The 121,896-nt window shown below is 31.9% G+C and overlaps 1 protein-coding gene across 2 annotated transcripts; it reads left to right on the forward strand.

Moving 5' to 3' along the window:
- The first annotated feature begins 8,499 nt into the window (after nucleotides 1-8,499).
- On the forward strand, nucleotides 8,500-118,404 carry LOC139490955 (protein kinase C-binding protein NELL1-like). 2 transcript variants are annotated; one of them, XM_071278112.1, is made up of 21 exons: nucleotides 8,500-8,648; nucleotides 9,946-10,154; nucleotides 27,818-27,940; nucleotides 34,114-34,264; nucleotides 38,311-38,581; nucleotides 45,835-45,907; nucleotides 46,571-46,653; nucleotides 48,829-48,960; nucleotides 54,778-54,871; nucleotides 59,036-59,115; nucleotides 64,412-64,523; nucleotides 68,493-68,612; nucleotides 71,076-71,216; nucleotides 88,131-88,256; nucleotides 94,679-94,774; nucleotides 101,112-101,252; nucleotides 109,332-109,448; nucleotides 110,007-110,089; nucleotides 110,765-110,935; nucleotides 114,488-114,724; nucleotides 116,384-118,403. In XM_071278112.1, exons 2-21 carry the CDS (start codon nucleotides 10,097-10,099, stop codon nucleotides 116,462-116,464), a joined length of 2,490 nt encoding a protein of 829 aa, XP_071134213.1. In that variant the 5' UTR covers nucleotides 8,500-8,648; nucleotides 9,946-10,096; the 3' UTR covers nucleotides 116,465-118,403. The 2 variants fall into 2 exon arrangements, with proteins under 2 accessions (XP_071134213.1, XP_071134214.1); XM_071278113.1 differs by lacking the exons at nucleotides 8,500-8,648; nucleotides 9,946-10,154 and adding an exon at nucleotides 18,919-19,075 and having other exon boundaries at nucleotides 116,384-118,404.
- Nucleotides 118,405-121,896: the final 3,492 nt, after the last annotated feature.

Below are 121,896 nucleotides of genomic sequence, written 5' to 3' on the forward strand. Positions count from 1 at the left end.
GTTGACCGTTATGGAATAACCGTTTCACAGATGATATTGGATATGTTCCTGACGTGGTAACTACACTTCTTGTTCCTTTTCATGAATGTGACCTACCGAATTAAACTATTCGTAATAACATGAGCGACATAACGGGTGTCAAATGTGGAGCAGGATAAGCTTACCCTTCCGGAGCACCCCATGTTTTGATGGGTTTCGTGTTGCTTAGTCTTTAGTTTTCTATGTTGTGTTCTATTATTTGTCTATTTGTCTTTTTCATTTTTAGCCATGGCGTTGTCAAGTTTATTTTCGATCTATGGGTGTGACTGTCCCTCTTGTATCTTTCGCCCCTCTTTAACTAGTATTGTTACATGTTTTGTAGCCAGTTGGAAACAAACAGATCAAAAGTAAGGTAATACAAATTATCTATAAAGTTTACAGTAGACCAAGTTTTTGTGAACTCAAGTGTTGTTTCTTGCAATATTGTATTATCTCCCTTTTAATGGAAATCAAGTTATAACACTTTTCATTGAAAATAGTTCAGTGGCAGTTGTATATCTTTGTGTGTGATATTTATATCTCTAACAGAAGATACGCAAAACGAACTGTCATTTTCCTGTTGACTTGTAAATACGGTGTTCAAAATACTTCCACTGGACTTACCAACCAACGATCAAACAATCGAATCTCTTGAATCTCTTGTTGGTGGGGTTCGTGTTTTCGTATGTTGTGTCATGTGTACTATTGTTTGTCTTTTTCATTTTTATCCATGGCGTTGTCAGTTTATTTTCGATTTATGAGTTTGACTGTATATGGTATCTTTCGTCCCTCTTTTTGAAACATATATGAATGTTAAGCAAAATCAAAGGTTGGTAATAACCATGAGTGACTGAAGTTTTGACAGAAACTGGAATTTTTTTTTATTATAATGGCGGACATGTGCCACCTATGTGCCAATCATTGGATATAACGTCCAAATAATTAAGGGCAATATGTGATGTTTCCACATCCAGCATAGTGAAACGTAGGCGCTTCTTTTTCGTGGGTTTTACTGTCTATAGAGTAAACGGAGAAGGATAATTTAAGTGATTTCGGCTCCACTATTAACACCCGTTCAGATTCTCATAACTAGTTAAATTTTAGTGAAATAATAACAGGCAAATGTATAGTGGTTACGACGATTGGAGAATGCATGTGGTTATCAATTACATATTGATAATTATTCTGTATCGATTAACCAAGTAAAGACGGGGTCCGTAAAAATTTCGAAGAGATTTTTATTTTGCTTACTTCAGAAGCTTCACATGCGAAATATATAAATACTCATTACTGATTGATTAAATTTATTGTTGATTATCTGATTTCCAATAAAACAAATGAATAGAAAACAATTAAAAGATGGCCGATTGGGATTAAGTGAAGGGATTTGAATGCCATTTGAATATTAGGGTATGTTGATTGGTGCAGTCTTTTTTCCTTGCAACAGGCCAGTTGCCAAACCCTCAACCAATTGTTGCAATCTTCATTTATGTGGCACTGTAACACGAGGCTTCAATAGGAATGTCTCCATATCAACCGGACGTGGCTGAGTATTTATACATCCCACACATTAAAAATGAATCCAATTTAAGCAAGAGTTTTGTCGTCGTTTTTGAAGAGTTCTTGGTGAATCTTATTTTATATCTTAACATATTTTTATATGCAGGTTATGCACATGAATTAACGCAAACCAAACGACATAAATAAGGCCGTCAGTTTTCTCGTTTGAATTGTTTTACATGTCATCATTTCGGGGCCTTTTATAGCTGACTATGCGGTATGGGTTTTGTTCATTGTTGAAGGTCGTACGGTGACCTGTTGTTGTTAATTTCTGTGTCAATTTGATCTCTTGTTGAGAGTTGTCTCATTGGCAATCATACCATATTTTTTTTAAACCTTTTTTAATCCTGGTACCTTTGATAACTATTTACACCACTGGGTCGATGCCACTGCTGGTGGACGTTTCATCCCCGATGGTATCATCAGCCCAGTATTTCACACTTCGGTGTTGACATGAATATCAATAATGTGGTCATTTTTATAAATTTGTTTTTACAAAAATTTGAATATTTCGAAAAACTAAGGATTTTCTTATTCCAGGCATAGATTACCTTAGCCGTATTTGGCACAACTTTTTGGAATTTCGGATCCTCGATGCTCTTCAACTTTGTACTTATTTGGCTTTATAAATATTTTGATATGAGCATAACTGATGAGCCTTAGTTGTGTAGACGAAACACGCGTCTGACGTACTAAATTATAATCCTCGTACCTTTGATAACTATCATATGTATAAAAGCTGGGGGCTACGCCCGAGAAAACCATAACAAACAAAAAGGCATTCGACGAAAAAAATACTTTTAGGGAAGGGTATGGTGGCTACGAGATCTGACATGTTCATGATCGTGTATTACATAGTGACAAATGTTCTGTTCTGTTTAACCAAGTCATGAAAATGAATTCATTCATAAAACTTTCGAAGAGATAACTTCAATTTCACTTTAAGTGACCTTGAACTCAGATGCTTTCCATCCAAAGTATACCTGTGTCGATTACTAATTAGTTCGTGCTCTTCAAAATGAGTGGACCAGAATTAAGGATTGGAATTGCGACTGCCGCTGCAAAACTACTGTTTGTAGAATAGGGCAACAATTGATCTTGTAATAGGCCGCTTATAATGACCCACCAAAGAGTTGTTTTGCAAAATACTGTAATGTACAGAAAGCTTGGCTTCAAATTTGACGTCTCAGTTTAGACTAAACGTGGCAGCGTATCTATACATTCCTCAGATACATCTCAAACAATTACAAGTAAAATCAAAAAAATATACCGAGCTCTGATGAAAATTTTAAACGGAAAGTCCCTGAGCAAATAGCAAGATCAAAAGCTAAAAACACATACATCGAATGGATAACAGCTGTCATATTAAGATACAATTCGGCAAACTTTGTCAAGAGTGAACTCGAATATAAAACATGCTATACCCGCAGTAAAATTAATCATCTCATGGACAACATATATCGGAGTTCTACGAAACACTTTCAAATAACAAGATGATCAAAAACGTTACACCATTTAATTTCACATACATACAGTGCAGGTATATATACAGTCCGCCAAAAGTTAAGCACCACCGAAATATAACTGGCAATATTTTTTTAACTATTGCAAAAAAAATATTAATGTTTGGTGTTATGAATTACCTTTAACATACACTAAAAAAATTCATTACGACCAAAAAGATTGCACTCCGATAAAGCAGTCAACCAACCTTTTATCAAAGGTCATATGTGCGTTTATAAATACACTGTTTCTCCAGGTGGTCGTGTAAGTGTTCGTACATTGGTCCGTCGACTTTATAGAGGCAAACGAAGAGCACGTCGTGGTGTATAGAGACCTGTACCTTCAAGCAGGCACTCTACCGTCAGGTTTAAATGGGATAATATATTAATGAACATCTATGCTTGAACATAAGAACCTGACAAAACACTCATTGGTCAGATGGGAGTCAGTTTCCTTTACTGCCAGAAGACGCCATAATACGAATTTCGCAGGGGGAAAAAACGGCCTATGACCAAAAACAATATTTGCACAAGGACTGCATGCATTGCTGGTTGTGTTCCAGTACGGGGTTGCTTCTTATACCGTTGTAAGCTGGGTATGCATATTCTGCAGGGTAACATAAACGGACAGACATACAGAGATTTGATGCCTTAACATATTGTAGTCCGTCATTTTAGTAATCCCCCACTTGCGTCAACATTGTCAAGACACTTGTACCTGAATGACAACGCTATACCACGCAGGGGAAGAATTTTAACCGAGTCCAAAGAGCAACCAGCCATTTACACTAATTTTTGGCCTTCCTTGACTCCATGCATGAACCCTATCAAACATGTCTGAGATGCCATTGTCGGAAATCTCAATCGCAGAGATTCACCTATATTTTGTCGAAATGCGCATCTGGTGCAACAAAATTGGTACCGTTGATTTTTTTACAAAAGTTTGTCGATTTAAAAGTGGCATTTGTTGTTTAATGCAACAGATTTCCTCAACTAAAGTTTTGAAGGCTTAAAAATTGTACCGAGAAAGATAGGTCGTGTTATGAAACTGTACCGGAAATGAGGTTGTTACACATGCTATTGACTCAAATATTGACATTAAATTTGCCAAACATACCAAAGATTATGTGTAGAAAATTTTAATGGTATTGGGTGATTAATTGTTGTAAAAAAATAAAATCATAGTGAAACTTAAATTCCATTTCTTAATTGTGTAATTTACACTATTTCTATGAACGAAAAACCTATATGCATAGAACCTTCATAAGTGACCAAAATTATATTTGTGGTTTGTTTATGGTATACATTAGCAAAATTGCTATATGATTGTTTTCTATTTTTCGAGGAACAATTGATTTTTTAAATTTAAAAAAAATCGATGCAATAAAAGTAGGTGGTGCTTAACTTTTGGCGGACTGTATATATTGATAATGTTTTTTTTTTTTCATTATAACTTTTTTCTCGCCTTACCAACAATATACCAACTTCACGCGCTAATGAGGTATACAATTTTCAACTCAGAGCTTGCAGCTGCTATACTCAGACCTTGTAAAACGTTAGAACAACAAATATCATATATGAGCAAAGTTTTTTTTTCAAAAAATCATCCGAAAGTACCAAGACCAAGTAGACAAATATCAAGTGAGTATTTTACAATAATGGAAGATGGTCTTTGGTTATAAAATCTAGACAAATCTTATTTACAACACAAATTGGTAGATTCGACAAAGATGAAGTTGAAAGGCGTGAAATATGGTTAGTCTTGGGGGGAAAGATGTTGGATAGGGTAAGAAAGTTTCCCTTGCAATTAACCACATTTTCACACCTTTTGCATGAAGGAAAAAAATGCCCATCAAAATCCAAAAGAGATTTTATCTTTCTGAAACACAAAATGCATTTAACTTTCTTATATCTAGTGGATGCCAGGCATTAAAACTTTTCCAACTTCACAGGTAAGTCTGTACTCAGAGTATTTTTTGGCATGTAAATACAGCCATATTTGTCCGTTTGTTATGATGAACCTTAATAAATAAAATATTTACATTTTACAAAGATGATTGTCTTAAACCCCCTCTTTTGTAACTCAAATTTACAACATTTTTGTCAATTTAAAAAAGATTTGATGAAAAATCTGTGTCGAAGTCTTGAACAATTTATAAAAGTGAAGGCATTTCTTGCAGACCTTTTAAAGTTAAATCACCTTTAGAGTTGTAACTAGGGTTTAAACACATTAAGAGCATTCATTACACGAAGCGTCGAATTTTTCTCCCCATTTCGATTAGACGTGATTGTAGATTTTTACGTACCGCGTATAGCACAACGGACCTTAACATATGTTTTACTCCCGTATGAGGGACTTCATATTCATATTTCCCAATTAGGTCGAGTACCTCATAACCATAATTATTTTTTTGAAGAACATATAAAAAAAGAAGAATATGTATGATTGTCAATGAGACAACTCTTCGCAATTAAGAGACCAAATGACACAGAAATGAACAAAAATTACAAAAAAAACGAAAAACAAATATGAAACACAGCAACAAACATCAACCACTGAATTACAGGCTACTGACTTGGGACTGGCACATACCGGAATATGGCGGGGTTAAACATACATGTTAGCAGGATTTTAACCCTCCCCTAGCCAGGGACAGTGGTGTTACAGTAAAATATATGTCAAAAATATATTGAACGGATGGAAAAAATAGAAATACATCTAACAAAACATACAGTGGACGTGGCCGGGTACTTGTACATCCCAATAACAAAAAGACGTTTGTATCAGTACAGATCTGAAAGTACTCGCAGTTACTGACAACTAGCTCAAAGGCAATGATAACTAATAAATCATTGCATCTAAGACTAGAAATATATCGAAAAGCAACACCTGTACTATTTACGTAATGGTATAGATAGGAGAGGATGTGGTATGAGTGAGTGTCAGTCAGACAACTCTCCATCAAAGTCACAATTTTTTTTTTTTAAAGTAAACCATTATAGGTCAAAGTACGGCCTATATCACGGAATCTGTAGTAATATAAGTCCCTATGTCACTGACTGTGATTGATTGTTACGTACATCCTTTATATTCTTACCCCCCCCCCCCCCCCCCCCCCTTCCAAAAAAAAACATTTCCCCGTCCGAGATACATTTTTCAATTATTTTTCGGATCCCGGAGCAGACCGTTTACAGCAAAGATCCAGTTTGGCGTTCCAGATGAATGATATCCACGCAAATGTGCGTTGTGGATACTAATATGTCTATATATCATACGAATTGCGTAAATTGTATTCAAGAAATGGCCAGAACCATCAAAGGAGTTACAGTAACCATATAGCTGTATGCTAATTAACATCTAGATATCAATTAATTTAATTAACCTATAAGTATTTCTGTGCAGACAGATTTTCGTTAATGTCTTGAATAACCATATAATTCTGGCCTGATTTGGGATGTCTGAAGAAAAAAAAGATGACATATTGATTTCATCTTCAACCAGATCATTCTATCCGTCTCTTTCTGATTTAATATCATTGGCTACATGTATTCCCATTCCACACCGAAAGTGGTGTAAGATGGATTTTTCTTGAGATAAAAATTGTTGTTTGAAATAAATCTAATTTTAATACTACGTTTGTTATTTTTTCAAGTTCGAAAATGTAATAAAAGTTTTACTATTTTTGTTGTTGTTGAACCGATCGGATAAAACATAATCAACTTTACATCAATATCATTGTAGCAAAACTAATTTTGTTACAAATATAATATAAAAAAAAAAGAAGATGTTGTATGATTGGCAATGAGACTTCTTCACAAGAGACCAAATGACAGAAATTAACATGCATAGTTCATCGTAAGGCTTTCAACAATTAGCAAAGCCCATAACGCATAGTCGGCTATCAAATGCCAAGAAATGACAAATGTAGAGAAAATTAACCTAACTAATGTTAAAAAAATGAAAGAAAAACAAATTTGTAACACAGCAACAAATGACAAAATTATATTAAGCTGTTAATTTCTGTGTCATTTTTGTCTCTTGTGAAGACTTGTATCGCTGGCAGTCATACCACATCTTCTCTTTTACAATTACCACTGAATTACGGACAGACCCTGGCATACAGAATGTGGCGGGGTTAACACAAGTGAACATGATCCCAAACCTTCCCTAACATGGAACAGTGTTGTAACAGTACAACATCATAAGAACGAGCTAAAAAATCAGTTGAACAATTAATAACCTTTGTAATTGTATTTTCTTTGCAGAGAAAAAAAAGAACATTTTTCTTCGTATGGATTAGTTGTTTTTTTACGCCTGTTTTATTAACATTATTTTTGGGTTGTTACTTTGTATTCAAGTACCTTTGTATGTATCGATGGAGGATGTTTTACACTGTGTCCTTTACGGGAATTAATTGTGGCTTTAATGTCATTTAATTTTACAATATGTGTTATGATACGTATCTTCTTGCGGAATCGATAGCTGTTTTGTCATGTGTTAAAAAAAGAAGATGTGGTATGATTGCCAATGAGACAATTCTCCACAAAAGACAAAAGGACACAGAAATCATAACAACTATAGATCACCGTACGGCCTTCAACAATGAGAAATGCCTATATCACATATTAGCTATATAAGTCCCCGAAATGACAATGTAAAACAATACTAACGAGAAAACTAACGGTCGAATTTATGTACAAAAAATGAGCGAAAAACAAGTATGTAACACATAAACAAACGACTGCATATTTTCTCTACAAGTAATAATTGTGTTATTGATATTAACTCGATCGTTGTATCGGTCTTTCGAGTAATTTAAAGTGTCTCGGTCCGTATCGAAGTTCAAAGAAATTTCAGAGGCGCTCCCCAATATCATCGTTCAAATAATTGTAGCCTCGCTTCGCTCGGCATTATATTATTTCAGGCATTTACATACCTTTTAAAAAAATCCTCGATCCTTCCCTGGCTTTTATGATGGAATTTTATCAAAATTGTCATGGTAGAGAAATTTATAAATTAACCTCATGATTTAATTAGCATTGAGCTGTAAATTAAGTGTTAATAAAAAGAGATAACATTTATCAGTGTACACTTAGCCTACTAGACATTGGGTGTTATATAATTTAAGGGTTTTGTCTTAAGTACCATGGATTGTTTAAAGGAAAATATTCGTGAACCCGCGGACATAGATTGGGCTAGATAAGATAATTTAACGCATCTCCTGTTATCTGTGGTTTTTACTTGTTATCAATTCAAATACAATACAACTAATGGTGTGTCAAACTGCACTTATTGGATGCGTTCGACTAATTGATAGTCAATTTTGACAAATTAGTACCGCACCTCATCGCTGAAACATTGAATGTTTCTACACTATATATAATCATTGCACAACTGTTGAATATTCTGTGAGAAACGGTGTTTTCCATTAACAAATATCAAATTTCACTACAAAAATGCAATCTGTATATTATTAATAGTTCTGATGAAATGGTACCTACAGAGAGAAAAGATAAACATCCATGTAGGTAACAAGTCTAAACACAGATAAATAGTTTATATGTAAGGTAAGGAGATTCATCTTTTTCGTTTATAGTTTTAAATAATATTTGATTCATAATAAAACAATCAAAGCGAGCACTTGTAAGAATCTTGTAAATGTAGAAGATGTATATTTATTTAACCATACAGGAACGGTAATCAAATAGATATTTCTTATTCTTATTATTACATATTACAATGTTATCGCTATTTTATTGAATGGTACTCGACAGTTAGTACAAATTCCATCGCAAGGTACGTGGACCCTTCATAATTGATTTTTTTTTTAAAGTTTTTATAATAATTTAGATTTAGATTTATCTGAAATCCAGATTTCTATTTTTTATATCAATTTATAAAAATTGCCGTCATAAAGGTGAAATTAAAACATCTGCTTCCATCCACGGTCTGATGATAATATCAATAAGGATAAAACTACTACTACATAAACTTTGTTATTTGATATAATACTGTACTTAAGTACAACTTTAACTAGTATTTATCATTTCCTCTTTCGTCAATTGATTTGTCTTCTTACTACATACATATATTATAAAATTACGATATGGAACATTAGTAAATTAGTACAAGTTATCTTGTCCCCCATAGAGCCACGTGGATTAAATTTCTTTATTGCGACAGTTATAAAGCTAACGAAATGTTTTGGGAATTTCATCAGATTATTTTTGGAGTAGCAGTAATGATCTCGTAGCTCGACAGTTGTTAGGAATGATAATTAATTAATCGCTATTCGTAACAAGATGATTTCAGGCAATTTTCATCAATTAAATAGTATCTTTTGAAATTTACTACTTAACAAGATTATTTCAAATTCGTTACGATAGAAACGAGAATAATGCAGAAATATCGATATTTTTTCTTTGCACTTATTGAATAGTAAGATATACGAAAGTAAACGCGCAGCCTCTGTTCGACCAAAGAAAAATAATGATTACCGGTATCGCCTGTGAAGTATAACAGTTATCAAAGAACTCGTGTTTGCAGTTTGGCTACCTGTCTCTTTGAAGTGTCACCTGGAAATTTTTATGGCGTGTCTCAATCATAAACGTGAAAGTTTATATCTGAGATTAATATTTCATACACATGTGTCGCAGTAGTATTACAGTTGTACTTCAAGATTTAAAACATATTCGATATTTGGAGATGAAAAACTAGTGATGAATTTCATTGTTGAAATTTCAAAGTGTTATTTATTCGTTGACTGGATTTTTAAGCGAAATTATACTAATTATGGATTATTCAGAGTAGATATTTAAATTCCTGACAATCTAAACAGAATTTTTATTTTTTTTTAAATTTCAGTGGACAAATGTAATGAGCGACCTCTATCTGAGGGTTATCTTAGATACATACACCCACTTTGACATATTGTTGACGGGTAGATGTGAATTGACGGGTAAAGCATGGTGTACTCTGTGAAGGGACCGTACAAACTTTGGCCATTGAGACAGGAATGGGACCAGTTACTTGCTCTTTACAGCGTTTTGTCATAGTAGTTATATTATTGTATGGTAAGTAATTGTCTTCATTTAATAACCTCAAAATTCATTTTGAAAATATTTATATTTTATAGAAAGGACTATCAGGTAAAAACACAAATCCATGCCAGACATACACGGGGGAACTGAGGGGACGGAGATACAATTGCCTCTCCTCATCCCATCAGTGTATCCCATTCCCACCTTGTTGGTCTTTTTTAGAAAGGCATTGAAAAATTTTACTTAAATTTACTATAAAAATGTTACTTTTTAAAATATTTATTTTTTGCTGTCTAAATTTTTATTATTTTTGATAAGTCTGGTAGACTGTCCCCGAAGATACAATCAGCCTAGCAGCCATATCAGCACTAATAACATTGTATACCGCATTGTCATGATTGGAATAATATAATTTGAAACTATGATTAAAAGTACCTCGGGCAAAGTCAAACTTGACCTTATATTATATATACTGTATATATTTGGTTCAGGTGTTCACGCACTTTGTATATTTTTTTCAACTTTTGATCCCGGCGACCGTACCTGTTGAACGTTATTCCAGAAATAAAACACATACCGTACGCAATAAAATCGTTAACATTCGTTAGTACTGATATAATAGTCCCAGGTTAGTATTACTATCACTAGAAGTCTTTACAGCTGACGATGAACTGCAAGTCGTCGTAAGAAAATTAGTCAGTGCTTTAGTATTCGGATGATTTAAAAGGTACATATTGGTACAATATTTAGTCTGTATCTCAACGGTTTTTAATGGGGCTTGTGCATCGGTTGTTATATTAAGGACCATTTTTGTTTTGATGCTTACAGATGATTTTTCTGCTTTGGTTCAAAGATCTATCTGGAGGCTATTCCAGAAAAACGTGTAGCTCGCAAATCCTACATTATTCTTTTGCAACCCCACTTGAAAGTATACGCCGCAAGAATGAAATTGGCAAATGTGATCTTTTCTTCAGCTTTAATTCAAAACTGTATGCTACGCTATTTCTATGTGGCGAAACTAAAATAATATAATTAAACATCGAGTCGAAATGAAACAAATCAAGTTAGCAATTACAGACAACGAAGTGCCTCTTCAAAGTAATGGATAGAACATATGAACGTTTTGTTATTCGACTGACCAATCGTGGTTATCACCTAAAAAGCAAGTGTAACCTCGTCTTCGCAACTATAGTGTCGGTCCAGAGTCAGGCATCTATATTAGTCAGTGCCAGGGTTTTCTTGCTATATCCAAATTGTTTTGTCAACTGTAGGAAATTTGTCATAACTGGTAGTTCTTTGGTAGGATCTATATTATAGTTCTAGATTTGGAGCGACCTAAGCCTATTGTATATGCACTTCTCGTTTGTTGAAGACCACATGTTGATCTCTCTAGACGTCTCATAATTTGGTTTATATGTCGTTGATGTAAAACCGATATTTTTTTCTCTGGTCTATACATAGCCCTTATTCTGATAACAAAAATGAATGTCCACGTGCACTGAATTCACAGTCGCGTCAATACATAACAGTGAAACACTGAGGAATTTTCAGGTTTCAGAAATACTTTAATATGCTAGTGAAATGTTCTTATCGAACTGTGAAAAGACATGCATGTTATGATCGCCGAAGTATATAAAATTCAATATCCAACTTCTTTGAAGAATAACATGCTTAATTACGTGTACATGTATTTGCTTACATGTAAATATATGGAATTCGCAACCAATGATTAAGTCAGCGCATTGAAAACAAGTGGATCATAATTCTTTGAATTATGCGACGATTATGATGCATCTCATCTTTTAATTAGTGTGTCATACATGTAGGTTTCAATAAGTACTTTGTTGTTTACATGTAAATTACGTAATGTTGATTTTATGAGAAACTATTTTGTATTACAGTGATACATATTTTTACGTTAACCTAAATGGGAAATGTAACAAATAGATGCATATTTGTCCGGTTCGCTGGCAATACGAATCACACCCAGACCCTTTTATCAAATATCCAGATTTTGAAAGTTCTAATTTTGTTTAAAAGAATCGTCATCTCAAAGACAAAGAAAAATGGCTAATATTACTGTTTTTCATCTCACGATTGGTCAGTCGAATAACCAAACGTACATGTTTAAGAATAAAGGTACAATGGTAGACCGAACATATATGTACCGAGCGGACTCAGGGTCGACCCTTCCTAAACATAGATATAGGAAGATGCATGCTTAACGGCCGAACCAGTTTCCAATTATGAATATTGGTTATAAGCCCACGATCTCTCTTACTGTATGCAACTCACGGTAGGCCAGCCACTACCAAACCCTAAAACGGTTCTACCAAATTCAGGTCGAGATAAATATAGGTTAGGGCATTGGAATGTGTATATTATCATGTCGTTGAGTTTACAGAACTTAACATTGTCTTAAAGGGGACTTTGTTTAAATATTATTGAAGGGCATATTTTCTAAAGAGAGCCAATAAAATCTTCTTTGAACACGACTGTCTCCGACAGCAATCAAACATTTCGTCCAAGTCCAATTAACAGACAAATATAGTTTTAAGTGGGTACATTTATTCATATGATCAATTGATAAACTATTTGATTACCTACATGTTATCTTTATTGTTGTCAAAACGTCTTATAATTTCATCTTATCACCGGTCGTGTCAATAGTTAGTCAATTTTTGCTTATTTATGATAAGATTGCAGACGATTACTTTTGTTTATAATATTTTCTGGGTTTGGTCTCATATGAGTAATAAATTCCAACATGACCTTAAAGAAAAAATATCCTGTTGTCTTAAAAGAGTCTAGTCAATTCATAGCATTAAGCCTATCTGACTTAAACTATGTATCATAAGTGTTATATTAAAACAGAAATGCATCGACGTAAAATAAACATCAATAACGTTACACGTACATCATTGTTCTTTAAAACGGTTGGGAAATCTACTATACTACAGTGTCAAACCAGCCTCTAAAACAAATATTCAGTTCATCGTGACATAATTTACATTAGCATAAACTATAGCATCATACAAAGAAATAAGTTTTCTATACCCGTATGGTTAGAAAAAAACGGTTACTCCGGCAAAAGTAATCATGCCTGGAGAATGTCTGTGCCTCAAGAAAAGTCGCCTTTCATTGAGAACATGAAATTTCAAAAGGGTGAAGTCGAAATTGGCAAATACACGTATACTGTTTTCGCAAGATTTTGCAATTCGTTAGTCATTCTTCTGTTAGAGAGATATTTCTTTCGTATTTTTTATTACGCACCAGAAACGTTCCAATTTTCGGTGACTTTTGGTGTCTCCTGTCTCGTTAAGAAAATAGAGAGGGTAATGAACATTAACCGTTAGCAGTATTGTTTTTGTATGGAATATCAAGCCTATCAAGTAATAACCTTTGCTTTATTTTAAAATCTGCGATTCAGCAGAAGCAAAAAAATAAATATATCAGTAATATGTAAAAACAAGAATGTAAATAAATAAATAAATACTCATTTCACAAGTTAATTGATTTTTCAGTGAAAAGGTGTTACATTGCTCGAACAAGATATGTTATCTGAATCTATTGGCCGGAGATAAAAAGTGTTATTTATTTACATACTAACTATACAAACAAACAATATTTCTCTATAATAACGAATATTTCCAATAGATTACCAGCACCGTTAAATCATATTCTCTCAGTAATAACTAAAAGCCTTGATATAAAACCTCGATATTTATATGATATTCATGGTTTGCTGACTTGAACGACGTTTTTTTATGTTCCTTTATTCTAATTCACAAATGCGACAGATTTGCAAGAAATGTGGAACAGCTGTCCAGAAAAGTCGGAACTTTTCTATAGAAAAATAATCCAGGTCACGGATGAGTTTTAATTAAACTAATACAATTATGTATATCTGTATTGTATATGTACCTGACACAAGTAGGTCATGTGAGCTATGGAATAGACGGTTGGTTGCCTGACAATTTTCTTTGAACAATATTTATTCAGATAAATCAACATTAAACAATATTATACATATGAAATAATATTATGGATTCATAAACAAGTAATTAGCTTTTACAAATCTGTCTACTTGCTCCTTGTTTCTTTGCAATTAGACGGTAGGATCGTGAAAGGTAATATACCTGTACGTGTTCACAACCACTGTGTGTCAGGTCGACAATATTAGTGTTGTTCATTTGAAGCTTTAGAATGTCATATGATCGTGGCCTCATTTTAACGCTTCGGTGACTAGGCTGTCTCCGTGTTAGTTTTTCCAGACTACATAAGATGTCGCAAATAATACCAGGCTAAATGTACATCTATGCTGAATTGAGCATGAAACTTTAAATGGCTATAGGATACCTAGGGACCACCAAGTAAATGAATAGTTGTTATGCGGCCTCTGTAACATACCAAACCGATCAACCGGGTATCCGTTATAGTAATAAACGTCCCATTCCAACCAGACGTGGCTTCGTATTTATATATTCAAACAGACACATACCTTAAGCTTGGGTGTCAGTATTTCTTTAACACCTCAGCCATTTTAAAGTTTTGAAAATAGACATTATATTATCTTCATAGCCTTTGATTTATGTTATTTTTTGTGAATCAACAAAAAAGAATTGCTATTCCTAAAAAAATCTTCGCGTAATAATGCTGATCTAAATGCACTTACTACAGCTCAAAGAGCTTTATCCTCGGCCTGAAATAGAATGTTGCATGCTGGGAGCAGACGATTATCTTGCAGTAATGTGCATTGTTGCCAGCAGTGTTGGATCACACACTTAGTCCAAATATACGTCCCAAAATAAAACACCAACAACTCACAGTTTCGATTCATATACCAGCGTTATTCGAGCACATCACTGAGTAACCACGAAACTGCAAATTAGTGTCTCATTCAATCCGGAATTTGTTTAACCCTGCCACCTTTTTGCACCTGCATGTTCCGAGTTGGGAACCTCCAGCCTTTGTTAGTTTTGTGGTTTATTTGTATGTCTCGAATCAAACATCGAAAGTGGTTTAAGATGGATTTTTTCTTGAGATAAAAATTGTTGTTTGAAATAAATCTAATTTTAATACTACTTTTGTTATTTTTTCAAGTCATGAAAAGTTTTACTATTTTTTGTTGTTGAACCGATCGGATAAAACATAATCAACTTTACATCAATATCAGAGATTTAGTATGACGTTATTTTGATGAACTAGTATATGGTTTAGGGGACAATTTAAGTCTGTCATCAAGTGTTTGATTTTCTTGCTGCATGGAAGACCCATTGGTGGCCTTTGTCTGATTTCTGCCTGCTCTTTGATCGTTTTTTTTTTGTCTCTTTGACACATTCCGCACTTCCATTCTATAGTCTGTGCTGTAAAATTTATAATGTGCAATATGCAATATCTGCGACGATCTGATCGATTACAATCTTGAGATATCAATTATATATGTTATGACTATAGTTTGAAATTTAACTGTGACTGTTCTCTTTAAAAGACACATCTATCAAATGACACACTCTTGCATTCACTGAAATCTATCGTTTATTTGCAATGAGCTAGACTAGCACAAAACAAATTGAGAACTTTCCAACTTATGTAGACATTCTGCAAAACAACATATAATCAGCAGCTTTCTAAATGGCAAACAATTAACATAAGATTTATTAATGTGTTTCACTTTGGGTGTCTTATTTTCAAATTAGTGTTGCTTTCCTTCCAATTGTTCGAATTAATTGATTCTAAAAAGAAAATTGTTCTGGTTAGACTCTATTATCTTTACGTTTGTTAAATATAACACACCGGTACAGAGTTCATATTTAGACATCGAAACACAGATCATCCTTATATATATATATACTTTCCAAACTTTCCATTTATAAATTATGATTGAAATAAAGGATACAATAAAAGCCAAAAAGTAGCCGTAATCGTTATTTTGTGCCAAGTGTAGGTAACTCACGCCTATTTGTTCGGGAATTTCTCGCTGTGTCGAAGACCCATTGGTGGCCTTGTGCTGTTTTCTGCTCTTTTGTCTCTGACACATTTTCCATTTTCATTCTCAATTTTAAACACTTGTTCAATGTAGCCCTCAATTTGAATATAATCTTAGAAGGATGACAGGACTGCGAGCATATCGACATAAAGCGGCACTGCTTATGTATTTATTGTGAAATGACATTTGCTCACTCTTAGTACCCAAGTTGAAGGGTGCCTTTCCGTGTTACAGATCCCCGTTTGGAACCTACAGATGTTTTATTTCCAACAAAATTGCTCTATCATTTGGTTTGTTTTCAAATTATATTCTTGTGAGAATAAAACACTGTTTTAAGATTTGGAGGTACTTTATATTAGCAGTCCCTCTGTGTGCTCTTATTTTCTAAAAACCCTTTGCTCTGCACAATTATTGCAATAATGCATATACATACCTAACTCTTGAGTTTTACTAGTCGGTCTCAGTCACTACATTTAAAAATCTTGACCAGAGTGACAATCAACATAAAATATAATATATAGATATAAAAGGTCAACTTCATGAATTTTCCCTCTATCAATGGTCAAGCTTGTATATGAATTCAAGGATATATGAAGTATACCAGTACCAAAGATCATCAAAACAAAAAGGCGTTTATATAATTCTTATGTATACAGCATTCCAGCATGTGTTTTGTAAGCAATTACTGCTTCAGACAATATGGCCACTTGTTAGAAGTACAGAAAAATCACTAAATGTGCAAATTTTGTGCATGGGTATAAATAGCAGAATCGAGTAAGCTCTAATCTGCTCTAAGTCTAAAGAAAATGTCACCAAAGATTAACTAACCATGACAACTTTAAGGACCGACATGTTCCTTGCTTGGTACACATACATGAATACATATGACTATAAGTAAGACTAGTTTGTATGTGTGTGTGCAATTAATGCATATTATTTTAATCTCGATGATGTGAATAAAATTTTCCATTTTAAAGCACATAGCTTAGAGAAACACTAAGGTTATTCGAATCTCACACTTGGGACGTTTTATATCTAAATTGACTAGGGTTGTTGGTTTTCCTGCATGCAAACGGATATAATAGTCTACAAGTGCCATTACAAACCAACCAATAACATAAGTCAGTATAAAGACAGCACTGAAAAACTCAGATACAAACAAACAAATATCATGCAATATCGCTTGCAACTACCGAATTCTCAAGGGCGTGTGAATTAAATCACACTTCGATTAAAGTCAGATTTGGTAGGGGGTAACAGAATAGAAAGTAAAAGTTGAAATCATGAGAATAAGACATCCTTACGACGAAGGAAATGGGTGCGATGCAAAATGATTTTGCTCTGCTTAAAAGTCCATTTTAATTTCATTCAGGAATATGTACATACAGGTGCTAACGAATTCATTCGGTAAAAACAACAATAAACAAAGATTTAAAGTTGCATAACACAAAAGGTTATTAACTTTTTACATTGAATTAACGATTCCTTCAGCAAGAAAACCACCTGTTTATATATGCAGCAGCAGTAGACAATACTCAATGTACCGAGTTTCTCAGCAGACGAGATAATCTCGGTCACGTGATGAGTCAATCCAAAAAACGAATAGCATTGATCTCTGGGAGGATATTTCTGCTTAACTGCATTTAAAGTTTGTTTAATTCAACGAAATTAAGTTTAATGGATGTTTTGTCGGTAATGATAGTATACTGTATGTAAATGAATGATTTTCACTGGAAAGATTCTCCAGGAATATCTTTATCAGCTTATGTTATGTAAGATGCGTGGGTGGGACATAAATGTATTAGCGTTTTTTGATGTGATAGATATACAATGTAAATTTTAACTAACTTGCATATCATCAGAAGCGTTCCCGAGTTTGGTTTTTTCTTTCGGCACCAGAAATTGTAACAAAAGTTGTTTACGGTTCTAAATTTAAGAAACGCGAAATCTATTGGCATTGAAAGTTCCTGATTTTTAGCCTTTTGACGTAGTTGACAGGCAAGTACGAGCGAAATACAACTATTCCACCATGGTAAAAAGATAACCCAACAATTCAATGAAAAGTTTATGTATTAGGTATATCGACGAGGCCGTTAGTCCGAAGTTGGGTCACCGTATCTATTCTAATGTACACCAATATATTATGATTGATGCAAATTGATAAAAATTCCAATGATTTAGGAAAGGGTCTTGCAACCATTTGACCTTGTATCAGGGGAAACAATGATCAATGCAGGATATCCTATTACATTTAATCATACATCTCAGTGGTGTTAATAGGAAATCGATGTTAATTATATACAATTTTATATAGATTTATAAGGGAAAGATAAAATGCACTAATTTGTAAGTTTTTGAGGTATCATTAATTGGAATCTATAAAAATCCAAGGTCATACCGGGTAAAGAATATACTGCTACTTTTTAGTCACAGACATTTGTCTCGTAAAAAAATCCTATATAATTAAATATAAAAAAAGTTCAGTCCATAAACTCTACTCAGAATCTTTGCTTAAAATTGAGTTACAATTGCCAGCCTAATAGTCCTACAATTGCCAGCCTAATAGTCCTAATATAGTCTGATTTGGCTAAAATCCTTGATGTCAGTACAGTTTCATTTCACATGCAAATTCTAGCAAACTGTTAAATTTAAGATTGAGGAATATTTATGTTAAATGTCATGATGCAACATAAAATAAAACGCAAACAGTGGGACACTTTTTAATGATTTCATTTAGCCGACGAGGAATGATGACTCCGTTGTCATGCAAGACTCGTTGTGGTTTTCCTTAGTTGGGAGAACCTATTGGCATTAGATATCATTCAACGTCCTGTGGGTATTTTGACAGACGATATTTGATTTTTGCTACATCACCATCGCACCGATATATATAGCATAATAGTAGACAAGTGTCCTGAACATTCCAGAGCAGATTGTGAGATAGATGTTCACAATATGAGAGATGGTAGTCATTAAAGTGGTTAACAAACAAATTTGTCAGTCTGTACACAACCCCATGTCAGGACTGCCTGACAACAATAAATCAAAGTACTGAAGTACTGAACATCAGAGGACCTCAAGTTGTGTTGAATTATTGATAAATGACAGGTGTTTATATTATACCTACCAGACAGATATGTTCACCATACAATATAGTACAAATATTAAATATAATATGCTATCATATCTGAGATACTGACTTGAACTAGGAAACTTAACTTTGTGAATTATCAATGATTACTTGGTCAAATGAGAACTGTTAGATTGGCATTATGACCATATATATGCACACATACAAAAATCGTTAGTGTATAATTTATAATAGAGAATCAACATAGCAAACAATTCTTCGAGTAGCTATATAGTCACTCACTGAACTATGAAAAAGAGGTTCAAGACAATCATATCAAAACAGATAAATTGTAATATTGTGGCTAATTAAAAAATAAAGTGGGGAAAAATATATTGTTTTGGCGAAAGAGGTGGCGAAAAAATAATTGACCCAGGGGAAACTTTGGGGCTAAAGATACCAGATGAACAGCAAACTCATAAATGGAAAATAAACTTACAATTCCATGACTAAAACTGAAAAAGACATGCATACAAATAAAAGTACACTAAAAACAACATAGAAAACTAAAGACTGAGCAACACGAACCCCACCAAAACAGGTGATCTCAGGTGCTCCGGATGGGTAAGCAGATCCTGCTCTACAAATGGCATTAATTAACAATGTTTGTACATGTAGTATCCAGGTCTTTTTTCTGAAACATTTAGCTTTTGGATCAATTGCTAATTAAATGGATGTTAACACAGTAAGATTACTATCCCTTATTCTAGATTTTTGTTGCAGTCAACACAAACTCTTTAAATGTTCATAAATAGCTTCACTGAGTTACATTTGTATCTTGGTTTTATTGTAACACAGTCAATCATTTATCCATTATATTTTTTTTTAAATTAGCAGCTATACATGTACATTGTAGGTTCTGTTTTCTAATAAGGTCTTTCCACCTTTCCGTTGAAAGACCTATTGATTTTGTTCTGATTATTATTTTTTTTTTCTTCCGCCTAATTTTTTTTCTTGCGTAATTTTGTTGTTTCAAAAGATGTCGCTTAGATATTTGGAATATGATATCGTATAGTTTATACGCTTTAAAACTGACAACCGCGCAGTAAGAGTTATCTCCCCAAACACTGTTTTTCTTGTGGCCACTACTCCTTCGCAACCGTAAAGATTACAACAAATTTATTTTACCAAATTGCTCGTTACATCTTCAGGATTCAGAGTTTAGTTTTAACCGAAGCTATCCTGATACTCTATATGAGAGTTATTCCCCCTTATGTATTTGATATAAGTGATTTGCATTTCTAACTGGTAAACCATAAGTGATAGAGACCTAGGGTCTTTAAATTTGAGATCCTTGGTCCAAAAAAAATGAAAATTAGGTCAAGGTCAAGGTCATATTCTAAATTTTTTATTTTGGCTTATTTTTACTTATTTTCAAAACCTTATAACATATCTACATCTTATTTTCACTAAATTGTTAGTTGCGACATGCCGTTACTTATAATTTTTGTTGAAAGGGTGCGTAAACAATAAATAGGAGTTTTTGCCCATCTTATATTTAGAATTATGCGTAAAGTCATATAACTCATTAACCATACATAATAAAGACCTAGGGTCTTTTGATTTGAGATCCTTGGTTTATGACCTTGAAATTGAGGTCAAGGTCATAGGTAATTTGCACGTTCTAGATTTTGACCTTTGCTTTAAATTCATATTTATATATTATAAAGCCATAGGAACTGACATTTTACCCTTACCAAAAAGTGCTAACATGTTGCACATAAGATGCTCACGTTAGAAACTAACATGATTGCACACGAGTTTTTTAACATGCAAATTAGGTGAGCATTTTGTGAGCAAAAAAATTGCACATATGAAACTAACCTAATTTGCATGTTAAAAACCTCACGTGCAACTGCACATATGAGCTTTTGTTTCACATGTGCATTTTATTAGATTGCTCATATGAGCAGTTGCTCAAATGTTGCACAGGTGAATATTATTGTTAACCAAAAAAAAATGGCTGCTTTACAAAAGGAATATTTTTCAAATTTAAATGAAAATCTTAAATAATTCAGTTGAAAATAAAATAACTGATACATCATGTTAAAGAGTTATTCATTAATTATTGTCAGTTAATTATGATTTTCATATCATTTTTTTTTTTTTATTTAAACATATGGTTTTTAATTATTAAATGGTTCATTGTAAATATTACAATGTATTATATGTAGATAGCCATTTGCTAATGATGGTATTTTTGTTAATTGAATATCACAACATTTGGATAGTTTTTCAACTGTTAGGTTTTTTTTACTTTGTTCTGGATTTAATACTTTGGATACCACTGGTTTAGCAATGAGAACATTTTGCACTATACATATAGAACACAACTACCATATGAATGTGTCGGTCCTTTGTAAGAAACCTGTAAAACAGGCCTTGTAATTTTTTGGTGTATATCTTGATTTCCCGATTGTACATTGATGTGGCCATTAGTTTTCTTGTATATATATTGTTTAACATTTGACATTTCATGGCTATTTCTAACTGATTTATGTACAGTTTTTTTCTGATTGTAAAAATGTTGTATGGTTATAAGCTTTATTTCTTTTTCATCATTTTGTCTAGAGCTGGTGTCTGATTTATACCAATCATACCTCCCTTTTCTTTTTTATGAATAATGACAACAGTTTGGTTTTAATTTTCATTTATGTATGTACATGTAACAATATAAAACAGTATATATACATGTATAATCTCATTCCATCATTAATATTGGTCATTGTCGGTATATATTTATCTTTAAGTTTAACAATGTACTGTGAAAGAGCTATCTTCTAACAGATACTTAGTATGTAATGGTTATTGTGAAACCACTGATTCAAAGGACAAGTTTCACTTATTGCCCAAAATAGCCTATACTATAAAACTCCAAAAAGTTCTCAATTTGGTTCGTAATTTGGGTTTATTTCAAAAGTCTTAACACTCAATAAATCAGTTCTTTTCATAAAAGTACATTTTATGTTCCAAATTTGTCAAAATGTGATGATTTTGGGCAATTTTCAGACCTGAAAGCTTTAAGCCTTTAGGAATAAAGATTTGGCCACTACCTACATGTACCATCCAAAATGTTTTGTAACCAAAAGAATCCAAATCTGATATATATAATTCATCAATATAAAAACTTTTTAGATCTTGGATGGCAGCCAAGTTTAATTATGCCAAAAACAATTAAAGTTTTACCATAGTTATCTGTGGTATAATTTTCACAATTATTCAATGGTTTTGTTGTGTCTGATTTTCGAATAGAAAAATAAAGATGGCAAGACCTGAACGATGCCGCCGAATTTTTTTAAGTAACATATATGAACAACAGAGTCAGTGTGGGGCCACTAAGCTAAACTGCCCGCTTTGCACCAGCCAATATAAATGAATGCCTAGGGTGGGAATCGAACCCACATACACCAACTCTGTTGTCCCTATATTTTTTTTTAAAATAAACAAAAAATTGTCAAGAACAAATTAAAAAATATAGCGCTCATAGGTTTGTCTCAATAAAGATTTGCTTAGTTTGCTCATGCAGTATCCCAATATTGCTCTCAATAGTATAAATAGGCTCATGTGTGCTCAAATAACCATTAAGATTAGTCTCAATATTGATATATATCTAACTCAATTGAGTAGATCTAGCTCAAATTTTACTCAACATATAACTGATCATATTTGCTCAATTTAAGATCTCATGGGTGCTCATAGATAAAGTTAACTGATTGTATTTCTCATAGATATAACTAATCATATTTGCTCAATTCAAGTTCTCATATGCACATATGCATGTACATTTGTATGTGTGAACAAATGTCTAATATAAGTTACTAAAATTTTACATGGATATGGTTACACATTTAAATTAAATAATGCTGTAGAAGTATGTCATCAAATTATCATATAATTTTGCCGATACATGTCATGTATGGTCAAAATAATACAATACTACAAGCTAAGGAAGACTTAAAAAACAGGACAGTTAATCTATATTTATATCTCCAAAACTGTAAGGTTTCTCCCAATATATCTATAGTAATTCAGTAAATGTGATTAACCCAAATTCTGACATTTCAGTGTAAAGTAAGACTCTTGATTTCACGAGCAAGAGTCTTTATACACTCAAAAAGAGTCCAACTCTATAGATGAAAGAAAAAGTCTTCTCTGAATATTATATAAACAATAAATTCAACCAATAATTATATATTAGAATTACTTACATAGACATAGTCAAAGTCATTACAAATTCCGCGTATTTTCCAGTCAAGGGGACATCCGACATATTCACATATACTAATGCAACAAACTAAGTCGGAGAAGGAGCAAAATTCCGAAACAGTATCTTAAAAAACAGAAAATAGTTCCGTGTGTGTGTCCAAGTGATCAATCTACTTGTTATATACGAAGAAAAGAAATTTAACTCAAAAAATTGTTGAGATCTTTATAAAAACAAATTGTTGTTATAAAAAATACACAAATAGTAACCTTATCTTTAAAGGCCTTGCAGGTTCTTGTTACTCCTACCCAATCTGCTGGTATTTTCAAAATGGCTGCGGGGGACGTGACCTGATTTATTTTAATATTATGACAGATTAAATTTTCCTGGTTTTGCTACGTTAATATTATAGACAAATATATGCTACAAACGGTTTAAAAAGGTTACTCCAAATCAAATAATTGAAATATAATTACCTTTCTGTGTATAAATGTGTGAATTGATTTCCTCTCGATTTTCTACACGCTCGCTCTTGCCCTCTTGCGCACTCGTGGTATTCATCCGCAACAACATTTTTTTTTATATTGAAGATCGTTTGATTAAAATACAAATATTTCTAACGACAAAACATTTTCATATTATAAATTTTGCATTAAGAAAAATTAAAAAAAAATGAGTATCCATTGAAAACATGAATTTAAAAGAAGTGATACGGAATTTTATTCTGCACTATATAGGTCCGCGGGTCTATAATGTCGGTTATCATTCCAAAACTAATTATATATGCATCTCTTTGATCTTTGCGCGAATTGAAAAGGGGCCTCTGATGTAAAAACATATCAAGGTCTAAGGTCAAGGTCACAGTATGCTTCGGATAAGGCTAAGCACAATAGAAGTCAACGCTTGCACATTCTTGTGGCAGAGTGATAGAGTGATACAAATACTGATGATTTGTTGAATCTCCATTACTTAGGGAGCTACCAATTGATTTTTATGGGGTGGGGGGAGGCGGCTACGATGAAATTTGAAAAAAATAGGCAGGACAGGAGTTTTGAGTAAAAAAAAGGCAGGATGTGACACTTTCAAAAAAAAAAAAGTCAGGACGACAATTTAGGTAAAAAAATGTCAGGATAAACTAAATTTTTTCATCCTAGCCCCCCCCCATAAAAATCAAATGGTAGCGCTCCCTTATATATATTTGACCATGAAAATCTGATGGTTTCCCCTTGGACTTGGTTGCTATGGAAACTATAATTACAAATAGGAATTAAGTCTTATTCAAACCTTCAATTTTCCTTCAAATGCGAGGGGGGCCTGTATCATATTGATGCTCAGCCTTAATCCATTTTTGTTGGTTTGAGATTCTGTAGCTATTTTTTTTTTAATTTTACAACATTTCTTTATTTTATTTAAGGTCAAGGTCAAAGTATTTTTAATTTATTTTAGTTCTCTATCACTTCATGAAACGAAGGTGACAGAAAACTAAAAAACCACCAAGAAGATGCTATTTATAAATCTGCTATCAGTATACCATTGGGTGGCAGTCATTTATACTTTTTTCTTTGTACTTATAGAGTACACATAATTACAAAAACCAACATTGCTTAGTAAAAACAGAAGTGAAACAGCATAAAAAATTTAGATTTTCCATGACGACAAACAGTCATTAATCAATTATTGATTACGACTGACAGGGACTTTATTATAAGGCTGATGTAGGTATGGGTATCACATTAACACATTTTACCTGACATTTGGAAAAGTCATAACACAAGATAGACTACAGACATACTCAATGGTAGCATTCCCTTTGATGTTTTACTTACATTCATAGAAAAAGTGATTATGTCTGTAGCTATTGGTATAATGGTTGTCTGATTTCTGATGTTGAATCCAAGGTTAAAAGTGATGAGAATTGAAGTAATGGGATACTTTTGGCTTATATTTTATAAAATGTGTGTACCAGGAAGTGTTGTTATATACCCAATGTAGACAAAAATTGTGGTTGTTAGTACATTTATACTTTTTAGGCAACAGTCAGGCTTAATTAACAGTCAGCATCAATGTGAAGACAGTCTTTCTCTCTGGGTTTATTGATTGAGTGATTGTTTGTTGCTTAACTCCCAGTGGAAAATAATAATATAAATATAATATGTAGGTTCAGTAAATAAAGGCCATCTAGGATGAAAGTTGGGGAAATTGAACAGCCACAGGAAAATGAGGGTATGTTTGATAGGAAGAGAAATTGAGCCTTGCAACAGGCCACTTATGAACCAGTTGAGTTGTTGAAAGGGAACTTAACTTAAGTGCCAAAAGTATGGCACTCTCTCCATACATACACATGCCAGGTCACTCGTCAAGTCCTCGCCTGAATCTGCTTCTGTCATTGACAGATATATGTAGCAATGGTCTTTTCTCAAACCACCCTTTCTGGTATACTTTCTGCATAAATGTCTTTTTCCTGAACAGTCTCCTTCCTATACTGTAAAAGTATATATTTGAATTCCTTCGTTTATATTTGAATTTTCATTCATAATAAATCAGCAAGAATACCTGTAACCATCTGTTACAGAAAGGTCATAATAAATACTTGACATCTATGTTAAAAATCAATTTTGTTGTATGTATAATATTTCTGTCTGGAGGTTACATTGTATTCTAGTACATGATATATTTAACATTGTCAATTACTTTAAATACAACTAGTACTATACTTTTTCTGAATCTCATTTTTCATCTCATTAACTTCTTGACATTTTAAAGAGATACAATCATATAATTTGATAAGATGTGACTTACAAGTCCATTTAGATGGGTTTATAACTGGTTAGGTACTGTTTTGTATATATATGAATGCATGTATTTACACTGAATTACACATGTCAATTTAACAAGTTATTTCCTCTATTGAATAATGCTTATGAAGCACTTTTTAGATTTACCTTTATCAAGTCAATTCTGAAATCCAAGGATGTAGAACTACTTCTTGAAATCTTTTTTCCATATGGTGGTCCATTAAAGCAAATTTGCTAAAAATCTGTTACCCACCACTTTGAGAATTCTGCAAAAGGTACCTAAAAAGAATATCAAAATGTGTTTGAGGTAAACTTCAGTGGCTGTGGGTGTTATGGGGGTTGGAACCCCTCTCTTTTTGGGACAATCAATGCAGTTGAATAGGGACATATAGTTGGAACCCCTCTTTATCCTGGATGGGGAAAATCCCCTTATAAAAATGGCTGGATCCACCCCTGAACTTTGTCTGAGGGAGTTGAAACGCTTAATTAAATGTTAATTATTCTGTTCCTAGAGAACAATTACAAATGTTGACATAGATGCAGATCTGTTCAAATTTGTGTCAAGAACAAAGTCATACATACAAGCTTTATCTTTAAGCTGAAAGAGAAAGGAAATGGAATCAAAATGTTTATTGAGTTCCAAGTCCAAGCTATGGAATTTCAATTTGTCTATACAGAAAAAACAACCACTATATGGCACAAGTCAGTTGTAATAATTGTTATCACTCAATATGATGATTGTCCCAATTAAGTTATCTTATATTATCTTTTAATCCATCAGAAATTAAAGAAATGATTGATAAAATGATGAATAGAACCTAACATAACATTCATCATTGACCCAGCAGCCATTGACATCTACCACTGGTTACTGATAACCTTTCTTTATATCTCAGAGTACTATTACACTATCATATGTAATAGAAACTGTCTTAGTAAAGAATTAACTTTTGTAACAAAAAGATGTGTTCATTCATTTATTTACCCTACAAATGGGTGATTAAAATATCATATTATGATTGCACTTTTTTTGGGGGTGATACCACTTGGAGCCTACTGTGATTCATCATTTTGGTTGGATACCAATTTTCCTGGATTTTGAGAGTAATATTAGTTGAACCATGAAACTAAATTTTCAACCAATTGCACATTCCCTATATGTGCAGACTTTGGCAAACCACATAATTAAATATCAACGAACATGAAAGTTTTCCTCAATCCACGAAAATTGGTGCCCACAAAAATAAATGAATCCACAATATTTGAAAAGAAAATTATAATGAAATAAAGCGATAGGCAGAGTTCTTCAAACATTACGTCCTTGCTTCAAATATTATGAATCCTGTAATTTCTGTCCCTTGATGAACAAATTATACTCATACAAAAATGTATTGGTATTCATTTTCTTTGAATCATTAAATTTTGTTCACTTTAAGCTAAGCTAAAAAAACAGAATGAAATATTTGTTGATGTATAGTTTTCTCAATTATATATTTCATTGTATTTTGTCTTGTCTACTCTTTATTCTGTTTTTACTGTAATTTATGATCATAATAAATATGACTTTTCCACTTTCAGGTGCCACTTTGGAACTGCATTCAAGGGATGTTTTGGACCTTATACCTTTTCTGAACACAACACATCAAGGATTAACTTTTACTGCTGGCGTTGATAACACAACACAAGCTTTAGTTTTAACAGGTTTGTAACTTTGTATGATTCAAATTGACTAGAGGTAGAAAACAAAAGGGCAAATGTTTTGTCTATTTAAAAGCCTCACCTACCCTTTAGGGCCAGTGTATTTGATGTTTGCTCTTCAACTGTTAGCCTCTGTTTTGTGAGTTTTACAATTTGACTTTTCTTCTGAAACCATAAAAGCCATTTAAAAACCATTTTGGGCAAATGCTGTCCTAAGGGTGTAAGTTTTATATCTATACATATAATATGACAGCTGCTCTCTGAAACAAACAATTATTTAGGTTGAACAGACAAAATGGTACAGATAACCTTTAAAACATATTTATTTCCCTAAAACAATTTGATATACTGTTAATTCACAAATCATTTTGTGCATTTTATTTTATTATTATGTATTGCAATTTTGTCATTTTAGACAAAAATGCAATTTTAATTTGATTGCGATATTGAGAAATATCCTGTTTAATTCATATAAAAAAAAATCAAATTGTAGGTTTATATTATTTCGATTATAACCCTGTTGCATTTTTCGCCAACATTGCTATAATTTCTGAATTTACAGTTTAGTTCATGTAGTGGAGAAGTGGAATAAGTAGTTACAGATCAAATGTGTATTTTGCTCCATTTGACATCTTTTCAACCTATTAATGACAATTGAATTCAAGAAAAATGATAAATTAGCAGTGTTTTCCTAAACGTTTAGTAAAAACATGGCATGATTGACTTCAAAAAAGTTTTTTTTCAATCAATGTTGCAGTTTTTAAGTGGCAAAGTAAGGTCGTTTGTGTGATTCTCTTAAATTTTTCGCTCACTCAATTTTATTATAAAAAATTTTGTACATTGGGATGCATATTTACATGATCACATAATGTTGAAAATTTTTCCAAGATTTCCATTTAAACTGCACTAAATTTTAAACTGAGTGATCTTGTGCACTTGGAGTACAAAGGTCTTTTTTTTTTAAATTTTGACAAGTGAATCATATGATTAATAGACAGGATACCAGTGTGTGGAGGTGGTCAGTGATCTCACCCTGGGCATCCAGTACAAAAAACATTAGTTTGTGATGGCAAATTGCATTGTAGCAATATCATCTTTAATTTAATAGCTGTTTGATGGAGATTTCAGTTAAGGAGGATTGAAAGATGGTACTTTTATTACTTGAATATGCCTTTGATTAATTAACTTGATATGGTTTGTTAATTAAGAGTATAATATGCTACAAATGTATATGGTTTGTACAGGAAGTATATATTTTGTTTTCCTGTGACTGTAAGATGAGTGCCATTCTCTGCACCTTAAAGAACACTTGCAATTCAACTCTAAGGTGTCTACAGTAATGACCTGCTATACGACAAAATGTCTGCTCCTATCCAAAATACCCCGTTTTCCAGTGAGTGTCGTGGCATTCCAAATTTACTGCTCTTCATCCTGTTGACGTAGAACCTACCTTTTGCAGACATTTGATACGTCTCAGCTAAACCTGTCAGCTCAGAAACTTGCTAGATGTTACAATTTAAAGCTTACTTTTAAAACATAAAGATTATCCTTAGGAATATTTAAATATGTAAGCTTGTTATTTTACTTCATATCCAGAGTCCTCAAAAAGTGGGGGTTGACCAAAGGTTTCACCATCAAAATTTTGTAGAGGAATTACATTGATTTCATGTTTTTTTTGCAATATAAATAATAGTGAGGACAAGCAGATTTTCTAATAATATAGAGGACCAGCAGATTTTCTTCTAGGACAACCAGGGGAATTTTTTTTAGAGAACCTGCACGATATCTTACAATTTGTTAATGTTAGATATTAGACTGTTCTACTGGTAATAATTGCTACTTTATATTGACTTGTGTCTACAAATACATGCAGACTTGTCTTTTTTTAGTGTAATGCACTTAGTAACACATACCATTGTCTAATTATCTTGATGATTTTTTGGTATCATAAAATGTGCAGTGTCTCATCATTACACTTACAGTCACTTCTAACTTTACATAACTACTGCACTTATATATGCATCAGAAATTATATTGAGAATGCAGTAAAACCTTGGGAAAATCCACTTTGTAATGTAAGAGAATTGAACTGTGTTTGTATGAAAGTGATTATTTTTAGTGTTTTGGAATGTGGATTTTCCACTCAAAGTTGCAAGGGTTGTTTTAAAGAAGTGACACAAAAACAGTTTCTTTTTTATGTCCTACCTATGCTAGTAAGAGGCATTTTTTTCTCTGTCTTTCTGTACTAATCACATGATCATTATGATGTGAAGTCTAAAAATAAATTCTAAATTAAAACATGGAAATGAGCCAGTGTGGTCTCCATTGGACATTTTTTCTTGTTTATTCCAAGTAGAGATTTGGATGATCTTATTCAGGCCATTAAAGCTCACTGAATAAGCTGCCAATGGTAACAATGATACTGTTATAGGTTTTAAAAGACATTTCCAGAAAAGAGGTTCTTTATAGCATACTTCAGATGATTGTCTCTTGCACAACAGTACTGCATCAAACAGAATGCACAGTACCCTAGCTAGCTCATTCAATATCAAAAGCATAACGGTACTGCATACAACACCTTATTCAGTGAGTCCTTCATTTTATTTATATAAAGCCTATTAAATACAGCTCGTTCCAATGAGAACTATAAGTGAGCATAAATATTTTGCTAAATAATGTTACAAAATTCAAACTTGATATTAGCCATAAGACAGATTGCAAGTTTGGAGAGATTAGACACTGTATTAAAATAGTATTAATAGGAAAAAGTTTGTGTTTTACTTTCCCTCTCAGCAAATGTTTCAGGGAGGTCAAAAGTTTATGCTTATATTTGATTTGCCATGATAAGTTGAAGTTCATTAAATAAATTATGGAAATGACAATGGCTTGAAGGAAATTTCTTTCAGATTTAATTAAAATTTTGTCCTAAGAGGCTAAATAACTAAGCCGCGCTTAATTTATAATATTTATTCCAGCATTTTTTTCTCTAAATGGATTAAACACACTTTAAGCATGAGTAGTTCGTGTAAATGAAAGATTTTGAGATATGAGTATTAATTTGTCTTTCAAGTCAAAAAGCCGATGACAAAATGATTAAGATTTAGTTGTTCTGTCAAGTTGTTCTTCCAATTTGCACAAATCATTAACTAAGCACTTATTGTGTTTTACAAATTTAGAAGTAATTTTCATTCCAAGAAACCAATAAATCCATATTGTTTGAGCATGGAAAGATGTGATTAAAATCAGTATTTATTCTGTTAAAAGTACAAAATCACACATTATTACTATTTCTAGGCCAGTATAAAGACAGATGCATTTATTATTAATTTTTGGTGGGTAATTTCAGAATTCAGCTGCTATGAAAGTAGATTCATCTGTGATATGACACTATTTTTTTTTTTTTTTAAACATATTTTGTCCAGTTAACTTATGAACAAACACTAATAAAACAGTTTTAGTAGCTTAAATTAGTATTTCTTCTATCCTATAAAGGCTATTAATGATCTCAGTTAATGATAGTCTGCAACTTGTATGTTTATTTAACATACACAGTCATTACAACTTGTTAAAATGCAATGAGTTAAATTCTTAGATTTTGTATTGCAGCATAACACATTAGTAAGTGTGATAGCACTTATTCTAAGGACATATCATACACTAGGGTAGCTTAGACCCAGAAAAATAACATCAATAAAATTGATACCAGTTACAATGAAATTATAGATAAAAGATGCCAAAAACATGTTATAGATATTTTAATCCTTGAACTGTAAAAAAGTACAACAGTAAGAAATTGATAATAAATTTAAATTAATGCATTTATTTTGAAATGTTTGCTTGATACAAAACTTTGTTTTTATCTCAATTATCAGATCAAAAATAAATAAAATTAATCGTTTTCGATAATTTTATATCATTACTGGTAGTCACTCTGTGATCACGCAAGTTTGCACGCCTTAAGTTTTTAATAGGTGGTCTTAGAAATGTGCGGTTCCCTGTCTTTATCTTGTTCCTTTCACACCAAGCACTTATATAAATATAGTCAATGCAATTTTTGATTGTTCAACTAATTATTTAAAAAAAACTGAATTGAACTATTGATGATTTCACCATTTTGGCCATGAGGTGAACAGTCAAACCTTAACTACTTCTTATTACATGTTTTATAAATCATAATTTACAAATTGACTTTTATAATATGCTAACAATACTTTCCTAGATGAGAACAGTAAAAGAACCACTTAGAATTAGTGGCTTTCCATGACTAAGGACTGTGTCTCTTCTACAGCAGTTACGTAAAAAAATATCTGACAGTTTGATTTAAATTGATGAAACAAATTGAAATTGGGTCTGAATTTGAATGAACTGCCATTGGTGGAGTAAAAACATAAACAGTCAAATCACTGTTATATTTATTACCTGATATTTAAATCAAATATAAAAAGAGTCGTATCTTAACTATGGCTTTGTCAGTTTATTTTTGATCTATGAGTTTGAATGTCCCTCTGGTATCTTTTGCCTCTCTATTAAGGAACGAGTCTATGAAGGGACTTGTATCTAATACTTTTTCATAAAGAGTTTGCCAAATTTTGTATGTTAGAGAACCAATCATAGAAATGCTATGTTGTGAGGTAAGGAAGGTATAGATTTTGATGGGCGATGACAGTTTTAAAGAGAATTGGTTTAGTTGTGGTTGCCAATTTTATATTTTCTCCCAGACATTACAAAAAGTTCAAGGTCCCAATCTTTTCAATATAACTTAGCAAATTATTTCATTCTAAAATAAGCTATCAGTTCTTAGATCTGTTTGAACTGGCTGCCCCTGTCTTCCAATAGTCTAAACAGAGTACATGTGACCCAGTCGTTTGTCTTGATTTAAGATATAACAGGTCGGCATAACATTTTGTGTTGTATAAACAATATCAAGGCTTGTTACTTTTAAAATTTAATGTTGCATCAAAGTTACAATGCATTTATACTCAATCATAGAATTTATTTGATGTATATCAGTAAGTAACGAGGATTATCATTTCTGTTACATAATTTACAACTTTTTCTTTGATTGTATCTGGGTAAAGGTTTAATCTCATTAGGCTGATATACTCATTTTAAAAGATAATTTTCATATTTATTAATTCATTATGTTCAACTAATTTCTAAACTGAAAATTTATTGTTCAATTAAGATAAAAATGATAGCAATTTATACATATCATTTTATTTATTAAACATGGAATTTTTTTCTCTTTAATCATTGCTTTCATAGGTGTCGCTACTTCTTTGAGTTATTGCTGATTTCTGTTCTTAATATAGTTTTTACTGGAAGCAGCACAGACATTTTACATTATACTGACGAAAGTTGGTCACATATATGTAATAATTTGCTAAACTCAGGGATAATTGCATTTATATGAGGGATTTTTTTTCAGTTTAAATTATTACAAGAGCAGATTTATAGGTGCATTCTTTCTAAATCTTAGAATCAAGATTCTTTTTTTTTAGATATCTGATTTTTCTAAAATTAATTTAAATTTGTTGGGTACATGAGCAGTAATTTAAATTTTTGCTCCAAAGGTCATAACATTTCTTTTCTGCATTAATTTTATTGATTTAGCAGTTTGTATACTTTAACTTACTGTAGTTCAATGAGAAAGTAACTTTAAGATGCTGGCTTTGAACTAAGTAACACTTCACACACCAAAAGGCATGCTATGTATGACCTTGACCAAAGGTTTGTTTTGAATGTCAGGGTCAAGGTCAAAGCATGTTAACTGTATTTCAATGGTATCACATAGTTTTGTACTCGCAGTCCCTGTTAGGATCTTGCTAATTCATTTATTCTTACTGAACCTGATGTGTGTCATGACCTTAACCTTTGTCATGTCTGTAGGGTTCAGATCATAGCAGAACATGTACTGAATTCTTACTTTTTACCGCCAATTATCTAGTTCAGTTAAAGCTTAACATACATTCCCCTGTATACTTTATTACACACAATTTGGGGTAGTATGTGAACTGAGTTTGTAGTTTGTATGTCAAGATTGTAACCCAGTTACTGAAGAGTAGAAAATGTTTATGAGGGGTTAATTTCCCCCTATTTGGTGAGATGAAATTTAACAAAATTGTCCTTAGTGTTGGATTTTAATATTGTGCATTTTATTGCATTTTCTATTTCAGATTCAAAAAGAAAATTGGCACTGCCAGATTTAGTTTCCCGAGAAGCTTTAGTCATGTTAAAGGAACATAGTGAGATTACATTTTTAGCTACAATAAAACAAGACATTGGAGATTCTGGTAGTATTATAGCATTCTCATCTGATGTAATGAGGTAAGCACATTAAAACCTATGGATTTTATTACTCATCGAAGATAGTCTTGGTATAAAAATTTATAAAGAGTATGACTTTAAAAGCCAATTCCTCACATCTCATTATGTATAAGGGGCATTAAATTTTACCCTTGTAAATCTGTTAGTGTGTCTGTACATCCCAAATTTGGTTTCCGCTTACTAACTTAAGTTTGCCACAACCAAATGTTACGAAACTTATACACAATACTTATTACCACAAAACTCAGATCAAGTTCAAGTTTAGGTTACGCATCACTTTTACTGTTCTAACTTCTCCAATTATGTTCCTTTTATATATGATATGAAAGCAGGGGCATCATCTGTGTTCCATGGACACATTCCTAATTTGTTTTATTGAATATCTATTTTTAGTTATATACCCTATATATACAGACATTCAGAACTAAAAGACTTATGATTAAACTGAATGTCATAAAATCATCATATGTAGAGTTATTGCCCTTCCCAGTAATATAACCCACAGTTCTATTTTCAGATACAGGTGAACACTGACCTAATCCATTAAATCATAGAAAATCAAAATTGTTTAAATAAGAGAACATCTGTAGGCAGAGATCTAAGCTACAATAACCTGTTGATGGTTCTTGTTATAAAACAAACTCAAATATACAGAAGTTGTATATTTTTACAGGCTAAAAATAGGATTTACAGGATCAATTGAGGAGTGGTCAAATAACTTTTCTTTGATTATTTCTGTTTATGATCTCACTCTTGCTTTTAGTTGTGGTTTTGCATGGTTATCAGATATGATTGATTAAATAATTCCAGGACTTAAGGTACAGATTAAGTACAACAGTTTTTAGTATTAAAGGTATAATGCTATTCTTTGTGAAAAGGGGGGGGTCAGATCAAAGCCATTTTTAAAAGGGGTAGGGGCAACCCAGGTGAAAAAGGGGGTCCAACCAAATATCCCCATTCAAATGCATTGACTATGAAAATAAAGGGGGTTCCAACCCATGCCATGGAACCCTCACTATTGTATTTTGAGTTTTGTGGATTCAGTTCATGGATATTTGATTTTATGGTCATTACCAAAGCTTGAATATAAGAATATATATAGAAAAGTTGTACTTCATTGACATTTAAGTTCATGGTTTACCTTTACCCACAAATACCACTAATGCCACAAAAATTGGTATACCATGAATGAATAATCTGGAAACCACAGTATTTATTAAAGCAAAAATTCCATTTGTTTTTTGTCATGGGATATGTATTACAATAATTTTCATTGAGTCCATGTGTTAATTGTTGAATGGAATGTTTCCATTGACAAAACTATGATGTAGGCTATCAGAACTGATTATACAATGCAGTACACAAATTTATCTTTATACATTCTTTTACTGTCGATTCTGATGTAAAATCATCGCATCGCTGCAGACCTTCTGTTAAATAGGAGTTACAGGGCTAAAAAAAGCAAAGCTATCTCTAAGTTTCCGGTACTTATGACTGTCAAGGGCGGAATTTCTCACGTCTGAGAGTGCTGTTATTGAATGAAAGAAATTTTTGCCCTGATAACATTTCAAGAGCAATAATTAAATATATGTATATTGAAAAGATCACCTCCGGGGAGTCATATATTAACCTAATCACTTGAAAGTTTTTTCAGAGGTGGTAATGTTAGCTAAGATAACACAGGCTAGGTAACAAAACAAATATATCATTTTTGTTTCATTTATTAGATTTCTTTTTCATCAGTTTGAACTTCTCCTTTGTAACTGATGAGTTGAGTCACTCAATGATAGAAAATATATAACTTAAAGAAATGTTCAATTTTTTTCTTAACTCTAAATCTTGAGATTTGAAATATATTTTGAAAAAAAAAGCACTCAACAGACTGCCAAAAGATTCTTTTCAGCAGATATGGTTATAGATTTATACAATTATTTTTTGAAATTTAACTACTTTGAATAATACATTTGAAAGAAATCAGATAGAAAAAAAAAGTTTCTTAAATAAAATAATCAAGGATTTTATATTTTGTTCATGGATTTAGATTCTTATAACAAGAAGAAACAAAATTCAAAACCTTTACTGCTTTAGTATCTTTTAAAAAAAATTCAATGTAAAATCCTTATTTTGGTTATACAGTTTTCAATGAAATGCAGGCATCTGGTTTTGGTTAATGATTTGGATGAGAAAGTGTAAGAAATGACTTCCTGTTGTAATTTCCTGCTTTCTGGGTACTTGAATGTGGGGAATCCAAATAGTCCATAACTTTACGCACATTGTCAAGTTGGGGGAGCATTGATACACTTATAGTAAAATATGTCAGTGATGCAAGAGGCTATAGATGCTGTATCTTTTTTGTATTATTTAGAAGCTATAGGAGAATCATCATGATGCCAAGGTCTGAGTCTGTCAGACAATTTTTTTCCCTATGAATTTGAATCATTCAGAATGAAAAGCTTAAAATAATCAAAAACATTAGCAAATGAAATTTTCAATTTTGGCAATTCTTAAACCTGTTATTTGAAAAGTGAAAAAAGACTATATCCAACAATGTTTACCTCGTCTTGATCTATTAACTCTATTTGACTTCACTGCAGCCTTCATTTTACCCTTTTTGCCTAATTTTAAGCCCCCACCATAGCCATATATATCTACCATGCCCATCATGGTTCACATTTCAATCACCTTATTAATTTTTATTCCCTCTTTCTTTAAACTTTTATTCTTTCTTTCATTCAACTTTGATTCCTTCTTTTATTTAACTTCAATTCCCTCTTTCTCTCCTTTTGATTCCCTCTTTCCTTCAACTTTTGATTCCCTCTTTCTTTCACCTTTGATTCCCTCTTCATCTTCAAATTGTTTCATTGACTTTCAAACACATTTTCAGCATACCTTGGTAACATAACTTTCCATTGTATATAGCCTCTATCCCTAAAACATCTGAATGAATGGCCTCTAACCCTAAAAAATCTGAATGAATAGCCTCTAACCCTAAAACATCTGAATGAATAGCCTCTAACCCTAAAACATCTGAATACATAATATAAGCCTCTATAACCCTAAAGACAACTATTTACCCCACTCATTCATATTTTACATCAGTTCTAAAATTATGACCTATTATCAGAATACCACATCTGTTGATATTTGACAGGAAATAAACATTATCACCATACATCTGGTTCTTGATAGACGGCACACGACAAAACAAGTACTGCAGTATTTCATTTGCTCCAGAAGTCAAATACTCTGACATTAATTGAAATTTAACAAGGTGATTGGGTTTTATGAGGTTGTAGTGCGGTTTGCAGACACATGCTCAATTAAATTTTGTTGCATTTTTGTGTGTTGGAAGTTATGGGCTTTATTTATTTTTATAATGCCAAAAAAAATGGTACTAGAAATTAGTATTTTTCAAGTCGTATTGAACTAAAAATTGTATATTTTGATTGCCAAAAAGTTTAATGCTTTATGTTATTTATAACCAAGAATTATGTTATGAAATACCAGTTTACAAGGGAGACAACAACCGAACTACACAGTAAAACAATACAGGTCTAAATTTAGGGGTCAGCATAAGGTCTAGTAAAATACTAGTCCCTTTACAACATGTAAATTTCTAAATCACCCTGATTCTAGACAAAAGATTTGTCAACAGAGACCAACCGACCAAGAAAACAGATCAATACTAAATTCTCTAGTGAAAAAAAGAGATATTTAGGATAGATACATCAACATTAAGCAAGATTTATTTATTAAAATGCCCCATGTCCACTATCATCCCAGAATAACAAATCAAAATGTTAGAAAAAAACCACATGTACAATTCAATCCAGAAAAAAATGCAATTTAACTCAATAAATATACATACACTAGATGACCAAAAATACAGCTACAATAATAACTGTATTCAAATCATATTCAGTATTGTTACTTTACGCTGAAATGGTGACAAACTACGTCTTCTGAAAATGTCTCACAGCTCTTTGCTTTTATACTTAAACACTGTATATCTGTATTTAAAAAAATTATATGTTGGTTTTTTTCAGGTTTTTAGAAATTGAGAGTAGTGGTAGGAAGGATGAAATTCGTTTCCACTACACTCACAACCGACAGATTCGTGTTGAAACATTCCCATATAGACTTGCCGATAATCGGTGGCACAAGTTAGCTCTCAGTTTATCTGGAACACATTTAACTTTACTAGTAGATTGTGTTAAAATATATGAACGTGTTATACAAACTGTTGATAGAGTACCTATCTTAGGAAATATTAAATTATACGTTGGACAAAGAAATGGTCAACTTGCACTTTTTAGGGTAAGTATCAATATGGCTGGTTATTGTGTATTTTGTTTGCACTAATAAATTTAGGAAGACCACATTTATTAGATATTAACTAGATTTGTTCTGTTTATTCAGAAATAAGAAAATGAGTCTTTTTTTTCTGTAAGCAGAAGTAGGTGTTTATATGTTGAAACCAGGGAGATAATTTGTAGTGATTCAATTATCTCCCTGGTTTTTCAATGAAATACTTTTTAAGATAAAGATCAGATAATCGACAGACTATTATCTAAATTATTATCAATTAAGATTCTATTTTTTTCTTTGGTCACACAATAAATAGATTTTTGTCCATGTAAATACAGAATTTCAAAGAAAATTCTTTAAACACTTTAAACTGGCTAAATATACAACAATGAATAAAATATCTTTTTAGAAGAAAATTTGATATTCAACTTGTTGCAATGCAAGAGAATTCTTCAGTTAAATTGGTCTATATAGTTTCTATTTATAAGAATGTAGTTCTGAGGTGGAAATCTCAAAACTCATTAATCTAAACTTACATGTGACAAAAGTGTCAAACAACCGTTTCAATTCAGCAAGAATTCCCCGACCATCATCATGAATGGTCTCTTTTTTAGATCTACATATTGCATTTATTATAAACTTGTTCACATCCTGAATATGCATGAAATATTTGCCACTGGATGTTAAGCAATCAATAATCAATCAATCAGCAAAATTGTCTTTTAGTGCTTAATGTAAGAAATTAAATGAAATAATAAAGCTTTTTTAGATACATGCAAAGGATCCACATTACTGGACGAAATAAAAACATGCTTTAACATATTGGAATGTAACTGGATTCCTACACAACATTTGCTACCATCCAGATGATGTAGTGATGATTTCATCCAGTTCATCAAAGAAATGACTGTGTTGTCGTATAGTAATTAGTATATTATACCACAAAAAAACATTTAAAAGAAATACCTCCAACACTTCAGATAACATGCATTCTATACTTCGTCTGCTACTAGACAAGATAGATTAAGAATTTAATTGACCTGTCCTTACTTTGATTCATATAACTGATTGGGTCTAGGATCAAAGAGATATTATGTAATGTCAGAAAAAAGGCTAGGTTCTATATATACTCAATTCCAAACAAAATGATACATGTATGAATTCCAACAACTGTACATTCAGAAATTATTGCAATGTTTTTATTAGTGCAAAAATGTGACTGGAAATTATGATTGCAATAATGTAAACTTGCATTTTGAAATTTTTTATATGAACTAGACAGGATTTTTCTGAATATTCCAAAAATTAAAATCGCATTTTAGACTAAAATGACTAAATCGCAATAATGCAATAATTTCTTAATTTACAGTAATAAGTAGTTTCAGTTATCTGTTTAGTCACTAGATTTATATTAAACATTTATCAGTTGGTTGGTTATGTTCTGTACCATCTAACTAACAGAATGCACTGACCATTAAATACTATTGTAGCTGAGGTGAATTATAGGTAGCCATAGTGTGCAAGCACCTGTCTATAGTTGATGACCTTTGTTGACCTTTAGAGTCTCTCTTTTTGTGTCATTGGGGTACTGTCTTATTGACATGTACCATACATCTCTTCATTATTCTTATAGGTTGATGTAAATTTGGCAGGTGCTTGTTCCTGTAGAGGTTGTTATATTAATGGTTTTGAATCATCAGCTTGGATGTCTATAGTATTGAGGGAAGGGGGCAGGACCTTTTTCAGGACATTGGGAAAGGATGTTTTCAAGCTCGGGATTTAGGGATTGACTCTTCCCGGATCAGGGATTTCTTTTTATTGAATTTCAGGATGTCGGGATTTAATTTTTTTTTAAATTCGGGACCTTAGGATTTCATGTTTTTGAGCCCGGAATTTCAGGATCAGGACCCCTCCAATCCCCCCTCAGTATTCTATGGTGGTCATTGCTATTCACTGTACTGATATCACAAAAAGAGAAACTATTTAAATTTTTATAATGATAGTTTTGCCTTTGTAATACAAGAGTGCATGTATGAAGTGTATTTTGACCCAGAAAACAGACATCATTTAAATACTGCATTGGCATGCTTTCTATGTTATCCAGTGATTCCCCAGTAGTAAAACATTTTATATTATAAATTCTATTTCTGAATTCCCATTGATAAAATATCAGTTTCACCCCGAATTAACCAGAATTTAATAGTCATTTTATGTAAGAAAATGTTATCAAGAGAAACATATATCTTTGGCTTAATGTTCAAAATGGCAAGTTTGAAAGTTAGATAACATCAAAACATGAAGTTAGAAGTCAAATAAACTGAGATTGTAGCTTAGATCATGTCTTGTCCAGTCAAGATAAGCTTTGAAGAATAGATTGATTTTGAAAGATATATCAATTTTCTAGGGTCACAACCTCAGATCACCAATCAAAATCCTTTTCATCTTTAAATGAAATTCTATGTTGTAGTCTGTCAACACAACAGCTTGTTAAGCAGAGTGGATGTCTTCATCATTGACAGCGAGGTTCAATCATAATTTATATTACTCAAACATACCTGTACATAAGTAACAATCATTTCGCAGAAACAAAAATGAACAAAAAAACCTGAAGAGTCGAAAAATTGGATATTTCAACAAGCTTGAAAAAATCAAAGTTTAATTAAAAAGCTCATGATCATATGTCCAAGATGTATATTCTGGTATAAAGAATATACCTGTTGATTTTGTATGTTATATTATTAACCATACTGGAATGACTGTTTACACACATTTCAGATTAAGCCTAATTAACATTCTGAAAACCAGAAGAAAATCAAAATTTAATCAACCTAGCTGTGTTGTTATATTGCTGTCACAATGATATTTTATCTAATATTTCGTAATCAACCTATTTCTTTTCTTCTTCTTTTTTGCATCTGAAGAAAGTACAGACAAGATTTTTTTTGTTATCACTTATGCAATGAATGCAGGATGTTACCTAATGCAATTTATTGTCATCTTTTATTGACAATGTGTTAACTATTGTCAAGTTATGTTGACAAGGTGTAACTTTATTGGCATGTTATAAGACAAGGTGTAACTTAAACAAGTCTAAGTATTTATTCCTTCTCTTTAGTCTGTCTGGTGGAATAGTTCTTGGACAGAAGATTGATTAGGGTCTTATAATTGGATATGCATTTGGTGTCTTTTATTAATGCATGTTTGTAGCCAAGTAACAAATACCATGTTATATTTTAGGAAAACTATCAATTTTAATACAAGTGGTTGCTTTTGTCTTTAAACAAGGTCATAGTTCTTAAGCTCATTTGCCCCAAAGGCTAAAAATAACAATTTTTGACAAATTTAAGCATTTCTTTGTCATTCTTTATTGCAAAAGTACTAGACTGACACAAGAAACACTAAACACTTTAGTTTGCCTCAACCAAATGTAATGACACTGATACACAGTGCTTATTACCACTTAATAAAAATTTTGTGGTATCACTTTTACCATTCTTGAGTTATGTCCCTTTATAAACTTAAAAATTGCTTATTTTTTCTTTTCCTTTCTCAAACTTTAGTTTGCCTCAACCAAATATTATGAAACTTAAACACAATGCTTATCACCACAAAATACAGATCAAGTTTGAATTTTGTGGCGTCACTCTTCTGTTAACAAATGGAAAATTAAGTTTATAATAGCCTCAACCAAATGTTATGAAACTTTTACACAATACTTATTACCACAAACAGATCAAGTACAAATTTGGGTAGCGTCTCTTTTTCCCTTCTTTAGTTGTCCCTTTATACGATATGCAAGCAAGGGCATCATTTGTCCCATGGTCCCTTTATACGATATGCAAGCAAGGGCATCATTTATCCCATGGACACATTGCCCATTTATTTTGGGTTATTTCAACAAGACTTATGCTTTAGATAATTACGAAGTGTTCACTTTGTCAAGCAGATTTTTTTGGTTCCCTTTTTACCTGGTTTTCTTTGATGTCCCATGCTCTATGAGTGTTTTACATCATTACCCTAATTACAGGTAACCAAGAATAATATTTACTGCCAAGACCTACCTGTTAGAAATAATAGGTTTACTGTAACTGGTAAATTACTCTATTATCAACTAATATTTCATAAGAAGAAGGTGGTTTTCAGACAGATTTTGTGGTTTTCAGACAATCCTTGGAACATATTGCACCTAGTGATTTCGAACTGATTTTTTTGTACCTGGCCACACAACAATATAGGCATTGTAATGACGATCTAATACGGTCTGTTTTTGTCATTAGAAATATTTGAACCATCTGAAATCGTACAGAAGACATATAGTACAGTTTCTGATGAATCAGTAGGATTTTTTTTAAGAATCTTATCAACCCTCCCACACAGAGATCAAAGAGTATACCTGCAATGATAGATATTTTTTTTTGTAACACTTTGAAATAAATAAACAATTACAAACAAAGTGTTAATGTTTCCAGAAAGTTTTTACCAATTTTGTTTGTGCAAATCTTGTGTTTCTTTATTTATGGCAGCATAAAAAATGTCTGAACATCATTCAGTTTTAGATTTGTTTACAATGAGTACTAATAAAACAAATATGCAGGTTAAGCTAAATATAATCTAACATTTTTTATCATTCTCAGCTTTTCAAAAGATATTTTACATAGACTTTTGCACACTTGCAGTAAAATTTACAGGGAGATGGATTGATATAAGGGAAATAAAATTGAGAATGGAAATGGGGAATGTGCCAAAGAGACAACAACCCGACCATAGAAAAAAATAACAGCAGAAGGTCACCAACAGGTCTTCAATGTGCGAGAAATTCCCACACCCGGAGGCGTCCTTGAGCTGGCCCCCAAACAAATATATACTAGTTCAGTGATAATGAACGCCATACTAATTTCCAAATAGTACACAAGAAACTAAAATTAAAATAATACAAGACTAACAAAGGCCAGAGGCTCCTGACTTGGGACAGGCGCAAAAATGCGGCTTGGTTAAACATGTTTGTGAGATCTCAACCCTCCCCCTATACCTCTAGCCAATGTAGAAAAGTACCTTGTTTCCCAATTCCTTAGTATTATTGTATCACTGTATTTATATGTGTATGTCATGTACATGATTTTTTTGAAATAAAATATGTTTAAAGTAAAATTTACTGAATTTTGAAAAGGTAAATTTCATTTCTGAGATTGTACTTTGCAGTTGTAGAACTTATTAAAAAGTATAACTATTGCTTACTACCTTCAAAGAATGTATATATTGGAAGGAAAAACCTTTTGGCTAAATGTTCATGTCTTTTAAGAAAAATATTTAAGTACAATGATTAATATAGTTTAGAAAAATCTTTTTATTTTATCAGAGTAAGATATTATGAGATCAGATTTATCACATCCTATGGTTTTAGTATTTCCTTCTCAGTAAAAATTGAAGTTTTGAACAAAATCCAGAAAATGTCATGCCATGATATAAATGAAACTTTAAAAGTTGGTCCTAACAGCCTTTTAACCTGATAGCAAAGGGTTCAAGCCAACTTCAAGGTTACAGCAAGAGTACAAACTTGAAGGTTCTCGTCCATTAAATATATCTCATACAGTTGTATAATTTGTTAAGATTTGTTTTATTTTATTTGGCTGGTCATCAGAAATAAAGCTTTAAGTATGAATGGGCAGCTTCATGGTAATAACTTCCATATTGTTGGCCAAGGCTTTTGATCGGAGCGGATGGTAACCTCATCTCCTCAGTATTATTTATATCATATATATTATTATGTTTATATATCTGGATAGTTTAATGCTTTAAAACTTTATTTATTTAAAACGTATGTTTGGATTAAAGAGCTTTCTGTCATTTATTTTCTGAACATAATACAGAATTATCAATTGTCTATTAAGAAATATTGAATGGAAACTGCCCTGAAGACTTTTTGTCACACACACATACAAACATATAAGTATATGAGACAGCAATCAAACAAAGCAATATATCAAGAGTACAAAATAAGGTGTTCAGACAATGTCGAGCATTAAATTATTAGTCAAGAAAAATGATGTTGATTATTAGGTCAATCAGGTCATTGTGTCCTCTACAGCCATTTAGCCATTTAATTCTTCGTTGTCTGTTGGCCATTCAGACTGAGTTCTCTACTGTTCACTTTGTTGGCCATTTAGCCATTTAGTTCTTCTTTGTCTGTTGGCCATTCAGACTGAGTTCTCTATTGTTCACTTTGTTGGCCATTTAGCCATTTAGTTCTTCTTTGTCTGTTGGTCATTCAGACTGAGTTCTCTATTGTTCACTTTGTTGGCCATTTAGCCATTTAGTTCTTCTTTGTCTGTTGGCCATTCAGACTGAGTTCTCTATTGTTCACTTTGTTGGCCATTTAGCCATTTAGTTCTTCTTTGTCTGTTGGCCATTCAGACTGAGTTCTCTATTGTTCACTTTGTTGGCCATTTAGCCATTTAGTTCTTCTTTGTCTGTTGGCCATTCAGACTGAGTTCTCTATTGTTCACTTTGTTGACCATTTAGCCATTTAGTTCTTCTTTGTCTGTTGGTCATTCAGACTGAGTTCTCTATTGTTCACTTTGTTGGCCATTTAGCCATTTAGTTCTTCTTTGTCTGTTGGCCATTCAGACTGAGTTCTCTATTGTTCACTTTGTTGGCCATTTAGCCATTTAGTTCTTCTTTGTCTGTTGGTCATTCAGACTGAGTTCTCTATTGTTCACTTTGTTGGCCATTTAGCCATTTAGTTCTTCTTTGTCTGTTGGCCATTCAGACTGAGTTCTCTATTGTTCACTTTATTGGCCATTTAGCCATTTAGTTCTTCTTTGTCTGTTGGTCATTCAGACTGAGTTCTCTACTGTTCACTTTGTTGGCCATTTAGCCATTTAGTTCTTCTTTGTCTGTTGGTCATTCAGACTGAGGGCTATATTGTTCACTTTGTTGGCCATTGTGCTTATGAGTTCTTTGTTTGTCTGTTGGTCATTCAGACTGAGGGCTACTATTGTTCACTTTGTTGACCATTGTGCTTATGAGTTCTCTGTTTGTCTGTTGGTCATTCAGTCATTGAGTCCTCTGTTGATTTTTTGGTCAGCATGGTCCTTTATATGTTAGTCATTGGTCATTGTGTTATACGTTTTAGTGACCATTTATCCATTTAATTACCATTTGTCTTTAAACCTTTTTGTTTTCTGATTGATGTATATTTTCGGAATAGAATAACTGTTGTATTTACAGTTTGAGATGATAGCCACTATTTTACTCTATTTCAGGGGGCTCTACAAGATGTACAAATAGTAACACAGACACATGGGTACCTGTTACAGTGTCCTAATTCAGATACAGGTATGTAAATTACTTAGAATGGGATGGGTGACTAAAACTGTTATACACCTAATTTGTCAGAGGAAAAATAGGGGGGGCATGTACCTAAGCTGTACAATTTCATTACTTGTATGGATCTATGTTATAGGTCATTTGTTTCTTAACTTACATGGATTAATTCTAAAACTTTTGAGAGAAAAGTTGAACAGAAGAAAAAAAAAACTTTATTTGAACTTGTTGCATTGGAAGTGGTGCTTTCTGTATTTACCATTATTGCTCAAAACACATAAATTGAAAGCCAATGATGTATAACTATCTAAACATGTGCAGAGCTAAATGACCAAAAGAATATTAAAAAAGCTTTTCAATCGACACTTTTACCAGTAGGCAGGCATTGTTCTGAACTATAAGTATATACAACTTTACAAGTTGAATAAAGAAGTTCTGACAAATGTTTAACATCAAATACAAAGAAACTGTTCAGTAAAAAAATTATATGAATTTCCATTTTGACTTTCTCCAATGGATATTTTAGCTGATGAAAACCATGCATGCATAAGAGAAAGATTAGAAGAAACCAGTATAAAGATGAAAATGTGTTAATGAAAACACAGACAACACAGTCAAAATCTTTCAATGACCAATGATTTCTTATAGAGTTAATGAAATTTGTCTTAATTTCAGCTTGTCCTACTTGTGCCCAATTCCAAGCCATGGAGCAACAAGTGAAAAACATTTATTCCATGTACCATAATCTTTCATTAGAGGTATGTAACATAAAACAAAATATTTCATAAATATTTAAGAATACTTTTTCTTGATTTTATACATAATGCTTATACATGTATTAACATTAAACACAGATCAAACTAGAATTTTGGTGATGTCACTTCAAAATTTTTTAGTTTCCATTTTCTAACTTTAGTTTGCCTCTTATAAATGTAATGAAACTTATACACCATGCTTAAATAACAAAACACAGATCAAGTTTAACCTTTCTAGAGTTATGCCCCTTTATAAATGAAAACATTGCTAGATTATTCATTTCCGTTCTTTCTAACTTAAGTTTGCTTCAAACAAATGTTATGAAACCTTATACACAATACTAATTACAACAAAAAATTGATCAAGTTCATATTTGGGTAGCGTCACTTTTACCATTCTTCAGTTATGTCCCTTTCTAACTTTATATGATATGCCAGCATGGGCATCATCTGTGTCCTATGGACAAATTCCCCATTTATTTGTGTGTCTCTTTACCTATTAGCATTAGTTAGACTATTAAATCCTTTAGAAATATTGGCTTAGTCTATAAAAGGGGTGAACAAATTAGCATAGACTGTCAAAGACTTGCCATCTTGCACATGATTCCGTAAATAGGCAAAAATACATTAAAATATGAAAGAAACTATTCAAATCATACAAATAAATAAACAGGTGGTTGGGTTGAACTAATTTTTGTTCTCAACTCTCAAATCTAAGCTTGTATAATCAGACAAAAAATACTGACTCTTTAGTTCTGTATGTAATATTTTTCATAGATATTCAGATTTCATGTATATTTTAATCAGAATTTGTAGTTTTATTTACGATCATCTTTGATCATAAAAGTATGCCTCTTTGTTTCCCATAATTAAGGCATGATAAAAATAGATAATTTCTTTAATTAAAAGACCACACGAGTTGAAAAATATTACCAATATTGTTCAAATTTTTTCTGTAAACACAACAGGTTTTAAATCTATACCTCATAAACTATTGTCTGAATTTTAAAGACCAGACAGTGTTCTAATTCATTTTGAATTAAACTAAATTCAATTTGTCTGATAGAACAAATGAAATTATAAGCTTTTGCTTTTAACAGATTCTATAATGTATAATTTATTGCCTAGTGGTGTCTGTATCTTAAAAAATATCAAAGTGATAAAATATTACTTATTCAGCGGTAGTCAATTTCATTATGTCTGATTACATCAATAATCAAGCTTGAAAAAGATTTCCCTTTGAATTTCAATCGAAATGAATTATCTAATGGTAGTGGTTACATTAGGAAGAATAAAGCAGCATATTCCTATGTCTGAAGTGTGACTCTCAAGTCCTAGATACCCGAAAAAACTGGCAAAACGTGAGAGTTTGCACGAAATATACGTCAGTAAATAGGTTTTCCTTTGTAGCTATCTACAAGATGTCTAAAACAAATGAAAGAGAAAAGACAATTTTTTCACATATCATATGTGTTTACAGTGCACATTTATAATATTTTTATACACCAATTCACACTTGTAATAATTGTATATACCAATTCACACTTGTAAATATTGCACTGAGTATTTATAATGTTGCTGTTAACATTTTGTATTTTATGTATACCCATTTGCCCTTTAGTTGATGGAAATTTTATTTAATTTGATAATTTTTGATGAAATTAAGGACAACTGTAAACAAAAAACAAAAAAAAACGTAGGCAGGAAAGTAAGGTATTTATTGCATTAAAAGTCAATGGTAAATTTAGACCTTCATATACATTTAGATACCAGAAGATGTGGTATGAGTGCCAATAAGAAAACTTTCTCATCCAAGTCATAATTTATAAAAGTAAACCATTATAGGTCAAAGTATGGTCTTCACCAGGGAGCCTTGGCTCACATCAAACAGCAAGCTTTTAAGGACCCAAAATGACTAGTGTAAAACAATTCAAACAGGAAAACCAATGGTGTAATCTATATAAAAATGAGAAATGAGGAACACTTATGAACCACTTTAACAAACAACAGGTTCATTCATTCATACGTCTTTTTTTGTTAAGTTGCTGTCTTGACTTATATCTCTGGTCTCTTCATTCATGACTGAGTGGTTTTACTTTTATCACTTTTAGATTTGAAGATAATATACCATTCATGTTGTCTACACAGATTTAATATGTTCTACTGTTTGTATTTTAGCTTCAACGAGCAAAACAGAGAATAGCAGAACTTGAGCAGTGTGAGTGTCATAGGAGTTGTATGTTTAATGGTACCATGAAAAAGGAACAGGAAGTTTGGAATCCTGATCCCTGTACTGTCTGTATGTGTAAGGTATGTACTGGTACTGTTTGTAAAGGTTTTATTCTATTATGGGAAAGCCTGTTGACTGAACACATGAACTTGATGAAGGCTTTAGTTTTACCCTTGTCCGTCTACTTTCCAATGTACCTTCGTCCGTCCATTCGTGTGTACGTCCCAAAACTGGTTTCCATTCTCAAACTTTAGATTGCCTTACACGGGTTATGATCTTCTCATATATGTTATGATGGTATGATACTAAACCCCTAACGGGAAGGATTGTGCCTGATGTTCATATGATGAAATCATAATCTTTCAGTCAGTTTAATTGAAGTCTGGAGCTGGCATGTCAGTTAACTGCTAGTAGTCTGTTGTTATTTATGTATTATTGTCATTTTGTTTATTTTCTTTGGTTACATCTTCTGACATCAGACTCAGACTTCTCTTGAACTGAATTTTAATGTGCGTATTGTTATGCGTTTACTTTTCTACATTGGCTAGAGGTATAGTGGGAGGGTTGAGATCTCACAAACATGTTTAACCAAGCCGCATTTTTGCGCCTGTCCCAAGTCAGGCGCCTCTGGCCTTTGTTAGTATTGTATTATTTTTAATTTTAGTTTCTTGTGTACAATTTGGAAATTAGTATGGCGTTCATTATCACTGAACTAGCATATATTTGTTTAGGGGCCAGCTGAAGGAAGCCTCCGGGTGTAGGAATTTCTCGCTACATTGAAGGCCTGTTGGTGACCTTCTGCTGTTGTTTTTTTTCTATGGTCAGGTTGTTGTCTCTTTGGCATATTCCCCATTTCCATTCTCAATTTGTTTTTTATTAACCAAATTTAATGAAACTTATACACAACGCTTATTACCACAAAACTCAGATCAAGTTTGAATTTTGGTAGTGTCACTTTTATAGTTTAGATCTATGCCCCTTTACAAATGAAAAAAAATCTGATTTATTTTGTTTCCCTTCACAAATTGTTTTCTGTTCTCTACTAAACTTAACTTTGCTTCAACTAAATGTTATGAAACTTATACACAATGTTTATTACCACAAATTCAGATCAAGTAAAAATATGGGTAGCATCACTTTACAGTTCTTGAGTTATGTCCCTCCTTCATCAAGCTATATGCAAGCAGGGGCATCATCTGTGTCCAATGGAAACATTCTCCATTTATTTATTCTTATGTATACACTACGTTTACATGAGAAAAAGAATTATAACTATCATATACAAGGAAACCAACCAAAAAGCTTTTTCATTCTGAAAAATGTGTCTTGCTGTTTGTTAGGATAACTTATTGTTCACACATACACTCCCACAATTTTTCAATCAATGGTCGTAAAAAATAACAAAAACTTAAGTTTCCAATTAAAAGGTGTCTAATAATTAGCAAAATATGGCTATATGATTGCCTGTGATAAGTATTTGTGTGGGATGTCTTGGTTAGTCAGAAATATTGACCAAAATGTTTGAAGTGACTATCATCAACACTAATGAATTGTTATGATGTGTTAATAGGTATCACTCTGTATTACATGCTTCCTAAATTGCTCCATTTACAACATCTTTTCAATCAGATCTTGACAGTTCTAACATTGTTCTAACATCAAATAATAGGGATTGGTCACTTTTGACAGACAATGTTGTAAATTGAAGCATCAAGTTATAGGGATGGGTCATTATAAGAAATATTTTGGTAAACTGAAGCATTCTATTAAAATTTTCGCATTCAAAATGAAGAAATTATGTTAGCCCTTCAGTTAGAAGTTTAATGAATATTGTAAATTTAGGGACTGCTGTCGATGTTAGTGTGTAGGTATTACCAATGTTATTTCAACTGATCGGGCAGAGCTCATGTTTTAATTTGCATAAGGACAGTCTATATAAAGATGTGTGTGATAAGGATGAATGCCGTTATAATTATTATTGAATTCTAATCGCCTATCAGTGTCACCAAACACATATACAAAAGAACTGAGTGTATGATATGGGACGAATAACTGGACACTTCATTGATGAGTTTATCCCAAAAGTCCTGTCTATAGATGGACTGGTCTTCTTTAACCCTGCCCAGTCAAGTGAAATAAATCTAGTAATACTACCAATTAATCTATCCATCGGTCCCTACTTCCCACCACACATATTTTGCATTATCTCAAGTTAGGCTTCCACCAAGTCGTTGTCTCACACAATGTCAAAGGGCCTATACTGAGTCATTAGTAACTAGATCTTTTCCACATTTTAAACATTTTCAGTGTATCATTCCAGAATGATAGGATTTTTTAACATCTGAAACTAGACAATTTATGTAGTTTTGTTGATGAACTTAGTCTCATCTGAGTGTTGCTTAACTAGATGTTGTTGCATGATTGACTTTATTTCTTCTGTTAAGGTGGTACCTAACACTACAGGGAGATAACTCTGTAAAGTTAGCTAAATGTTTTAATTACGTTGTGTTGTAAAAGGAACATTAAGCTTCTCAATGATCAAAATTGGTGTTTGTCAAATTGCTATATAACCAGTGTATTTTTTCTGGCAAAACGGTTGGTTCAAAAAAAAATTAATTTTTATATTTTTGTTAAAGTGTCAATGTAAATACTTTGACAAAATTTTATGAAAATTAAACAAGCCAAATTAATTTTAGTGAAAGTGTTCACTAAAAAGGGTACTACCTTAAACCCATTCACTGAGATAGAAATATAGGATAAAGAGTGCTCAATAAGCTGGTTTTGGCCTGCTGAGTGTCTTCTGTTAAACCCATTCACTGAGATAGAAATATAGGAAAAAGAGTACTCAATAAGCTGGTTTTGGCCTGCTGAGTGTCTCCTGTTAAACCCATTCACTGAGATAGAAATATAGGATAAAGAGTACTCAATAAGCTGGTTTTGGCCTGCTGAGTGTCTCCTGTTAAACCCATTCACTGAGATAGAAATATAGGATAAAGAGTACTCAATAAGCTGGTTTTGGCCTGCTGAGTGTCTCCTGTTAAACCCATTCACTGAGATAGAAATATAGGATAAAGAGTACTCAATAAGCTGGTTTTGGCCTGCTGAGTGTCTCCTGTTAAACCCATTCACTGAGATAGAAATATAGGATAAAGAGTACTCAATAAGCTGGTTTTGGCCTGCTGAGTGTCTCCTGTTAAACCCATTCACTGAGATAGAAATATAGGATAAAGAGTGCTCAATAAGCTGGTTTTGGCCTGCTGAGTGTCTTCTGTTAAACCCATTCACTGAGATAGAAATATAGGATAAAGAGTACTCAATAAGCTGGTTTTGGCCTGCTGAGTGTCTCCTGTTAAACCCATTCACTGAGATAGAAATATAGAATAAAGAGTACTCAATAAGCTGGTTTTGGCCTGCTGAGTGTCTCCTGTTAAACCCATTCACTGAGATAGAAATATAGAATAAAGAGTACTCAATAAGCTGGGGTTGACCTGCTGAGTGTCTTCTGTTAAACCCATTCACTGAGATAGAAATATAGAATAAAGAGTGCTCAATAAGCTGGTTTTGGCCTGCTGAGTGTCTTCTGTTAAACCCATTCACTGAGATAGAAATATAGGATAAAGAGTACTCAATAAGCTGGTTTTGGCCTGCTGAGTGTCTCCTGTTAAACCCATTCACTGAGATAGAAATATAGGATAAAGAGTACTCAATAAGCTGGTTTTGGCCTGCTGAGTGTCTCCTGTTAAACCCATTCACTGAGATAGAAATATAGAATAAAGAGTACTCAATAAGCTGGGGTTGACCTGCTGAGTGTCTCCTGTTAAACCCATTCACTGAGATAGAAATATAGGATAAAGAGTACTCAATAAGCTGGTTTTGGCCTGCTGAGTGTCTTCTGTTAAACCCATTCACTGAGATAGAAATATAGAATAAAGAGTGCTCAATAAGCTGGTTTTGGCCTGCTGAGTGTCTTCTGTTAAACTCATTCACTGAGATAGAAATATAGGATAAAGAGTACTCAATAAGCTGGTTTTGGCCTGCTGAGTGTTTATGTACTTGTCCCATTTCTGAAGACTCTTTTGTTGGGTTTTGCTGTTTGGTTATTGATTGAGAATTTTTATTGAAATGGTTCACCTCATGTGTAGACTGAGGCAATTTGGGAAATGATTTGTTGATATTTGAATGTTTTTTTGGGTTTTTTTTTGTCAATGGCTACCTCATTTATGTATATTTCACAAGTCTCCTTTTATCCATTTATAAGTGCATGTAAACATAACATATACAATGACGTAACCATGTGAAGCGGAAACCACTGACTGTCCTTAAACAATGATAGTTGTAACTCACTAAGTGTGGTTACATAACAATGTAATCTGAGTGAAGTAGAATGTCAAAAATAAAGTTCAAGGTCAAAGGTGAAGAGCACTTGATTCTTTATCTGTAGTAAGTACTAAGCTGTAACTTCCTCACTCTGACCAGGGTAATGACCATATGGCCAAGCATCAAAATTCTACAAAAGACATAGGAAATGATTTTATAAATAACATATGTATTTTACCTTGTCGTATAATATTGTTCAACAAATCAGCCAAAATTCTACAAAAGACATAGGAAATGATTTTATAAATACCATATGTATTTTACCTTGTCCTATTTTATTGTTCAACAAATCATCATATGTTAACCAAACCACAGAGCACCTGCCTACTAATTAACTCATTAGTATTGTACATTTGGTAGGAATTTGGAATTTTATTGAATTGCTTTCAACCTTCACTACTGATTATCGGTTATTAAACGCAGATTGTAGATTTCCCTGGACTATATTTAGGTTACTACATCCTTGCCATTACTTAGACATGACAAACATTATTAAGCCATGATCATGATAACAAAAAGTGGCTAAAAAAACTAATGATAAAAAAAACTCAAAATAATGCTTTGACCTATATCAAAAATAAGTTTAAAAGATATCAATTTACTTCTGGATGCAAACAAGAAATCTTATTCCATTGTGTAGGCAGTTATTGAAATATGATAAATATCAAGAAATTTTTATTGTTTTAGGAAAAATTACTATGCCTATCTGATGCATATTTGAACATTTGCAGTTGTTGCACTTTCTGACCTAGGAGCAAATTAAAATCTATATTATTGGTGTTTAGTTTGGCTAGTTGCCTGACCACTGTATCATTACTGTTTGTATGAAAACACCTCTTTGATGATTTATACCACCATAACCAACAAATTGTTTTTTCTCAGTTGTTTTTTCTTTCATCGAACATTAATCACCTGGTATAGGTCAAGCTCTGCATGTGTAGACAAGATTATCACACAATTTTCACCTAATCATTGTCCATCTTGAAAAGGTCTTTAGTTTTGAAGATTCAATATTATGATAGGTGATCTGGGTACATTCTCATTAATCATTTTGACCACCTAAATTCTGTGAGCCTCAATTCTTTGTTAAAGCAACTGTTGGTATCATAGAGATGGGAGAAAAAGAGGATAAATTTTGTGACTATTGATAAGTTAAAGTGCAACTTTTATGAGCAGCTTGTTTTGGATTGGAGTTTTTATATAAAATAGTCTTGAATGTTTGGGCAAATGACATATACTTTTGCATTAAGAAATAAACTAATCTCTGAAGACCAAATTTTCAGTAAACTTGACTAACCTGCAGGGGCGTGGATCCAGTCATTTTAATAAGTTTTTTTTTTATCAGAATACCATATGTCCCCATTCAAAAGCATTTATCGTCCAAAAAAAAGGGGGGTTTCAACCTGTGGAACCCTCTCCCTGGATCCCCCACTGACATGGTCAGACTTATGTACCTATAAGTAATGTACTTTGTTTGATTTATCCTTTCACAATAACTGTACAAGATTTTCTTATTTCAGAATGGAACATCAGATTGTAAGAGAATGGATTGCCCACCTGCCCCCTGTGAAAAACCTGTGTATAGAGATGGTGAATGTTGCCCTGTGTGTATAAGTAAGTATGCGTCACATTTGACAGAAAATTATATATCTGAAAGCATGATTCGAAGTTACCCCAAAAATAATTAGACCTGATTTATGATGTCCAGGGGCCTCAGTGTCCGAGTGGTCTAAGTAGCTACTATGTAATCACTAGCCAGTCAACAATTAGGTTGTGAGTTCATACCAAGCTCAGATGTGTGGGTGCACTCGACTTCAATCTTAATTCACTAGGAGTGTCTGTTTTTCTATCAAAGGTCTGTGGTTTTCTCTGGGCACACTGGCTTCCTCCACCATTAAAAACTGGCTGCCATGAAATAGCCCAAAAGTGGTGTGAAAACACAAAAAATCAAATGATAATGTCCGTAAATACAGGAAGTAATAGGTTTTAAATACCAAAACCCTTTGTTTGTCCTTATTGTGTCAGAAACCTGTTGCATTGAATTTGATGAATGAAACTCAACATGCTGCACATTTATAAAAAGATATTTTTAACATGTATTTTCATAACAGCTCCCAGTAAAATGTCAGAATAGATATGGCATTGAACAAATCATTGCATTTAACATGAATGATGTTTGAATTATTAAGAACGATTTCATCATCAATCAATTATCAAATTAATATCTATCATTTTAAATATGCAAAAGAAACCCTATATTATGCAGTAAAAACAAACAAAATGTGTGGATTTTGATAATGATATCTTTATGAAAGGAAGTTATGATGGCATATAATTTATCATTTGAAAATTATTCTCTGAAACCCTGCCCAAGAACTATTCATACCAGCAAATGAAATCACTTCTTTTAACAGTATATTATGAAAACATGGAAAAATGACAAGTGTTTTAATATTTTATGATTTATTTTGGGAATCTTCCTTGAACTCATCATTTATTATAGGTCAATTCGTTTAATAACATGCTTACAGTAATTTTGAGAAAAATACAAATTGAAAATAATCACAAAAAAACATCAAAGTAAAACAACTGATACAATTTCATATCAATTAGTTTTGATTTCATAGATAATTTGTCAATATTGATAAATTGTGTGTCAAACAGTTGCTTGAGTGGGTGTGTATGTTTGTGTGTGTATGATTATTTTGATAAGTTACCATTACAAAACATACATATAAATCTTATTCTTCTGTCAAAATATTGAAGATGGTGGTTTTTATGGCACTTTTCAGCAATATTGACCAAACAGCCTGCAATTGATTTGTTATGACAGTATCTTTTTGTTTCACATCATATAATTCAATCCTGTTAGAAATCCTGTAATTCTGACAAGTTCATAGAACTGCAACTATCAGCGTTAAAGAAAAATATTTATATAAAAATCGTTCAGTCACCCTTTTCTGTGTATTATTCTAAACCTTTTTCTCCAATTTGCCAAAAACTTAAAACATAAAACAAAAGTTTCCGTGTTTTTTTGCACCAAACATTTGATTATTTCTTTTAAGATTAGTTGTGTTCTTGACTATTATTGTTTCACCTCTTTGAAGAAAAACATAATTTCCATGTCTAAAATATATCTTCCAACAATCTCATTACCAATGTTAAGTTAAAAACAAAATATGTATTATCTCATTTTAAACTTTTGATGTTTAATTTTGAATAAGTGCATTTTCAAAAATAAAATATATAGTCTGCTCTTGTTTATTGTCATTGACGTAAATCAATTTGAATAAAAATAGTTTTACGATAAATGTTATCCTATATAGGTTCAGGTGGTTGTTGAAAAGTTCATGTACCAAGCCACTAACGCACAATAATATAAGCCCATTCACTTTTGTTTAACTCAAAAATCTTTTTTAATCAATTGTCTGATTTTTATGCCTTAGGGGAGGAGACATGATTTTTTACCTTTGTCTGTCTGTACGCACTTCTGTATGTCTGAACATCTGTACTCCCAAAATTAGTTCTCTAATTTGTTTCTGTTCTCTTACTTAAGTTTGCTTCAACTAAATGTTATGAAACTTATACACAATGCTTTTTACCACAAAACACCGATCAAGTTTGAATTTGGGTATTGAGCCTTTTATCTTTCAATAGTTATGCCCCTTTAAAAATGGAAATTTTTCTGAATTTGTCATTTCTGTTCTCTAACTAAAATTTGCCTTGACCAAATATTATGAAACTTACACACAATGCTTTTTTCCACCAAACTCAGATCAAGTATGCATTTGGGTAGTGTCACTTGTATTGTTCTACAGTTATGTCCCTTTGTAACGTTATTTGCAAGTCAGGCATCATCTGTGTCCCAAGAACACATGCCCCTTTTATTTAGCATATATAGAGCTTAATCATCTGGCTGAAATTAATTTATGGATTGAGAAAAGAAGAGGTATATCTGCAGGTTGAAGCATCCTTTTGTTTTTTTGACGTCATAAAACAAAAAAATTTTGAAACAGTTTAGAAATGGACAATTTACATTGGAAGGTTACAAAATGAAATGAGAATTTTAAAAACTCTTGCATTTAAGAGTATTTTTTACAATTCATCATTTCAAATTATAAACTTGGATTTAAATACATGAATTCTGTTCATGGGATCTGATTTTTTTCTTCAGAATTCATATAAAATGTGAACATAAATATTTTTAGATTGATGTGCTATATATCTTGTTTATATCTTTTACAATGTTCTACAATTAGCCAGTCCATAGTCCAATTTAGATTTAGCTTGTTTTACATGTTTCTATCAATATAAATTCTTACATACCAGTGCAGTTTGGTTATGTAACCCTTATAAACAACAAAGAAGAGAAATAAACTTGTTAGGGCATCCTAGTCTAAATATTATTCCTTCTGACATCTCAAAATATACATACACATATCTTAATATTTTGCTTTATACTGTGCAGGGGCGGATCCATCCATTTTAAAAAGGGGGTTCCATACCAAGAAAAGAGGGGTTCCAACTGTATGTCCCAATTCAAATGCATTGATCATTAAAAAAATTGGGGGTTCCAACCCCTGAAAACTCCCCCCTGGATCCACTACTGTAAAGCAGTTTATTTCAAAATGAAATTCTCAATCTAAATGTCCCCAAATAATTGTATTTCAAAGCTTTTGTTGAAAGAATTTTACAGTAGAAAAATAATCTATAACTCCATACACCTTATCGCTATTAGACCCGGCCTCTTGAACTTTTGACGCATACAACAATCACTTTTCCATTGTGGCGTCAGATATTTTGTTTTATGACGTCAAAATTTTAAGGGAACCTGTGTGATATCCAGTAATGGGGGACAAATAGCGATAAGGTGTATTAAACAGTTACTAAGGTTGCCAGCATACATTTAAGACATGCATCACCTGAAAGTTGAGGAAACGATAATATGTGAGAAATTCTCTAGATCATTCAAAATAAAATAAAATAACAAAAAATACCAAACTCCAAGGAAAATACAAAAGGAAAAGTCTTGAATCAATGTTCCCAACTACCCCCTCTCTTAACTGAAATTGGTCATAGCTTATAGGAAATTAAAACAAAGTCAATCAATCTGTCAGAGCTTATAAAGATTAAAGTTTAAGACCAAAGATGTAAACAGACATGTTGAATGGTTTTACACTAGTAATTTTGGGGCCCTTTATAGCTTAATGTTCGGTGTGAGCCAAGGCTCTGGGTAGAAGGCCGAACATTGACCTATAATGGTTTACTTTTTTTTAAATTGTTAGGTAGAAGGCCGAACATTGACCTATAATGGTTTACTTTTTTTTAAATTGTTATTTGGATGGAGAGTTGTCTCATTGACACTCACACCACATCTTCCTATATCTATTCCTATTTTATATGATTTATCTTCTCAAGTGACTCTGTGGCAGTGGCGGATCCTGAAAAGGGGGGGGATGGTCCAGGGTTGGAACCCCCCTTCTTTGGACCATCAATGCATTTGAATGGGGACATAAAGTTGGAACACCACTCCTTTTTATCCTGGGTTTGGAACCCCTTTTAAAAATGGGTGGATCCACCCCTGCTGTGTGAGTATCCAGAATAGATACTGAAACACTTTTACACTGGAGGAGTTGAATTGAAAGAAAGTAGCTGGTATTAAATAAAGAGGAAAACTAAAGTTCTAAGAAATTAATTCAACTAGAAACTGCACCAGATATACTTTAATTCACAACAGAAAATTGTTTAATTTAATTTTTCTTTCTTTTTTTTCTTCAGCAAATTGTTATTTTAGTGGTAAATATTATGACCATGGTGCATCGTACAGTCCAAAAGTGTGTGTTACATGTACTTGTAATGTAAGTATACATATTGATTATACATAGAATGTATGATTAACCAAATTAACTGGGTCAGTATGGATTTGATGTAATAGTTATGTTGTCTGTAAGCCTCTAAGGAATTTAAACCTGTTTAAGATCAGAATACACTGTATATTTTCTGGTATTCACACCTCAAAATACACTGTATATTTTCTGGTACCTCAATTGTACAAACACCTTTTGTACCAGTTCCCTTTTCATCAATTAACACAAATATTTCATTGACTAGACAAGAGAATTCCAACACGAGAGCAATTATAGATTACCTATGTATAAATAAAGCAACAGCATTTATAAACTACATGTTAGATTACCTAACTATCTATTACGTTTGTTGCAACAAGATAATCAAAAATTCTCTCAAAGTTTATAAATTTTAATAAATGGCGCAATGAAAAGCTGATGTGAGGTCTGAACATGATGAAATTGTAATTTACAGTAGAAGTTTAAAGTTTAGATTCGTAAATTTTTAATATGTCTGCTTTTTGTTGATGTTTTATTCTGATTTTAAACAATTTTTTTTCAAAAATATGAGAGGGATTTGGCAGACGACAGCATCTTTTATTAGAGCCCTCCCAAAAGTATGTCTTCACTAAGTGCATCACTGTCATAGTATTGGAATCCGTTAGATTAGACGGTTATAATTTTATTTTATGGAACTTCAAATGATTTAAATGCAATATTTTATAAAAAGTTGTGAAGAAAAAAAAGGATCTATCATCTTTTGCAACCTATAAAACATCAATTTAAAATTTAAACACACTTTCTGAATGGTTTATGATCAATTATGTTAAAACTATGAATATAGGTTCAAATTCAATTTCACTGAAATGATCATTAAAAAGTCGTTAGCTATTCTCAATCATTTCAGTTTCATATCCCATAACCCAGTAATATCTTTAATACCTGCATTTGTCTACCTAGAACTAAATTTTAATAGGACTCCTGCAAGTGGGTGATGAATAATTAAAATTTAATCTTTAATTTGAAATTAATTATTCTCATGAGAGGAAGTAACTAATCAGTGTGACTAGAAACCTTATTGTATAGACAGACAAGACAAGATTGTCAATATAAACCTGTAAAATGAAGGTTACAAATTGTATCTTTGATACTTTTTTTTCAATTTTTGTAGTAGTTTGTGTTGTAAGGTTGCTGTCTCATTTGCATATTTCTGGAATCTCCTTTTGGTTATAAAAACTAAGCACCTGAGATTAAGTATAAATAACAGAGGTATGTGTTTTGTGTGCTGGGATCAAATTACTACAAAAGAGGGGAGAAAGATACCAGAAAGAGTCAAATTCATAGATTGAAAAATAAACTGACAATGCCATGGCTAAAAAAAGAAAAAGGCAAACAGACAAATACAAGTACATAAAACACAACATATAAAAATAAAGACTTAGCATCACTTTACACTGTTGTTCAAATTTGGGTCCTGATTTTGAAATTTTTCTTGTCAGATGTTTCAGAGTAGTAAAATTTTTTACATTCATATTCATAACAATAGTTAAATGCCTAGTCCTTGTGCAACTTGTTTAACAAGACGATTTCACTGATTAAAAACTTTAAAACATTTTCAAATTCTTGCAACAACTTCAATATGCAAAAAAAGGGTGTAGCTAGCATGCTCTCCTGACATAAAAAGTTTTTCAAAAACTAAAATCTACAGCTCTCAGCCTAAGTGCAAGGAAAGGTTAATGTTCTCACCAATGCAGACAAAAATTTGAAGAACTACAAAGCCTCCTTGTGTCTGTTTACAAACTTTAGCTGCTTTTGATTAACCTGGCCATATGGAACTATCAAAAGGTTCTCATCTTTAAGATATTCAAAATTTGGTTAAATTAGAAGGAACCGTTCATCTCTTTAGTAATTTGGTTTTTGATATGCATGGTTTCATTTGCATTATGATGTTAAAATTAATATTAGATACATCTGCAGTTTCTTATTAAAATATATCAGACTTAAGATAAACAAGTTATTTTAACAATAGAATCACACCCAAAGGTTAGGTACACTTTAAATAGAATTTTTTATGTAACATGATGTTCAAGATTTTGTTTCTACTAACACATATATTGGCCAATGATTTTGTTTTTATTAGCTCTACAATAAAATTGAGAATGGAAATGGGGAATATGTCAATGAGACAAGAATCCGACCAAATGTTTGTATTGGTTTTAAATTTAAATATAGTTAGACAAGAGCAACACTGACTTGTTAAAAAGCCCATCTGGTGCAGCAAAGTTGTCATTGTTAGTGTTATCAAAAGTACTTGTCAACTTGTAGGATCTGCTATCTTATTTGATAAATATCAAGTTTGTCACCAACAATAGTCTTTAAACTGTAAACAGACATATTGTTTTAGGTAGATAATCAGTCTTGCAAAAGAAAAAAGTTATAAGCTCACATCCAGTAGGGTTTAACACCACATTTGTATCAATCAATTTATTAGAATTACCTTTACTGAACTTGATCGCATACTCATACAACAAGTTCTCAGAACGAGCTAGCTAGGTAACCACTCACATCAGGCTGAAGCAAGGCAAATCAGTTGATTAAGTTCAATAACAAAATAAGATGTGTGGTATAATTGCCTATGAAAACAATCCACTAAAAGCTATGGACAACTACAGACCACTACACAGCCTTCAATAAAAAGCAAAACCAATGTCGTTCTTATATTTGTTAAAGTTAGGACAGGCCTTCAATAGAAGCGAAACCAATATAGATTTAATATTTGTTAAAGTTAAGATACATTTTATCTCATATTGTCTCTTGCAAAGAAAACTCTTATAGAGGCCATCTGGTGTAATTTATTTAAAGCATTGTTTCTAGGTGCATGCGTTCATGTGAAAATAAACTTCAGTAGTTTCCATCCTTAAAACAGTTTCCCTAATAAATTGGTACAACATAATTGAAGCATATACCTCATATCTATTTTACTTCAAGTTTTGAAGTTGGACAAAGTTCAATTTTTAAACCACCTGTAGTATTTTAACTTTAGGATTGAACATATCAAAGTTTTTGCCAAGCCTTTAGATTGATATAGAATCATATTTCATATACATTTTATTTTGTTTCAAAGATAATTACGTTGTTACTGACTTTTGTCTGATATCCATGGATAAATGTCATAACGATGATTGAAAAAGAGGCCACACAAAATGCTTGGCATTGTGTTGAACATAAAACACATTTGATGAGAACCATATCCATTTTTTATTAAAAGTTTTATCCACATATTATTCATAGCATTTCTCTCTCTGACTAAGTATTACATCCAAAAAGATGAACCTCATCATTACAATGTAGATTACAAAGAAACTGAAGAAGGCCAATGGCTGAAACGTCTTTAAAAATTGGTTTATTACTACAATAATGTAATATATGTTCCCTATTGGAATTTTTGAAACAAAGAATGTAGATTTGAATATTTAGTTCTATCAAGGTTTATAGATAGTTTGCTGTGGTCAATGTACTGCTGGACAATTCTGAAATTGTTATTAGTTCAGTTACTAAAATAAATATCTTTTCTAGTAAACTAGGATATCTACTGGATAGAATTTTTTTTCAGTATTTGTACACTGTTATTCTGCATTTATTGTGGCGTATTGGTCATTTGGTCAGCTAAAAAAAGCCAATTGAAATATTTCTGACTCAACATTGGTTTTGTAGAATTTACAAACTTTTGAAAAATCTGTAACTTTCTACTTCATGATCACAGCTTAAATGGGCAACATAATGAAGTACAATTTACATAAGTTAGTAGACCATTATACCCTAATATTTTTTGCTCATTCAGCAATTTTTTTTACTGAAATTTGACTATTTTGTTTTGTATTTTCCTTTAGCATCTTGAACTTGTCATGATACAATTTAAATGATTATTATGACTTTTATCCATCTTTTGGTTATGTTGTTCTGTTGATTGGTTTGACTTGGGTCAATATCTGTTTATTTCATTTTAGAAGAAAGTGCACTTTGTGAAACCTTGAAAACCTTTGTCTAACCTTTGTAAAAATGGTCTATTTTAAACACTAATTGCTGAACTGTCCTAATTCTGTGAACAGACTCTCTTGTATGTATCTCCCACCCACCTTAGTGAATCAATGTTTTGTCTATATGCCAGACTGATTATTGCTATAGCTTTTACAGAAGCAGATCATCCATCATTCACTTTTTGTGCAGTTTTAAATTTCTTTGTTTGTGTAATTTGGAACTGTTGATTGCACATCGTCAATACTGCTGAAAGTGATAATCTCTACATCAGGGCGATGATCAGGGTTTTTTTTTGGTTTCCACGGAAATATAAAGACAATCAAGTAGAGCTTACCAACTGCATTCAAAACTACCCTCATTCTGTCCCAGATGAAAAGGCTGTAGTGTTTTAATAGTTATAAAGTCTAAATTGTGCTATTATTGTGAAAATAAAATAAATTCACAATCAGCATTATAAAGTTTCAATTTGGCATTTCTGAACTTTTGTTAGCTTGATATTTCAACTTAAAGGCAGCTTCTCAATGACTGAAGTGGTAAAGTTACCAAAAGTCAATACACCGTACATTCAAAGCAAAACTTTGTTAAAAGTATGTACATTTAAACCAGAACTTAATCTCAATGTAAAATTCTAATTTTTAGCACTGATTAAAATTGTTCAAATTTCTATTTGGATTGTTCCTAACAAGGATAGATTTATATGTTTCATGATCCTTATAATCAAAAAGTTTTGCTGTATAAAGCTGTTATTGAGTAATATTATACTGAAAGTTAATATAGACTAAGAAAAGGAAATTCAGTTTCAATTACAGCTAATGTAAGTTAGTTTTGATGTTTGCAAAATCAATTTAACCCATCTCATTGCCTGTCCAAAATCAAGAGCTTTTAAAAATTGGTATTTCTTAATGGATTTTGTTCATTTATGAATTTGATTTTTATGTCAGATCTTTGACAGTCAGTTAGGTTTATTCAAACACTTGTCTACACTTGTCTACACTCAGGGGGATGAAGACCTTGACATACTTTATGGACACTTGTTAATCATTGAAGTCCTTGACCTTGAGATATATATTTTGCTCTGTCTGTGTTGGAGGATTGCTGTCTTATTGTCATTTCTTCTAAACTCAAGGTGATGAATAACTTGACATACTTTATAGACACTTGTTAATCATAGGAGACATTGACCTTGAGATAACATTTTTGTTCTGACTGTGTTAGAGGATTGCTACCTCTGAAATTTATTCTACGTTTCCTTTTATTTATATTTGTACAGGATGGTAGAATGGAGTGTAAGAGAATGAACCCTGAGACAGAGTGTCCTAGACTGGATTGTCCGAAAGATAAATTCATTCATATACACGGAGAATGTTGTCCCATATGTGAAGGTAAGAAAGAGTGTTCTAGACTGGATTGTCCGAAAGACAAATTCATTCATATACACGGAGAATGTTGTCCAATATATGAAGGTAAGAAAGAGTGTCCTAGACTGGATTGTCCGAAAGACAAATTCATTCATATACACGGAGAATGTTGTCCCATATGTGAAGGTAAGAAAGAGTGTCCTAGACTGGATTGTCCGAAAGACAAATTCATTCAGATACACGTAGAATGTTGTCCCATATGTGAAGGTAAGACAGAAGTATCCTAAATGGATTCTGGAAATAAAAAAAAACGAAAATGTTGAAACTTATGCATAATTCTTATTACCACAAAATACAGACAAAGTTAGAATTTTGGTGGGGTCACTTTTATTGTTCTGTAGTTAAACCCCTTTACAAATGTGTTTCTCTTCTCTAACTTAAGTTTGCCTGAACCAAATGCTATGAAACTTGTACTTATTACCAAAAAAACTCAGATCAAGTAGAAGTTTTAGTATCGTCACTTTACTGTTCTTCAGTTATGTGCCTTAAAATGGATAGTAATGCTCTCATAATTGTCTATATATGTGAAAATAGACAAAAGAGTCCTAAAAGAAATTTAAAAAAAAAAAAAAAAAAAAAGACTTTTATTATTCAAAGTTTTACTATGTGTAAATCAAAGATAGTATTCATTGTACTGAGGCTTGTATAGGGTATATTGGGATACGGGATATTTGCCATTTTAATTTTAGGGATATGGGATATTTGTCATTAAAGTAAATGGGATATGGGATATTGATGCATTTATAAGGATATTGAATTTTTAACATGAAAAGAAATAAGTGGAATTTAAAAGTTCAGTACAGAAATATTTACATCTCACTTGATAAAATTGCCCAAAAAAGTTTAATATTAAAGGTCATTTTAGTGCTTTGTTGATTTATTTGAGTTTATTGTTGTTTTATTTTAAAATTATCCTAACCCCAGTGAAAAGTATTGATCTATTTTCGATATTTATATGCTCATATGTACTGATAATATTAAAAGTATTTGTTTTGCTTTCCATACTTCGTTCCTTATTGTTAATTTTCCTTTTTTGGATGGTGATCTTCCTTTGGCACTATCTTATGGTGTTTGTATATCACAACTCCTCCGCTATGCCCTAGTCTGTTGTAACGTTTTGGATTTTAATGAACGAAATCTATGTATTCCTGGTAAATTATTAAGTCATGGATTTCGTTACCACAAATCACTTAAAATATTTACTAAATTCTAGATTTGGTTTTGAAGTTTGGTTCTACCTGTAGAAAATTTATTTCAAACGGGATAGCACATCCTCATTTTTACGGAGATGCTGTTTTATACCGTGCCATTGGATGCTGGATGTGTAATGATTGATAATTTAGTCTCAGATGCATTACTTTTTATTAGTTGTAATTGGCTTTGAACTAGCTGTCAGTAACTGCGAGTAATCTCAGATCTGTACTTAGTGTCTTTTTGTTGATGGGATGTACAAGTACTCGGTCACGTCCACTCTCTGTTTTTGTTAGATGTATTTCTATTTGTATCCATCTGATGAGTTAAGCCTTTTTCAACTGATTTGTATAGTTCGTTCTTATGTTGTACTGTTACACCACTGTCCCAGGTTAAGGGGAGGGTTGGGATCCCGCTAACATGTTTAACCTCGCCACATTCTGTATGTATGTGCCTGTCCAAAGTCAGAAGTCTTTAATTCAGTGGTTGTCGTTTGTTGCTGTGTTACATATTTGTTTTTTGTTCATTTTTTTATACATAAATTAGGCCGTTAGTTTTCTCGTTTGAATTGTTCTACATTTGTCATTTCAGAACCTTTTATAGCTAACTATACGGTATGAGCTTTACTTATTGTTGAAGGTCGTACGGTGACCTATAGTTGTTAATTTCTGTGTCACATGGTCTCTTGTGAAGAGTTGTCTCATTGGCAATCATACCACATCTTTTTTATAGTATATGCTCATATGCATTGATAATTTTCTTGAAATAATCATAGATTTTTGTTAGATGTACAAAATGTATCCATCTGATGAGTTTAGGCAGCAACCATTTGATTTTCTGGGTGGGGGCTATGGTTATTTTTTCTGGACAAATTTTTTTTTTCGCCTGCGGCGAAAAACAATCTATTTTTTTCGGACAAGTCGAAAACAATTTTTTTCTTTCAATTTTAGCATTACATATAGTGGCAGCAGACGGTGAAGCAAATATTTTTTTTTTTCTCAGAATCAAAAACAAATTATTTTGTTCTCCAAAAACTGGAAACAAACTTTTTTTCCCAAAAAAACCCATAGCCCCCCCCCCCCCCCCCCCCAAGAAAATCAAATGGTTGCTGCCTTAGCCTTATTGTTGTCAATGTTTTTATTTGTTTTGATGCTTTATATGATTACAGGATATTTTCTAGTGTTTTACCTCTTATTTTTTACGTGGCGAGGATCTTCAGAGGTCTCCACGTTTCACAGATTGCTCTGATGTGCAACGGCTGTTTTGCCAGACAAGCTGGGGCCGAGGGACGTCAGAGCACGTCCCATATCAAAAAGTAGATATTTAGCGATATAAACTATGTTAATAACGAATAATTACTAAATAATCAATGTAAATTAATATATGTTCTTTCTATTACTGGTGTTGTGAGGAAGGAAATTAAAAAAAAAGTAACAAAAATATTGGGATCTATAAAGTTCAAGATCACAGAGTCAAATGTTGTGTTATTTCTTTGCAAAACAAGGGCTGTGCAAATTTTGCCTGCTGTAAAAATATTGCAACAGTTAAGTGTAATGTAGGTACATTAGCAGAAAGCTTTCTTGTGTTTATTTTGAGTTATTAAACTTGCATGCTAAATATCCACTTTTTGATATGGACGTGCTCTGACGTTCCACAGTCTCAGCTTGTCTGGCAAAACAGTCGTTGGATGTCAGAGCAATCTCGGACAAGAGACAGGTTTGAGTCCTTCTGTTCTTTCCAACATAGGTTAACGTGTAGGATGAAGTTTCTTATCAATGAAAGAAGAATGCTATCAAAATGAAATTTTACAGTCATAAGCATCACGGTTTGAACAATTAAAAAAAAAGTATGAAATTAGACCCCTTACACTAAATTTGTCGTTTAAGATCACATAAAAAGATATTGTTATACAAGGCTCTAAGATGGAACACTTCATCTTTTGGACACATATATTCTTATTTAACACAGGAAGTATGCACTGTAAATTTCCTTTAACACCATGAACACAGTTTGTTTTCCCAGTCAAAATTGTTGACGTTGTGATGATGAGGAAAAAAATGGGCTTGGGAATGAATTCATAATGATTTTTTGGGATATTTCAAAATAGTTTTAGGGATATGGGATATTTGTAAAAATTATTTATTGGGATATTAGGGGTAAACATTATAGGGATACGGGATATTGGGATAAAAACTTAATAGGATATGGGATATTGATACCCCCCCTAAACAAGCCTCTGTACTGGATGTAACATAGATATGTATTCATAGTGAAAATGTTGTTTTTTTAATCACTTTAAAAATTATCAAGATATATTAGACTTTTCACCATGTGTTTGTTTTGACTTAGATTACATTGTAATTATGATCATTCTAGATTTATGATGTTAGAGTGATCATTTCTAATAAAACTAAACCAAAATTTCAATTACTTTTCTACGTACAAAAGTGTTAATGTCAAAGGTACTAATAATAATCTCTTAGAAAGAATCTAACTGAACAGAATGAAGAAGAAATGCCTTCAACATAATGGTTTAAGTATAAAAAACATTGAGTGGTAAAAATACCTTGCAGGTATAAACACTATAGTATGATTGTTTAGAAAGCAGAAAATTCTTGTTATCATAAAGTCTGTTACATTTTTCGCTGTAACCTTCAAAAATATTTTGCATTGTATACGTAGTTACCAGAATATTTGTATTTTTGAAACTTTGATCTGATAATAACTTTATATTTTTAATAGGTACAGACTTCTGTGGACAAGGCCACAATTGCCATCATAATGCCACATGTTTCAATCTAGCAACAAGATATGCCTGTCAGTGTAAGATGGGTTTTAAAGGAGATGGTGTATTTTGTGAAGGTAAGGGAGTTAACTCTAATAAAATGGTAAAAAAATCAGCAAATTATCTCCCTTTCTGTGGAACAATAAATCTAATCTACAACCATAACTGGCCTTTAAAGGGTCCTCACTCCTTTCAAAATTATATATACAATGAACTATGAGATATAAGTTATGTGACTTTAACTTTTCCACCTTATTAGTCATATAAAATAAATGGCAGTTTAATTTTATTTAATTCAACATCAGGGAATAATATTATTGGGCCCAATGTAATCTTTAGTTGGAAAGAAAAGGACTATCTTAGACAAAATTAACACTATTTTGCATTGTGATATTTTAGTAAATGCTTCAGACAAAAAAAATCTTTTACAAACTAATCTTACAAACCAATAAAATGTATTTTTTATATCTCCCAAAGAAAAGGTTTAGCTATTATTTCAAACTGCTAGACAAATACCTTGCAACAATCATATAGATTGAAGAAATTTTACTTATGAATATAAAATCTGCTTAAATTGATTTAACTTCCACTTCTTCCATGTAGGATTCAAGAGTTATCAACTTTAAAAGATTATTCTTTGAACACTGAGTTGGCCATGTTCTATTCCAAAATAACTCGGCATTGAATTAGTAATCACCCAGTCTACATAGATAATATAGCAATTTATATGTCATATTTCATAATCTGTCTGCATGAAGAGTTATTTATGGAGATAATGTTAATTTGTTTATATAATAAAGGAACATTAGTAATCTTAAGTCTGTATTACACACATAATTATCATTTAATATCTTTTGGGTGTAAATTTCTTTAAATGTTGAATATAAAATCTAAGCATTACCACCTGTGAAGGGTATGATTGCTATTGAATTCATAGGGTTCTTGTCAAATCAAATTTACATTCAAGAATTATTAGTAAACTTAATATTAAGTACGATTAGAGCAAAGTACACTTCACTTTTCGCAGGGTTTTACCTTTTCTCTTTATTGAAAGTTTTGACGTTAATTAAAACTTGAACTTTTTGGTTATTATCCTCAGAGCACACTTTGTCATTGACCTTTGGAAAGGGTCTGTTTGAATAAACCACTCTTTAAATAGTCATCCTATAACATACAACCTTTATATCAAGTTGTTACATCAAGTTGTAACAGTTTCCTTAGTATCATATGAATAGAACAATATGTGAGTTGAACAAAAAAAAAAGATATCAAAAGTAAAAATGAACTAATAAAAAGCTATTTCACCTGTCATATTTGACCTGATTTAGCCTGAAATGACTGATACATGTCTCTGAGAACAAATACTATAAGCTATATAAATATAAAAAAGATGATGTATGAGTGCCAATGAGACAACAATTTTTAAAAGAAAACCAGTTATAGTTCAAAGTACGGTCTTCAACACAGAGCCTTTGCTCACACTGAACAGTAAGCTATAAAGGCATATCAGAGCTCAAGGTTTAAAAAAAAAAACATTATTCTTTCATTTAATTTCAGTTCTGTTTTTGTTTGTTATCGTTTTTACTATTTTTAAAATCAAAATGATGAATGTGGTCTTCTCACAATCACATATTTACCTTGAAAAGACCTTCAAGTGAATACGTTCAGATGATTTCACAATATTTGAAGTATTTGCTGTTTCATTTGTGAAGGTTGAGTTTTTCTGTTACCAGCTGTGATGCCTTATTTTGTAAACCAGTCACTCATTTGTTTGACATATTAGTTATCCTTCTTTTTGTAAATACATTCTTTTCAACATACTTGTGGTGAAATATTTTGGCAACAAATTTTAGATCGCAGTACCTCAATGTGTACTATTCTTGTTTTAAAAGCTTTCAGTTGTAGTTTTCAGATAATCTGAGGTGTGTAATTGGGTTAATTTGAGATCTTAACGAAATATGAATTTGAGTGCAGATTTGCTTAGTCAGCAGAACATTTATTAGTTATTACATTTTGCAGCTATTAGGATTTGATTGCCTTAATCGTTCTTGAACATTTCCTACAATAAGCTTATGTAATCTCATTTGGGTATAATCTGTATTTTCTGTGTCAAGTTCTGGTCATTCAGTATCTTGACTCATTCTTGAGATACTTCTTTAGAATACTGATTCAAATTCAATTTATTGTGAGAAATGAACATATTGAACAACTTGTTTTACAAAAAAATACATGTTTAGAATTTATTTAAAGTTGCACTGAAATTTTCATGGCTTACAATTTGTATCTCTGTATGAAAGATTTTATTAAAAAAACACACTTATACTACAAAAGCTTAGTCTACACATGTAAACATTTAAACCTGGTTTACTTTAGACAGGATTTTGCGCTAGAATTATTATCCCCATACTTAAAAACGTACTGACTGACATAACAAAGCATAAAACATTTGAGTCTTTCACAAAACAACGTTCTGACTGAAACAACAAATCATAAAATTTTAGTCTTTCACAAAAATTATGAATTATATTTTTATTTTTCAGATGTGGATGAATGTCTGGTTAAAGGTGGAATTCATGGACACCATTGTAATGGACAAACAAAATGCCACAACACTGTGGGTTCATACGAATGCCGCTGTGCTAGTGGCATCAAACCTGAGGACCCGTATAATTGTGACGAGGGTAAACTTTCCTCACCTTCTACTACTACTACTTCATCATCCTCATCATCAGCGATTTCTGTCTCTATGTCGTTATGTTTATTATTGTGTGCCTTATTTAGCATCAAATGTGTCGTTGGTCATTAAATTTACAGTCAAAATAAATACATATAGTATTCTGGTGATATACTGACTGTGATTAGAAACATGGAAATTCTAACAATCTCTGATTAAAAATTTAGGTTTATAAAGTCTTGCCCATGGGACGGACAACATATAAGTTGCTAAAATAACTCATTCGTTAAATATTTACTTGAATTCATTTTAAAAAGGTCTATTTTTTAAGGGAGAAATATTTTAAATTCTTTTTCAAGACATGGTATGGATTGACATTATCAACATCCAACTTTTTAAGAATTTTTGGATTATAACATGTTTATATAGCAAATTGATATTCCCTGGTTTATACTTCACTGACATTAGCCTGCTAACCTATATTCTAAATCCAAGCCAAAAAGTCTTTTTATTTGAGTTCACGATGCTAATGAAGAAAAACCTACCTGAGAAAGGTGTGCTACAGGATTATTATACAACAGTGTGCAATAATTTTGTAAAATGAATGTAACAAAAAAAGGGTTCTAAGCAGAGTATATTTTGGGTATTTTCTTATTCATGTCTTTAAAAAAAGAAATAAATGATTGTTGGAATTTCCATGGTGATTATTTCCATTTGTACACATAGATATATGTAAATAATACACACTTTTTGAAGTGGGGTATCATTCCATTTCTAATAGGTTATATATATAATCATTTTGATAATTTTACATAATTGAAAAGTGCTATTTTCATCTGATTTCATGTTTTTATATTTAAACAATTTGCAAATGTGATTAAAATTTATGTGTTTAAATAGTTAGATTTATAAAATTTGTGTCATAATATTTTCATTTAAACTTCAAACATATGTAATTATAGTATCTTCTTCTAATATTTTTATTAATCATTTCAAAGAGAAGCTCCTTAACTGATTATTTTGTTATTCAAATACAATCCTTTGACAAAAAAGGGGGTTCATAGTAAAGTTATACAAGTTTTGTGGATAATTTAAACTTTTAGAGAAGTCAATTATATGTTGTAAAATTATGATTAAAAAAAAGATGACTAAAAATAATTTGATAATCAATTTTGTAAAACACAGACTGCATTGTTAATTGCATATATATTGCTTTTTTTTTTTAAAATAATTGTACAAATCAAATTTGGTTATAAAGATTTTAAATGTAACTTAATAATACTTTTTGGTTTTACAAATATTAAAGTACAGAAACTTATATAAGAAGTCAAATAAACCAATTCATATTGAATTTCTAACTTTTCTTTACCTCAAATCGTAATAATGTAGAAGATTTAAGAGAAAATATTCTCTTATATTTACCAGAAATGTATATATTTGCTTACAATTCTATGTCAACATTTTATCAGGATGAAAGATGTCACTGCTAGTGTTAACGTCATTTTTCATTGATCATTTCCAAAATATTGCTGCATATAGGCACCAATGAGAATCCACTTTAACTATAGTATTATATAGAGAGACCCAGCAGCTATTTGCTGTACACTTCAGTAATGCATTGTACAGTAAACTGGGTTCCTTTCATGTAATTCTGTTGTTACACTGAACAATCCATTTGGTGCCAGTTTATAGTAATATTTTGGGATATACATTGTTTATAAGAAGTAGAGTGTATGGTCAGATTGCAGAAGAAACTTTGATAATATTATTTTCCTTCAGCTACATATCACTTTGGGAGAAGCATATATACAATGTACTACATATCTGAAGCAGTGTCTGATGCAGCTTTTTTTAAAAGGGGAGATTCCCAAACCAGGATAAAGGGGATGGGTTCCAACTATATGTTCCCATTGATTGTCAAAAAAGGGAGGGTTTCAACCCCAGAATCCTTCTATAACCGCCACTTAGAAATTTTTTTCAAAGTTTTTCCTTAAGTTTGTATTATAACTAACAGAAACAATTTTAGAAATGTTATGGTTGAATCGATAAATGTTTTAAAGTAATCAGTTGAGTATTATTTCATATAAATACCTTTTGAGCCTAATTTGGGATACCGTATTTGGCTGTGTATAGCATGCAGTTACGTAAAGTACGCATCATACCCCTTTTTCATCCCCTTAAAATTGTGAGAGAAAAATTAACATTTGAACATTTTCATTTTAGAATATTCCAGACATTGTATTTGTATTAATACAATACTCCAATTAGTAAGTCTTTTACCTATGACATCTCAGTAAAGTAAACTAGGATGTCTATATTAGTCTATTTTCAAATGTTCTCAAACTAATGTATAGAGTGCATGCAAGAATCCACAACCAAAATAACATATATAGCATCACCTCGTTTTCAAATTGGCAAATGGTTCTTGAATGAACTAAACAAATTTTATCAAAAAAATTGTGTCAGTTATTCATTTTTTTAAATAGTGTCAGTTGCTGACATCCATTTCATTGGAATCTGTTGGGGAGTAGTATCATTTGCAATTATAAGGATTAATATTGGTAAGCATCCTTCCTCTTTTTAATAAATTTATTGATAAATGATATATATTCTATTTAAAACGGGCATTAGACCTTGGTTTTACAAGGAACATCATGTTTTACTGCAATATGACCATGCCAGCACTGTACATATATGTAAATAGCCAGATGTTAATTTATCATTGATTCAAGAAATCATTATTATCATGATTAGTTAAATGATTATTGTGATTGGTTAATATGATTATTGGATGATTGTGATTTTTATTGAAATTGTATAAATGAGAAAAAATTATTTTCTACCTCTGTTTCAACAGCTGTAGAAGTTTTTATTACAGAAATAAAACATTTTTCCTACAATTTGTATATCTGTTTCTTTATCAACTTATATTTTATTTATAGATGAAAAGGTCGATGGAAATTCTACAATAGTTTTTTTTTACATTCATTTAAACAAAAATGTCCATGGACAGACTGTGTATTGGAGCAATGTTATCAACACAATCTTACTCTTAAAATCAAGGGGTACTTGGTGGATAGTTGTCGCTTTGGCAATCATACCTAATCTCTAAATTTTGTACTTAGTTCAAGAATTTTTTTTTTAAGTCATACACAAGTAAGGTAAGCAAACTTTCCTTCAAGATGTCAGTTCAATTTCATTCATCGTCAGCCATATTGTAACAATTGGTCGATATTGAAATTATTCTTGCTTAGGTTAACAGCTTGTTTCACTTGCCTTGTACAAGTTCAAAGTAGGGTTTCTAAATCTATCTGTGAAGGCCTTGATTTACAAATGATAGTAATTGGTCCTAATTCCAATGGAAATAAATACTTTTTTTGTCCAACACTGTTGGTGAATTAAAGGATTTAAAATCAGATATATAGTTTATAAGTGTGTTGAAGGAAAATCTATAGGAGTTTCTACCAGTAACTTGGAATTGATCAATAACTCAAATCTTCATGAAATTTTTCTTTCTTTTGGATTGTTTATTTTCGCTGTTTTGTATTAAAAAAAAATTGCTGTTTTCTGTCCTTTGGTCAGGTTGTTGTCTCTGTGTTACTTTCCATATTTCCATTCTCAATTTGAAACATAAAAGATGAAAGGGGAAACTCACAAAGAGAGGATAGATATGACAAGATCTAATAAAATTTTTTTTACATGCAGATGAATAATGAATAACTGGTATATTTTCCTGATAGTGTTTTACCAAAGGTTGTTATGAACCAAAAAAGTGTCTATTGGGTTTTAGTTACCATATTTCATAGAAATTTTAAACCTAAAACTGCCAAATTCTGTTTATTCAAGCTCATTATTTCTTGTAATTTTTATTGACAGTATATTATAGTTCAGCATGAAATGTTATTATTTATAATTTATATTTTACAATAAAAGTTATGTTTGATAGATTTAGAAAATAGAAAGTTGCATGTCTTGGTAATGGAGAGTTTTTTTACATACAAACTGTAGGAAAAATGTTTGCATTCTGTTATATATGATGAATTGACTTCATAATGTGTTGTGTTTGTTCTTCAAAAAATATTATTTTCTCCATTGCAACATGTGCATCTTTCATCCTTCAAATTGGATAAGTACTATTTTTGAGAAAATATATATTTTTATTTTTTAAGACAATTGAAAAAATAATAAACTAAATAAAAGAAATGATAGAAATAATGGACAAGTCGATATTGACACCTTTGTCACATCTAAAAAAAACTATTTTGGGAGTTGAAATAGTAGTATACCATAGAAATCCAGTAGGAATAGCACTTTTTATACGCTTCAAGATAAGTTTGAAATACTGTAGCTTGATTATTATCCTTATTGAAATACAAATTTTGTGGATTAAGTTAAGTATTAACTGGTGAACCAAGAATTTAGATGTACAACAAAGTACATATCTTTTTAAAGGCTTTTATGCTGACTTTAGTGTAAATACAAGAAATGAAACATTATTATTATGTTTCCCTTATTCCAAGAAAAACCACAATAATTGAATCCACAGTATTATCATGATTATGACCATTTGATGCTGAAATAAGAACATTGGTATTTTTGTGTTGATAACTTGCTTCCAAACTTCTGTTTTTACCAGTCTTTTATTCACTAACTAATCAAATAGTATTAATGAATTTACAACTGAAACCATACACGTCTCAATCAATTTCTGGCTTGTTCTTTTCTATTTCATTAAATAAAGAGCTGGATAAAAAGAAATCTTAACAATATTGATTTTAAAGTTTTCAAAAGCTCTTAATAAAATTGAAATTGAAAACTGGTATTTTGCCAAAAAAAAGTGGTTAAAACTTGCATGGTTTCAGGTGTAAGGAAATATTAAAAAGAGTTGAATGGGTCAATCTAGGAACATTACACTATCAAGGTTTATATCAGAAACTTTGTCATTGAAAACTGTTTGTGAGTTTTCCCTGTCACTTGGCATATGCAGTCTGTCATCCAATGAAATCCTTTAATACTCATCTTTGTATTCATTCCTTCTCCCAGTAAATTAAGCATCCAATGTGCTTTCATATGAAAATTTAACTTTTCTCATCTGCCTTTGTGTAAGAATTAGGCCATGTCACAAAAATAGCACATACCTGTTACATCTAGACAAAATATTACAAATATTCAAGTTAAAAAAAAACAAAGGCTTTCTGTTTGAAGTCAGACATTTTTAAAATCAGATAATATACATACTTGCACTTCTGTTGAATAACACGACCTAGCTCACCTCCATTCATAAAAATAACCCAAATCATGTCAGTTCAAGCAAACTGTATTGACATTCATAATTCATAGCATCTTTGATCAACTTATCATGGTGGTAGATACACGGATTCTCTGTCAGAACTACAGCATACCTTCCTATATACAGAACATTACCACCATGGATGAAAGCATTCTTCTACAGACTCGGCCTACACATTGGTATTGATAAATTCAAATGTCTGCTCACTTTTAACCTCTTCAAGGTCAATGGGTTACCATTTTAAGTTTATGGTCTTTATGCCCTGCTATATTTGTACAATATTTGAATAAGGAGTAAATAGAGAAGACTCTAGTCATATGACATACTACAAATAGTCATGCTATGTATCCTCACAATCCTTCTTTTTCATAAAGGTAAAAGGTCATTTTGTTAGGTACAGTAAAGAAATTTTCTTCTTTTCAATGAAATCATAAAATATAAGTGGTGAATTCCTCCTTTAGGAGTTAAAGGATATATGGTATAAAGGATCTTAATAAGGTCTGACATATCAGACATATTGGATCACCTTTAACCTCATTTTATGGAGCAAAGTTCAAGGTTATGTGTATGGAATGATGGCAAGATCTTCAATGTTAAGTTTTCATGATTTGGTTCATTTCTCATTTTTTTATATCATTTTGATCCAACTCGCAAAAGTGAGGACATTTCATAGAGATTTACCTTGAAAAATTTTAATACAGTATTAAAACGGACAATGGAACTACTTATAGTTTGAGTCAGAAAAATGAACATAATAAAAAATAATTCGTGCTGGATTGAAATATGTAAGAAAGATGTTGGTGAAGATTCTTTGTAGCCTTCCTGTACATGAGATATCTATTCAGTACATAAAATTTATCAAACTGTGAAGGGCAGGGCTGGCTGAGTGGACTGTATAGTTCAACAACTGTTCCAATAGCCTGTCAACACTGAGGATGTGAGTACAAGACTTGCATGTAGCAGGTGTGTTGTACTCCAATCTGAATCGACAATGATAGCTTGTTTTCCTGTAGAACTTCTGTGGTTCTCTCCAGGCACTCTGACTTCCTCTGACCACCAATAAAAACTGGCATCCATGAAATAGACAATAGTGGGGTTTTTTCTTTTCTCTTTCAATCATTATTTACACTCCCTCACAGTCTTTCCTGGAACCTGGATCAATCCCTGATACTTACAGGGGCAATTTACAGGCATAGCAAATAAATTAGTTGCAAATCACTGTTTGATTCCTCCTGAGTTAAGTGTTGTGAGGGCATGCTTCTGTCTAGATTAAGTATTTGTTTTATTTAGATTTGATCACATTCAAAGATTAAAGATTAACCTTTTACTGTGAGGTAATGTTATAAATTCCTAGAGATTTTTTCTGTCTCTTGGTAACACAAAATAATTACAGGAAGTTGTAAAAAATAACTGTTAAGATAAAATTAAAAATAGCATCTTCTTTTGATTGAGTAATTTTGCTGAGTATGCAGGAATGTACAGCCTTTATCTTATAAATATTTTTAAATGCCTCTTGCAAAAATCATCGTCTTGGTTTATTTGTTAAAAAATAATGGATTAAAGAAAATTTGAAGGCAATTTATTTACATTTAAGTAATCCAGCGATAATTCTGACAGCTGAAGACGTTTCTTCGTATAATATGCAACAACAGGTTGCAAAAAATCTGTATACACCTTGCACCTTTTGAAAGAAGACATTATTTTTAAAGTTAATTCATTATTATAAATCATGGAAATTTGACACTTGCAATAGAATAGATGGTTATACTAATGGAATTTTTAATTAGATTTACTTTCTAAGTAAATATGATTAATTAATATTTAAGAATTTTCAAAAAAGGATAATTTGAAATGTGGTTTTGACGAGAAAAAATTTCATATCTTTAAATCTAATTGATGTTATTCTTAAATAGGAAACTGAGATATATTCATCCATTATTGTTTTTTACGATATTTTGGAACATATATTGCTTTGACCTTGCCTTTTTCTGCACCAATTTTGAAAACAACTTTATAAGAAAGAAAAAAACTGTATAGAAAGAAAAAACTTTATAAGAAAGAAAAAAAAATCAAGTAAAAGAGTAAAATAAACTATGAATCCTAAAAGATAAGGTGATTTTTTTTAGGAAAAAAATCAAGAAGTTATTTTAGCTGTTTCTGTAGGGTGAAAAATAAAATTTTAAATTGTTTCTTCTAAACAGGGCAATGTTTTTAGATTGAAATACAAAATGTATTCTGTATCAGACTTGTGAGAAACATCCTAACACAATCTATTTTAATTTGCTATTGTTTTTATATAGATTGTAAAAGTGAAGATTTATATTAAATAGATATCTTTTATACCATCCAATATCCTTAAAATAACTAAAGAGGCAAAAAAGAATTATAAGAAATGATTATAAGAAATTTTTTGGACAGCCTAATGTGTGGTAGGTCATAGACATTCTGACCTTTAAGTTAGAAAATAAACATTTTTTAATACTTTGGTATGTAAGTAATAGTGAATTACCTATCTGGTTAATTGGTGTCTGTTAATTGTGTAAACACTTTATTTCAAGTATTACAACAAAAATTACTTAGGTGTTCGTGCTCTTGCTCTTGCACTATTTAAGTTTTACTGTGTTTTCAATAAGTATGAAGTGTTCTTGGAGGTCTAAGTGACTAATGCATGCTAAAATTAATTGCTAAATAACGAGGACTACAATAATTAGATTTCAATATCAGTCAGTTAGTGCTAAGATCTGGGTTTTTTTAAAGTTACCTTGAGTGTTGGACAAGTCTAGGGCTTTTTTTCAAACTAATTCATGTTTTTTTAAGTTACCTTGAGGATTGGACAAGTCAAGGGCTTTTCTCACACTACTTTATGTTTTTATCACAGTTCTATCTTTTCTCAATTATTTACAATATTTTTTTGTGATCCTCTTTCTCCTCACTAATCACTTTTCTTTTCTTACAGTCTTGAAAAAAATTACCATTATGACATCTGGACTTCAAACATTAATTTTACAATATGCTTTCATGAAAATATATGTTATGAAATTCTGAAATATTATTAATTAAAGTCTTCTTTGACTCTAAATCAGCAATTCAAAAATATCCAAAGACCAAATAGTTAATGTTAATGCTCAGAAAGATAGTATCTCCTCTGTCAGAAAGCAAACAGGACATGAAAAGAATTTGACAGTGGTGCTAATTTAGAACCTCCAAATTCTATTCCCTCCAATTCAATCATAACAGACCATTATATCCTAATGAATTTAGGATCGTGGCACAGATGTTTGTATAAAGATCTTACTCTGTTTATGTGTAGAATTCCAGAAATTGACCACATGGCCATTCTGCAAGGTGATGATGGTTAAACATCATAAATATGTCTTTGAAGTGACATTATGGTCAGTAGCTGAAAACATGGGGGTAAGGGCATCTACCAAAACATTGACTACACAAACATTGAACTATTACAGTAACTTCACATAATGAACGTATATACCAAAGTCAAATGTTGTTGTACCAGGATGGACAATCTGCACCAGTATACTTTTAATTGTACAATATTCCATGTAAAATTTGAATCACACACAAAAACAACAAAATTATAACAATCAAAAAAGCATATTTAGTATTAATTTTTTTTCATTTCAAATTTGAAGATCAATGATATCATAAAATGTCATGTGACAGTTACACATTAGACCAAGGAGATCATTTATAGATATTTCTCTCTTTTTTTACTTTCCTTTTTGCATGTATTTTTGGGGGTTTGGGAGTAAAAGACATGCACTTGTCTCTGAAATAAAAAAAATCCTATAAAGGTGTGGTAATATGGTAAATTTTTTATAAGAATTTGTTTTCACAGAAAAGTGCCTACAAGCTTAAGTCAACTAAAAAGTTTGTAGCACTTTGAAAAGAGATCTTGCCATCATTGGTTTTCATGAAATATTGAAAGAGACAAAATGTCAGTACTAAATAGTTCTATTATATATACCTATACATTGATTGATTTACTTACATTACAAACCCAAGCATACTGCATTATCAATTCCAGTTTTCTGCACCAGACAGTATTTTAGAAGATTTCAAATAAGTACTTAGTGTGTATTGACTTGGAAGTTTATTGACTGGCCATCAGAATCATCAAATGCTCTGCCCTGACCATTAATATTAGACTGACCCCTGTTTCAGGACAAATAATTGACAAGTAAATATTTGATGGCTATCTGTCTGCATTAGTTCATTATAATGTCTGCAGTGGGTGTTCATGCACATCAAACTTAATTAAGATGAAAGAAGTTAACCTCAGAATAGGATGGGTAAACTCTTGTCCAGTTGTCCTGGTCAGTCAAAAGTTACAAGAGTAGGACAGACAGATCTGAATTGTTATAGCAATATAAAGATAGACTTGGGGAATTTATGAATGGGTTCGGTTCACACAGTAACAAACACTGTTACAGTCATAAGAAACAATTTATCTTCAATCTTAAGCCAATATCAATAGACAAAATATATAGTAATGTATATGTTCTGACTGTTTGTTTTTTCAATGACATGCTCAATGGTTCGAATATGTAGACAAATACAAAAAACATATATCGCAATGATCAACAATTATAAACAATTTTAGTTATCTTGACTTTCTTAAAGTGTCCTTTTGTTTAACCCAGAGACATATATACTGTATTTTCATGTTTCTGTTTAACCTAATAATTATAAATTTACAAGATTGCCAATTGAAATTCTGATTTCTGATCTGTCACATTTTGTAAAAAATAATTTGAAGGATAAAAAAACAAAATTATTTTCCTTGCCACAATTATGACTTCATTATTGTTCAATATAAATTAAAATCAAAATGCATGTTTTTATTCCACAAAGTCTTTTTGGCATTAGTTTGATCAGTCCCCTTCTCAGAAATGATAGTACTATAACAATAAACATTATAGGTGTGTGTTAACTTGTAGGAGATGTCAGCTCAGAATTACCATCTAATAGTTGAATTACCTCCCTTGACCTATTTGTCATCCAATTCTACTTATAATTTGCCTTTCCTTATTGAAAACCTTCACACTTGCACATAAATCATAATTATTAAGTATTTATGGAGATGGCAAGCTGTATTCAGATCAGTAGATGTCTTATTACAATATGATAACATGCCTTTGTTTCTCTCCCCTTTTATTTACACTCTCTAAAAGCTTTGAACTGCACAGTACCAGCAGAGACACATAATACACGTGGAGACATATATATGACAATGCTGTGGCAATGGAAAGATTGTCAAATAATTTGTTATGGTATAAACATACTGTATTTCAGAAATTGGTTAAACACATCCAGTTACACAATATATATTAAGATTGAAATGAATATAGAATATTGGTCAGAGTTCTGAGACCTACAACACAACATCCAGAGATGTAATTATACCTCATCTATAAACACAAACAAACTCCTCTTAGGAAAAATAGACACACAAAGTCAAATTAAGACAATTACAGTGGTGAATCCAGGTTGGAACCCCCCCCCCCCCTTTTATGAACAATTCTTTTAGATGAGGATCAGGGGTGGATCCAGCCATTTTAAAAAGGGGGGTTCCTAACCCAGGACAAAGGGGGGTGGGGTTCCAACTAATGTCCCCATTCAAATGCATTGATCGTACCCCAAAAAAGGGGGGGGTTTCAAAAGGACCCCGCCCCTGGATCCGCACCTGAGGACATATGGTTGAAACCCAGTGGTGATTTCAGAATTTTTGGAAGCAGTGGAGGCACACTGACTGCCTAAGAGGGGGCTCACTCCAGTCATGCTTCAGTGATTCCCTATAAAATCAACCATTTTTTCCTGAAAAAGGGGGGCCCAGGCCCCTTGCCCCCTAAATCAACCTCTAGGAACTTCTCCTGTATACTGGGTTGGAAACCCTCCCCTCCCCTTGTTTAAATTAGCTAGATCCACCACTGAATTATAACATTACTACACCTAGTAATAGATCCCCGTTGTTTTATTTTTTGTGAGGAGTCGATTCCTTCACAAAGCTAACCTATTGTATTATTGCATCGGACATTAATAGGCCAGTTTAATGGGATCATTGCAGCGGTTAATTCATTTTTTCACACTGCTAGGTACATTTTCTTTGTTGAACCAGTATATTTACAGTATCAGCATAAAAATGTTTCTTAACTCATTGACATCTACCCTACCTGTTGATTACATTTCTTAATTGTTGTAAGTCTAAACTGGGGTATAGATGTATATTTTATATCTGGCCCCCGCTTTCCAGTATGTAAAATTTGTACTGAAAAGGGGTTCGTTTTCTTGTCTGTGTTGTATTTTTCTGAGCGGCAGATTTAAGGGGGCAGGGCAGATCAAGGCCCCCGGACGCCCTGAGAAAAATAACGCAAAATCATGCATTCTGAGTGTTGCTGGACTCTTTCTGACATTGAAACGCAATTATTTTTTATTTATTTTTTCGACAATATTCTGGTCTCAAAGCAAAAACATCAATTCATTGTAATTTAAGACTTTTAGGTTTTATGGACAACATTAAAAGACCGATATGAAGGATAAAGAAAAAATCATGATTTTCATAATCATTAATACTGGATCTGTCTGTCTGTTCTTGTCTTGTATTGTGCATAGACTTTGGTGATTTTTGTATGACTAGATTTAAATATAGTGACAGTACAGTACTAATTATACTTTAAGTACTAGTACTGCTCAAGTCGACAATGGGACCATCTTGACCCTGTTTTACAGTATTAATGATTCTTTTATTGTTGAAGACCCTCCAGCAACTTTGACCATTGATCATTAGTATTTTTTCTATGCATTGACTTTGTGTGCGATTATGTTTCGTGAACATTGACTCAATATTCCTTTAATTTCTGCTAAAGTGTCTGAACATGACTTATGCAAGTTTAACCCTTCAATGTAAAAGGTCATATGGCAATTCATTATTGTTTTTTTTCAAATTATTTGATACCTGGAAATTGGTGACCTTACTTTAATTTAAACCATGTCAGCTATCTAGTTTTATCTAACAAAAAAGCAAGGTTTTTATTCTTTCAGATATCAAGTTATTTTGTATTCTTTGATATCAAGTTCAACTCTCCATGCAGAAATGACAACTTTTCTCTGTCTTGTAGCATCGTATATATTCTTAAAATATTTTCTCGCTCAATATCTGGACATCAGTGGGCATGCAACATTGCAAAACCACACACTTACAAATGAAAATCAACACTCAGACTATAGTCATACAGTAGGACAATAAATGAACAAAAGACAAACCCAGGACACAGAAGTACAAACAATAGACCATCAACTCTGAAAACTAAAAGTAAAATAGAAACATGGATCATGATAAACATGTAGGGCCGACACCAGAGAGTGAAGAGAACTTGCTTCTTGCTAGACACTTTCTGTGAAAACAATTTGATATTAAAACAATCTTGTTTAATTTTTTATTTTTTTTTAATTTCTAACATGAGGCATTTGCCTCAATGTAGTTATGGCACTTGGGGGTGGGGAGGGGCAGGGTGATTGAATAGGGAATCACTGAGACATTACAGGAGAGGGCCCCCTCTTAGACAGTCAATGAAAGATTCTGGATCCGCCACTGTTTTTAGATACACAGCTACATCTAATTAGAATAAGGAAGTTAAATCTGATGCCTAGTCTTGTATGAAGCGTCCCACACTCTCTGCACTTGAAAGAACCCGTTCAACAACAATTTTATTAGTCTGTATTTGGCCTTTTGGGAGGCTAAAATTTTAACTCATATTTAAAAAAAACTATACTTCCAATGGCTAACAAAATTCCAATCCAGTTCACCCAATTTTTAGAACCTACATTTTGAATTAACTTAGTATTATTTATTTTCATCCTGAATATGCATGAAATATTTGCCACTGGATATTATAAAGCGTACACAAATTAAATTTCTTGAGGATTACTGTCAAGTTTATGAACCCCAAGGATATTATGAATATGTTTTTCAGATAAAATATCTGTTCCGTCAACCACCTGTTCAGCGTTACATTAATGCAAACCTTTCAATGACTGTAAACCAAAGCCACGGAAAGTGAAAACAAAACAGTAAATTCTGTACTCAGACTTCATAGCAAATTACAATGCAGGTTGGAGATTAGTTAATAGACAAAATGCAAAACCACATGAAAGAAATTACCAACTTTCTGAATTGCTTTTTTGCTGCGATAATAGGTTTCATATGATTCTAATTTTAGTCTTAATTGTTCCTTAGTAATTGGCCTTATCAACAAATTATATAATATTTGTATTTGTATTATCTTGTTTCCTTTGATCTTTTTTCACCTGACTTTCACCTTTAACAGGTACATAAAAAATAGTCTACCTTGTTTTTTATGTACCTTTACTGACATCTGTCTTTGATGTTAAGCAATCATGGGAATTGATTTACCAGTATTAGATGGATTAACTGAAGGATATTAGTTAATGAATTTGAGTAATCAGTGTTAAATAGATGAAAGTGTATGCCAGAATTCACAGTTACATAGCTGCAGAATGGGTTGACAGATATAAAGCCTAGAGGTATAGTGAGAGGGTTGAAGCCTAAAGTTATAGGGGGAGAGTTGAAGCCTAGAGGTATAGGGAGAGAGTTGAAGCCTAGAGGTATAGGGGGAGGGTTGAAGCCTAGAGGTATAGGGGGAGGGTTGAAGCCTAGAGTTATAGGGGGAGAGTTGAAGCCTAGAGTTATAGGGGGAGAGTTGAAGCCTAGAGGTATAGGGGGAGGGTTGAAGCCTAGAGTTATAGGGGGAGAGTTGAAGCCTAGAGGTATAGGGGGAGGGTTGAAGCCTAGAGGTATAGGGGGAAGGTTGAAGCCTAGAGTTATAGGGGGAGAGTTGAAGCCTAGAGGTATAGGGGAGAGTTGAAGCCTAGAGTTATAGGGGGAGAGTTGAAGCCTAGAGGTATAGGGGGAGGGTTGAAGCCTAGAGGTATAGGGGGAGGGTTGAAGCCTAGAGTTATAGGGGGAGAGTTGAAGCCTAGAGGTATAGGGGGAGGGTTGAAGCCTAGAGTTATAGGGGGAGAGTTGAAGCCTAGAGGTATAGGGGGAGGGTTGAAGCCTAGAGTTATAGGGGGAGAGTTGAAGCCTAGAGGTATAGGGGGAGGGTTGAAGCCTAGAGTTATAGGGGGAGAGTTGAAGCCTAGAGGTATAGGGAGAGAGTTGAAGCCTAGAGGTATAGGGGGAGAGTTGAGATCTCAGAAATCATGTTTAACCCCACTGCATTTTTGTGCCGGTCCCAAATCAGGAGCCTGACTGGCCTTTGTTAGTCTTGTATGTTTTTTAATTTAAGTTCATTTATATGTTGTGGAGTGTGACATCCATTTTCACTGAGTAAGTACACAATTTTATTTAGAGCCACCTGAGGACCACCTCTGTGTGCTGGATTTTCTCACTGCGTTGAAGACCCATTTGTGGCCTTCGGCTGTTGTCTGCTCTTTGGTTGGGTTGTTGTCTCTTTGACATATTCCCATTTCCATTCTCAATTTTATGTGTATTCTATTCCAATATAATATCCATTGACAAATACTTAATGGGTTTATTACGATGTCTTTAAGAAAACAATAACATAGCTTCCTTGTGAAGTTGGATACAATTATAAAAGATATCTGCAAAGTTTTGAATAATTATAGTCATAAAATTTGGAATTTTGTAGACCGTCCATTGTATGCCATCTTTTTGATGATTGTTGCGATTACATTGACATTGTTTAAAAATCTGTGTTGGATCCCCAATGAAATTACACTTTGTGATAACATTACCATTCTATACACTTTGTCCTCATTTGATGTATAAAAAGTTCTGCTTAATTGCAAATATTCACTCAAAAGTAGATGCAAAATGCAAAAAGGGAGATAAGAAGGAGGAAATATTAGAGTTGTCTCCCATCATTCCACATTATAATTTTTTCCTTTGATTTTTAAAAAGGAAGATTTCGTCATAGCTTTTACTTACATTATAGTATTTGAAGTTGCTGATATATATATCATATTTTCTGATTACGTAGGCAACATAAAATTCTATTATATTTGATTTTAATGGTAGACCCTTTAAATTTTACAAATAACAATTTGAAAACACTTTTATTTTTTTTAAATGATTTTGACATAAGTTTCCTACTCTACCCTCTTTTAATATCAAATTTAATAGTCTATTAATTCCTAAACAGAATAGTTCAATTTTACTTTTTTTTGTGTTTACGTAATATTTTTGGCAGTTATAAGAATTTTCAAAAATTTTATTTCAAGAGTTTGTTTTAGCAGACAGTTGCAAAAGTGGTTTGTAACAGTACTAATTCACAATTTCTAGTGTTTAGTTACTCTTATGAGAATTTAGTTAAGACCAGTCAAGGTACATAACAAAAAATGTTCATGAGTACGTTACATTGGTAAAATATAAAAGTTGAACATTTTGTGGAGTCAATAATTTGATTTTTGATACTCCATGTATAATTTTCTCTCATTTCATGTCTATGAACTTTTTAGGACATAAAAATTAAAATTAAAGTACAGTCCCATATTTTATTAGAAGGATGAATGGACTGACGTTAAATCACATCTTCAAAAAAGTTGTAGCTGGTAATTTTTATACCATAATCTTGACAAATATATTATTTATTGAGGAGAAAAATAATACGAAATAGTAGTTTGATATTTCCAAATTCATCCTACTTCATATAAGAAGGATAATATTAATTTGACATGGCCTACTACTTATTTTATATCATTAAAGACCTTGGCAATGATTGTGTGTACTTTGAGTGTAATTGTTTTGTAGGATACCTACCATTCAGAACTCATTCATCAACCACGTCACAGAAATTTAATTTATTGCACAGTCAATTGTTCACTAAGCTGTAACCCCCTAAACTCTTTTCCACTTATGATTTTCTGAATGACGCAAGCATGTTCTCTTCTATAATTCTTTCTGTATATTCTGGGTGGCTGATGTGTTTTTGCTTGTCTTTTCTCAATAAGGGTTAGATAAGACTTTAAATTGAGATGATTTTACCTTGAAATACATTGAGAATATCTTTTTTCCTACATAAAATATTGATTCCTAGTGGGCATGAACTTCTTACATAATTTATATTTATATTGAAGTAAAATAGGTAGCAATGGTTTTCTGGAAGTTGATAATAATGTCGTAAAAAAGCTTGGTGTGTCTTTTGTAAGAGGTTCACTTTTAGTCAAAATTTAAGTTTCTTGAAATATTTCAGGACCTGTTGCATGATTCGAATTCAGGATATCATGAAATAATTTAGGACCTCTTATAATACAAATTTAGGATATCCTAAATAATTTCAAGATGTGCTGAAACATTCAGAACCTCCGCTTAATTAAGCAATAATTGCTCATTGTACAGCCTTCAACAATAAAAAAAAACCTGAACCCTATAGTCAGTTATAAAAGGCTCTGACATGAAAAGTTATGAAACAATTCAACAGGTAAACCTGTATGGCCTGATTTATGACAAATGAGAATATGTTCATTATGCCCATGTTGGTTTTTAAGAATGTTGTGGGCTACATGTCAGGTATGTGTTGTGTTTTCAGTAAACTCTAGTGTATGATTTTTTTATTTCAATGTATATTTCAGACCCACATGATGTTTGTTTAACTGGAGACCATGATTGTCATGAAAATGCTGTCTGCCACAGTACATATACTAGCTACAGTTGTCAATGTAAAAAGGGATATTCTGGCAATGGGTATGATTGTCAATGTAAGTTACTGCAACTTACTTTAACATCCAGTTCAACTATCTCATTACGTTACTGTTTGTTTACATTGGGGTTGATTGTCAATGTAAGTTACTGTCTGTTAACATTGAGTTTGATTGTCAAGTTAAGTTACTGTCTGTTTACATTGAGTTTGATTGTCAAGGTAAGTTACTGTGTTTACATTGTGTTTGAGTGTCAATGTAAGTTATTGTCTGTTTACAATGAGTTTGATTGTCAAGGTTAGTAATTGCCTGTTTACATTGAGTTTGATTGTAAAGGTTAGCAACTGCCTGTTCACATGAAGTTTTGTTTTGTTATCAAGGTGAGTTACTGTCTGTTTATAATAAGTTTGATTGTCACGGCAAGTTACTGCCTGTTAACATTCAATTTGATTATCAAGCTAAGTAACTGTCTGTTTACACTGAGTTTGATTGTCAAGGTAAGTTACTGTCTGTTTACATTGAGTTTGATTATCAAGGTAAGTTACTGTCTTTTTACATTGGGTTTGATTATCAAGTTAAGTTACTGTCTGTTTACATTGAGTTTGATTGTCAAGGTAAGTAACTGTCTGTTTACACTGAGTTTGATTGTCAAGGTAAGTTACTGTCTGTTTACATTCAATTTGATTATCAAGCTAAGTAACTGTCTGTTTACACTGAGTTTGATTGTCAAGGTAAGTTACTGTCTGTTTACATTGAGTTTGATTATCAAGGTAAGTTACTGTCTGTTTACATTGAGTTTGATTGTCAAGGTATTAAGTTACTGTCTGTTTACATTGGGTTTGATTATCAAGATAAGTTACTGTCTGTTACATTGAGTTTGATTATCAAGGTAAGTTACTGTTTGTTTACATTGAGTTTGATTGTCAATGTAAGTTACTGTTTGTTTACATTGAGTTTGATTATCAAGGTAAGTTACTGTCTGTTTACATTGAGTTTGATTGTCAATGTAAGTTACTGTCTGTTACATTGAGTTTGATTATCAAGGTAAGTTACTGTGTTTACATTGAGTTTGATTATCAAGGTAAGTTACTGCCTGTTTACATTGAGTTTAATTATCAAGGTAAGTTACTGTCTGTTTACATTGAGTTTGATCGTTAATGTAAGTTACTGTCTGTTTACATTCGGTTTGATAATCAAGGTAAGTTACTGTCTGTTTAAATTGAGTTTGATTGTCAAGGTAAGTTATTGCCTGTTGTCAAGGTATTAAGTTACTGCCTGTTTACATTGAGTTTGATTATCAAGGTAAGTTACTGTCTGTTTACATTGAGTTTGATTATCAAGGTAAGATACTGTCTGTTTACATTGAGTTTGATTGTCAATGTAAGTTACTGTCTGTTACATTGAGTTTGATTATCAAGGTAAGTTACTGTTTGTTTACATTGAGCTTGATTGTCAAGGTAAGTTACTGTCTGTTTACATTGAGTTTGATTATCAAGGTAAGTTACTGTCGGTTTACATTGAGTTTGATTGTCAAGGTATTAAGTTACTGTCTGTTTGTTTACATTGAGTTTGATTGTCAAGGTATTAAGTTACTGTCTGTTTACATTGGGTTTGATTATCAAGGTAAGTTACTGGCTGTTTACATTGAGTTTGATTATCAAGGTAAGTTACTGTCTGATTACATTGAGTTTGATTGTCAAGGTATTAAGTTACTGTCTGTTTACATTTGGTTTGATTATCAAGGAAAGTTACTGTCTGTTTACATTGAGTTTGATTATCAAGGTAAGTAACTGTCTGTTAACATGAGTTTGATTGTCAAGGTAAGTTGCTGTCTGTTTACATTGAGTTTGATTGTCAAAGTAAGTTACTGTCTGTTTACATTGAGTTTGATTGTCAAGGTATTAAGTTACTGTCTGTTTACATTGGGTTTGATTATCAAGGTAAGTAACTGTCTGTTTACATTGAGTTTGATTATCAAGGTAAGTTACTGTCTGATTACATTGAGTTTGATTGTCAAGGTATTAAGTTACTGTCTGTTTACATTTGGTTTGATTATCAAGGTAAGTTACTGTCTGTTTACATTGAGTTTGATTATCAAGGTAAGTAACTGTCTGTTAACATGAGTTTGATTGTCAAGGTATTAAGTTACTGTCTGTTTACATTGGGTTTGATTATCAAGGTATGTTACTGTCTGTTTACATTGAGTTTGATTATCAAGGTAAGTAACTGTCGGTTAACATTGAGTTTGATTGTCAAGGTATTAAGTTACTGTCTGTTTACATTGGGTTTGATTATCAAGGTAAGTTACTGTCTGTTTACATTGAGTTTGATTATCAAGTTAAGTTACTGCCTGTTTACATTGAGTTTGATTGTCAAGGTAAGTTGCTGTCTGTTTACATTGAGTTTGATTGTCAAAGTAAGTTACTGTCTGTTTACATTGAGTTTGATTGTCAAGGTATTAAGTTACTGTCTGTTTACATTGAGTTTGATTGTCAAGGTAAGTTACTGTCTCTTTACATTGGGTTTGATTATCAAGTTAAGTTACTGTCTGTTTAAATTGAGTTTGATTGTCAAGGTAAGTAACTGTCTGTTAACATGAGTTTGATTGTCAAGGTATTAAGTTACTGTCTGTTTGTTTACATTGAGTTTGATTGTCAAGGTATAAAGTTACTGTCTGTTTACATTGGGTTTGATTATCAAGGTAAGTTACTGGCTGTTTACATTGAGTTTGATTATCAAGATAAGTTAATGCCTGTTTACATTGGGTTTGATTATCAAGTTAAGTTACTGTCGGTTTACATTGAGTTTGATTGCAAAGGTAAGTTACTGCCTGTTTACATTGAGTTTGATTATCAAGGTAAGTTACTGTCTGTTTACATTGAGTTTGATTATCAAGGTAAGTAACTGTCGGTTAACATTGAGTTTGATTGTCAAGGTATTAAGTTACTGTCTGTTTACATTGGGTTTGATTATCAAGGTAAGTTACTGTCTGTTTACATTGAGTTTGATTATCAAGGTAAGTTACTGGCTGTTTACATTGAGTTTGATTGCCAAGGTAAGTTACTGCCTGTTTACATTGAGTTTGATTATCAAGGTAAGTTACTGTCTGTTTGAATTGGGTTTGATTGTCAATGTAAGTTACTGCTTGTTTAAATTGAGTTTGATTGTCAAGGTAAGTTGCTGTCTTTTTACATTGGGTTTGATTGTCAAAGTAAGTTACTGTCTGTTTACATTGAGTTTGATTGTCAAGGTATTAAGTTACTGTCTGTTTGCATTGGGTTTGATTGTCAATTTAAGTTACTGCTTGTTTAAATTGAGTTTGATTGTCAAGGTAAGTTACTGTCTGTTTACATTGAGTTTGATTATCAAGGTAAGTAACTGTCTGTTTACATTGAGTTTGATTGTCAAGGTATTAAGTTACTGTCTGTTTGCATTGGGTTTGATTATCAAGGTAAGTTACTGTCTGTTTACATTGAGTTTGATTATCAAGGTAAGTTACTGTCTGATTACATTGAGTTTGATTGTCAAGGTATTAAGTTACTGTCTGTTTGTTTACATTGAGTTTGATTGTCAAGGTATTAAGTTACTGTCTGTTTACATTGGGTTTGATTATCAAGGTAAGTTACTGGCTGTTTACATTGAGTTTGATTATCAAGATAAGTTAATGCCTGTTTACATTGGGTTTGATTATCAAGTTAAGTTACTGTCGGTTTGCATTGAGTTTGATTGCCAAGGTAAGTTACTGCCTGTTTACATTGAGTTTGATTGTCAAGGTAAGTTACTGTCTATTTACATTGAGTTTGATTATCAAGGTAAGTTACTGGCTGTTTACATTGAGTTTGATTGTCAAGGTAAGTTACTGTCTGTTTGAATTGGGTTTGATTGTCAATGTAAGTTACTGCTTGTTTAAATTGAGTTTGATTGTCAAGGTAAGTTGCTGTCTTTTTACATTGGGTTTGATTGTCAAGGTAAATTACTGTCAGTTTACATTGAGTTTATAACTTTTTTCAGGCCCATATTCATGATGTCTCTGAGGAGAATTGTTTGATTTTAAAAAGATCACTTTGATTGTCATACTGAATTGGAACTTTTGATTTAGTGATTCTTTTCTTTTACTAGTTTTGTTTTCAAATGTTTGATTTCACCTTTAAACACCTGACTACAAGGAAGAAGATGTAACATGTTTAACCCCGCCACATTATTTATGTATGTGCCTGTCCCAAGTCAGGAGCCTGTTATTCAGTGGTTGTTGTTTGTTTATGTGTTACATATTTGTTTTTCGTTCATATTTATACGACCGCAAAAATTGAAAATTTTTTGGTCGTATATTGGTATGACGTTGGTGTCGTCATCGTCGTTGTCCAAAGACATTTGGTTTTCACACTATAACTTTAGTATAAGTAAATAGAAATCTATGAAATTAAAACACAAGGTTAATTACCATAAAAGGAAGGTAGGGATTGATTTTGGAAGTTTTGGTCCCAGCAGTTTAGGAATTAGGGGCCAAAAGGGTCCAAAATTAAACTTTGTTTGATTTCATCAAAAAATGAATTATTGGTATGCCAAATCTAACCATGTAATTAGATTCTTAAATTTTGGTCCTGTTTTCAAATTGGTCTACATTAAGGTCCAAAGGGTCCAAAAATAAACTTAGTTTGATTGTAACAAAAATTGAATTGTTGGGGTTCTTTAACATGTACTTAGATTTTTGATTATGGGCACAGTTTTCAAGTTGGTCCAAATCCAGGTCCAAAATTAAACTTTGTTTGATTTCAACAAAAATTGAATATATGGGGTTCTTCAATATGCTGAATCTAACCATGTATTTAGATTTTTAATATTTGGGCCTGGTTATCAAATTGGTTCACATTGAGGTCTAAAGGGTGCAAAATTGAACATTATTTGATTTCATCAAAAATTGAATTCTTGGGGTTCTATGATATGCTGAATCTAACCATGTATTTAGATTTTGGATATTGGACCATAATAGGTAAATGTCCAATTTAAAATTTTTAAGTTTTTAAGTTTTTAAGTTTAAGATCTTAAGACTACATTCATCCTGTGTCAGAAACCTATGTTGTGTCAACTATTTAATCACAATCCAAATTCAGAGCAGTATCAAGCTTAAATGTTGTGTCCATACAAGCCCCAACTGTTCAGGGTTCGACCTCTGCGGTCGTATAAAGCTGCGCCCTGCATAAATCTGGTTTATATGAATAAGGCTGTTAGTTTTCTCGTTTGAATTGTTTTACATTTTCATATCAGGGCCTTTTATAGCATGCTGATTATGCGGTATAGGCTTTGCTCATTGTTGAAAGTCGTACGGTGACCTATAGTTGTTAATGTCTGTGTCATTTTGGTCTCTTGTAGACAGTTGTCTCATTGGCAATTACACCACATCTTTTTTTGTATATATGTAAATGAGGCAGCAATCCAATGACAAAACAAAAAGACCTGTTGGGTGTTTACAGCCTGTGCAAGTAACAAATAGTTACCGGTAGGCAAGAACTTGTGTGTAAATTAGATAAAATCTTGAAAAGGTTTTAAATCTTGGAACACCAATAAACAGACAAGTTATTTCATGGGTTAATTATTTAAGTAAAATAGTGGATTTTATCTTATAAGGTTTATTCCAGATATTCATAATATTTCTTTAACAGTAATTTGATATATTTCAAATTTATTGATATTCTGTCAAAAGATCATGAATTTAATTTCTTTGATCTAGAAATCTAATGCACTATGGTATTGCTCTGTCAGAGGAAAAAAGTCAATTTTCACTATCAGAAGATCTAAAGATGTATATTACAAATTGTCTGTCCATTTGACAGAATTGATGCTGATTTGAACTTTGATTACACATTAGCAGTGGGAAATGGACATTCCATATCTTTGTGTCAATCTTAATGAGTAAGGAGAAGAAAATGTAGCTTTAATGTTATAATTATCCTGGACAGAAATTATACAGACCATCCTAAAATTTCTATTGTAGCTCTGAAATAGAATAGACTTCCTAAATGGTCTGAGATAAATTAGACTTGTCAAATTGTTAAGCATCTAGCATGCTTAAAGGAAAACTGTTGTAATCGTATTATAAACAGATCTATACAGTGTATATATGTTACAAGTACTAGTGCACAGCTGAGACTCATCTGTCACAAAGGCCAATGTGAGCTTGCATCAGCAAAACATTGGAACAATTATTACTTTAATGAAACTGTTCATGCGATATTACAAAAATCAATGAAAAAACACTAAAAAAAAAAAAAAAAATATTTTACTCACACAATGGAGGTATGCTGGTTTTATGAAGTTTTTTCTAGATTTTTTTGTTGAATAAATGATATTTCTCATTTATTATCTGAAAACTCTACAACAAATTGAAGTTTATAACGACCTTGACTGGCTATACAGCTCTTGCACGGTCGGTGAAACTGAAAACTCTGAGGTGTTCAACCTTATTTTGTTTCTCCATTTTTCAGCTGTTTGTCCAGGTGGTTGTTTGAATGGTGGAAAGTGTGTTTCCCCAAATGTCTGTGAGTGTCGCCATGGATACATCGGTATAAATTGTGAGCTAGGTAAGTGTTGCTATGATAAAATCAACATTATTTCAGGTAACCAAGCTTAGTATCACCATGGATATATTTGCATCAATTGTGATCTGCATAGTTGTTGCTCATGGTTACATTGCTATTAATTTTTAGCAAAAAGGTGTTACCATGACTACATTGGTATTACAAAGTGTCTTTAAAATTTGAATGCACCCCATTCAATAATTTGGGGAAACTTCGGATTTGATAGATAACCAAATACGATACTATAGCAAAGACAGATGATAACACATCTAAATATCAACAGCTAATGATATATATTCAAATTCAGAAAAATACACTCGTAGAAATCATCCAGTTGGTATAAATTTGAAAGCAGTACTTGCAAAGAAAAATAGATACATATACATTTTAATTCAAAGTTTGTAATCATTAAGAATTTCATGTAAATAGCAGTGTTTCTTTAATATTGTAATACCTGCCAATTCTGTATAAAGATTATTTTTAATAAGGAGCATACCAATGAAAAAAGGTAACCCAAAAACATCTTGAATGTACTGAGGTTTTTTTAGCATCAAAAAGACTTTTGGGCTAAATCTTAAATATTTTACACTTTAGTCAAACTTATTCAACACCAAATAATAAGATAATATTTCTATTTGCAGTAAAAAAAACATTTAAAGCTGTTTATACTTATTCCATATCTGCCAACTTTTCAAAATGCCAATGGGGGTTTTACGTTCAAGATGGCTCGTGTATTTCTTCAAAACCGTCAAGGGGGCCTTCAAATATATTTCAATGTTGTTTTTTGGCTTCTTCATACTTTTACAAGCCTATAGCCATTGTAAAGTTAATTGTTTTTGGTTAAAATTGTGGACAAAATTGCTCTTTCAAAATTTCTATTTGGGAGCCTCCATGGGGGAAATCCCCCACAAATAGTGACAGTTGACAGGTATGTTATTCTGATAAACCAGAAAATAGAAAAATTGGAATACACTGACCCTTGCATATGCACATTGGACAATAATCTCTAAATATCAAGAAATGATCAAAAACATATCAAAATCACAGCACTTTATTGCTGTTCTTCATCTTACAACTTTAAAACAAATTTTAAGTGATTTAACTATTTCTTTGGTAACTCGTATTTGATCTGCACTAGTAAATGATCAATTCCTATGAACTGTTTATCACATAACTTGATTCAGATCAATCAAACTCTCCATTAAGTAAGTAAACAAGGTCATATCCAAGCTAAACATTTTTCATTTCAATAATAATACCAATTTATAAAAGTCATTCCCATTGAATTATATATCAGACATTCACTACATTTAATCTGTAAAAGGAATAAATAAAATTGAATTGATGATGGAATTACATAACAATTTAAGACAGTTCTCTAGACTTTAATTTGCTATTTCATCAAATATTATGTAAGTTTGGTAATAAGAATTATCTGTCATATTACATGTACTTCCTAAGAACTATGAGTCATGTTAAACTTTCTATACTAACAAACTGTTTCCTTATAAGGATATAAGTTGCAGCTGATTTTTTTTTGTCAAGCCTGCAGTGAATAAATGGAATATGGCTGACATAAGAATTTTATGTTGGCTGCTGCAACAGTATTTGCATTTTGCATACAGCTTAATTTCATGCTATATGCAGATGCCTTATGGTCTGAAATTTCTTTCTGGCATATGACATTAATTTTAGTCCACTAAAACAGTTTCACCTAGATATGTTATGTTCATTTCTGTCATTTTGCAAAACTGTGTAAGACATTTGAATGCTAATCACAGGGGTACTATGGCCCCTGCTTAAGCTTTTTGTTTGAAGGTTCATATTTCAGAAGGAAAAAGAGCTGTTTATTGCATCAGGTATATGTCTAATATGGTCTGAATCTTCTATTGGATGGTTCATTGATCAATGTTAAGTTTTCAGATACTACAGGTAATAGAAAAAGGTCAAATATAAGTGTTAATAGAATGGCCTTGAACTTATTGGTTATGACCAGTTAATGATACCTGTAGAAAGACCTCAACCTTCAAGATTTTCGATATAGAATAAAAAAAGAACCATGCCAATAAACCACAGGCATTTCAGAATGTGCACTCCTAACGGTATCTTGATACATTAATTCTATTTATAGATTTTACCTAAGAGTGTCTTGGAAATAAGTGTCTCTTTACACCCACCATTGTTAAAGCACTGAGACAACTACTTATATTTATTGCTAATGTATAAAAGATCAAAAGAATTGGATAAAGAGATGATAATTACAATACTTCAACAATTCTAAAGCATATTGATGCATATAAAAGAGACAGTTTTCATGGATATGAAAAATCTTTTTTCCTAGTCTCAGCATACATTACATCACTAACTGTGTCAAGAAATCCCGATTTAGTATAGGAGTATAACTAGAAAGCTAGAACTATTTCCATTTTACTGATTTAGGTGTCAGACCACCAATTAAAAATCCCTATCTGTTCAACCAAATTTTGCAATTTTCACAGCTTTCTAAATATTTTACCTTAAGTTTAACTGCATAGAAACCAGGTATATCATGAATTGTACATGTATCAGCTTTCTACATGTCAATTTTCAACATACGTTTAAAATCATATAGGAAAGAAGAAGTCACCCGAATAGAGGTACACTAAAAATAACACCTGGGTTTCTTGAAATCTTAAATTCAAACTCGTAGACAAGTAAATTTTGGCTCAAAATGGTCTTAATATATATTTCTATTTCACCAAAAGCTTGATTTCTGCCAATTTGTTGGTTAGTTTAAGTAAACAATGACATCAAATGCACTATTTTTTGTCCGAGTAGGCCTACTTTCCCATACATTCTAAATTGGAGGGAGTAATTGGTGGTCTGACACCTAAAGTATAACAAGAAAGTTAAGACCTATTTCCATTTTACTGATTTAGTATAACAAGAACGTTAAGACCTATTTCCATTTTACGGATTTAGTATAACAAGAAAGTTAAGACCTATTTTCATTTTACTGATTTAGTACAATGTATAACAAGAAAGTTAAGACCTATTTCCATTTTACAGGTAAAATCTTTAAGATACTAGAGATTGTCAAGAAGTTTGATGCTCATCTAGTTGCATCAGAGAAATTTTTTAAACCTACCAGTAATAGCTTTCAAATATTGGTAACATTTTATCCTGATAATGACCATAGAGTGGAGTAACAGGTTAAATAATTTCAAAAAGACTTTTTCACCAATTGTTATAAAACTGAAAATAACTTACTAATGATACCATACATGCTGTCAATGGTTCTACACTGCTGCTGTATATTATCAAATCATTATTTTATTCAAGAACATGGTTGTCAATATATCTGATTCTGAATTTGTGACAGCCAAACAGGATAAAGCACTAATGAATTTGTTTTTGATAGACAATAATACCATTCATGAAAATAGTATGTATGGAACTAATATACAATGTATGTTGATGCCATTAACTTGTTCTGTGATGATTTGTATCTATAACTAAAGTATCAATCGGTACACATCCAACATCCTCTGGATTTAGTGTAAAGACATCATTACCAGTATTGATGACTATAGAAGTTTTTGATGACCGTAGCTGGTTTATACAGCCCTTGCACAGCCGACAAGTACCAGTATGCCATGATTTACATGTTTATATTTTTTTTCCTTTAAAAATCCTATCTGCTTTGCTCTGTTCTATTTAAATATAATTTACACCATTTATTAATGTAATAGATAATCATATTATCAAATCATGATTTCCACAAGTACCCATTTCAATATTTTGAGAAACAAAGTAATGTAGAAAAAATCATACAAGCTTACGAGTGTATAGTATTAGGTTGTCTTATTGGCAATCATACCACATCTCTTTATTTTGTATTAAGAGTGTCAAGTTTAGATATGTCTAGCCAGCATCATAAACATCTAATTTTGTCATCCTTATTCTAATGCTCTTATACATTGACTCTTTCATGAAGACAAGAGCCACTTCTACAGAGGAACTCTTGTGAATGTGCACTAAAGAAGTTTCATTTATATTCTTGGTTCTAATTGATACACTTTGTTCAGAATATCACGTATTGGTATTTTTATCTTAATGACTTATGAATGAAGGGATCTTAGACATCAGAGTTCTTCTGATACAGCTTCTTTGCTTATGATGCATTTTACCTTTCATACATTGAAGCTTAAACTGACCTATACATTTCCAGAAACCACAAAGTCTTTTCTTTTTTTTTTATGATTTTGATGGCATATGCCATGTGACTTTGAAGAAAAATACTCTAAGATATATATCATTGAAATAAAAATGTGCATAGGAATAAGTCATTTTTCTTTTGCATAGTTTTCAATAAAAAGTAAAACAATTGCCTGTTGATGATTTTAAATGCATTCTGTACATTTATAAATATATTTCACATATTTTTAGATGAGTGTGTCTCAGAGAATATAGATGTTACATGTTTTATTGTTTCTGTAATCAGATGCAGTTCAAACATACAAATTCATAAACAAAATGTTGTCCAAGTTATGTAAACATTTGTATGAGTTTTCTATGCATCCACTTAAGAACCCAAATTGCAACAACTCTTAGAGGGGTTTGAAGGTGGCCTACTGCGAGGCAAAATTTCTGTCTCTATCCAATACTGGTATATCTTTATTTTCAAGTGGCAGTCCAAATTTTCCCCCAACCATCATCCCAGAGAGCCTCTATTACAAGTATTTATTGTTAACTTGCTCTTGTCCAGAACATGAATGAAATATTTGCCACTGGACTTTAAGCAATCATCAATCAGTCAGCAATCCACCATTACCCTACTCCTTTGAAATACCTAAAATTCAAGAGCAACAACAATGTCTTATTCTGTAAGTTTCTTTCTTATTTATTGTTCAGTCTATAGTTTTGCCTTTTTGTTTGTAATTTTTTTCGTTTTCTGTTGTAAGTTCCCTCTACCAATAAATAACGAACCGTTACAAAATCTGATTCCTAGTATGGCAGCACTCGATGTCCTTCGTGATGAGTCATAATTGTAAACATCCATTATTCCATATTTGATGAAATATTTACTATAGATAAGTCTGATATGATTTGTAGCCGACTGCCTTACAAATAATAATTATATTGGCTAGGGAGAAAATCGTCCAGACACTCTTGCAGAATGTTTGTCTACAAGACAAGAATAAAATCAATCATTTCCACAAAATTCTGTCAAATCTTAGACTTTTGTTATTTTGCAATCAAATTGTGTATGAATCATCAGGTATTTTTTGTTGTTTTTGGAACTAAATTTTGTTAGCCATTTTTAGAGTGAGTCAGAATAACCTTTCCCTGACCTTGAGTTTATGTCAATATATCACTTGTAATTTACTTAGTATCTACATAATAATATCTTGCAATGTTACCCCTGGGTAATGATCCAGTAAGATTTGACAGATTATAGTCTTTATACTTCCTGGAAGCTACGGCATGAAGTGCAACAGTTTTAATTCCAGTCTGGATTAGGAATTTCCTATCCCATGCAACAAAGCAGAATAAACTTTAATAAAAAAGATTATAATTCTGATGTGATACATTTACTTTAAGTTTGTTTTAAATACTTGAAAACACCTAATTGTTTCCTTAATTGCGAATTCAAATTCTTATGCTGTATGATGGGGGTCTCATTGGGGGGTTCGGATCCCGCTTACTGTTTTGTCGGATTCCCGTATCCCGCTTACACTATGTACGTAAGCAATTCTCATTTTTTTGGTCATTTCCCGGGTCCCGCAAGACCCGTTTCCCGTTTTCACGACACAATAATTTGACTTTCACGTGTCACGCTTACAAAAAATCGGCAATCCCGCATCACGCTTAGACCCCAATGAGACCCACTATGATGTAAAAATGTGTACCTCGATTTCAGATTTATGTCCATTGTTTATTTTTAAGTCATTTGCTGTATATATCTATTGGTATAATGGGAGTGACTTATTAAATCTCATGTTGAAGTGCAATTGTCCTTTGAAATATTTTGTTTGTTCTTTTATTTTGAATTCCAAAGCTACCTTAATTTACAACAGAAAGTTTCATTAAGGTGCAACGTACATGACTGTTAAAAAATGGTTATAGCTTGAAAATCATAAGGTCTGAAATTATCAGTTAAATTCTTGCAGGAGTTATTTCCCTTTAGTGACAATTATTACCAATTAATTGGGTTGTTGCCGAATACATTTACACTATAGTTAACAGATAGAAATAATACAATGAAATATGTTTTATTTACTGTATGGGAATATTGATATCACCATATAAATTGTTTAAAATTATTTTTTAATGTTTTATATCCATAATTTTTTTTCAGACATTGATGAATGTGCCATTGGTATATCTAAATGTACAGTGAATAGTGTGTGTATTAATACTCCAGGCTGGTACCAGTGTGATTGTCTAGAAGGTTACCATAGTACCTGGCCAGATAATAACTTTGGGAGTCTATGTTTGGGTATGTTAATATAAAAATAAGATGTAACCATAGCAACTGGTTAGATAATATAAATCCGGGTATTTTGTAAATGAAGGTTTGTAACATAAGGTAAAGCAACTGGAAACTGAATAAGTTTTGGAGTCTTTTCTTGATATTGTCCCCTGCGACTGTGTAGCAGGGGACATATAATTACCAGGTGTCTGTCCAGTTGTCCATAGATTTGTATCATAGATTTAATTCAGCAAAGTCTTTGACACTTTCCAAAATAAGTTCTGATCAAATATTCATTTTACTGGTTATGTCCCTTGGAACAATTTAAAATAATATATCCTTGACCTCATTTTCATGGTTTATTGGTCAATGTTTTATTGTCCTGGTTAAGTCTGTTTCATAGATAGTAGAGACAATAGGTAAACTATATTAGATTCATAGAATGATTGTAGGGTTTACTTGCAAACCTGACATGTATCATTTGACCTTGACCTCATGGTTCATTAGTCTATGCATGGTAGTTTTTCTAATGGTTTGATCTGTTTATTTTATACTGTAAGCAAAAGGACAGCGATATTTGGTGACAGGAATAATTGTGAGGTTTACATTTCTGTCTTGCATGGTTTATTTGACCTTGACCTTATTGTCATGGATCATTGATAATGTTAAGTATATGTGATACTTGTAGTAAAACCTTTATCTTTTAAGACTTTCAACATTAAAGCAATCATGTTCCATAAAGCAGGCCATTTCAGCATGTACACTCTTTTTCTATAAATCCATAGACTTGATGATATTTATTGTAATGTTCAAGGACAAAATTTGTTTTAATTCTCTCTTAAAAGTATTCTCTTGTCATGGGAACTTAAGATGAAGAGTGATTAGCAATGCAAATGGTGCTCTAAAGAAACTATTCATTTTTTTCCAATTAAGTCACATAATATACTGTATTTGAAGAAGATATTAATACCAATGTCAAGAGACTCAAGACATTCTGTAAACAAGATAGATGACATCAGGGTTAATGTTACAAATAGACCTTGATACCGATTCTTATATAACGGTAAATTGATCAAGACTAATTGTCTGGTCTTTGCTTGACCAAATTTATACATCTAGGATTGGAAAATATGGGTTTCATGGTTTTGTGCTGATTTGCAAGTTTATTGAATTGGTTTACTAATACAATGAATGACATCTGTCTATTGGGATGACTGAGTTTCCGTACAATCTAAGGGCATACATACAGTTTTGATTCTAGAGTTATTTTTTTACAAAATTTTTCATGCATACCATTTTACACCTAGTAAATTTAAATGTATTATAAAAAATGTTCATTCATGTGCTTCTTTTAGAGATGAATGGGTCAAATTTTATCGTATTGACTAATCTGTTTTATCTGTGGCAATGCATGCTTATTCACACTTTTGTATATACAATTGTTTGCTGCATTTTGTTCTGCAGATTATTGATTTACATCTCATCTTTTACAAGCTTATTTAATTTTTACCATTACCAGGCCAGAATATTTCAAAATTGTCCTCCACCCCCAGCCCCCAGAAAATCAAATAGTTGTCCCCTTAACTGATTTTTTAAATCATAGCCAAACTTTGAAGGGTAATAATGCCTCATTGGAGATTAGAACATTTTTTTTCATTAAGCCAGGTCATGGAGATAGCAGCAAGAAATTAGTAAATGAAATTTTGTAAAACATTTGGTCTTATCAACATTTATTGACAACTGTATTTTGTTTGACCTGACAAATGATTTTTGTTTATTTGAGATGTTGGACTGTTGTCTCTTTGCAGATCATCCTTTATTCATATACAAAAATCACACCAAATCTTTTTTACATGGAATTCAATTATTATATAAACTGCACTTCCTCAGTATAAATAATAAATAAACATATATAATATGTGGGAGGGTTGCTTTCTCTATTACTTCTCAGCATTAATATATTAATGTAATTGAAACGATTAAGATTTTTTGTAAATTTGCCATTTTACTAAATTAACTGTCATTTGATGACTTTATAACCTATGAAAAAGATAAATTACTAACAGAAAAAGTAATTTTGTTAATTTGCAGTATTTCATGAACTGAATATCATGAATCGCCAAGAATAACGCACAGTGCGAATAGGCCTTTGTAACCGCACCTCCTGGCTGAGACTCTTAAAAAAAATGAGCCTACACATAACAACAAATAACACATGGTTAAGATGGTCTAGCTTGGTACAAACATAGGACCATAAAATAACATCTGTCTAAAGAGTATGTATTAGAACTAAATAGACAATAACAAAACCTGCCCAGTAAAATTCTATAAATTGGTAAATTAAGTCAATAAAATGCTCATTTGGACAGAAATGGAACATCCTTTATTTTAATTTCTACAGTTTTGATTTTAAAATTATTAATTTCTTGTTAGTTTCAAGGCATTATAAAACAGAATATAATTTGAATAAAATCTTACTGATTTGTTAATATGTTTGGAGAACATTATATATGCAGGCAAGTGTAACTTTACTGCTGAACTATTTTTTAAATATATTTACAAAAGGTTATCTTAATGACTAACATTTGAAAAGACCTTTCAGGTAATTTTAAAAAACTAAAAAGGTGATGGAAGAAAATTTCTATAAATTAAAAAATTTATGACTATGTCATTCCAGAGTTATGGTACTTTAACCATTTGAAATAAGGCAATTTTTAAACGGGTCGTATATTGTTATCACGTTGGCGTCAGCATCGTCGTCGTCGTCCGAATACTTTTGGTTTTCGCACTATAACTTTAATTTAAGTTAATAGAAATGTATGAAATTTAAACACAAGGTTAATGATCATAAAAGGAAGGTTGGTATTGATTTAGGAAGTTTTGGTCTTAACAGTTTAGGAATTAGGGGCCAAAAAGGGCCCAAATAAGCATTTTCTAGGTTTTCGCACTATAACTTTAGTTTAAGTAAATAGAAATCAATGATATTTTGACACAAAGTTTATGACCACAAAAGGAAGGTTGGGATTGATTTTGGGTGTTTTGGTTCCAACTGTTTAGGAAATAGCGGCCAAAAAAGGGCCCAAATAAGCATTATTATTGGTTTTTGCACAATAACTTTAGTATAAGTACATAGAAATCATTGAAATTTAAACACAAGGTTTATCAACACAAAATGAAGGTTGGGATTGTTTTTGGGAGTTGAGATCCCATTAGTTTAGGAATTAGGGGCCAAAAAGAGGCCCAAATAAACATTTTTCTTGTTTTTCGCACAATTAATTTAGTATAATTGTAAATAGAAATTTTTGAAATTTAACCACAAGGTTTATGACCATAAAAGGAAGGTTGGCATTGATTTTGGGAGTTTTGGTCCCAACAGTTTAGGAATAAGGGGCCCAAAGGGTCCAAAATTGAACTTTGTTTGATTTCATCAAAAATTGAATATTGGGGTTCTTTGATATGTCGATACTAACTGTGTATGTAGATTTTTATTTTTTGGTCCTGTTTTCAAATTGGTCTACATTAAGGTCCAGAGGGTCCAAAATTAAACTTAGTTTAATTTTAACAAAAATTGAATCCTTGGGGTTCTTCGATATGCTGAATCTAAACATGTACTTAGATTTATGATTATTGGCCCAGTTTTCAAGTTGGTTCAAATCGGGGTCCAAAATTAAACTTTGTTTGATTTCATCAAAAATTGAATTCTTGGGCTTCTTTGATATGCTGAATCTAAACATATACTGGTACTTAGATTTTTTATTATGGGCCCAGTTTTCAAGTTGATTCAAATCAGGATCCAAAATTATTATATTAAGTATTGTGCAATAGCAAGAAATTTTCAATTGCACAGTATTCAGCAATAGCAAGAAATCTTCAATTGCACAGTATTGTGCAATAGCAAGAAATTTTCAATTGCACAGTATTGCGCAATAGCAAGAAATCTTCAATTGCACAGTATTGTGCAATAGCTAATATTTTCAATTGCACAGTATTGCGCAATAGCAAGAAATATCTAATTGCACACTATTTTGCAATAGCAAGACATTTTCAATTGGAGTTATCTTTCTTTGCCCGGAATAGTACTTGTATCAACTTAAATCATTGTTTTATACAATATACAATGTATATTCACTTTTACTACCAACTGATAGATTAATTCAATCTTTACCATTCAGTGATAACAAGCACTTTATTTTACATTTTAATATTTTATGATGTATTTAAATGAGTAGTTATTGTTGCAAACTCCATTAGAAATTTGAATTGAGATCAGTTTTGGGGAAAAGGGAAAGGGGGAAGTGAAATAAAATGGGGGGGGAGGGTTTATTTTTTCTCATTTCAGATTTCATAAATAAAAAGAAAATTTCTTCAAACATTTTTTTGAGAGGATTAATATTCAACAGCATAGTGAATTGCTCAAAGGCAAAAAAATGAAGTTCATTAGACCACATTCATTCTGAATCAGAAACCTATGCTGTGTCAACTATTTAATCACAATCCAAATTTAGAGCTGAATCCAGCTTGAATGTTGTGTCCATACTTGCCCCAACTGTTCATGGGTCAACCTCTGCAGTCATATAAAGCTGCAACCTGCGGAGCATATGGTTCACATATAAAGCACTAAGTCATGTCTGTCTATATTGATTCCCTCAAAGCTTTACATTAATGCTGGGAGTGATAAATCACAGATTTCTTTTAATTTTTAAATTTTTGGCTTTGTTATTCCAGAGTGACTGTACTTTGACCATTTGAATTAAGGTTATTTTCCAAATATCCAGAACAAACTCTAGAGTGCCTGGATTGATTTCATAAATTTTTTTTTACATTATTATTGGATTTAATAAAAAAAAACTTTTTTTTTTATTTTCAGGACTTTTAACCATTTTGATAAAGGCAATTTTCATTTCTGGTGTCAAAAAATATTCACCATCTACTAGTACAGGCACAGATCCAGGGGGGGGGGGGGGGGGGTCTAGGGGTTGGAACCCCCCTTTTTTGTGGACAATCAGTGCATTTGAATGGGGACATGTAGTTGGCACCACCCCCTCCCCCTTTGTCCTGGGTTAGAAACTTTCTGTCATCACAATATTGAGATTTGCATTTCAAAATATTGTAGACCTCCCTATAAAATAAAAGTAATTTTCAAGCACTTCATTTATTTTTATTGCATATGATATATAATTGCTACTCACACTTTTGAAGGTTATGTTTATGCAAAAAATAATAAGGTCAAAAATACCTTTTCCAATTCAGAACTAATAAAATATAAAATTTCTGCATAAATATACATTTTGATAATAAATTTTCCATTTCTCTATAATTTACGTTTATTTTGTGTTACTTTCGATAAAATTTATGAAGTTGAATCATAAAACTTTATTTAAACAAAAAGTTATGACGTTTTCATACAGATAAAATGATTGTTGAAGTGGTATATATCTAATACAGTAATGAAGTGTTTTGTCTATAAATCATGTAAATATGGTATGTTAATATGCATCTGTCTTCCAGAAATCAAATGAGAAAGTATAATTATGCCGAATATGTCTGTATATTAAGAGATATGGACAGCAGTTCAATAAGACAGCAACCCCAAAACAACACAAGACCATAGTCATCTAAAGATCAACAATAGACAGCAACCCAAAAACAACACAAGACCATAGTCATCTAAAGATCAACAGTAGACAAATGTTTATACAATATGTCAAGTTCAAATTTAAATTTCTTTCAATAAAAGTTAACTAAAATAGAAAAAAGAGTATCAGGTTAAACAGCAGTTTTCAGATTATATTTCAAAGACTTTTAAAAGACGTTATTAAATGCAAAACCAAATGCTGTTAAAAGTGATCAGTATGACAAATTTAGATATGTACTCTAGATGTACCAAGAAATTTCTGAAAATTTTGACAATTTCAGATACACGTCGCTAGGTAAACTCAAATTAGGACAGAAGAATCCACTTTTAAGGCCAAGCTTATAATACATTCAAATCCTTATAGGAGTTATTGCCCTTTAATGATTATTTCTGCATTTGTGGTGAAACCTATAGTGCATAGAGATAAAATGTAATCAGGGAAGCTTATCAGCAGGTCAAGATCTACTACTAAGTTGACAGTCCTCTACTTAATAAAGTTATTGCCCTTTAAATTCTGATTGTTTTTAATGGCGCTATTATTTTGAAAACCTAAAGTGACTACTAAATGAAAAGAAACCTTAAACAGCAAAAATGATCAGCTGAACAAAATGAACACATAAGTAATTGTCAGATAAATCTTCATAATAGTTATTGCCTTAAATAAACAGTAACCATTGACATGCACTGGATTACAGAATAATAGCTTGGGGGCAGTCACATGAAGAATGTGGCGGGCTTTACTTTTACATGATGGTAAAATAAATCTCTAAACATACAACAAATGGAAGTGTTTAACGACCTTGACTGGCTATACAGCCCTCGCACGGTTGGTTTTTCTCTAAACATAACTGAAATTAGGAGTAATTTGTATTTAATGACAGTCTTTTAAAAATATGGAGATGTGGTACTATTCCCCACTGTACTGCTTTCAAAAAAGGAAAAAAACTAGACTATATAGTCCACAATAAAAGGCCCTGACATAAAAAAGGTGAAACAATTCAATTAAGAAAACTAACAGTTTAATTTATATCAAAATAAACTACTAAGAACAAATATGACGGACATGAACCAACAACAACCACTGAAATACAGGCTCCTGACTTGGGACAGGCACATAAAGAATGTGTTGGGTTGAACATGTTTGTGCCTGCCAACATTTCAAAATATCGATAAGTTCATTTAACATTTGTTTACATTGAGTGTATTTAAACTTATGGGCTTTGTAAACAACATAGCTACTAAAATCATGATATTCCATTTTTAATATGAAGCAGGGCAAAATATCCTAACCAAATCTTTGCATCTATGAAATAATTTGGTATACTGGTTACCAATTTTTAATCCATCTTGGACTATAGTGTTGAATGACCATTTTTTACCCTTTGGTAAGTCTTTAAAAAAATACTATCAATTTTTACATACTTATGGAACTAGATTTTTTTTATTAATTCATAGCTGGATATTTGAAAATTATCAACTGGAGTTTTGGCTTTTCCACTGTATATATTCTACAGGTGCTTTTGGTGTTAAAAAAAAAATTGCTAAAAAATTTACAAATTACTGCAAAATTGAATAGTAATTTTCTACAAGAATCTATGTCAGACTATTTAAAGTATAACATGGTGTTCATTGACCTGGTTTGTATAGGTGACCTAGTACATTAAGTATTATATAAGGCATTATCCTTGAAGAGGTAAAAATTACAAGGAAATGAACCTATCAACTAATTAGATATTTAGCAAATGGACATATTAATAGTTTTACATCTGATAATAATTTGTATTTTTTGGAGTTTTTTTGCTACTAAATCATTACATATTACTCAATACTGTATTTTTGTATTATTGCTAATTACTGATTGTCAAGCTATTGGTAAATGCATATCATGCATTTAAAGACAATTCTATTCCAGAGGTCCCACCGAGACACAGCATAACTGTTCTCCCAATCTCCACCCCCAACTCATACTCCTTAAAACGAAAATAAAGAAATGAGATAAAATGGGTTTTAATATTTGCAGCAATGATGAATACATTTATAGGAAGAAAAAATACTGAAAGATTGACATCAACACAAAGGGAGATAACTCTATTTTAAAATCTGTAATCATGATCTATCAGAAAGCTCAGTATTACATAGTTCATTAAGTCACAATTATTTCATACTTACCTAGCTGAAGTATAGACAATTGTTTGTCAAATATGACCAGTGAAGATAATACTTGTATACAGTATGTGATAGTGACACTTTTCTTTTTATAATGAGATCAATTTATGTGGTTTAGTTTTCCCAGGGACTTTTTATACTTATTACGTCCCTGGATTTCCAGTGTTGTATTTAGATCCCAGAAAATACAGAATTCATAGTAGAACTCTTTGAAAATTACGAATCAAACAGTATGAGTTCAATAAGCTAAATACCAACATACATATGATTTTTTTACTTTGAAAATATACTTTCTATACAAACAGATGTGAACGAATGTCAAGGAGAAGGAAGCGGTCATACATGTCACATGAGCACAACATGTGTCAACACAGAAGGAGGCTACACATGTGCTTGTCAGATTGGAATGCCATGTATTAATGGTAATAGTATAAATTAATCATTATGCTGATGTTGTAAAAGAAACAGAATTTTCAGTGGCCAATTCATTTTTTTTCATTGGAAACCATTGGAAAACTTTACATGTTTACAATAAAACACTTGTAAGCCCCACCTAGGGGCATTATGTTTTTCAGTCTGTGCATCAGTTTGAGATATCAATTATGTGATGCAATTCAAACAAAATAACTAACAGCCTAACATAACAAAACATATATCACAGACATGGACCAACTATAATAATCACTGAACAACTGGCTACTGACTAGTGACAGGCACATAAAGAAAGTGTGCTGATTTAAAAACATGCTTGTGAGTGCTCAACCTTCACTCTTAACTGGGATCTTAGTGTAACAAAACAATATAACAACATTTTAAATCTAAAAATCAATTGAAAAAGGTGAAAAACTCTGCTATTTTCAACTCTATGATACCACTTCTCAAACCAGTTACGAGAACGTTTTGTAATATAAAAGTAAAAACTTACAGATTTAATATTGGATAAAACCTTGTTTCCTCACTATATACATTTGTCTATGCAGATTGTATGAGGAATGGCGAATACCACAGAAATAATAGTGTATGGACAGATGAAGAGGATAAATGTATACAATGTCTATGTCAGGTAAATGTCTTTACAATGTATGTGTTTGTTGATACAAGAAATAAAAGTGTATTGACAGATGAAGAGGATGAATGCATACAATGTCTATATCAGGTAAATGTCTTTACAATGTATGTGTTTGTTGATACAAGAAATAAAAGTGTATTGACAGATGAAGAGGATGATCATACAATGTCTATATCAGGTAAATGTCTTTACAATGTATGTGTTTGTTGATACACAGTGCTAATGTCAGGTAGAGATACTAGGTAGATGAACAGTGCATATGTAAAGTATGGAGATTATATGTGCACAAATACTATGGTAATGTCAGGCAGGTAGACAATGAATATTCACTAACAATGTCAGGTAGGGAAACTTTTTGTATACACAGGGACAGGACCAATGTCCATTTAGAAGATTATTTCTATACACAAAGCCAATGTCAGGTGGGACAACATCATATCCAAAAGGAAACTTCTGGTAATGTGGCATCTTTAGCATTAAAATTGTTATTTTTTTAAATAGTGGTCTCTTTTAACATAATGATTTACATGATAATAACTGTTTAGATTTAGAAATAAACTAGTAAGAGGTGATTAGGTACTATCATTTTGCTTCCTTAGATAAAATTTGAAATAGAGAATGTAAACATGGAAATTTCAATTATTTTTGTACATTATTTATGTTTTTTAGAATGGTGTGACAAGTTGCCATAAGAAGCCATGTGACTGTTCAGCAGCAGATGTTGACTTTGAATGTTGTCGCCATTGTGATGAGAGCTCTAAATGTCAACATCAGGAAGTGCCAATTTTCTTAAAAAATGGCGAGCGCTGGATCTTCCAGTGTCAGACTTGTGAATGCTTGGTAAATATTTAATCTTAAAGAATGGCGAGCCCTGGATCTTCCAGTGTCAGACTTGTGAATGCTTGGTAAATATTTAATCTTAAAGAACGGTAAGCACTGAATCTTCCAGTGTCAGACTTGTGAATGCTTGGTAAGTATTTAATCTTAAAGAACGGTAAGCACTGAATCTTCCAGTGTCAAACTTGTGAATGCTTGGTAAATATTTAATCTTAAAGAACGGTAAGCACTGAATCTTCCAGTGTCAGACTTGTGAATGCTTTGTAAATATTTAATCTTAAAGAATGGTGAGCGCTGGATCTTCCAGTGTCTGACTTGTGAATGCTTGGTAAATATTTAATCTTAAAGAATGGCCAGCGCTGGATCTTCCAGTGTCAGACTTGTGAATGCTTGGTAAATATTTAATCTTAAAGAACGGTAAGCACTGAATCTTCCAGTGTCAGACTTGTGAATGCTTGGTAAATATTTAATCTTAAAGAACGGTAAGCACTGAATCTTCCAGTGTCAGACTTGTGAATGCTTGGTAAATATTTAATCTTAAAGAATGGTGAGCCCTGGATCTTCCAGTGTCAGACTTGTGAATGCTTTCTTAAAGAATGGTGAGCGCTGGATCTTCCAGTGTCAGACTTGTGAATGCTTGGTAAATATTTAATCTTAAAGAATGGCCAGCAATGGATCCCCCATTACATGAATGTTTATCTTGATTTTATATTATGTAACCCCAATTGAACTGTGAAACTGTTAAAACAACACTAGTGACCAATACAGAATACAGAAAACCAATAAATGTTAAATGGACAAATAATAACAAACAATTCCCAAGTTAAACAATATGACTGATTTATTTTGTAACTAGCAACTTAATCAAAACATGTATAAACACAATCCAATAGACAACTGTTTGATAATTTAATAATCTTTAATTATTTTTTACCGGTACATATTGTTAACAAATAAAGACTTAATTAATGAATAATTAACATATGTGCCTTTTAACTTTTTTATTCGATTTAACATGTTGGTATTTCAACTTTATTTATTTGTGTTTATTACATTGGTTGCAATGAATTACATTGATTTCCCAGTTAAATAAAAACGGATAATTTCACATGTGAAATAAACGTGGTTATTTCACTCTCTGACGTCATACAACAATAGGCGTTGTCAAGACATGGATAACAGCGTATCAAAACAAACTGTGAATGCGTAGAAAAAAAAATATAGTTCCTTACACGTTTTACATTAATTTCTTTAAAAAAAAGCAATTTGCCAATGTAATAAAAAGAATAACTAATTAAAGAATTCAAATATCGAAAAATATTCAACTCGTGACCGAACAACACTATACAATTATGGCCCGTTGAAGAGGTGAATATCCAAAATTGTCAACACGAGAAGGTTATTTCAGTGAGGGCGCAGCCCGAAGTGAAATAACTTTCAAGGGTTGACAATTTTGGATATTCATCGATTCTAAGGGGCCACAATTGATTTATTATACCGAACTAACAGTGGAAAGGCCTTTCGAACACTTTCTATATGTTTTACATAACAAAGTCAAAGACAAGTTGACGTCAGATGAAAATACATTTGTGTTCTAGATTGTACAACAAAAGTAGAATCTTTTTGTAAAATATTGATGGCCCTGAAAAGGACCGTTACTCTATAAGAGCTATCATCAGCTGCTGTCACTCTATTCATGTCTAATGCCTCATCTCTTCGTCTCTTTTTCTTCATCGTCTCTCGGTGAGCTTCAACTCAACTGTAACGTGAACGCTGCCATTTTGTTTATTTACGTCTGTGACGTCATAATCATGGGAGAGAACTCAAGTACAAATCAACAATCTCAAAAGGTTATTCGCCGGTGAATAATAGGGTTATTCACCGCTGGTGGAAATTTTTAGGGTTATTCGTCCTTCCTTGCAATTGAATGAAAAACAACTGAATTATTCCATGTCACGTGACAACGTTTCACCCAATAGAATTGTTTAAAATATATGTAAGGTATAATAATTATAATTAACTCATGCGCCACACGCATTCGTGAATTAATGTGTTGTTCAGTCACTTGTTGAATATTTTTCTCTATTTGAATTCTTCGATTAGTTATTCTATAAGTACATGTAACTGGTGATTCTTTTGTAGAAGAAATGTGTCTCTAGCATACAAACGTGTAAGCCTGGTATCTTTGAGTTTTTTTTTAAATTTAAGACCGTTTTGAAATTTTTCAGAAATACTACAAATTAAAATACACATGAGTTCATCGGCAAAATTAGTACACAGAATAAAGCACATATGGAGTATATCATGATACTTAACAAAATTTTATCTTGAATTAAGCTTAAATTAAAATAGTTTTTGTTTTTAGACAACATGTACAAATATACATTTTTGTAAGTGTTTGTCCAAGACACCAAGATATTTACTGGAACGAAATATATTTTTGAAATTCATTGAAAAACAAATCCCACCCAAAAACATAGAATCATATGACACTTTGAAAATTAATCAACTGTTCAGTTCAGCCCTCAGATTTTACAATATAATGGTGGTTTTTTTTTATAATAGATACCAAAAAAAGATAATGCATTGGTCAAATTATGGCCTTTATTGATTTACCATTTATTTGACAGATTTACCCATATTATAACAGTAGAACATTTAGGCTTGGTAAAAAAGTCAGGTTGCATGTAGAAAGTATCCTCACACCAAATCACCATATTGTAAGAAAATGTTTGAAATTGTCATGTGTTGTCTCCCTTTGTTCATCTTTTCTTAGCTGAATTTTATGAATTACCTACAATATATATGTCCTTAATATGAATGTATTATTTGATGCCTGGCATTAAGCAGCCACCATCATGGCTTTTAAAACTTAACACCACAGAATAATACAAAAAAGTGATATGAAAATAATACTGTTGAATTAGAATATTTTGCATAAATTGTGATGGGATATTCTGGTTTTGCAAAAGTTGAAATGACACTTTTAATTTTTTTTTATTGTATAATATGTTTGCAGCATTTTCCGAAATTGCAATGATTTATTATATATGTATACACTTTTGTGGTCATTGTTCAAAATTCACAGAAATAAATGCACACCAAAAATTCTGAATTTATGGTAATGTTTTGTCAATCTAATTAAAAACCGATCTCTCATCGCTCCTGTTTCTGATATGTCGCGTGGGAGATCTAACGAAACCGGCTTTGAGGTCACATGTGAGTGAACTAAAAGTTATGAATTTATAAAGATATGCAAATAAGTTGACGACCTATTAATAAGCCAATCAAAAAAGTTTATGAATTATTTTGACTGACGATTTTGTCGTAAATAAAATGAGTTACATCCCTTTGCCTTACGTTAAACTTCCAAGATCGTGGAAGACTCAATTTCATTGGTCGAAAAAGACACACCTACAAGGTCACTCACATGTGACCTCAAAGCGGGTTTCGTTAGATCTCCCACGCGACATATCAGAAACAGGAGCGATGAGAGATCGGTTTTTAATTAGATTGATGTTTTGTTTACATGTTTGTGCTTTTCTGTCCCTACAGGATGGTGAAATAGATTGTTGGCCTTTGACTTGTCCTAAAGTAGCATGTCACACTACTATTCAAGAACCAGGAGACTGTTGTCCAAGATGTGTTGAGGATAATCCATGTCTCAGTTTTATACATGAAACAGGAGGGGCAGATAACTCTGCATCATCTTGTCTATACAAGGGTCATAGATATACACATGGTGACAACTGGGTGTTGAGAGAAGATACATGTACTTCTTGTGAATGTAAAGTAAGTATTGGAAATAGGTATTTAAAATGATAAGATGTAGGATATATATGTTAAAGAACACAAACACCTTATGTACTGCAGAGACAATGTCACATTATTTGTCACAATGTGCATCTGTGATCCCTGTATAATGAGAATTATTGAAATCTCGCAGGCAATTTGCACAGAGTGTATTAAAAAGTTTCTTTATGATGCTGACATTTTGCCAGATTAACTTTAATGCTTCTTATTTGGTGTTTTATGTCCACCATTACAGGTTGAATTTAGGGTCACTTCAAGATTCTCACAATAAAAATTCTTGGTTCACAAACAATCTTATGACAAATGAGTAAGTTCGGTAAGGACCATATTTGGCCCCAATTATAAAGTTCATAGTTACAAGGTAATACATGTTTAAAGTTGCCCTAAAGACATGTTAGAAAGTTAAACAGAACTGTTTTTGTCAAAGTTTAATTCTAACACGTTGATTTTTACATCCAAAAAAGGTCAAGATAAGGGATTTTGGTGAAATGTGACAAAATCAGCTAGATTTCAACCAAATAAAGGACCAGGAAACATAGAGCGCATGCGTCGACAAGCTTAAGATTCAAATAAGACATGTGAAATGTCTTCACAAACATTATTTTAAAAGATCTCTGTTGTCGACATATGCTTTACGTTTCCTGTCCAATAATCTATGGAAATTCTACCATTTTCGTTGATTTTTTTGTGAAAAATCAATATGAGTACAACTTGTGACGTCATAATGAAACGCAGAAACGTAAAATTTTCAACAAAATGGGTTATATCCTAGCTAGTCAATGTATTAGCTGTAATTTATCGTGATATTGGTCGATAAATACGAATTTTAAATTTACGCTAAAAAAGGGGGCCATTTTGGGACTTTATCGAACATACTCCTTTGATTGTAAGTCATGAACAATTAAGTATACTATACTTATGGTCAAATGAAATCAAAAGATTTTTTGTGAAACTGATCACTGGTGCAGTTAAATTGGTATCGTTAATTTGATTACTAAGAACAAATGGTACTCTTAGATTTGCAAAATCTATAAATGACTTGTGTTGATAAAAAAAAAAAAATATGAGGCAGGCATTACCTGTGAATGTCTATGATGTTTAAAAAAAATCAACAATGTTAAAAAGAGAAACGGAAATACCGTAACGTTACTGATTTTGGTTCTGTTGTTAGGGATTTTAGTTGTGACGTTATTTTAAAAGTTATGACGTCATATTCAATGTAAACAATGAAACGCTGTCATCAGGTAACGTTTTTTTAATAACAAACATTTTTTTTAAATGAATTAGTATAAGTTCCTTTCTTAGACTGATAAATATACATTTTATTCAAAGTCTCATGTAAACAAGACCGGAAATGGAAGTAGATTTCTGCGGAGATCCGGAAATTTAAAAACGCGACAAAAAAAATTGAACGATTTTGAGTTCATTAGTTCAATGAAAAATTCGGGAAATTTTCCCGATTTTATTTTTTTTATTGAATTTTCTACTGTAGAAGGGGACTTCGTCCCCATATTAACTTACAAAAATTGAAATAACTTGTATACTACAAATTCAGGTTAATAAATTCACCCAGTTTGTTCCACTTAGTATAAATCTGTTTCAGACATAAGTAACAATAATCCACTGTTTTGTTTATAGGCTGGACATATTTGCTGCTTGTTTAACCACACATGTACATCTTTACCAGAGGAATATCACAACTCATTTACCCTAACTTAGCTGAACATACCATGAGATAACCATAGGGTGTTAACTGGAGGATTATATAGACTGACAGAAGAAGTCAATGAGTTCTAGTAGAAATTTATGTAATAATTACTAAAAGAGTGTCAATACTATTTCTTACTTGTAGTGCTATCACAGCCTTTTTCAAGGATTTGAATGTTGCTCCAATGTAATAAGCTTAAAGTAGAATGTCAATTGTCAAGAAGATATGATGTTACAATGTATTGATATTAGATATGATCATCGGTTTATTATTTTGTAGCGATTGACATGTTTCTCAATCTAGAACAACATAAGAAAGGTGGACTCTGTGTTTATTATAGGCATTCAACATAAGAAGCACTAACTTTAAAGACCTATGATCAACAATAGTACTGAGTATAAAGCTCATTATAGTGTCTTCAGTGTTATTAGTTGTACCTAACTTTAGGTACTTATCTTTGGTTTCTTAAGTGATTTCTGTAGAAATAGCTCTAGGTAAATATCACAGCTTTCTAAAGTGTCATTTTAGACTGGCTTTAGGTCCATTTCATAGCTTACATAAGTGTCATTGGTAGGAACAGCTTTATGTTCATATCATTGGTTTCTTATGTGTTGTCTGTAGGACAGACTTTAGGTAGATATCATGGCTTTCTTGAGCGTTATAAGTAGGACAGGCTTTAGGTACATATCAAGCTTTCTCTAGTGTCCTCAGTAGGACAGGATTTAGGTACATATCATGACTTTTTTGAGTGTCATCCTTATGACTGGCTTTAGGTACATATCATGGCTTTTTTTATTGTCATCAGTAGTACTGAATTTAGGAACATATCATGGCTTTCTTATGTGTCATCAGTAAATCTGGCTTTATGTAGATATAATGGCTTTCTTGAGTGTCACTAGTAGGACAGGCTTTAGGTACATATCATGGCTTTCTTATGTGTCATCAGTAAATCTGGTTTTATGTAGATATAATGGCTTTCTTGAGTGTCACTAGTAGGACAGGCTTTATGTACATATCATGGCTTTCTTTAGTATCATCAGTAAATCTGACTCTATGTACATACATGTATAATAGCGTTCTGTAGTGTCATCACTAGAACTGGATGTAAGTACATATCAAAGTTGTCAAAAGTAGTAAAGGATGCTTTGAGTCTGTTGACTGACTTTGGTTAAATACCAAGACTTTTTCTTTAAAACAGTCCAATCATTGGGACTGCCCTTAGTTTGAATATCATTTAATGTCATCATATTAATGTAAAATTTATTGTTATACTAATGTTAGTAATGTTAATTGATAAATTTATCATATGCATATGGTGTTGTTATCACAAATAAATATAAGTCTGAGATGTTGCATATTTCATCTGCTTTGAAGAATCATTCATTAATTGTTGTAAATTTCTAAGTAGGATTTAGTCATAATAACTGGATAATTCTAGCAATTCATTGTGAACTATAATATTCACTTTTTTCAGCTGGTATGATCAGTAAGCTATCATAAAACAGCAAAATAACACCAATACATGTTATAAGTCGCTGTAAAGAAAACAGGAAGTTTTCATAGAATATTCCTGAAATTTAAGAGTTATAGTATATAGACTTCCTTGTTGTCATATCAGAAATAGATCGATTATATTGTAAATGATATAGTTTATATTTATTTCATTTTCATGTCAATACAATGCAAATCATTTTTGCATAAAGTTGTTAGCCAAAGATTTATGAATCTCAAATTCTATGCATTTATTGAAGCCTTTCATACAAAAAGTGCTTTTACTTAGTCATAACAGTGTGTATCAAAATGCAAATTTTGCCTTCAGACACTACAGCATTTATTTACTTTTTTAGCGAAATATTTTATAGTTTATATCATTGTATGTAAAATACTTCAGCATTCTTAATATTGTATGTATAAATATCTTATATAAAAGTCAAGCTTGTTTCATGTCATAAACATTACCAAGGTATATTAAAAACTCTATAATGTACGTCATAACCTGTGGGAATCGATCATGTATAAGGGTTTTAAATCAAAATTTTACAATGGCATTACTGTTTATAGTTCGATGTTTGAAAATGCTTCCTGCAGCTATTTTCAAGAGCTGTATATTATATTGATTTTCTTCAGCAGCAATTCTATATCATGTGGAAGTTTTCAGCGTGTTATGAAATGTTCATCAATAATCTGTATAAAAAAGCAACACTTAAACAAAATATCAAAATGTACAAAGAATCAAAATACTTTATCGTTAAGTTTTTGTTTATTTGATTAAATTGCTTAGGTCTGAAACTTGGAATCTTTATTTTAAAGTCACTTTTCTGAAGCCACCAATTTTATTCAGTATAACGAAAGGCTGTTTATATCATTATTTTTTTTCATCCTTAATATGCATGAAATATTTGTGGCTGGATGTTGAGCAAGTAACAATTAATTATTCATATAATTTTGATTAGATTTTTCTGAACTTGAAATGATGAAAATGGTCAAATGTACCAATGAATTTACATTATTGATAAAACCAAAGAAGGCAAATGAGATATTTAAAATGTTTAGGATTTTCATGATGAATAAGTCCTGTTTATCCTATTTTTATACTAGAGTTACTGCCCTTGTACTGTGATGTTAAATTGATGTATCAGTATTGCATTTGTTACTTATATAAACATATGAGCTGCTTCGGATAGAAATCGACCTTATGCAAACGAAAATCAATACCTCTGTTAACCTATTTTGGGTTGAAATTATTTCTACGGAAAGTCTGTAATTGTTCCAAAAGTAGGTTTTCATAAGAAGACAACCCTTTTAAACGGACCAAAATGCAGCTTTTATATCTTAGTTATTCCAAAATCGATCAAAGTCTTAGATATGTATATGTGTACATGCACTTGCATAAGGTCGATTTCTATCCGACGCAGCTCATATATAAATGTTCTGTTATTTAAATCAGAAGTATTTATTGATGTTGTAAAATCGCAAAAGGTTTTAATTATGTATGTATTTAGGGTATTTTTGCAAGTTATTTTATATTGATAGAAATAAGACTGGTACTATAAGAATTATTTTATACTAATAGAAATAAGACTGTACTATAAGACCGTGCAAGGGCTGTATAGCCAGTCAAGGTCGTTAAAAACTTCCATTTGTTGGTACTATAAGAAATGAATATTATTACTGATATTCAGGGTACCAGAATTGGAGAAAAGGGATCTAGTCAGGGAGAATTTCCCCAAACTTTCATATTGTACTGAATAATAAAAGATGCAATATCCTTTGGATTTATATTATCCCTTTGTGCATTTTTGTATGTTTATTACTTCTACATTTAAAACTAAAAATAGAGTGCAAATCTTAATTATCCTTAACCTATTTGCCACAAATAATTAATTATTAGTTTGGATAAGTGAAGGATTTTGTTTATAATAAGCTTACAATAATACTCAGAAATTATAGAATCCATTCATTAGTATGAGATTAGTTCATGTTACCAGTAAAATGGATTTAGTTAGATATCAAGCCGGAGTCAATTCAATCCATCATTTCAAGAAATGTGCAAAAATTCTGAATCTCATTGAAAAGTTTTACATTTTACAGGGACTATTTATCCCCATCTTAGGATTGAAAACATTTTGCTGAATTTGACAATTTCAAAAGTATTTTTATGGCCCACATGCCATAGTAGAGGTGCATTATGTTTTTTTGTTAGTACGTCTGTCTTAATAAACATTTTCCCTATGATATGATTTTTCTAATTTTAATTTCAAATTAGAGTTTTGACCCAAATTTCACAGTCCACTGAACATAGAAAATGAAAGTGCAAGTAGGGCATCCCTGTACTATGGACACATTTTAGTGTAAACCCCTTTTTGATACATTATCAAATGTGGTAATATGGTATATTGTTGTTCTTACATCATTGTGCTGCACATCGATGATAAAATATAGGTCCACTCTTTCCAAACAAGTTACAAACATTTTACACAATATTAGGATCCTTAAAATATTTCCCAATTTTTATTTGTGCTAAATCAGATTTATATAATTTCATTTATTAGAAATAAAACTTGTTACATTTTTCATATGTCTGATGACACTTTATGTTTTCTTTGATGGAACATTATGAAATTTGACCTATTGTTTTAGGAGGAAAAAAAACTTCTCCCAGAGTTTTAGATTACTCGGAGATGGTCATATCAGGCAGTCATAATTAAACTGCTTATAAGCATTGTTGTCATGGAGATTGTTTTGTAATCAAAGTCAAACTTGTGCCAAAGTGAGAAGAAATCAATCTTTAGAATCACGTTTTCATGAGTCATCATTTGTTCATTTATTTATTTCATTAGTAGTTGGAACATCTGTTTGGTATTTTTGGAGAAATGCAAGGAATTTTTTCATATATTCCAACTTACAAAAATCCTTGTCCTCCTAAAAATGAAAGGCATGTAAAGTCGAATTATTCAGCATTATTTCAATTTTTCAATTATACTTTATACTTTTATATATCTTTGTTGTTGTATTTATTGTGTTGTATTGGTAATCATAAGGATAGCAAATATATTTGTTGTATTTTATTTTATCATATGTTTAGTAGTAAATACAGTAGTTTTGCATATTTGATAAATAGCCTGCTGTTTAATCAATATCGCGCAACTTTGATGCGCACCCTTTATCACATACCCTTTATCACACCCCTACCCTTTATCGCATACCCTTTATCACACCCCTACTTTTTTTTTTTTTCTACTTAACGTCAGTTTTGTTTTTTTTTTGCTTAAGAAAAATTTTCCTCAAAATATGTAATTTTTTTAATGACGTCAAACGTGACGTCACGAACGTCAAGTTTTCATATTGTATGCGACGTCACGTCAAGTTTTCATATTTTTTTTTTTACTTAACGTCAGTTTTGTTTTTTTTTTGCTTAAGAAAAATTTTCCTCAAAATATGTAATTTTTTTAATGACGTCAAACGTGACGTCACGAACGTCAAGTTTTCATATTGTATGCGACGTCACGTCAAGTTTTCATATTGTATGCGACGTCACGTCAAGTTTTCATATTTTTTGGCACACTAAATGCAACTATAAAGAATACAAAACACACAAATAAATACAAAACAAAATATTTTTAAAACAACAGCACGCAAATTGTAAGGTAACCCAGGTGCTTCAGATAAGTAATTGAGCAGTTCTTTTAAGGCCTTTGAAACAAGACAAAAGTATAACTGAAGGTAACCTTGTGCTATGGATCAGAAAACAGTTTATATAATATAATAATCTTCTGTAGAAATATATGATAAAGCGTATAATACATGGCAAAATCCGTATCACATGCCGTATCACCCTCGACCAATATCATCCCTCGGGCCTAAAGGCCCTTGGGCTGATATTGGTGTCTCGGGATGATACGACATATGATACGGATTTTACCATGTATTATTCTCTATGTAC

Source organism: Mytilus edulis, chromosome 10 (assembly GCF_963676685.1).
Source record: "Mytilus edulis chromosome 10, xbMytEdul2.2, whole genome shotgun sequence".
Taxonomy (NCBI): Eukaryota; Metazoa; Mollusca; class Bivalvia; order Mytilida; family Mytilidae; genus Mytilus; species Mytilus edulis.

Excerpts from the sequence above, each read along its gene's own strand:
- LOC139490955 (XM_071278112.1), top strand. The coding sequence starts at position 10,097 with ATGGGACCAGTTACTTGCTCTTTACAGCGTTTTGTCATAGTAGTTATA. Across the intron at positions 38,582-45,834 it reads GTCAACTTGCACTTTTTAGG|GGGGCTCTACAAGATGTACA; the intron begins GTAAGTATCAAT and ends ACTCTATTTCAG. Across the intron at positions 110,936-114,487 it reads GTCAGACTTGTGAATGCTTG|GATGGTGAAATAGATTGTTG; the intron begins GTAAATATTTAA and ends CTGTCCCTACAG.